Here is a 144,179-nt window from a genome sequence, read left to right as displayed (position 1 = left end):
AATGAAGAGCTATACTCATATAGTTTATTCTCTTCAGTGATTCTCTAATGTATTTGGTTTCACTTCAGTTTTTTGATTTGCTGGGAATTTTTTATTTAAAAAAAAAGCAGATGAAGTTTCATTGTAAAGAAAAAAATAATAATGTGAAGTCCAGTGCTGCATTTTGAGGGCCTGTTTCTCCATTCTAGCCCATGCAGCAATACAGGACAGATTCTGAGAACTTAATCTGTAAACCATTTTTGTGGTTTTCTTTGCCTCCACAGTAAGTCCCACGTTTAACACAGATGACTACCTGCCGATAGTCAGGTCTTCTTCCTTACTAAAAGAACCTCTATTTTGAGATGGACAAAATGTTCTGTTCCAGGGAATGAATCATAATGTATAAGACTGAAAAAGAATCTTCTGATTCCTGCTTCTCAGCTTCCCCTGCAGCTATGAGTGGCTGTGTGACCCAGTCCTCATCAACGAAATGTTCGGGAAAGTGTTGCTTGCTCCTGGGAGAGGTGCTCCTCACCAGTTAGATTAAGTAGACACGGGCAGGAGCACCCGTCTTTCTTACGTACTTTGGGTGTAGTCGTGGGAAAATTAGATGTCTTGAGGGCTGCAGCAGCCCTGAGGACAAGCAAAGAAACCCAAAAGACTGCAGAGAGACACAGCAGAAGCCTGGCATTGTTGACTCACTTGCCACCTCTTACTTTTTATTATGTGAGATAAATGTCTTACCTGAGCCACAGTTTTCATTACTCTAATACTTGAAATCAAATGTCTTCTAATGACATAGTAACAAATAAGAAAAAGCTTATGACGTTGAAGCTATCAACCTCTTACAAAATGTAAAAAGTAATTTAGCCAATACCCAACCTAAATGGCCAAAAATGTAGAATACTGTATAGAAATGGTTGGTAGATTATTTTACTGGGATATTATACATGGTCATTTGAAAATAGCATTTGGGAAGATCAAGTGACCACATAAGGAGATGCTCATGATACGAGCTTATGTGCAAAAAAAGAAACAGGACTTGGGATTGTATCTGTGCATTATGACTACAACAATGTTTCCAAAGACTGTGAGGAAACAAAGCCAAACCACTAACAGGAATTGTATTAGGGTAACATGGTTGGTTTTATACATTCCTCTATTTTCTAAATGTTGGGACTTACACAATTTTTATGTTAAAAAATATAAAATGGGGCCAGGCATGGTGGCTCATGCCTGTAATCCCAGCATGTTGGGAGGCTGAGGCGGGCAGATCACCTGAGGTCAGAAGTTCAAGATCAGCCTGGTCAACATGGTGAAACCCCATCTCTACTAAAAATGCAAAAATTAGCTGGGCATGGTGGCAGGTGCCTGTAATCCCAGCTACTTTGGAGGCTGAGACAGAAGAATCACTTGAACCTGGGATTTCATTGAGCTGAGATCCGGCCACTGCACTCCAGCCTGGGAACAGAGCAAGACTCCGTTTCTCTACACATATATATATATAATGGACCAGCCTGGGCAACATGGCGAAACTCCGTCTCTACAAAAAAAAAAAAAAAATATATATATATATATACACACACACACACACACAAAATTTAGCCAGGCGTGGTGGCGTGCACCTGCAGTCTCAGCTTCTTGGGCCACTGAAGTGGGAGGATCGCTTGAGCCTGGGAGGTGGAGGCTGCAGTGAGCTGTGTTCCCACCACTGCACTCCAGCCTGGGTCACAAAGTGAGACCCTGTCTCAAAATAAATAAATAAAATGAACTCAGACAAGCAATTAGTTTAAATCCCTGGAAGGATTTATACCAAATAGAAGGATCTGTTTGGCTCCCTACTGCCTACAGGACAAAAGCAAACTTCTCAGCCTAACCCTCAAAGCCTTTCCCAACATGGCATCTGCCTCTCTTTCTAGCCCGACCTTCCACCCATGTCCTGTTCGAGGCACATGAACACATTTTCCTGTCTCTGCGCATGTTCTTGTATCAGCCTGAAAAGCCTTTCCTTGTGTGCAAGGTAAAACATTGTTAGTTGTGTTAGAGACTGCTGACTATCCCCCAAAATCTCTTTCATTAGCAACAGTACGTAATTTTCAACTGAGCACTGTAGCCAATAACAAAGGTTATTTTTTCCAATCTTCTTTTCAGCTGAATGTAGTCACGTGGCTAAGTCTTGACTAATGGGGTGTAAGCAACCTCCAGGCAATCCCAGGAACGTCTTTAATGGGAAGTACTCTCTTCTTTGTCCTTTCTCTTTTTTTGGAGACAGTCTTGCTCTGTTGCACAGGCTGGAGTGCAGTAGCATGATCTCAGCTCACCACAACCTCCGCCACCTGGGTTCAAGCGATTCTCCTGCCTCAGCCTCCAGAGTAGTTGGGACTACCAGTGTGTGCCACCACACTGGTAGCTTTTTAGTAGAGACGGGGTTTCACAAAAGTTGTTTGTATATAAAAGATATTAATAATCTGTCTATATGTTACATACATTATCTTCCATGTGACCAGGCTGGTCTTGAACTCCTGACCTTGTGATCCACCCGCCTCAGCCTCCCAAAGTGCTGGGACTAACAGATGTGAGCCACCGCGCCCGGACTTCTTCTTTGTTCTTTCCTTCTTAGGTGCTTGAGTTTGAGCAGCCAACTTGAACTATGAAATGAAAGTCACAAGTTGAGCTCAGAGGAACAAGAGAGAAGAAAGGTGAGTCCCTGAAGATGACACTGCTGCTGTACCAGCCTTGGAGCACCTACCTCTTGGTTTCATTTGCACAGTAGGGAAAAATCAACTTATATCTTGCACAGCCCACCACTGCTTGGGGGTTTTCTGTCACGTACAATTTAACCTAATCCTAATTGACACATTAATCTACAAGATGAGTTAGTATCGAAAATGTATTGAGAAGAAGGGATGACAACAGTAGCACTGAATTGCTATCCAGAAGAAATGAACAGAAAGTTGGGGAAGTTTCACATTTGCTTGTAAAAGAAAACAGAGACAAGAAGAGACAGTGGGTTAGCAATATGGTGACAAGCTAGAGCCACCAATGACTGTTTTAGGGGAGGGAATGAGAGCAAGTATTTGGCCAATAATCTTTTTTTTCTTTTTCTTTTTTGAGACAGACTCTAGCTCTGTCACCCAGGCTGGAGTGCAATGGCGAGATCTCAGCTCACTGCAACTTCCGCCTCCCGGATTCAAGCAATTCTATCTCAGCCTCCCGAGTAGCTGGGACTACAGGCACATGCCACCACGCCCGGCTAATTTTTATATTTTTAGTAGAGACAAGGTTTCACCATCTTGGTCAGGCTGGTCTTGAACTCCTGACCTTGTGATCCACCCGCCTCAGCCTCCCAAAGTGCTGGGATTACAGGTGTGAACCGCCGTGCCTGGCCTACAGTTTTTCTTTATACCAGGATAAGGTCATGGTAGACGTATTGTTTTGCAACTTATTTTTGTTTTATTTTGACCAATCAATATAGCAAGGACAAGAAGTCTGGAAAATAGAGTAACCTCATCCTTTAATAGCAACATAATATTCCTTTGTATGGAAGTACCATAATTAATTTAACTAGCCTATCTTGATGCATTTCACTTTTTTGCTATTACCAACAGTGCTACTTGTACAAAACAATGTAACACGTTTTGTAATTGTGAACTGAATTGATTGTGCATGAATGAATTATGCATGAGTAATTAAGTATTCCTGTGGAATAATGACAGAAAGTGACTTTGCAGGTTTCAGAGTAGATTTTTTTTTTTTTTATTGTAGTAGACATTGCCAAATACATTCCAGGGAAGTCCACCAGTGATGTATGAGAGTGACTGACTATCTGCCTGCATTATCACAACACCAGATGTTAGAAATCTTTTTAGTTTTTGTCAGAAATTTTTTTAGTTTTTTAGTTGAAAAGTGGTGTCTTGCTAATTAATTATTATTGAGATTCAACATCTTTTCATATATTTACTGGTCTTTTGTATTTCTCCTCTAAAATGGCATATTTTATCTTGTGCCCATTTTTTCTATTGATTTATTACTGTCATATCAGTTTAGAAAAGTTGTTTGTATATAAAAGATATTAATAATCTGTCTATATGTTACATACATTATCTCCCAGTCATTTGTCTTTTATTTATGGTGTCTTTTGCCATGCCCAAGTTTTTAATTTCAGCAATTGCTTAGAAAGGCTTTACCACTCTAGGCCAGGTGCAATGGCTCACTAACACTTTGGGAGGCCGAGGCAGGCGGATCACCAGGGGTCGGGAGTTCTAGACCTGCCTGACCAGCATGGAGAAACCCTCTCTCTACTAAAATTACAAAATTTTAGTAATTTTAAAATTAAAATTTAAAATTTTAATTTTACAGGTGTTAATTTAACACCTGCCTCTGGCTGGGTGTGGTGGTGCATGCCTGTAGTCCCAGCTACTCGGGAGGCTGAGGTAGGAGAATGGCTTGAACCCAGGAGGCAGAGGTTGTGGTGAGCCGAGATCATGTCATTGCACTCCAACCTGGGCAACAAAAGTGAAATTCAGTCTCAAAAAAAAAAAAAAGAAAGAAAGAAGGACTTTACTGCTGTAAAATATAAACAATATTTTTCTATAATTCATGATTTATCATTCTTTCAAAATTACACTGCAATAATATAATGGTTAAGAGTACAGTCTCTGGCGCCAACCTGCCCAAGTTTAAATCTTGATTATGCTATGTAACCTCAGGAAAATTATTTAATTTCCATGTGCCTCAGTTTCCTCAACTTTTTTTTTTTTTTTTTGAGACGGAGTCTTGCTCTGTCGCCCAGGCTGGAGTGCAGTGGCCAGATCTCAGCTCACTGCAAGCTCCGCCTCCCGGGTTTACGCCATTCTCCTGCCTCAGCCTCCCGAGTAGCTGGGACTACAGGCGCCCACCACCTCGCCCGGCTAGTTTTTTGTATTTTTTTAGTAGAGACGGGGTTTCACTGTGTTAGCCAGGATGGTCTTGATCTCCTGACCTCGGGATCCGCCCGTCTCAGCCTCCCAAAGTGCTGGGATTACAGGCTTGAGCCACCGCGCCCTGCCTCCTCAACTGTTAAATGGGGATAATAATAGCCTCTACACCTCTTATGGCTGTTGTGAGGATTAAATTAATTAGTACATAACAACTGCTTAGCACCCTCTTGCAACACAGAACATTTCAATAAACATAAGCTACTATTATTTTTGCTGTGACTCGATGGTAGTTTTCCAAAATGTTTTTGTTTGTTTGTTTGTTTGTTTTTTGAGATGGAATCTCACTCTGTCACCCAGGCTGGAGTGCAGTGGCTCGATCTTAGCTCACTGCAAGCTCCGCCTCCCAGGTTCACATCATTCTCCTGCCTCAGCCTCCTGAGTAGCTGGGACTACAGGTGCCTGCCACCACGTCCAGTTAATTTTTTTTGTACTTTTAGTAGAGGTGGGGTTTCACCATGTTAGCCAGGACGGTCTCGATCTCCTGATCTCATGATCCAACCGCCTTAGCCTCCCAAAGTGCTGGGATTACAGGCGTGAGCCACCGTGCCCAGCCTCCAAAATGTTTTAATATCTACTAAGACCCATAAATAAATGCTCCACAAATACATCCATTCCTTACAATGGTCTTATGCTTTCTGCCACCTGCCCCTATCAATAAAAATGAAAATCAGCAACCACAAAGACAGAAAATGAGAAGGGCAGTGTCACACTGCAAATTGAATAGAAGTACCAGCTGCAAAAACTCAGCCAGCTTTAAGCAAATAGAAGAACATGAGGCAGTGAGTTTCAACTGTGAGTCTTGCCTTAACAGAGCTCTCGGACAGCAGCTGCACTAAGCACGTCTTATCCCATGGAAGGCAAATGCGTGCTCATATTCAAAGGAAGCTCGTTCCCTACACATTTCGCATGTCTCAAGGAAACCGTGTAGATAGAGTCTGTTCAAACCTTTCCAAATCTTTGTTTTGTCCTGGGCAACTTATTTAGTTATCTAGAGAGTTCGATATTGTCCTTGTTAAGTATGGTAGCTGGAAGAACAAGAGTGGTGATTGTTTTTACAATGATAAAGTATGCCCATGTTAATAATCATTGAAATCTACCAGAAAGGTACATGCTGCCCCAGTACCACTAGTTACAATTCAACCTCTTTCATATCTGTGAGTACCTTTCTTGTGCCTAAAGATGAATGCTTTTCTACTCTTTTATTGTTTTCGGTGGTGGGGCAGTTGGGTAGTCTTGCCAGAGGTTTTCCTACAACATTTATATATCTTGAAGGGACAACTTTTGATTTTACTTGCTAACTCTTGCTATATCATTACTTTCCAATTTATTCATTTCCGATTCTATCCTATTTGTGTTGACACTGACAGTTGAGAGAAAGGTAAAGATTGTGTTTAGATTGTACACATTTCTGAGCAAAGAATTCATCCTCCTGTTTTTTGTTTGTTTGTTTTGTTTTGTTGGGTTGTTTGTCAGACCCAGTCTCGCTCTGTCACCCAGGCTGAAGTGTAGTGGCATGATCTTGGCTCACTGCAACCTCTGCCTCCTGGGTTCAAGTGATTCTCCTGCCTCAGCCTTCTGAGTAGCTGGGATTACAGGCACCTTACTTTCTACTTACAGTTTTTTTTGTCTTTGTTTTTTTCTGGTTGCTGAAGTTAAATGCCCCATCTCTGTTTTCTGTTGCTCTCATTTCATAACAAAAGCATTTATTTGAGACAATTTTATTCAAAGGACAGAGTGACTCCATGCAGGCACCTGGGCTATGTAAGATTTGTGAAAATAAAGTTTTTCTCCCCTAAAGAGCCCTGCATGTGAGATGGCTGCAGAGAAGATGGAAGAACATTAGAACTGGGAGCAGCCGTATAAGGACAGCCAAAGCCTTACCTCTACAAATGAAGGATCTGACACTAGAAAATGAGAGCATTTGATACTGAAAGTCAGATATTCTCACATGGAGTCTGTGCTCTAGTTGAGGTAGAAGTCTTTATTTTGTTTTTCTTTTTATTTATTTATTTTATTTTTTGAGACAGAGTCTTGCTCTGTCACCCAGGCTGGAGTGCAAGTAGCTCGATCTTGGCTCACTGCAATCTCTGCCTCCCAGGTCAAGCAATTCTTCTGCCTCAGCCTCCCGAGTAGCTGGGATTACAGGTACCTGCCACCATGCCCAGCTAATTTGTGTATTTTTAGTAGAAACGGAGTTTCACCATGTTGGCCAGGCTAATCTCGAACTCCTGACCTTAGATGATCCGCCTGCTTAGGCCTCCCAAAGTGCTGGTATTACAAGGGCGAGCCACCGCGCCCAGCGCAGAAAGAAGTCTTTAAAAAGCTAAACAACTACAAATTCCCTTTCCATCCCTTCCTTCCCTCTGCATGGTACCAGATCACCTGTCATCTCCCAAAGAACCTAGTTATCTGTTTCCTTTCCTAATCAATACAATCATGAAATACTGTGTGAATTCTGTGTTCAGAGTTGAGCTTTAGCTAGGCATGACCCCTCCAGGTTGGTCACTGGAGGAAAGTTCTGGAAGACAGAGGAGCAGGCTAGCTTTCCACTGCTGTCTGCTGCGAAAATACTCTTGGCTGACGTTGCAGGACTTTTCTGTAGTTACGGTAAAAGGGGATTCTTGTCCGTCCCACGGCCACGAAAATGTAGGCTTGGAGACGGTTTAAAGGATGAGAAAAGGATTTTATTGGGTGAAAAGAGAAAAAAGCAGGGGAAACAGGGATCCCCCGAAAGGCCAGAGTCTCCTGCTAGAGCGCTTCCCGCCCACAGTTTGAATCCCAGGTTCCACACAGGAAGAGGAGGGGCGAGGTTCCTCCCTGCTGCAAACATCATGAACTTCCTGAGGTTCCACCTCAGTGGGCAGGTTGGGTGGAGTTTCTCCAGGGACCCTTTCCCACTGAGACCTGGCTGTCTCGGTGACATCTGCTTTGACTGTGAATTCTAGCACAGGGAGCTTGAATAATTAACTCAGTGATAAAGGAGTATCACAATTATTCAGGCATTTGTTATGGTTGCTGTTCTCGTGTTTTCTCCCAGTCACCACAGAGTGATTTCAATGCCTTAATCCTACATTTCTTAACTGGAGTTGGGGTAGAGGGAGGTATGCTTATCAGAACCACCTTGGGAGTATTTTTGTCAAAACTATATACTCTCCACTCCTTGGATGATCAACAATGATCTAATCAAAGAAAGGGGGATATAACGGACAAAAATTAATCTAAGAATCTAGTTTTGGAAATAAAAGTAAGGATAGATGTTCATCATATTCTCAGTGATGAAGATTTTGATCAGCGTGAATGTCCAACAACAGGAAAATAAATTATGTTATTATTATATGTTTGTAACTATTTCTTTTAGAACATCAGAAAAGATGGTTTAACTTTTTCATCTTGCAAAATCATTGTTTATATGATTTTTTTGTTTAAATGTTTATATACATGGCAGAGAGGGTGGATAGGAAAATCACCAAAATGTGGGGTTTTTTTCTTTTTTTTTTTTTTGAGACAGAGTCTCGTTCTGTCGCCCATGCTGGAATACAGTGGCACAATCTGGGCTCACTGCAACCTCCGCCTCCCAGGTTCAAGCAATTCTCCTGTCTCAGCCTCCCGACTAGCTGGGACTACAGGCCCCCGTCACCACACCTGGCTAATTTTTTTTGTATTTTTAGTAGAGATGGGGTTTCACCATGTTAGCCAGGATGGTCTCGATTTCCTGACCTCGTGATCCACCTGCCTCGGCCTCCCAAAGTGCTGGGATTACAGACTTTTTTTTTTTTTTTTTTTTGAGACAGAGTCTCTGTTGCTCAGGCTGGAGTGCAGGGGCACGATATCGGCTCACTGCAGCCTCCGCTAACTGAGTTTGAGAGATTCTCCTGCCTCAGCCTCCCGAGTGGCTGGGACCACAGACACCTGCCACCACGCCCCTCTACTTCTTGTATTTTTTGTAGAAACAGGGTTTTGCCTTGTTGCCCAGGCTGGTCTCAGGAAAGCCACCCACCTCGGCCTCCCAAAGTGCTGGGATTACAGGCATGAGCCTCAGCACCGGCCAGTTGTTTTTCTTTTGAATACAATACATTATTATTACCTATAGTTCTTATGTTTTGCATCAGATCTCTAGACTGGTTCATCCCAGGTATCTGTTACTTTGTATCCCCCCCATCCTCTATCTCCCTACTTCCTACCTCCCACCCTGCCCCAGGTAATCACTATTTTATTGTCTTTGTATATTTGGCTTTTTTTTTCTTCTATATTTCACATATATACCAGGCTTGGTGGCTCACGCCTATAATCCTAGCACTTTGGGAAGCTGACACACATGGCCAGGAGTTCAAATCCTGCCTGGTAACATGGGTAACACACTGAGACCTTGTCTTTACCAAAAAAACAAAACAAAAATAAAAACAAACAAAAAAAAAACTTAGCCAGGCAAGATGCTATGCACCTATAGTCCCAGCTACTAGGGAGGCTAAGGCAGGAGGATTGCTTGAGGCTGGGAATTCAAGGCTGCAGTGAGTTCTCTTTGGGCCACTGCACTCCAGTTTGGGCAACAGAATGAGACTGTCTTTGATAAAACAAAAAACAAAAACAATTTCACATACAAGTGAGATCAAGCAGTATTTTTCTTTCTGTGACTGGCTTATTTTACTTGACATAATGTCCTTCAGGTTCACACATGTGGCAGCAAATGGCAGGATCTCCTTTTTTTTTTTAGATTGAATAATATACCACAGTCTATCTATGGCACAGTTTCTTTCCTTTTTTTCCTCCCAAACTGCTGTGAACACTAAGCACAGTTTTGTTTATTTATTTGTTTGTTACAGCATCTCACTCTGTCGCCCAGACTGGAGTGCAGTGGCGCGATCTTGGCTCGCTGCATTTGAGGTTTCACCATGTTGGCCAGGCTCATCTCAAACTCCTGACCTCAAATGATCCACCCACCTCGGCCTCTCAAAGTACTGGGATTATAGGCGTGAGCCATAGCGCCCAGTCAGCACAGTTTTTTTAATCCATTCTTCCTTCAACATACACTTAGGTTGTTTCCACATCCAGGCTATTGCAAGTGATGCTGCAATGAACATGGAGTGCAGATATCTTTATGAGGTGGTGATTTCACTTCTTTTGGGTATATGCCTAGAAGAGGGATTGCTGGGTCATCTCATAATTCTATTTTAAATTTCTTTAAATGATCACGGCTCACTGCAACCTCCATCTCCTAGGCTCAAGTGATTCTCCTGCCTCAGCCTCCCAAGTAGCTGGGAATACAGCCATGCACTACTACACTAGGTTAATTTTTTTACTTTTTATAGAGACAGTGTCTTGCTTGCTATGTTGCCCAGGCTGGTCTCGAACTCCTAGATTCAAGCAATCCTCCCACCTCAGCCTCCCAAAGTGCTGGAATTAGGTATAAGTTACTGTGCCCGGCCTCTCTTGTCTTTTTTATATTAGCTATCCAGTTGCTTGTTTTGAATGAGATTAATAAAGACTTCAAATTTCTTCTACTTTATACCTTTTTTTTTTTTTTGTAGTTTTAGTGTTTTTTCTCATAACCATTATTGCTTTTATAATCAGAAATAAGCCCAGGAAAGTTTATAATAAAACTTCAAATTCGTACTTTCTATTTCTTGCCATCAGTTCAGGAGAAAATAAAAAAGAAATGAGAAAAGAAAAGGGAGGTAAGAGGAGAGGACAGGGAGCCAGGCACGGTGGCTCACGCCTGTAATCCCAGCACTTTGGGAGGCCGAGGCAGGTGGATCACGAGGTCAAGAGATCGAGACCATACTGGCCAACATGGTGAAACCTTGTCTCTATTAAAAATACAAAAATTAGCTGGGCATGGTGGTGCACGCTTGTAGTCCCAGCTACTTGGGAGGCTGAGGCAGGAGAATTGCTTGAATCCGGGAGGCGGAGGTTGCAGTGAGCTGAGATGGTGCCACTGTACTCCAGCCTGGCGACACAGTGAGACTCCCATCTCAAAAAAAAAAAAAAAAAGAGGAGAGGACAGGGGAGCAGAGAGAGGAAAGAGAAAGTGATAATGCAGAGAAAAATAAATACTGGTTTGCCAATAGAGAGGTGACATGCAAAATATTGAACAAGAGTTTGGCCCAGACTCTCTGCAGTAAGAACAGTTTGACTCTGACTGTGACTAACTGGTCCACTTGCACTGTTGTATATCCACTGACTGTCAGCCTGTTTTCAGGCTCACTTTACAAGGAAGGGTGTGGTTGGGAATACACTGTTACCTTGCACAGAGCGTATTTCCCTTCACCTCCATCTGATGCACATCACCATGAGCCTTATTTGGCTGCCCCAGTCAAAATGAACTTCTTCCTCTGTTCCCTCATACCTCTCACGTAGTGTGTACTACAAATGCTGCCTCCTAGTATAGCAATGAGTGTCCTATTTTCTTTCCTGCTATTGCATAAATCTTTGAGGACAGGAGTTGTATTCCCACAGCATCTAACTTGCCAGGGATCACATTCTCATCTTCATCCAACTATATTCAAGCAAAAACTATTTGCGATCATGGGGTGCTTTCCAGGGAGTTCCTGCATTTAGAGTAATCAGCTACCTTTTGCAATTTTGGGTGGCCAATTTGTCCATACCCAGGATCTGAGCAATTTACTGAGGTAGGAGAACAGAGGTTTCCTAAATTAGCTCCTCTAAGGGGACAAGGGGTTCAAGGGGAAGTTGTCCTGCTGTGCAAGAGATGTCCTCTACTGATGGTGATAGCAGAGTTAGATAACCACAAAGATCCTCTTTTGTTCTGGGCTGGGGGTAGAGGGATGGGGACAATGGGAGGGGAAGTTAGGGGAGCAAACTGTCAACAGCAAGGCAGTGTCAACTGGATATAATTTCAAAGATACCTACAGGGAATACTGGGTGGTGCTTTTGCAAAGAAAAGCAAAAAAGTTCTTAGATTCAATGTAATCATTCATTTGTTTATTTAACAAACAGTAATATTACTCTAGCCAGGCATGTGCTGGAGATTTGGAGATTTTAAGATATCATAAAACACATTGTTGGGAAGATTGCAGTGAAGTGGTCATTCACAGATTTAAACACACTGCTGAGTTGAACTGATCCAACCTCATTGTATTAGTTTGCTAGGGCTATAGTAACAAACTGCCACAGAATGGGTGGCTTCAGAGAAATTTATTATCTCATGGCTCTGGAGGCTAAATTCCAAAATCGAAGTGTCAGCAGGGCTGGTGCCTTCTGAGGGCTGTGAGGGAGGGAGCTGTTCCAGGCCTCTCTCCTTGCCCGCATGGTGTCTTCTTCCTGTGTCTCTTCACATCATCTTCCCTCTGTGGTTATCTCCGTGTCCAAATTTCTCCTTTTTATAAGGACACCAGTCACATTGGATTAGGGTCCACCCAAATTACCCCCATTTTAACTCGTGTGATGGTTAATATTGAGTGTCAACTTGATTGAATTGAAGGATGCAAAGTGTTGTTCCTGGGGGTGTCTGTGAGGATGTTGCCAGAGGAGATTAACATTTGAGTCAGTGCACTGGGAAAGGCAGACCCACCCTCAATCTGGGTGGGCACCATCTAATCAGCTGCCAATCTAATCTGCCTGCCAGAATAAATGCAGGCAGAACGTGAAAAGACTAGACTGTTGGCAGGGCATGATGCCTAACACCTGTAATTCCAGCATTTTGGGAGGCCGAGGTGGGCGGATCACTTGAGGTCAGGAGTTCAAGACTGAGACTAGTCTGTCCAACATGATGAAACCCCATTGCTACTAAAAATACAAAAAATTAGCCAGGTGTGGTGGCACATGCCTATAATCCCAGCTACTGGGGAGGCTGAGGCATGAGAATCACTTGAACCCACGAGGTGGAGGTTGCAGTGAGCCAAGATCGTGCCACTACACTCCAGCCTGGGCGACAAAGTGAGACTCCATCTCAGAAAAAGACCAGACTGGCTTAGTCTCCCGGCCTCCATCTTTCTCCTGTGCTGGATGCTTCCTGCCCTCGAACATCAGACTCCACGTTCATCAGCTTTGGGACTCTTGGACGGAAGGCTGCACTGTCGGCTTCCCTACTTCTGAGGTTTTGTTACAGATGGCCTATTGTGTGACCTCACCTTGTGATCGTATGAGTCAATACTCCTTATAAACTCCCCTTTATGTACATATCTATCCTATTAGTTCTGTCCCCCTAGAGAACCCTGACTAATGCAACTTGATTACTTCTGTAAAGACCTTACCTCCAATTAAGATCATATTCAGGAGTACTGGGGGTTAGGACTTCAACATGTGAACTTTGGGAGAACACAATTCAAGCCATAACACCCAGCCACATCATAGGGGATGATCCAAAGCTGAACCTAAGTGTCATCAAACAACACTGAAATGCTTCTCTGGCCATGTTGTATGGGAATCACCACACAGCATTACCCTGGGACGCAAAGGTGGCACTGACACCAGGCCCAACAACAATAAGTAAAAAACAAGATGGCACTCTTTCTGCCAATGGCATTGGCAGCCTTCTCCTAGAGATTGGCTCCTGGTTTCCTGGCTAGTTTTTGGCAGAAGGGATGGACAAACAATGAAAGTGACAGCATGCCCTGGCACTTCGCGTTGGAAGAACTTGCGAAGGGCAGAAGATAGACTGAGAAAAGTGGAAGCCCAGTCCTTTAGGTATGCAACCTAGCAAGATAGGCTAAATATACCTAAATGCCTTGACCAAACTCCAATATAACTGATAAAATCATTAAACTGGGCATCCCTAAATAAAACTACACCAATCTGCTTTTGCTGAAATATTAAAACTGTATTCTCACACAAGTTGCCAAGAAAGTAAATAAATCTCTCCATCATAAACATGTAAAAGCCTTTTCCATATCACAAGCTCCTAGTTTCAATCCCTTTCCAACATATCAAAGAGGAACCAAAACAGAAAAGACATCATTGAGCAAAATGAGGATATGTGAAATACAATTGCACTATCTTAAATGGCCCATGACATATTAACTCAATCACTTAAGTTAATGCATAACCTGACAGAATTATTGAACAGGAAATGATCTCATTTGGTAACATCTGGCCAAAAAGATACAGCTGAAAAAAGGTAGTCAACAATTTCCAATTAAAACACAAAAATGGATGAGATCTGCTGAGCTCCTGCATGTGCTTTTTTTTTTAAACAGGGTCTCACTTGCTCACCCAGGATGTAGTTCAGTGGCACCACTCGGCTCACTGCAGCCTCAACCTCCCAGATTCAAGTGATCCTCCTGTCTTAGCGCCCCCCAGGTAGTGTGGGACTGTGATGGCGCATGGGACTAAAGGCACGCACCACCACACCTGGCTAATTTTTGTATTTTTTGTAGAAACAGGGTTTCCTCATGTTACTGAAGCCAGTCTTCAACTCCTAAGCTCAAGTGATCTGCCTGCGTCAGTCTCCCAAAGTGCTGGGATTACAGGCGTGAGCCACCGCACCCGGCCATCCTGCATGTGCTCTTATTAGACAACTACCTAGTTCATTTTCTTTATTTGTAATCTTTAAATATATTACCACAATGGACTCTTAAGTTGGGATGACCAGTGTACATAGTAAGCAGGCCCCCTAAAAAAAACTGAGGTTAATGATTGAGGGTATATATCTTGAAATTTATGTTTTTATTTCCATGAGAATTGTAGACAGAATTACTGAGTTAAATGTGTATTTTAATTTTTAAAAGCTTTTAACCCTCAAGTTCATAAAGTGTTTCTCTTTTTTCAGAATTTATCTTTTCTAAATTTCATTAATATTAGTCTTTTATTAATTTCCTCCTCTGTTTTCTTTTATGGCTATTTTACTTCTCTTTTTTGAGACTGAGTTGTGCTCTGTCACCTAGGCTGGAGTGCAATGGTGCAGTCTCAGCTCACTGAAACCTCTGCCTCCCAGCTTCAAGCAATTCTCCTGCCTCAGCCTCCCGAGTAGCTCAGATTACAGGCGCCCGCCACCATGCCCAGCTAATTTTTGTATTTTTAGTAGAGACGGGGTTTCACCATGTTGGTCACACTGGTCTCAAACACCTGACCTCAGGTGATCCACCCAACTCAGCCTCCCAAAGTGCTGGGATTACAAGCGTGAGCCACCGCACCCAGCTTCCCTTTTTTTTCTTTTTTTAAAGATGAGCACTGAATTTCCAATCTTTATGTACTTTATGTACAGCTCTTGCTGAGTTTTGTACGTTTGGTTATGTCGAGTTTCCCTTTTTTCCTTTATAAAGTTTATAATTTCAATTTAGTTTCTAATTTGATCCAATGATTATTTAGGAGGATGGTCTCAAATTTCAAATAATTATTTTTAAATCTTTTATATATTTCAAATTTCATTAATTTACGTCTAATTTCATCAAATAATGTGAAATTTTGAAATCTCTATTTTTAAGGTTTTTTTTTTTTTCTTTTTTGAGACAGAGTCTTGCTCTATTGTGCTGGCTGGAGTGCAGTGGAGCGATCTCGGCTCACTGCAACCTCTGCCTGCTGGGTTCAAGCGATTCTCGTGCCTCAGACACCCAAGTAGCCGCGATTATAGGTGTGCGCCACCACGCCAGGCTTTTTTTTGGTATGTTTAGCAAAGGCGGGGTTTCACTATGTTGGCCACGCTAGTTTCAAACTCCTGACCTCAGATGATTCCCCCGCCTCGGCCTCCCAAAGTGCTGGGATTACAGGCAAGAGCCACCATGCCCGGCCCTCTATTTTTTATTTTTGTAGCCAAGTTTATGATAAATTTGTGTAACTACTTAGTAGCCAATATATATATTTGACCAGGTGCAGTGGCTCAAGCCTGTAATCCCAGCACTTTGGGAGGCAGATGTGGGCGGATCACCTGAGGTCAGGAGTTCAAGACCAACCTGGCCAACATGTTGACACCTCGTCTCTACTGAAAATACAAAAAATGGCCGGGCGCGGTGGCTCAAGTCTGTAATCCCAGCACTTTGAGAGGCCGAGACGGGCGGATCACAAGGTCAGGAGATCGAGACCATCCTGGCTAACATGGTGAAACCCCATCTCTACTAAAAAAACATACAAAAAACTAGCCGGGTGAGGTGGCGGGCACCTGTAGTCCCAGCTACTCGGGAGGCTGAGGCAGGAGAATGGCGTAAACCCGGGAGGTGGAGCTTGCAGTGAGCTGGGATCCGGCCACTGCACTCCAGCCTGGGCAACAGAGCGAGACTCCGTCTTAAAAAAAAAAAAAATACAAAAAATAAGCTGGGTGTGGTGGTGCACACTTGTAATCCCAGCTACTCAGGAGGCTGAGGCAGGACAATCACTTGAATCAGGGAGGCGGAGACTACAATGAGCCAAGATCACGCCATTGCACTCCAGCTTGGGCAACAAGAGCAAAACTCTGTCTCAAAAAAAAAAAGAAGAAGAAGAAGAAAAGAAATAAAAGAAATATACATATTCTCTGAAGAATGTATAATTCTATATATATTTATTACAGCAAATGGGTCAATTGGTTTCTCTATGGTCTCCTATTTTTTGTCTACTAGATCTGTCTGGTTCTGAAAAAGGTGCAGTAAAATCCACAAATTTCATTTTTATGTTATCCTTATATTTATAATAATCTTCTGATTTATATGTTTATGATATTGTTCGGTGCTTATCTTCATATATTGTCTTTTGTAGGTACTGTTCTTCTCCGTTTAGTCTCACCTTTTCTGGTATTTCTTTATATATCTGTAGTATTGCTTTTCCAACTGCCTTAAATATTTCTTTATCACTCTAAGTGTGTTTCTTATCAACAACATATTCACTGGATTTGTTTTTAATCCATTCTGATAGTCTCTGTCTTTTGATAGGAAAATTCGGCTCATTTACATTTAATATAATCACTGATATTCTTTATTTTATTCCTTCTCTCTTGCTTATATTTACTATTAAACTTACTTCATTTTTTTTCCTTCTCTTTATATATACTGGTATGATCAAGTTATAATTTATTCCTTTGTTTCCTCTTATAATTTCAAAATGACATTACACTTTCCCACTCCACTAGTGGTTATGTTCTTTTTTAATACACATCATCAAACACATATTACTATTATGTAAGAATATATTATTTCCCCACCAAGTTACTGTATTCCTTGATACTTTCCCTCCACCCAATAAGATGAAACTTTAGAATGTTTTTACTTCTTCTTCCCTTTCCTCCAATACCACCTCTTAGGTTTTGCTGAGAAAAATTGTAACTTTTACTTCCAGGCTCTAGTTAGAGTCGTCACATTTAAGTGTCTTTATTTAACACATATAGTACACATTTTCAGTCATTTCATCATCGTCCAAGTACATTAATATACATACCCATGTATATTACAAGGCTCATCATTTTCCCTTTCTACTTTACCTTCTCATTTCTTGGAGTCTCTATTCTCATTAATTTGTTATTTAGTTACAGTCCTCTTTTCAGTTCCTTCAGATGGGGATATGCAGACGATAGGTTCTTGGAATCCTTTGTGCATCTCTTTCACTCTGGCAGGTGAATGATGCTTGGCTGGAAAGAGACTTCTTGGGTTACTTTCCTTTTCTCTTAACAGGTATACATATGATTCCACTGTCTGATACCAGTCCAACTCTTTTCCCATTACAAATAACTTCTTTCGTCTGGAATCTTATATATTTTTCTCTTTAACTTTGAGATTCAGGAATTCTGTCAGAGTATGTTTAGGTGTATGCTTTTTCTCATCAATCCTGCCTAGAATTTGGTGAACACTTTCAACCTGCAAATATAAGGCTTTATTCAGCTCAGGAAATTTACTTCTATTAAATCTGGATTTTCTCTTGTATTTCACTCTGGAACTCCAATTATTCACAAATTAGATCTCTTGGATCTGTCCTCCCTTCTTCCAGCAGTTGTATAAATTTAAGAGTTAAAAAAGGCAGATTAATGCTTTTCCTGGTAATATCAGATCATCACAAACACCAGGTCAATTATCTGATTATAACATTTGGTACTAGAAGGCAGCCTAAAGAGAAACATATTAAAATACATATAATTTGTACAATGAATAATTCACTCTAATATCAAGTATGGCATTTTCACTATGTTTCAAAATGTAAAAGTATAGTTAGAATGAATAAGATCTAGTATTTAATAGTATAAAAGGGTGACTACAGTCAACAATAATTCAGTATACATTTTAAAACAACTATAAACAACTGAATTGTTTGTAACACAAAGGAGAAATGCTTGAGGGGATGGATATCCCATTTACCCTGATGTGATTAATATGCATTGCATGCATGTATCAAAAATATCTCATGTACCCCATAAATGTACACACCTCCTATGTACACACAAAATTTTAAAATAAAAAGTACATCTATTAATTATCTTGTTTTCTTTCTTTTTTTTTTTAGATGGAGTTTCGCTGTTGTTGCCCAGGCTGGAGTGCAATGGCACGATCTTGGCTCACCACAACCCCCACCTCCTGAGTTCAAGCGATTCTCCTGCCTCAACTTCCCAAATAGCTGGGATTACAGGCATGCACCACCACGCCCGGCTAATTTTGTATTTTTAGTAGAGACGGGGTCTCTCCATGTTGGTCAGGCTGGTCTTGAACTCCCAACCTCAGGTGATCCACCCACCTCGGCCTCCCAAAGTGCTGGGATTACAGACCGTGCCCGGCCAATTGTCTCTATTTTTTAATGACTTTCTAATAGTAATATGTACAGTTTTTTTTGTTTTGTTTTGTTTTGTTTTTTTTTTTTTTTTTTTGAGGCAGAGTCTCACTCTGTCGCCGGGGCTGGAGTGCAGTGGCCGGATCTCAGCTCACTGCAAGCTCCGCCTCCCGGGTTTACGCCATTCTCCTGCCTCAGCCTCCCGAGTAGCTGGGACTACAGGCGCCCGCCACTTCGCCCGGCTAGTTTTTGTATTTTTAGTAGAGACGGGGTTCCACCGTGTTAGCCAGGATGGTCTCAATCTCTGACCTCGTGATCCGCCCGTCTCGGCCTCCCAAAGTGCTGGGATTACAGGCTTGAGCCACCGCGCCCAGCCGATATATACAGTTTTAAAATAAAAACTGTTCAGACAATTAAGGCAAAATCTAACTCTCCCACCTTTGACCCCACAGGCCTATCCCGCAAGATAACCTGCTGTTCACAGTTTCTTACAGAATCCTTCAGAAATTCTTCATGTGAAACAGGGAAAAAACTTATTACTGTGGGAGTATTTGTAGCTTCCTTCCTCCTGCCTACTAACCAAAAAAAAAATGCCAATATTTGCACCCTGACCGCTTCCCACTGGCTACACCCCCCGCCCCTTGCATTGTCTTATTGTGGAGATAAAATAAATGGGAGGGAGGTGTGTTCTATGAGAAGAACCAAGGAAGCTGAGATGAGAGATTTATATACAAAAGGTCCAGAACTATTCACTAGGCAGAAGAAAATAGAAAGAAAATGGGAAGGGAGATAGATAAGGCCTAGCAGTTGTAGAGACGTCAGGGAGGGTTTTGGTGAAAGGAGGAGAGGAAGAAATACAGAGACAGAGGCTTTGGGGTATGAGAGTGGGAGACAAAAAGAATATGAAGGGAAAACTAACTTCAACTTGTGCTATAGAAAACACAAATGTTTCCTACAAGTTCTTTGAGGAATACTGACTTCTGAACATGACATCCTCTGAAACTGAGTCATAAGGGGCCCAGAATCTATTCTATTCACTGTATGTGTGGGTTTGCATTTATATATACATATACATACACACATATGTACATAGAGATGTATACTATATCGGTGGATCTATCTACACATATCCTTTTAAAAACACACTAATGGATCATACTGTGAGTACCCTTTTACACCTTGCTTCTTTTTCTCTTAAAAGTACAGGCAGTGGCTCACACCTATAATCCCAGCACTTTAGGAGACGAGGCAGGTGGATCACTTGAGGCCAGGAGTTCAAGACCAGCCTGGCCAACATGGCAAAACCCCATCTCTACTATAAATACAAAAAATCGCTAGACATGGTGCCACACACCTGTATTTCTAGCTACTTGGGAGACTGAGGCATGAGGATCACTTGAGCCCAAGAAGCAGAGGTTGCAGTGGGCTGTGATTGCACCACTGCACTCCAGCTTGGGTGACAGAGCAAGACAAAAAAAAGTGTAGATTGATTTTTATCCTATTTCCAAAAAAAGATTTGAGTTAGCTTACAATAAAATCACAGGAATATGACCTAAAACTATTAACATGACTTTAAGGACAGGAACCAAGAAATATAAGGGACGAGGAAGAAACTATATTCAGATATTCTAGCTAATGATTCCATGAAGGTAACAGAAAATTATCAAGCTACTTTAAAAATAGATTCCTATGTAACCCACTGCCAAAAATTTGAAAGAAAAAGATGATTTTACCTAAGAAAGAACAGAACAATGAAAAGAAAAATGTAGCCCAGAGCTTAAGAAGACAGTGAGCTCTTCTTACCCTACAGCTCAGCAAAGAGATCACCAGAGTCTTCAGAGTCTCAGCAAAGAGATCAGCAGAGTTGCCTGTAATTGTTTAAATAAGTAGGGAAATCACAATAATCTGAAATAATGGGTAATGTGTAAGCCTATTTTGTTGGTTTTCATAAATTCAGATGGATTAAATAGTCAAGAAGCAACTTCAAACAAAACAGTGAGGTCCCGCTGCAAAGAACTGTTTCAGAAAGACTTAGGAAACTCCATTTCTCACCACTCTCTCCTTTCAGCCCCTCCCGGTGACCCTATCCATCTCATCTCTCCAGTCTTAGCAAAGCAGCAGATTAAAACAGAATAATCCTTATAATTCTTCTTCAACATGGGGCTGTGTTGAGTCAGATCCTATCTGTGTGAAGAATGGAGACCACACAAATAAACAAAACATTTTTAATTCACCCAGACTTCTAGCAGACTGGCTTTCAATATTCCTCTCCACTGCACTGCCTGTCATTTTTCTATGTAATATGTACACAGAGTAGATGATCCAGAAATTTGGTATCAATTCTGTGACCTTCTCCACTCCGACTACCATCATCTCCATGCTCAGCCACAAATCAAACTCCCTTAGGAACAAATACCCACATCCTAATACCCTGAACTCGGAAGTTCTCTCCCTTCCTACAACCTCCTTCCACTTTCCCTCCCCCTCAAACTTTCTGAATCTGTTCTTTCCCCAACTATACCTTCACTGCTCACCTCCACTATTCCAGTCTGATCAGCCCCCTCTGGATTCCACTTGACTCCTTACCAGCCTGTATCTCACAGTCAAGCTTTTCAACCTTACATATACAGCATCCTGAATTTCATCTCCTTTCCTTCCCACACTGACCCCTTCCCATACTGACCCCTTCCCATACCTGTCCTCCAATCACTACCTCTGCTGAAACCAACTGAGGCCTCTGTTTCTCCTCTCTGATTCCTGAGAATTGCTGAAGAAAAGTCACTTAACTGATAAAGGACCAGGTGCTTAGAACATAGACATCTCAGTCTGAATCCTGGCTTTGCTATTATTGGCCGGGAAAGTTTTGGCAAATTCTATCTCTCTGAACATGTTTCCTAGTCTGTAAAATGGGGTATATCAAATCATTAGGATGCTTCCAGCTGTAACACAAAACCCAAACAAAGGTAGCTTGTTGTCTCTCATAACAAGGCCACTAAAGGTCAGTTCCAGGGTTAATTCAGGGGCTCAATGACATCATCAAGAACAGGGTTTTTCCTCTCTAAACTCACCATCCTTAGCACATTGGCTTGGGCCTTAGGTTTGTCTCTTCATGGTTTCAACAAGGCAACTGCAATTCCAGACATCACACACAGACACAAAGTCTTGCTGAACAAGAGTGCATTTCTTCCTATGTGTCTCTCTGTATTCATGAGCAAAACTTTTCCTAGACCCATTCTAGCAGAATTCTTGTTGGTATCATCATATATCCACCCTTCAACTAATCACTGGCAAGGGGAAATGGCATTGCCATGATTGGCTTTTCCACCAATCAAAATTCACCTGCAGGAGCTACAGAGGGGTTGATCTTTCCTGAGCACACTGCCACCAGATGCCTGAACAAAAAGAGCTATAATAGAAATACCTGTTGGGTAGGACAACAATGTCTGCCATGTGGGCAATAATACCTACCCCAGTGGGTGGTTTATACTAGGTACATTGCAAAGTACCTAGTGGTGCCTAGTTCACAGTAAACATAAGGGCTTCCAAATACATAAACAAATCCTTTGACATTGTATCCTTCAAAAGGTAGAGCTAATTCTCCTATGCTTCAAAGTTAGCTGAATTTAATGGTTTGGTTCTAACAGAATTTGGCAGATAACTGCAAAAAACTTCCAATACTAAGTCATAAAAGGTACTGCAGTTTCCGACGTGCTCACAAGGATTACCTCTTCTGGGGAAACCAGCCACCATGTTGTAAGGACACTCAAGCAGCCTTTGGAGAGGCCCACATGGGGTCCTCTCTCCCTGGATTTTGAGAACTTCAGACTTGGACCGAAAAATACCATCAGTGTCCCTGGCATTGAGGCCTTCAGACTTGTACTGGGCCATACTACTGGCTTCCCTGTTTCTCCTGCTGGAGAACTTCTCTGGCTGGAACTTCTCAGCCTCCAAAATTGCAGGAGCCAATTCTCCTGATAAATCCTCTATCTATCTCCTGTTCATTCTGAAGAACCCTAATACCTACACCAATAAGCTACATTAAATAATAATGTGTATTATTCGCCATTGAGGAAAACCAATGCTCCTGAAATATATCCTAAGCTTATCCTGGACTTGGGGTACTCCTTGGCATACCTCTAAATATCCCAGTTGACATGCAATGCTTTTGTGACTAATATGTCAAGCCATTTTATTTCTATATCTGGTTGGACAAGTACCATCGGTGTAGCAAATATGAACATTTGATACTCATCCTCCAGCTCTATTTCTTCTTTTTTGAGACAGTCTCACTCTGTCACCCAGGTTGGAGTGCAGTGGTGCTATCTTGGCTAACTGCAACCTCCACCTCCCGGGTTCAAGCAAGTCTCCTACCTCAGCCTCCTGAGTAGCTGGGATTACAGATGAGTGCCACCACACCTAATTTTTGCATTTTTAGTAGAGACGGGGTTTCACTATGTTGGCCAGGCTGGTCTCGAACTCCTGACTTCAAGTGATCTGCCTGTCTTGGTCCCCCAAAGTGTTGGAATTACAGGCATGAGCCACAACACCCAGCCTCAGCTCTACTTCTAATAAGACTTCCTGTAAAGTTTAAAATAACATTTCCCAGATCTTTTATGAAGGTAAAATTATATATATATATAATTTTAATCATATATAATCATATATATACACATTCATATATATAATCATATATATATATATTCAGATATATAATCATATATATATATATATGAATACAATAGTTTCTACCAGTTGGATATACTCCAGTGAAATTTGGGAGGCATAAGTAAGGTGGAGGCTGTCTAACCACTGGTATGGCTCATTCTGCTCAAAAGGCAAATGATGGAGATTTTTTTTCTGCAACACTTTTCTGGTGCCTAGTCACCACCTTTGAGAATGGTTGAGAGACAGTTGTGGCAACAGTGCCATGGTGGCCTCCTGATTCCTCACCTTTAAATTAAAGCAGAGGTAGCAGTTACTAAGCAGGTTAATTCTGCAGCATTCTGGAATTCATCCCCAGAGCCAGGTCTAGAATCCACTTCTCCAGTTCTTCCACCAACTTTTTAAAAATCCTTTTTTTATAGAGCTTTGCATATATTCAAAAGTAGACATTCTAGTATAATAAACATCTATCTTTCCCATTTACAAACTTATGGGCAATATTGTTTCCTAAGTACCCACACCCACTTCCTCCATCTCATTTTGAAGTAAATTGCTAACATCGTATCATTTTACGTACATATTTCAGCATGTATCTTTTTTAAAACTAGAGATCCTTTTAAAAATACAACCACACCATTCCTAAAAAACAATCGTTCTTTAATTATCGAGTCAATGTTCACATTGCCAACTGTCCTGTGACTGTCAAAGTTTTTCTGCTGAACTAGTACCCAAAAAGGGTCCACAAATTGCAACTGGTATATGCCTCTTATGTTTCAATGCATAAGCTCTCCCTCCACCTGTGTAGTTTTATTGTATCTGCAACTTATTTAAAGAAATTGTGTTGTTTCCCACAGTCTATCCTGGTAATTGCATCCCGATGGTGATGTCTGACATATTCCTCTGTCCTCTGTAATCCCTATAAATCGGTTGTTGGATCTACAGCCTTGATCAGATCTAATTCTCCAAGATGAGGGTGCATTCTCTCTGAGAAAATTTGTGTTTGCCTTTGTCAGGCAGCTAATGGCAGAATTATCAGGCCGAGACCACTACCAATTCAATTCTCGACTTGTCATTTTTTTGATCACTTTAAGTGTTATGACTTTGGGCTGTTATTCTGTGAGGGCCAGTAGTGATTTTAACTTCTCAGGATTGATTGATTGATTCATTTTTTGGTCTCTTCTGCTCAAGACAATATTCCTTGCAGTCCTTCTGGGGGTGGGAAGGAGGGCAAAATTGTTTTATTCATCCCCATCTCCACTGAGGATAAAGCTCTGCAGGGTGTTAGCTTTATGGAGTGTCTTAGTCTTTTAAGTTTGCTGTCCTTTGTCATCTGTCCCATCACCCCAAAACTGAAAACTAAAACTTAATATGAGTCAGGAGCACGAGCACCTTTAGCAAAAGTGCCTCTAATATTCTCACTTAGATTTCTGACCTAAGCCTCTTTTATCTTGTTAACTATGCAGTGTTTTTAGTGTGTGTTTAATATTTTAATCCAGAATCTTTTGTTTCCCCAACTCTCCCAGTTAGGGGGTCAGTCTGAGTTTTCTAACTTAAGAGATGCATGTGAAATAAAGATGTTACTCGACTTACACTGGAGTCACTTATGTAATAAACTCACTGTAAGTTGAAAATATTGTAAGTGGAAAATGCATCCAACACCCCTAAGCTACTGAACATCATAGCTTAGCCTAGCCTACCTTAAATGTGCTTAGGAAAGTTAACGTTAGCGGGGCTGACTTAGGAGCTGCAGCTCGCTGCCACCGCCCATCACAGGAGAGTATTGCACCGCATATCACTAGCCCATCACCATTCAAGCTTTGAAGGATGGTTTCTACTAAATGCATATGGCATTCACACCATCACAAAATCGAAAAATAAGTCAACTATCCTAAGTGGAGAACCATCTGTACATATATCCTATATTAAATAGGGCAGGCTAATGTAGCAATGCCAAAAACATGTTTTGTTTTGTTTTTTTTTTTTTTTTTTTTGAGACGGAGTCTTGCTCTGCCGCCCAGGCTGGAGTGCAGTGGCCGGGTCTCAGCTCACTGCAAGCTCCGCCTCCTGGGTTTACGCCATTCTCCTGCCTCAGCCTCCCAAGCAGCTGGGACTACAGGCGCCCGCCATGTCGCCGGCTAGTTTTTTTTGTATTTTTTAGTAGAGACGGGGTTTCACCATGTTAGCCAGGATGGTCTCGATCTCCTGACCTCGTGATCCGCCCGTCTCGGCCTCCCAAAGTGCTGGGATTACAGGCTTGAGCCACCGCGCCCGGCCATGTTTTGACTAATGTACTTCCTGCCACTAGCACTTTTTAAGCTAGTTTATGTCATTTAGTTTTTTCCTCCTTGAGGCTAGAACAGAATCATATAAAGCAACCCTCCCTGAATAAAATTCCCCAGCTGGGTGCGATTGTTCACACTTGTAATCCCAGCACTTTTGGAGGCTGAGGCAGGTGGATTACCTAAGGTCAGGAGTTCGAGACCAGCCTGGCCAACATGGCGAAACCCCATCCTACTAAAAATATAAAAATGAGCCAGGCGTGGAAGTGAGTGCCTGTAATCACAGCTACTCAGGAGACTGCACCACTGCACTCCAGCCTGGGTGACACAGTGAGAATCCATCTTAAAAAAATATAATAAATAAAAACTGTTTTCTTTTTTTATTTCCTAACACTCAGAAGTCATCAACATATCAAGAACTAATTTTCACATTATTTGCATATAATAATTTTTAAAAAATGATGTGGCAGAGACTGCTGTTCATTCTCCTAATATCCATTCTCTTTCCACCAAGAGAACACCAAATTTCAGCAGAACATGGCAGTCTGAAATAGATAATTTCCCAGCCTCCCTTGCAGCTAGATGTGACATGACCAGGTTCTGGCCAATAGGATGTAAGTAGAAGTTTCCTATGGCAGCTTCCAAAAATCATCTTTAGATCACTAGCACTTGCCTTTTGCTCCCTTTTTCTTTGTCTTTCCTCCAGTAGAATACAGATGTGAGAGTTCGAGATGTGGCCACCCAACCTGGCTTAGGAAAATGAGGGCCAGTATCTTGGGTATGGCAGAATGGTGAACTTTTCTCGATTCCCAAAAGCATCAAGAAAAAGAAGACTCCCAGCAGTCCTGGAATTTTTATCTCTGGGATTTCATGGGAAGAAAGAAATAAACTTTTACCTTTTGCCATTAGTATTTTGGGTTTTTCCAAAGTATCACCTTTCTTATAAAGGAAGAAGGCAGACTCATAAATGGCAGGTTTTCAAAGACATATACTGTGGAGCCACAACTCTCTAAAGAGAACAGTAAAATACTATCTCTTTATAAGTAACTATTCTCTCTAAGGACAAATGCAGCTGCTTCATATTAGGAGTCAGAGAACACAGGTTCAAGTTATACAACTCTGACATTAAACAGCAAACCAGTTAACTTCTCTATGTCTATGTGGCTTTATTCATTAAATTGGGACAGCACTACCTACGTAATAAAATTCTCTTGAGATTTAAAATATAACATATACAAAAGTATCCCACAGTATAAGTCACTATACACATAGTAGTTGATAAGAATAATTATAACTCTGGATAAAAGCTCTATCGCATTTACACTGTAACCCCAGTAACAAGTGCTCTAAATATTTGTTAGATAAATGTTTTTAAGTCCTTGCAAAATGAGTGAATTATTCTGCTTTGGACTCAAATATTAAGTCCAAAGGCCATTAATATTATTTAAAGCATTACTTGAGTCTCTAAGAGATTCTTTTTTTTTTTTTTTTTTGAGATGGTCTCACTCTGTTGCCCAGGCTGGATTGGAGTTCAGTGGCACAATCTCAGCTCACTGCAACCTCCAGCTCCCTGGCTCAAGCAATTCTCATGCCTGGGATTACAGGTGCGTACCACCATGCCTGGCTAACTTTTTGTATTTTTTGTAGAGACAGAGTTTCACCATGTTGGCCAGGCTGGCCTCAAACTCCTGACCTCAAGCAACCTACCCGTCTCAGCCTCCCAAAGTGCTGGGATTACAAGCATGAGCCCTCATGCCCGGCCTATAAGAGATATAATTCTTAATTTTGATGTCAGTCAAAAGATACAGGGTGTGAGGAGAGAAACCATAGCTAATCCATTTATCTGGTTCAAAAGTGGACTCTTATTTGCTACAGAAAATAGTTTAAACTAGAAGAAAAGTTGTGGTACAGAAATAAAATTTTTATGACACTTTCCCCCTGAAATTACAAAGTTAAACATAAAAATATTTTAAAATAGTTAAACCACTAACCCTAATACATCAAATGAAGGATTTCCTCACACTGGACTGTGGCTAAAGTATTTTATTAAATTAAGTATGTAATTTGCAAATGGCTTCATAAGAAATTTTAAAAGCAAATTTATAAAACATTTTCAATTTAAAAAGTACAGAGTTAACAGCAAAATTACATTTTCTTTACAGTACAAATAAAAACATTTTTCTGATATACCGTCTGAAAATTTTATAATATATTCTCCAACGATAGCTGCAATATTGTATTTTAATGAGAAGCCTCACAGTTAATCCAATCATTTATTAATAATAAGTTCATCATTGGACCATAAAAGTCAATTGCTCAACTTTAAGGAAAATAATGAACTTTGTCATCATATAATATGAAGTTATAAATGGCTCTTCAGGATGTAGATGTGTTCTAGCCTTGTTTCTCTATTAAATTCTGTAAAGAAGCATTAAGTAATACTGTAAACTTGAATTACATTTTAAAAATAAGCACCATGAACATACATTCTACACAAACTACCTTTTAAATGACACTTTTTGGCCACATAAACATTTAAATCTATTTTCTTTGCATGGAAATAAAAATGAGCAATATTTAACTACTTCACAGAAAAATTACCAAACTTCACCTCATTGCACAATGCAAAAGCACTTAGAAAAAGCACTTTGAAAAAACAGCACACGTGGTTTTTGTCTTTTTAATACATTTAGTCATTTTCTTAAATTGAGAGCAGTTAAAACATTGTCAGGGCAATTTCCTGAGTTTCAAAATTCAAAAGTTTCCAATTTCTAGCTCAGAAATAACCAATCTCGCTGTTATACATGTCCACTTTCTAAGCACACAAAACACTTGAATTCAAAAAGAAAAGACCTAAATAAAGGATGGAAAACATCCAGAAGAGCAGTACAGCTTTTCTTCTCAAAATATACTACTCAAGATGCTTTAAAGTCAAATTTTCTACTATATAATATGTCCTATATTTAAAGGCCATAAAACCGCAAACAGTATGGAAATAGTAACCAAGTGAAGAAACTGCAACTTATAAATAATGTAGAGAAATATGAAGAGCCAATAAATGTAAAAAAAAAAAAAAACACTTCCATTTCGCTCACTGGAATAAAGAGATCGACAGACTGCAAATACTGTTAAGTGTCTAATGTCGCCCTGGTCCAACTGGACACCGTCTGGGGTTTCCACATTAGTTCTCTTTTTCCATCTGGGAGATAAGGGTAAGAGACTACTGAATGAATATAATTATTACTGAAACCTTCCAAACCACAGAAGTGCTGTACTTTTAAAATATTAAGTTTACAAAGAATCATTCTAATGAGTCATGTATTGGCACAAATATACAGGTTGAGTGAGTATCCCCTACTTAAAATGCTTAGGACCAGAAGTGTTTTGGATTGCTAGGGTTTGGGGGGAGATTTTAGAACATGTGCATTATATTTACTTGTTGAGCATCGCTAACCTACAAATGTAAAATCCAAAATGCTCCATGAGTATTCCCTTTGAGCATCATATCTGTGCTCGAAAAGTTTCAGATTTTGAAGCATTTCGGATTTTGAATTTTCTCATTAGGGATACTCAACCTACACCAATACATGAAAACTTTTATAATCTCCAAACTATCTTTGACATACAGGATTTAGAAATGGGTAACAGAGAAATCTTTTATAATCCCCAAACTATATTTACCTTGGGCATACAGGATTTAGAAATGGGGAAAAAAAGAAAGGAGGGATTATAAACTTTTATTTCAAAATTATGTGTTTCTTAAACTATGCTAGATAGTGGCGTGGGAGGCAATTTGGAATTAAGCAGCTTCATAAAAATACATGATGCTCAAACTTTGCCTGTATACTTATCAACAATGATTAAGATATATGATTTATCAAAATAAGGCATAATATTAACACTGATATAATAAACAAGTAAACAATATAGCTTTTTTGAGTTCTGCCCACAAATACCACACCTCTACTTCTTTTGACTGCTCCTTCATTAATCATAATTATAATATTGAAATAAGTCTAGCTGAAGTGCCCAAAAGTGATGATTTTTAAAACTAGGTAAGGAAATATAAAAACACAGAGTTAGTATGCAGCTGCACACATTCCAGTAACTCCACATTTTAACATTGTTTTTCATACTTTTAAATCATACTAATTTACACATAGGAATATCTTATTTCATTAACAATTATAGTTTTATAGTAAGTTGTTTAAAGGAATTGCTTTATTTTTAATGTATAGAACTGTTCTAGAGACTACAAAAGTATGCTAAACTGTTGGCACTCTTTGAACAAATTATTACAAACATAAGTGTGAATAATACTGCAATACCAGTCACTAACCATTTCTAAATAATAAACATGTATTTTTATTTTTATGGAACTAAAATTCAATGATAAGCCTCTTTATTTTAAAAGCATGCAATCATGATATATAAAAAAATGTTTTGGGGTTTTATTTTCATTGAAATGTTTGCTCTTTTGGAAAACCATTCTGTACTTCAGGATTCTTTTGGTACCAGCTCAATCCCATAATTCCTGATCCATATTTCCTTTTTTTAAGCTTAACAAAAAGCAACAAAACTGTTCGTTAAAATTATATATGTTGAAAATATTCTCCATCTCCAAAGACAAATTTAAGCCATTGTTTCATATTGGAAAATTACACTTTACCATATTATAACCTTCATTATACAGATTTAACTTGTATACTAACAGAATTTATTAGCTAACCAAACGACAGAAGTTAATGAAAGCTTCCTTTGAGAAAGTTGGCTCTTTTTCAAAACAAAAGTGAAAATATTTTAAATTGTAAGGATTCCTCTTATGATTATAACCAAAAATTTTTTTTTCTTTTTTGGAGATGGAGTCTTGCTCTGTCACCCAGGCTGAGTGCAGTGGTGTGATCTTGATCTCGGGTCACTGCAACCTCCGCCTCCCAGGTTCAAGCAATTCTCCTGCCTCAGCCTCCCAAATAGCTGGGATTACAGGCACATGCCACCACACCCAGCTAATTTTTGTATTTTTAATAGAGACTGGGTTTCACCATGTTGGCCAGGCTGGTCTCGAACTCCTGACCTCAGGTGATCCACCTACCTCAGCCTCCCAAAGTGCTGGGATTACAGACATGGGCCACCGCACCAGGCCAATTATAACCAAAATATTTTCTACATTTGTTTAATAGAATTTTAAGCTACTGCAGTTTTAAAATTACATGCCTCAAAAATAAAATATAAATATTTCGTACTGTCTGAAATACCATTTATACAGACAGTTCTAGAAGCATTTCGATAAGGCAGCAACATCTGGAAGATATTTAACCATTTCTTTTTCTCTGAAAACTTATTCTGTCTATAGAAAGTATGAAATTACAATATAATCTCAGACCCAACTTTCTTCCTATAAAATGCACACAGAAGAACAGAACAAAAGGTAAAAAGACGAAGGTTATATACAAAGCAGAAAAAAGGGCAAAAGCATGTCTTCCTTCCTGTAGGATATGGCGAAATAAAAGCATTTTATGTGTTTAGTTTTGAAAATAAAAAATATTCAAGTGTTTTTGTTAGATCTCCTTTTTTTATTTACTACCCACTACTATGTCTTTTTCTTCTTTTAATATTGCCCTTTGAGGGACATGAATCATGTCTCAAAGCACTTTAAATATCTCTCACAGAAGACTTTTAGGACATTCTAAATGTCACACAACAGTTAATACGAAGGTAACCTTTTCTGAGAAACAATCAGAGCATTTTAAACTTTAAAACTGTAGCTGATAATTTTCTTAGATATTTTGTAATCAATAAAATTTCTCTGTAATATTTTTAACAGGTAATATTTGCATTTGATTTCAGTAAAAAAGCAAATCAAACTTGCTTGGATTTTGCAAAAACATAATTTTTTTCTTTCATAACTGAGTATTATGTATAATAAAACACATCTTTAGGGTAGACTTGACTGAATTACTGCAAATAAAAGTAATTTTAACCTACAAACCTTCATACTTCTAATTCAAGGACGTCTATTTTACTTTAGCATGACTTTCAAGCACCCTGGTTTAATTTCAGAGAACCTGCAGAAATGAGAAAAGAGTTATTTTAAAGATGAAAATTTCAAATTAGCTAAGGAATATACCTTGTAATCAATTCCAAGTACCTATGCTTAATATAATATTTACTACCAAAGTATTAACCCTTATTAAGTCAATATCCAAGACCAACATCTAGGTTTATGTTCCTTTTATCTACGGTCAAAACAAATACAATCTTAAAGCTGGGAGTTGCTCCTGACTTAGTAGTTAGTATAACTTAAGATTTGTCAAAACCTGTGAGGCCTGAATTTTACCTTCATGAAAAAGAGTATGCTGTAGGAAGAATAAAGTTCTTGGTGCATCATGAAAGCACCAAGAAGAAATCTCTGATATATCAGGTAATTCTGATTAATCTGGCCATGCAATGCTTTCAGCTCTATCCGTAAGGAATTTAAAGGAAGACTAGTCTCTAAAATAGATAATTAATCTCAACATGATAAGGAGTAGTAGTCTAATCTCAACATGAAAAGGAGTAGTAGTCTAACTACTCCTTTTATAAAAATAACTCTGATATGTCACCTGTTTTATGCTCACAACTTATGCTACCATTTTCAATAATGTAGCCAAATAACATCTTATTACATGGCATAAAATAAATATGCTACACTGAAATTGGTGGGTAGGAGCTAATGATACACATCTGCAGGAAATCTATCCATCAACAGATTTTTCATCTTTGACTTGTCATTTTCTGTTATTAATTATCACTTAATGAAAAAGAACATTTCATGTTTGTCAACACAGGTCATTAATGGCATTTAACTTATGAAAACAAATACATTCATATTAAATGGAACACTTCTGCTAAAGTTTAAACGTACCTAAATTATAACTATATTTCACTAGAAGCCACCCAATTCCATCCAAAATTCACAAATACTTATTTCCTTTCAAAAGAAGAATAGCAAATCTTAAAGTATGATACATATTACCTAATTATTTTGCATATTATCAAATAAACATATTTACTTTCTTTTAGAACTTCAAGTTTATGAAAGTTTTATCAGATGATTATCGGCAACAAACACATTTTTCCTTATTTCTGGTTTACCAGACAACATAAATCCAGCAGGGAAAGTTATATCACAATTTAAGCATGAATCTGTGGCTGAAATCAGATGATTAAATTTAGTTAACTATTTTAACAGATTGTTCTGAGTACGCTATTAGTGTTTATTTACCTAGCAATATGAGGGCTACTGCTATTATCAATAACAGAAATCTATACTCACAGAAATCTCTGATATAGCTCTATATGGGCAGTTGCCATTATCAATAACAGAAATCTACACTCACCTGAAGCTATGGCTTATGAGGTACTTAATGACAGCTGGTTTGATGCGAGCAACTCCTCCCTGGCTGTGGTTTCCTCTCCCCGTAATCACAGACAAATAAGGCTTCCCACCATTCTGCTTAAATTCTGTTACAACAGAAATTAGGGGAGTTAAAATTCATTTATCTTATATTCTCAGTAGAAAACGTAAACCTTAGCTACTCAAGTACATGAAATTGTTTCCAAGAGGATTTTGGGGTTTGCCATCTCAAAACAGTAATAGTAAGATAGATTTGCTATCTCAAAAAGCCCCCAAATTAATGTGTTTTAAAACACATAGCCTCATTGTAATCTATCTATCAAAAGATTTAAGTGGCACTTCTTCCTTTATGGGGGAAGAGATTTCTGTGCACTACCAGAAGTTCTCCCTGAAATAATGATAATGGCAATAATAACATTAATGATACCTAATAATTACTACACAAAAGGAGTCAAGTACTGCTTTAAGTGGCTTATATTTATTAACTAAGAATCCTTACAACAACCCTGTTAATTAAATATTCTAAAGCCATCAAGCTTTGTTCTGAATCATAGCTCTGCCACTAAATGATTGTGTGACCATGGACAAGTTACTTAAGTTTCTTTTGTACCTATCTTCTCATCAGGAAAAAGGGATAATGATGGCAACTAGTTTACAGATTATCTTCCAGTAATAGCTATTAGCAAATCCACTAATCACAGCTGGATTGCAGTCTTACTGTTAAAGACAATCAATTGTTAACAAACTTTTCCTAATAGATAGTTCTTAAAATATCAAAGGAGTCACAGCCTCCTAAAATACTGGAGTTTCATTTTGGAAATGACCTTGTGAAAATCAAGGATATAAATCCTGAAAACTAATAAAAGCTGTAGCAGAATAACAACAACAACAACAAAAACTATTAATGAGATGAATTAATAAACTGAAAATACATACACACAATATAAACATTCCATGGTCTGCTTATTAAATTGTCCTAATATGCCAATAGAATACAAACAAATGGTTCAAATGGTTTTTCAAGTATCAAATCTCCAAGATGATATCAGCCTGGAATTTTAAAAGAATATGTTGCTCTTGCATTTCTAATTCCTTGTCTATGATCTCCATCTCTAATCCATATCCATTACTTCAAGCAATATGTTGTTCAAAATTCAACTGAGTGCTAGTTTCACAAAGGTATTCACAGTGCACAAAATTCTAGGTATATAGTATAAAACCTTTTTACGAGCTTTTTGCAAAGTTTTTGCACTATATACCTATAGTTTTGGACACTGTTCTTTACGAATGTTATATTACATATAAAAGTTTACTTTGGCCAGGCACAGTGGCTCACGCCAGTAATCTCAGCACTTCGGGAGACTAAGGAAGGTGGACCACTTGAGCTCAGGAGTTCAAGACCAGCCTGGGCAACATGGCAAAACCCCATCTCTACTAAAAATACAAAAATTAGCAGGGCATGGTGGCGTGCACCTGTAGTCCCAGCTACTTGGGAAGCTGAGTTAGACGGATGGGTTGCACCTGGGAGGTGGAGGTTGCAGTGAACCAAGGTCACAACCAACTGCACTCCAGCCCGGGCAACAGAGCCAGACTCCCATCTCAAAAAGAAAAACTTTACTTACAGAAAAAGCCCAACTAAATCTCTAACCATAACTCATGCTCTTCACTATGGCTCCCCTTATCATTTAGGTCAATCATTTCTACCATTATCACCTGCTAATAGTTCACTTATTGCTATGAAAATATTCTCTAGTTGACTCACATGCCTCAAGTAAGAGTTCAAAGGATGTTTGTTGCATGAATTAATGTATATGTTTAGTTTCCCAAATACAGGCTGTTCTTGCTGTTTAACACCTTTGAAAGAACTGTTTAACTCATCTTTCAGCACACTCTAGATTTATTTCAACTGCAAATATTTCAGTACATACCTCATAAAAGATAAGGACTCCTTTAAAAATCGTAACTATAATGGTACCACCATATCTTATAAAATTAATAAAAGTCCCTTATTATCATTAATTTCCAAAAATTTCCCCCAATTATCTCAAAAATATGTTTTTACAGTGATTTGTTGGCATCAAGATTTGAAATAGGTCTATACATTCTATTTGATATATTTCTTAAGTAACAAGGTTTCCCCTCCCCTGGTGTTTTGCTTTACAATTTATTGAAAAAAATTGGATCATTTATCCTAGACTTCCTTCTTTTTTGTTTTGTTTTGTTTTGTTTTTTTTCTAAGGCAGAGTCTCACTCTGTTGCCCAGGATGAAGTGCAGTGGGACGATCTCGGTTCACTGCAGCCTCTAACTCCTGGGTTCAAACAATTCTTCTGCCTCAGTTTCCCGAGTGGCTGAGATTACAGGCCTGAGACATCAGGCCCAGCTACTATTTTTGGATTATTAGTGGAGACAGGGTTTCACCATGTTGGCCAAGCTGGTCTCAAACTCCTGACCTCAAGTGATCTGACTGCCTCAGCCTTCCAAAGTGCTGGAATTACAGGCATGCGCCATCACACCCAGCCTATCCTAGATTTTCACAATCTGGATTTTGCTGAGTGTATCCCCATGGTGTTGTTTAACACGTTCCTCTGTCCCCTGTAAATCCCTATAAAACAGTAGTCAGTTCTAAAGGTTTGATCTGCTCCTAGTTTGACTTGGGGGCAGAAATGATTCATAGGTAGCAGTGCATATTTCAATCAGAAGGGGCATAAGGTCCAGTTGTCTCTCTTTTTAAAAAAATTCATCTCTGATTTTAACATTCCTTAATCTTTTTTTTTTTTTGAGACGGAGTCTCGCTCTGTCGCACAGGCTGGAGTGCAGTGGCGCGATCTCGGCTCACTGCAAGCTCCACCTCCCGGGTTTACGCCATTCTCCTGCCTCAGCCTCCCAAGTAGCTGGGACTACAGGTGCCCGCCATCTCACCCGGCTAGTTTTTTGTATTTTTTAGTAGAGACGGGGTTTCACCGTGTAGACCAGGATGGTCTCGATCTCCTGACCTCGTGATCCACCCGTCTCGGCCTCCCAAAGTGCTGGGATTACAGGCTTGAGCCACCGCGCCCGGCTAACATTCCCTAATCTTAGGACAAAAAGTAATGCAGGTCAGAGCCACACATCTTCCACTGGATTCATTTCTATTCAACAATACTGCCACCTGGTGGTGACTGACAGTAACTACAGATTACCACGGGTGGAAGCATGCACTAGAGATGCGCCTTGGCCTCCAGAAAGGATCTGCATCTTGGCTCTGACCAAGTGTTACCTTGGGCAAATTACTTAATTCTTACAATTTTTTAAATTGAGATAAAATTAACATAAAACTAACCATTTTAAAATATGCAATTAAGTGGTTTTTAGCATATTCATCATGTTGTGCAACCACCACCACTAAATCCAGAACATTCCATCATTTCACAAAGCAATTCTGTGCCTCGTAGCAGTCACTGCCCATATTCTCACCATTCCAGTCCCAGCAACCACTAATCTAATTTTTGTCTCTCTAGATTTACATACTCAGAACATTTGGTAAAAATGAAAGCATACAACATACGGCTTTTTATCTGCCTTCATCTTTCACAAAGAATAATGTTTACAAGGTCCATCCATGCTGTAGCATTTATCAGTACTTCATTTCTCCACGTGGCTAAATTAAATTTCATTGTATGGATTTACCACATTTTGTTTCTCTATTCAACAGTTAATGAACTTTTAGGTTACTACCACTTTTTGGCTGTTGCAGACATTCATATTCAAGTTTCTGTAAAGACATATTGTGTTTTTAATTCTCTTGGGTACATACTTAGGGGCAGAATTACTGGGTCATATGGTTAATTATATGTTTAACCTTTCAAAGAACTAGTGAAATTTTCCACAATGGCTACACTAGCAATATATGAGGGCTCCAATTTATCCACATCCTTAACAATACTGACTACTTTCCATTTCATTTTTTAATTTTTCAATTTTTTTTTTTTTTTTTTTTTTAGAGAGTCTCGCTGTGTCATCCAGGCTGGAGTGAAACAACCTAATTGTCCATCAATGGATAAATTGATTCAAAAAATGTAATACAGACACAACGGAATATTACTCAACAATAAAAAGGGGACCAGGCACAGTGGCTCAGGCCAGGCGTCGTGGCTCCCATCTGTAATCTCAGCACTTTGGAAGGCCAAGGCGGGAGGATCACTTGAGCCCAGGAGTTCGAGCAGTCTAGGCAACACATTGAGATCTCCTATTTCTTTTAAATATAAAATTAATAAAAATTTAATTTAAATAATTCTTAAAAGGGAAAAATCCTGCCATTTGCAACAATACAGATGTGGCTGGAGGGCATTATACTAAGTGAAATAAGCCAGACATAGAAAGACAAATCTGTATGATCTCACTTACATGTGGAACCTAAAAAAGCCAAACACATAGAAACAAAATAGAATGGTAGTTGCCAGGGGCCAGAATAGACAGGAGGAAATGAAATGTTGGTCAAAGGGTACAAGCTTTCAGTTCTAAAAAGAATACATTCTGCTGAGTTAATGTGTGGCATGGTAATTATATTTAATAGCACTATATCATATACTTGAGATTTGCTATGAGAGTAAGTCATAAGTGTTCTCATCCCACACGAACAAAATGGTAACAATAATAGGTGATGTATGTGCTAAAGCACTTCATTGTGGTAATCACTTCACAATGTGTGCATTTATCAAATCATCACATTGCATACTTTCAATATAAACAATCTGATTTGTCAAAAAAAAATGAGAGTAATACCTACCATTATTTAGTCATTTATTCAAAAACTTTTTGAGTGTTGAAGAAAAAACATGATCATCACTGGCTCAATTCTTGGCCAAAAAGACAGACATTTAATAACCACTTATACAATAAGCTTTTTATAAACATTGTGAGAGGTAGGAGTACTGTCAGAAATTATTAACAGGGAGCCTAACTAGTATGGGGGTCGAGACTGACAGTGAAGTTAAATATACAGAAAAGGAGGAAAAAACACAGGATGAGACTGGAGAGGTAAGCAAGAGACATTACGTACGGATTTTAGAATTTATTCTAAATACAATTTGCATTTTCTTATTTTATTTATTAATTTATTTATTTGTTTAGAGAAAGAGTCTCACTCTGTTGCCCAGGCTGGAGGGCAGAGGCGCGATCTCGGCTCACTGCAACCTCTGCCTACAGAGTAATTCTCCTTGCCTCAGCCTCCCAAGTGGCTGGGATTACAGGTGCGTGCTACTATGCCTGGGTAATTTTTGTATTTTTAGTAGAGATGGAGTCTCACCATGTTGGCCAGGCTGGTCTCGAACTCCAGACCTCAGGTGATCCACCTGCCTCGGCCTCCCAAGTGCTGGGATTACAGGCGTGAGCCACCACGCCCGGCCACAACTTGTATTTTCTTATCACAATGCTAATTACTTATGTAACTATTTGGTCACTGTTATCTACCCTACTAGATGGTATACCCCCCTAGACAACAAACTCCAATAAAGACAAGGACTGTGTGTCTTTTTCACTACCTTATCCTTGATGCCTAGAATACAGAAGATAACCAAATATTCATTGAGCAAAACACAATTAATTCAACCTCTATAGAGAGAATATTCTCTCATGACACTTCTCTATATTTGAAGAGTTTTCTTCTCTCTGGACTAAATAATAATGCATTTAAACGGTTCTTAAAGTTCCTCTTTTCTAATCTTTACTGTTTTCTAGATTTTTCTCCAAGATTTCTAAAATTCAATTTAAAAACTACTGGGGTCAGGCCGAGCGTGGTGGCTCACACTTGTAATCCCAGCACTTTGGGAGGCCAAGGCGGGTGGATCACGAGGTCAGGAGATTGACACCATCCTGGCTAACATGGTGAAACCTCGACTCTACTAAAAATACAAAAAAATTAGCTGGGCGTGGTGGTGGGCACCTGTAGTCCCAGCTACTCAGGAGGCTAAGACAGGAGAATGGTGTGAACCCAGGAGGCGGAGCTTGCAGTGAGCCAAGATCACACTACTGCACTCAAGCCTGGGCGACAGAGCGAGACTCCGTCTCAAAAAAAAAAAAAATACTGGGGTCAGGCCAGGTGCAGTAGCTTACTTTGCGAAGCCAAGGAAGGTGGATCACTTGAGGCCAGCAGTTCAAGAACCAGCCTGGCCAACGTGGCAAAACCCTGTCACCAGTAAAAATATAAAAATTAACTGGATGTGGTGGCACCTGCCTGTAATCCCAGCTACTTGGGAGGCTGAGGCACGAGAATGGCTTGAACCCGGGAGACAGAGGTTGCAGTGAGCCAAGATGGTACCACTGCACTCCAGCCTGGGCAACAAAGTGAGATTATGTCTCAAAAAAAGAAACCAAAAAAAAACTACTGAGGCAGGAGAATCCTATTACCATATTTACATCTTCTGTATTTTATCAAACATCTACTGAAAAAGTGAAATCCAAGAAATATCTATTAAGTTTAATAAGTGTCTATCGGACAAAGATACGTAATATTCCTGAAAGGTCTCATTTATAAGTCACAGAGAGGATTCACAGATTACACCATGCCCTCCCTCTAATAAATACAACACAGGAATACAAATGAAGAAAATATTAATCATACCAGTGAGAATCCTTGAAGAATAACACAAACATTTACAAATGTTGCACAGATATTCTCAGCCTGCATATTCAGACTCTCCTGAATTTGCAAGTTATACCAATATAAGCAAAGACATATATTCTACTGAAAACTTGTGATTTCCACAGTCCTACCTTCGGTCTTCTTCTCTAAAACTCTCATCAAATGTTCTAGAGCTTCATCCACATGCAGTCCATGGAGGTCTAAAACATTCTGTGGCAGCAGCGAGGCATTGACTTTCTCAAAGATCTCTATGGCAGCAAGGTGATTGGCTTCTTTCATCTTCTGCTCATGAAGAGTACCCTAAATCATAAACATATCACCAAGGGACACTTTTGATATTTGCTACTTGGGTGATGAGGAAGTTAATAGTGCCCCAAATAAAAGGCAGGGGGAAAAAAAGGGAATAATAAATCTAAAATCTTAAATAATGCAAGAATGCACCAAAATTTAGGTAAATTTCAGTGAATTAATAATGTAGTCCTTAAACTACTGAGTCATTCTTTCTAACATTTTCTGAACCAAAAATCGTAAAAGTGGGAAACTTAACATGATCCCCCATGTGACGGTTAATTTTAGGTATCAATTTGACTGGACTGAGGGATACCTAGATGGCTGGTGAAGCACTGTTTCTGGGTGTGTCTGTGAGGATGTTTCCAGAAAAGACTGACTTGAGTGTCAGTGGACAGAAAGAAGACCTCCCCTCCACGCGGGCAGGCACCAACCATGTGGGCAAGCTGGGGGCTGGCTAGGACAAACAGGCAGATGTTCTCCTCCTGCCTTTGGAATTCAGACTCCACATTCTTCAGCTTTTAGACTGTGGGACCTGCACCAGCTGCCTCTTGGCGGCTCTTGAGCCTTTGGCCCTGGACTGGGGGCTGCAGTCAGTATCCCTGGTTCTGAGGCTTTGAACTTCAACTGTGCTACACTCCTGGCTTTAAGCCAGGCTATCGAATTCTTTGGTTCTCTAGCTTACAGCTGGCCTATTATGAGACTTCTCTATCTCTGTGACTGTGAAAGCCAATTCCCCCTAATAAATTCTCTTTCATATATCCTACTGGTCTGTCTCTCTAGAGAACTCTAATACAGCATCTCAAGAAGGAACCACTGGTTTATTATTTGTGTATCCTTTGATAATGCTAGGTCTCGTCTTGGCATTCACTTTCAACATCTTGTAGTTACTTACCCCAGAAGCTATCCCCCAAGGACTACTGTTAGGGTTCACAGGCCTATAGCAGTCTGATACTCTCCTCTGCTCAATCACAAAGAAGTAACCCATATGGAAACGCAAACATAAAAAGTTAAGCAGATTGCTGGCTGCAAGTGGTACCTTGCACTTGTAATCCTAGCACTTTGGGAGGCTGAGATGAGAGGATTGCTTGAGCTCAGGAGTTCACGACCAGGCTGGACAACATGGTAAGACCCCATACAAAAATTAGCTGGGCATGGTGGCGCGTGCCTGTAGTCCCAGCTATTTGGGAGGCTGACATGGGAGGACCACCTGAGCCCAGGAGAGCAAGGCTACAGTGAGCCGAGATTGCATCACTATACTCCAAGCTTGGGCAACAAAGCAAGACCTTACAAAAAAGAAAGAAAGAAAAGAAAGAAAAGAAAGGAAAGGAAAGGGGAGGGAGGGGAGGGGAGGGGAGGGGAGGGGAGGAAAAGAAAAGAAAAGAAAAGCAGGTTCCTTATAATACCATGTTAAATGAGCCCAACTAGAAATTTTACTTCCCTAAAAAATTTAATGTTATTTTTCTACTATGAAAGTGATGTATTACTATGGGTGCTGACGAGTTGATGGGTGCAGCACACCAACATGGTATAAGTATACATATGTAACAAACCTGCACGCTATGCACATGTACCCTAGAACTTAAAGTATAATAATAAAAAAAAAAAAGAAAGTGATATATTACTAAAAAATTCAAACATCATAGAAGGCACAAAACCCCTTTAATCTCATTGAGATGGCCAATATTAATATTCTGCTGCCAGAAATAGGGACTGTCAGAACAAACCGTAATTCACATAAGCAGTAAATGCAAAACAACCACAGAAACTGAGCATTTCAAATGCTCAAAATAGCAGATGAAATTCTCAGAACCATACATTTCTTAGGATACCTTATTTATGTCACTTATATAACTACTACATTCCCCAGAATAACTTAATCTAGTCACAATATGGGTGTTATCTGCTTCAAGATTATTTAGTTATTATAACTAACAAACAAAAAATATATAATCATTTTTCCACTTTACCTGCTGGGCATAAAAGGTGGCGACATTTTTCTTCCCTATGCGATATGCTTCTTTGGCCTTGCTGTAGCACTCCATCCTCTTCTGCTGGTGAAGGAAAGCCTCTGCTCTGTAGTCATCATAGTCTGGGTACTCAAAGTCCTGGAAAGACAGTTCGCTTGGTGTTTCTTCAGTCTCTTTTAATTTCTTTGGCTATAAGATATTAAACAATAAGTAACACACACAGAAAGTTAAAAAAAAAACTCATGCTTTACACCTTCACAAAACACATGTGAAAACTGGGCTCTCGTGTATTTTCATCTCTCTCCTCAGGAAACAGATTCTCCCCGGTGTCTACCTTTTAAGTCAGGCATTTATCGACTATCATTAACTTTTTTATGCCATTAAGGTTACCCTTTCTTTAACCGCTCTTAGGAGATGTTGAAGAGTTCTCTAAAATTATCAAAATACAATTAGGGATATTAAACTCTGAGTTGGAAGAGGCGAGTCCGGTCTCAAAATGGAGGTAAAGCCACCACCCGGTCGCTCCCAGCCCAACTCCAGCCGTCGCCACCACCACCAGGGAGAGGAGGATCATGATCCAAAGGAACCAGAGCAGTAGAAAAAATTGTTCACTGGTGGTCTGAGTTTTGAAACTAAAGATGATAATTTAAGAGAATAAGTACAAAAATAATTCCCCGAATAACTTTAAGTTTACATTTTGGCCAACGTTTACATAACTCACAAAAACTCTCTTTCTGATTACATTTCCAATCATCTCCCACTTTGAGCAAGCACACCTTCTTATCACCCCCTATTATCATAATGACTCACAGTGCCTTGCATATTATCAGGAGGGAGAAGTAACTCCACTGCCAATTTCGCCCATAAGGTCTCATAATCACCTTGTGTACACTCTCTGCATTTTATAATATACTGCATCTATCTATCCATGACAGCATATTTTCCAGTTGGGCAGAGGCATCGGTGGTAGCACTAACAGATCAAATGAAAATCAAAATTACCTAAGTCCTAAATACCAACTGACTGACAATGAAACATTCAAAGAAAAAAGGGAGCATATAATTTACCCCTGAGGGGTTTTTATTAATAAGAATTGCAGGATGATACGGTTCTGTAAAATAAAATAAAATTTAAAAATAAGGCTGGGCGTGGTGGCTCACGCCTGTAATCCCAGCACTTTGGGAGGCCGAGGTGGATCACTTGAGCCCAGAAGTTCAAGACCAGCTTAGGCAACTAAAACCCCATCTCTACAAAAAACACAAAAATTAGCCAAGTGTGGTGGTTCATGCCTGTAGTCCCAGCTACTCAGGAGGGTGAGATGGGAGGATCGCTTGAGATGTGATCCCGCCACTGCACTCCAGCCTGAGTGACACAGTAAGACTCTTGTCTCAAAGAAAAAAAAAAGAAAAAAAATTATGTTAAAAAAAAAAAAAAGCCTAACGCTAGGCCAGGCGTGGGGGCTCACGCATGTAGTCCCACCACTTTGGGAAGCCGAGGCAGGTGGATCATGAGGTCAGGAGTTCAAGACCAGCCTGGCCAAGATGGTGAAACCCTGTCTCCACTAAAAATACAAAAAATTAGCTGGGTGCGGTGGCAGGCACCTGTAATCCCAGCTACTCAGGAGGCTGAGGCAGGAGAATTGCTTGAACTCAGAGGGCAGAGGTTGCAGTGAGCTGAGATCGCACCACTGCACTCCAGCCTGGGCAACAGAGTGAGAATCTGACTCAAAAAAAAAAGCCTAATGCCGATACAAAATTAATACAGAAAACGCAACTGCATGTCTATGTACTTGTAATAAACAATCCAAAAATAAAATTAATGCATAATTCCAGGCCAGGTGCGGTGGCTCAAGCCTGTAATCCTAGCACTTTGGGAGGCTGAGGTGGGCGGATTGCTTGAGTCCAGGAGTTGAACCCAGTCTGGGCAACATAGCGAGACCCTCGTCTCTTTTTAATTTAAAAGTATTATCAAAAAATAAAGTAAATTTTTAAAAAGGGCATAATTCCAGACCAGAAAGAAAACAAACAAAAGAAATAATTCCATTTACATTTATCATAGCATGAAAAAGAATAAAGTACTGTATTTAGAAATACATTTAACAAAAGATGTGCAAAATTTATACTCTGAAAACTATAGCACATTGTTGAAGGAAATTAAAGAAGACCTAAATAAACTGAAAGATACTCCATTTCATGAGTTGAAATATTTAATATTGTTAATTGGCAATACTCCTCAACTTGGTCTACATATTCAACACAAACCCCATCAAAATTCTAGCTGGCTTCTGTGCAGAAATTCACAAACTAATCCTAAAATTCACATGGAAATCCAAGGGCACCAGAATAGCCAAAATCTCTTTAAAAAAAAAAAGAACAGGCCGGGCGCGGTGGCTCAAGCCTGTAATCCCAGCACTTTGGGAGGCCGAGGCGGGCAGATCACGAGGTCAGGAGATCGAGACCATCCTGGCTAACACGGTGAAACCCCGTCTCTACTAAAAAGTACAAAAAACTAGCCGGGCGAGGTGGCGGGCGCCTGTAGTCCCAGCTACTCGGGAGGCTGAGGCAGGAGAATGGCGTGAACCCGGGAGGCGGAGCTTGCAGTGAGCTGAGATCCGGCCACTGCACTCCAGCTTGGGCGACAGAGCGAGACTCCGTCTCAAAAAAAAAAAAAAAGGACATAGTTGGAAGACTCACACTTCCCAATTTCAAAACTTACTAGAAAGTCACAGTAATCAAGAAGCCACAGTAATCAAGACAAGTGGTACTGGCAATAGGATAGACATACAGATCAGTGGAATAGAATTAGGAGTACAACAATAAATCCTTACAATTATGGTGAATTCATTTTCAGCAAGAGTGCCAAGAAAATCCAATGGGAAAAGAATAGTCTTTGCAACAAATGGTACAAAACAACCGGATATCCACATGCGAAAAAATCAACTTGAACTTCTATCTCACAACATATACAAAAATTAACTCAAAATGGATTAAAGATCTAAATGAAAGGCCTGAAACTGTGACTCCTAGAGAAAATACAGGAGGAAAGTTCATGAGATTGGATTTGGCAATGAAGCACAGGCAACACAGCAAAAGTAGACAAACTAGATTACATCAAATTTAAAAGACTTCAGTGTCACAACGGAAACAACAGAGTGAAAAAGCAACCTATGGACAGGACAGAATATCTGCAAATCACATGTCTGGGGACTTGTATCTAGAATATATAAAGAACACTTACAACTCAACAATAAAGACAAATAACCCAATTTAAAAATAGGCAAAGGATATGAACAGACATTCCTCCAAAGGTATACAAATGACCAATAGCACACAAAAAGATGCTCAACATCAACAGTCATCAAGGAAATGCAAATCAAAACCACAATAAGACACCACTTCTGTATTAACCATGGCATTTTTGCAGCCTTCAAGACACTAAGGAGGCTGCTCCCTCTGCCCCCTCATCTCCATCCACTCTCACAACCTCCTCAGGTTTAGCTAATTCCTAGAGATAACAAACACCTGTCTGGGAGCAGGCCTTTCATTTGCAAACCAACCAATCCTGAATCTATGCCTCCAACTTCCTCCTTTAATGGGGTTCTCCCACTCCAGGGCACTATCCACCTGCCCCGAGTATCAGACAACCAGGGGAAGTCCCTATGCCCCAGAGCCTACTGAAATTATTTAAACTAGCGAATCCTAAACCTGCTTACCCTACCTTACCGATATCTTCCCATAGAAACCAAAATACAGGCTTTTGCCCACAGCTCCCCCTACTCCTTCTGCCTCCTGACCAATCCTGTTGGCTCCCTATGTGGCCTTGGGTAGCAAGCCATACCTCCTTTTTCCAGAACTCTGTGAGTATGATAAACTTCCTTTCCGACACTTCCATGTCTCCATGTCTTACCACATCTGATTAAAACAAATCCTGGGTATTCTTGGCCGGGCGTGGTGGCTCAAGCTTGTAATCCCAGCACTTTGGGAGGCCGAGACGGGCGGATCACAAGGTCAGGAGATCGAGACCATCCTGGCGAACACGGTGAAACCCCGTCTCTACTAAAAAAATACAAAAAACTAGCCGGGCGAGGTGGCGGGCGCCTGTAGTCCCAGCTACTTGGGAGGCTGAGGCAGGAGAATGGCGTAAATCCGGGAGGCGGAGCTTGCAGTGAGCTGAGATCCGGCCACTGCACTCCAGCCTGGGCGACAGAGCGAGACTCTGTCTCAAAAAAAAAAACAAACAAACAAACAAACAAACAAAAAAAAACAAATCCTGGGTATTCTTAAAACAACTTCCCACTCACTACAATGGTTATAATAAAAAAGACAGGTGTTAAATAATAATACGTGTCAGTGAAGATGTGGAGAAATTGTAACCCTCATACAACTCTAGTGGAAATATAAAATGGAGGAGCCACTTAGGGAAAAAATTTGGCTCTTTCCCAAAAGGCTAAATATTTCTGCCCACGTTTATATTCAAGACCCATCATATTACTGCTATTCAATTAAACCTCATACTCTACTGTGTCAGAGTATACAGAAGTTGCAGAAATTCAAGTGCCTGTTTTTCATGCACACAAAGAAAAAAATCAGCTATAAATTCATTATTTTGAGTGCACAGATATTATAAGCCAAATATGCCACTGGTGGTTAAATTTTCAGTCTAGTCAAAATGGTGAGAAATAATCATTAAATTATTATACTCAATGAACCAATTACATTTTTATATGCAATTATCTACCCTTATAGGAAAAAAAATTAGTAACTCCATACCTTTTTCTCTTTAGACTTCTGGCCAGTATGAGATGTGACATTCTCATTTTGGTGAACAAACTCTTGGGCTACAACTGTTTTTACAGGGTCCCCTTCAAGAACACAGTTAAGAAATTGCACTGTGTGTTCTAATGAATAGCTGTAGAAACATAATGTCAATAAATGAAAATAAGTTATGTGGAGACATTAACACAAGCAATCTTCAAACATCTTACAAGAATATGAAAAACTGGCTTACTTTTAAGTTTTCAACCTTGAAATTAAATGCTCATGGTATATCTCAAAAAAAAAATCAAGAATAATCAGAAGGAAACTATCAAGTAGTAGGTTCTCAAAAGCTAATTTTCAAAAAACGAATGCCAAAAGATAGTACATTGGTAATTCAGCCAGGTGCGGTAGCTCACGCCTGTAATCCCAGCACTTTGGGAGGCCAAGGCGGGTAGATCACTTGAGGTCAGGAGCTCGAGACTAGCCTGGCCAACATGGCGAAACACCGTCTCTACAAAAAATACAAAAATTAGCCGGGTGTGGTGACATGTGCCTGTAATCTTGGGAGGCTGAGAGGCACGAGAATCGCTTGAAGCCAGAAGGCAGAGGTTGCAGTGAGCTGAGATCATGCTACTGCACTCCAGCCTGGGCAACAGAGACTTTGTCTCAAAAAAAAAAAAAAAAAAAAAACCAGATAGATAGATAATTCAATTTCGAATCCTTTGTTCCAGGCAGATTAACCACAACAAATCTTTCTTTCATTTTATCACCTATTTTTTTTTTTTTCCCCAAGACAGAGTCTCGCTCTGTCACCCAGGCTGGAGTGCAGTGGCGTGATCTCAGCTCACTGTAAGCTCTGCCTCCCGGGTTCATGTCATTCTCCTGCCTCAGCCTTCCGAGTAGCTGGGACCACAGGCGCCCGCCACCACACCCGGCTAATTTTTTGTATTTTTAGTACAGACGGGGTTTCACCATGTTAGGCAGGATGATCTCGATCTCCTGACCTCGTGATCCGCCCACCTTGGCCTCCCAAAGTACTGGGATTACAGGTGTGAGGCACCACGCCAGGCCTTATCACCTATTTTTAAATCCTTTGTTGGATTCACACTTGGTTTCCTTCAAACATCAAACACAGACAACAGACCTTTAAGCTGACATTTTTATTGTGTCAAATTCTAAGTTTACTTTTACCATGGGATTTTAGTCAAATTCTAAGCAGGGATACAGAAAAGAAAAACTAAAGCACTACCCTACCTCTCATTCCTGCATTATTCAGTCATATCTTGAGGGTGATACTATATTATCTGTAGAATGAAATTCTACAAATCGACAAATGTCTGATACATTCACGTTCCAATATCTAAAGAAAATCATTCAAAAAATTATATGCTTCTCAGTATTTCACAACATTTTAGTGTGCTGCTCAGTATTTCACACTATTTATGTCTCTCACCTCTTCCATTGGCCAGATACTGAGGAACTGACCACATACGAATATTTTTTGAAGTTTGGTTAACTAGGCCAGGCTCACGCCTGTAATTGCAGCACTTTGGGAGGCCAAGGCAGGTGGATCACCTGAGGTCAGGAGTTCGAGATCAGCCTGGCCAACATGGTGAAACCCTGTCTCTGCAAAAAATACAAAAAAAATTACATGGTGGCGGGCACCTGTAATCCCAACTACTTGGGAGGCTGAGGCAGGAGAATTGCCTGAACCCAGGAGGCAGAGGTTGCAGGGAGCCGAGATGGTGCCACTGCACTCCAGCTTGAACAACAAGAGCAAAACTCTGTCAGAAAAAAAGAAAGAGAGAGAGAGGGAGAGAGGGAGGGAGTGGGGAAGGAAGGGAAGGGAGGAAGGGAGGAAGGGAGGGAGGGAGGGAGGGAGGGAGGGAAGGAATTTGGTAAACTAAGTATCCAAAATAATGTGATGTTTTGCTATTCTTAAATTTATTAAAGACAACCCTTGAAGGGAAGCCATGTGCAACTACCAGTTCCACTTCCCCTCTCATCTTGTTGCCTCAGACATGCTCAACACAAAGGACATCAGTATCTAGGGGCTGGATGCTATCAACAATTATCCACATCCTTTCTAGGCCTTACAATCATCCACCTGCTGGAAGTCAGTCTCCAGCCCTGATGTTATTTGACACAAACAGCCCTAGAAGATTACACCTCAAGCACAGACTGTAGTAACTGAGCCTACCTACCCTTCTTACCAGGATGAAGTTGAACCTACTGCTAGCTGAGATAATCAGCCAGCCGTTGGCAGACAAATGGAGGCAATCAGCCACCTAACATGAGGGTCCTGGCTGACTAATCACTGACTATCCCCAGAAAGAACACACCCAGCCCCCTCCTTTGCCTGGGGAAGCACAACTCTGAGCTATTTCACCTCAGGCCTCTTGCCCTAGGTACTCATAGAACAGGAATGGCCATATGCTAGCATCACCCTCCGGCATCTGGGAGATTTTAACACAAAACTCTCAGAAAATAGCAAGTTAGGTAGTAAAAATAAATAAGAAAATTAGGGATTGGAATACTACCTTTAAAGATTTGATTTAGGTGACATATTTAGAACTCTGCACACTCAGCAGAGAATAAATATTCTTAAGTACAGACTGCACTGGGCACAGTGGTTCACACCTGTAATCCCAGAACTTTGGGAGGCCAAGCGGGGAGAATCCCTTGAGCTCAGGAGTTCAAGACCAGCCTGTGCAACATGGTGAAACTCCATCTCTACAAAAAATATACAAAAAATGGCCAGGTGTGGTGGCACATGCCTGTAGTCCCAGCTACTTGGGAGGCAGAGGTGGGAGGATCACTTGAGTTCAGGAGGTCAAGGATGCAATGAGCCAAGATCGTGCTACTATACTCCAGCCTGGGCAACAGCAAGATCCTGTCTCACACAAACACACACACACAAAAAAGTATACGTTGACTACTCCTCATCTGAAACACTTGGGATCAGAAGTGGCTGAGATTTCAAATTTTTCCAAATTTTGGAATATCTGTATAGACATAATGAGGTATCCTGGGAATGGGGTCCAAGTCTAAACATAAAATTCACTCATGTTTTTATATGCTTTAAAAATTGGCCGGGTGAAGTGGCTCACACCTGTAATCCCAGCACTCTGGGAGGCTAAGGTGGGTGGATCACCAGAGGTCAGGAATTTGAGACCAGCCTGGCCAACACGGTGAAACCCTGTCTCTACTAAAAATACAAAAATTAGCCAGGCATAGTGGCACATGCCTGTAATCCCTGCTACTCAGCAGGCTGAGGCAGGAGAATCGCTTGAACCCGGGAGGCGGAGGCTGCAGTGAGCCGCGATGGCGCCACTGCACTCCAGCCTGGGAGACAAAGTGAGACTCTGTCTCAAAAAAAAAAAAAAGAAAGAAATTCCAGGGTAAATAGAAATTCAAACTAAAATCTGAGATTTAGAAAATAATGAAAATTAAAATATGTATCAAAATCAGAACAACATATAGAGAAAAATTCATACCTTAAATGTATGTTATTAAAGACTGAAAGGAAATAAACTAACCAGAGTTGAAAATATACTAACAAATTTTAAGAGAAAGATATCAGTAAAAATAAATGATGAGAGAGCATAAAATAGACTTTGACTAACAAACCAAGATTCTCTCTCTGAGAAGGTACAAGCCCAGAACCTTCAAAGTACTAAGTTCTTTAAACTTACCATAGCAGAGAGAAAAATGGCGGTCTGCCAGTTTATTTTATTAAGGCTGACACCAAATAAAACACTGAAACTAAAATCTGACGCAAATAGCCCAGGAACAGAAAAAAAAATCACAGACCAACGCCATTTCATTACTATTGCAAAAATCCCAATGAATTAGTAAATCAATTCCTACCTGCATTAAAGGAAGAAAAAAAAAAATCTGAAGGTAAAGTAGGTTTTATTCCAGAAATCCATTATTGCAATTGATATGAAATGTATTAATAAACTAAAGATCAAAATCTATATTAGATTCTCAAAAGATTCTCAAAAAGTATCTATTTAAAACAAGCTCTTGTGAAGAATTTACGAAAAATACATGATCAAAAGTATACATTTTTCAAACCAGACCATTCCTGATATATCAAACATAACACTACAATAATTAAAACAACATGGTGGCAACTCAGGATCTAACAATGTACTTGGGAATGTAGTAAGTATTTGTATGTATTTGGGAATGCAGTAAGTATTACCGGTTATGTTTTATATAAGTGGGGGGGCAAAGATGATCCATTCATTTGGTTAGTCATTTGGAAAAACAAGTTAAATCTCTAGCTCATTTATAAATCTCTACCTCATACCACACACATAAAAAGGTAGACATTTAAAATAATAAAGAAAAATTTTTATAATATTGGGACATAACAGACTCCCTAAATAAAACATAAAACTCAGAAACAATAAAGGCAAAGATTTTCTGTCCTGCAACCAATCTCCCACAGATACTGAAGGACAACTGTATTTTGAGACACAGAGAAAGAGACCATGTTTACATAACTTACATTACAGTATATTGTTATAACTGTTCTATTTTATTGTTAGCTATAGTTGTTAAATTTTTACTGTGCCTAATTTGTAAATCAATTCTTATTTACAGGAAAAAACATAGTATATATAGGGTATATGCAGGGTTCAGTTATATTCATGGTTTCATGCATCCACTGTGGGTCTTGGAATAATACCCACAGATTAGGAAAGACTACTGTAGACCTGTATTATTTTTGTTATCAGAAAAATAAACATGGCATATGCTTTCAGTGACATCAGAGTAGAAACTACAGACAATCCTTCTAGCACTCACTTGTGGTCCTTGAAAATGTCCACCAGAAAATTTTGGTTAATGGCTGGAAATATCTTAAAGAGCTGCTTTTCCTTTAGTTTAGTGGCACAATCTTTTTCAAACATAAGGGTCTCCCTTTTCTAAAACAAAAACACAAAAATCATCTTCAAGATGAAATGTATAATACTAGAAACGCTCATCAAAGGCATGGTTAACTTGTTGCTAAACTGCTGATGATTTAAAAGCAATCACAGACTTTCTTTACTGATTAAAGGCTGAAATTAGTAATATGAGTACTCTTGCACTATTTATTTATATCCCATTTTTTGCCAAGTATTTGAAGTTGCTCAAAAATATACACACACACACACACACACAGTCCCACATATACATGTATGTGTGGGGATGTGTATGTAAATATATATACACATACTGTCACACATGCATATCCAACACATTGAATCATTAAAAGGATGAAGATATAGAGGTATATATAAACAGGATATAAATAAAGTCTGAGAAAATAAAGATAAAATATAAGATAAGGCTACTAGTATTCGATATAAATGCATGCCACAAAATCCTGTACAATTGCAAAAGGCAGGCCACAAATTTAGTTCTGAGGCTCTTAATGGCCAAAGCAAAGGGGAAAACAAAGATTCTCAGTGTCCATAAAATAAAAACAAACCAGTTGCTCAGGAGAAATACAGATTTTTCTGGTACTGAGACCTGAGAGAAATGTCTCCCATGGGTCCTCATAAAAGTGACACCGTGTGATGCTGTGAACATCGTCCTCAAAACATATTCTCCTCAATGGGCAGAAACTACAGTGTACAAACAAGCTGCAAATTCGGATTAACAGAAAATCTTGGAATTCACAATTATTTTTTAAGTTTTTCACAAATATATTTACTCCAAAATAACTGTATAAGAATTATATTATTACTCACATTTCATATTTGGATCTGCTCTAAACTGTCAGACCAAAAGAACTTTCCTAAAAATACGCTATTTTAATTCTAACCTAAGATGATAATAAATATTCTTAAAGTGACAATTTGTCAACACTGTGATGTAACAAAATAATTTTGTTTGCTACAAAAATGCTGATGTCTGAAAAATAACTTCCTATACAATTTCAAAGGCAATAAAATGACCGAAAATTCCTAAATTTAAAAATTACAATAGCTGAGGTAGGAGGATTCTTTGAACCCAGGAGTTCAAGACCAACCTGACAACATAGCAAGACCCTATCTCTACATAAAATTGTTTTTTAAAAACTGGCCAGGTGTGATGGCAAGTCCCTATAGTCCCTGCTGAGGTGGAAGGATGGCTTGAGCCCAGGAGGTCAAGGCTACAGTGAGCTCGGATCAAGTCACTGCACTCCAGGCTGGACAACAGAGTGATACCCTGTATCAAAAATAAATAAATAAATAAACAAACAAACAAATTAAAGAAATCTGGGGAAAAGGTAGAATTGTTATTTGTTTTAAAGCTTAACCATACTTAGGCCATTTATAACACCAAACAGCAATAAAAGAGGAACCACAAGAGCTGACAATATGATAAGCAAAAAGGAGTGATACAGCTGAACATATAACAAGAGTGAAGGAAACAAGCTACCCGAAGAATTTAAAATATTTCTGGCTGGGTGCAGTGGCTCATGCCTATAATCCTAACACTTTGGAAGGCCAAGGTGGGCAGATCGCTTGAGCCCAGGAGTTTGAGACCAGCCTGGGCAACATGGCAAAACCCCATCTATACTAAAAATACAAAAATAAGCCAGGCGTGGTGACGTGTGCTTCTGGTCCCGGCTACTTGAGGGGCTGAGGTGACAGGATTGCTTGAGCCCAGGAGATTGCACCACTGCACACTCCAGCATGGGCAATAGAGTGAAACCCAGTCCCCCCCCAAAAAAAATTCAAAATACTTCACATTTTACTTAAGATATGCATGTAATCTAAACTTACCAAAAAATTCAATAATCAGATTTTCTACCAATCTACCAGGTCATAGTTTCTAAACTATAAATTCTGAGGTTTCATCAATGAACTAAAACCTTGTAACCTTAATCATCTTAAAATTAATTATTCTATTCATATATTATGTGTAAAGTTTCTATTTTTTGCTTTAAAAAATATATACAAAGTATATTTCTCCTTTGGGAACAAAGAGTGAGGACAGTATCAGAAAATTACCTGGCTGGGTGCAGTGTCATTTACACTTAATAATCCCAGCACTGGCCGGGCGCGGTGGCTCAAGCCTGTAATCCCAGCACTTTGGGAGGCCGAGACGGGCGGATCACGAGGTCAGGAGATCGAGACTATCCTGGCTAACACGGTGAAACCTCGTCTCTACTAAAAAATACAAAAAGCTAGCCGGGCGAGGTGGCGGGTGCCTGTAGTCCCAGCTACTCGGGAGGCTGAGGCAGGAGAATGGCGTAAACCCGGGAGGCGGAGCTTGCAGTGAGCTGAGATCCGGCCACTGCACTCCAGCCCGGGCGACAGAGCAAGACTCCGTCTCAAAAAAAAAAAAAAAAAAAAATAATCCCAGCACTTTGAAAGGCCAAGGTAGAAGGGCTGCTTGAAGCCAGGAGTTCGAGACCAGCCTGGGCAACACTGCAAGACCTCATCTCTATTTGAGAAAAAAAGAAAGAAAGAAAAAAATTATCCTTCTGAGGCTCTATGTAAAGATGGGTATCCTTGGGACAAAGCCAACCAGCTTCTATTATATTATCCAATCTATAGAAAAAAAAGCAAAGGCCAGGTATGGTAGCTCATACCTATAATCCCAGCACTTTGGAAGGCCGAGGCAGGTGAATTGCTTGAGCTCAGGAGTTTGAGACCAGCCTGGCCAACATGGTGAAACCTCATCTCTTCTAAAAACACAAAAATTAGCCAGGCATGGTGGCGGACACCTGTAATCCCTTCTACTTGGGAGGTTGAGGCAGGAGAATCGCTTGAACTTGGGAGGTGGAGATTGTAGTGAGCCGAGATTGTGCCACTGCACTCCAACCTGAGCAACACAGCGAGACTCTGTCTCAAAACAAACAAACAACAACAACAACAAAAAACTAGCAGAGCATCATGGTTCACACCTGTAGTCCCAACTACTTAGGAGGCTAAGGTGGGAGAATGGCTTGAGCCCAAAAGGCAAAGCTGCAGTGAGCTGAGATGGTGCCACTGCACTCCAGCCTGTAACAGAGCCAGACTCTGTCTCAAAAAAAAAAAAAAAAAAAACACAAGCAAAAATCACTGATAGCAAAAAAAAAAGTAAGTTGTTAAGTTAAAAGATGCTCATTTGTTCACTATTACATCGAGCTATTAAAGAGAAGTTAGAACTGTAAAGACACGTTTCAATAGGGGAAAATGGCATTTCAACAGAAAGTATCACATCATTTAAGCCTAAGTGTTAGGCTTTCCTTATTCTTATTTTTTATTTTTTTAAGAAAATCCATTGCTGGCTGGGTGCCGTGGCTCACGCCTGTAATCCCAACACTTTGGGAGGCCGAATAACTTAAGGTCAGGAGTTCAAGAACAGCCTGGCCAACATGGTGTAACCCCGTCTCTACTAAAAATACAAAAATTAGCTGTGTGTGGTGGCACATGCCTGTAATCCCAGTTACTTGGGAAGCTCAGGCAGGAGAATTGCTCGAACCCTGGAGGTGGAGGTTGCAGTGTGCCAAGAACGCACCACTGCACTCCAGCCTAGGTGACAGAATGAGCTCAAAAAAAAAAAAGAGAGAAAATTCATTGCCTCAAACTAATACATATATTAATTGAAGAGGCTATTTGACAGGACACTAAAATTTTAAGATCTACTGAACAGGTTATTTCTTGGACTGCATTAGGATACAAAGATGGGAATGGCAGCGTATTTCTAATTTAATTAACCAAGATAAATTTAAAAAATAAATACGAAGGTATAGGAATCCCTATGCTTTAACTGGATGTATTACAGCCAAATATAAACGTGCTCCTTTGTGCAGTCAAACGAATAAGAAAGTGTTAAAATGTTTTAAGAACACCATCTAAGAATTATTTTTTTCCCTTGAGAATTAGACTAAATAACCTCTAAGATGTTTTCCCTTTTGACCTGGAATTCTTTAATACTAATTTTCAGAATTCCAGAAAAGAGTAGAAGAAATCCAAATGAAATCAACTGCACGTATGGCTTCATATATTTAGATATTTTGAAATAAAGACCAAAACTAAAATTCAAAGTAAAGTGAAGGTTCTGTTTGAAAAGGAAGAGTAATTTTTTTATTCAAACTCCTAAGTTTCTAAAATTTTTCTCTAAAAAATTTTGTTTCGGCCAGGCGTGGTGGCTCACACCGGTAATCCCAGCACTCTGGGAGGCCAAGGCTGGTGGATCACGAGGTCAGGAGATTGAGACCAGCCGGGCTAACATGGTGAAACCCTGTCTCTACTAAAAAATACAAAAAATTAGCCAGGAGTGGTGGCGGGCACCTATAGTTCCAGCTACTCAAGAGGCTGAGGCAGTAGAATGGTGTGAACCTGGGAGGCGGAGCTTGCAGTGAGCTGAGGTCGCGCCACTGCACTCCAGCCTGGGCAATAGAGCAAGACTCCATCCCAAAAAAAAAAAAAAATTTGTTTCAAAGATAGACATCTTTAATAGTAAGACAGACATTTCTTATTACTAATATAAATAATTATCTTTAAATAAGATTTCTTTCATGTTTTTATAGAAATAAAAAAATAGAGGTAAATATTAAAAGCTGAAAAAGATGCAGCTGACTGGGCGTGGTGGCTCATGTCAGTAATCCCAGCACTTTGGGAAGCTGAGGCAGGAGGGTCACTTGAGCCCAGGAGTGCAAGATCAGCTTGGGCAACATGGCAAGACCCCCTCTCTACAAAAAATAAAATTAGCCAGGCATCATGGCACGTGCCTGTGGTCCCACCTACTTGAGAGGCTAAAACAGGGGGCTCACTTAAACCCAGGAGGTTGAGGCTGCAGTGAGCCTTACTGTACCACTGCACTCCAGCCTGGGCAACAGAGCAAGACTCTGTTTCAAACAAATAAAATTAAAAAAAGAAAAAAAAGATACAGCCGGTTAGACACAGTGACTCATGCCTTTAATTCCAGCATTTTGGGAGGGAAAGGCAGGTGAATCACTGAGCCCAGAACTCAAGACCAGACAGGGCAACGTGGCAAAACTGTCTCTATAATAAATTCAAAAATTGGCAGGCATGGTGGCTCATGTATGTAATCCCAGCACTTTGGGAGGTTGAGACAGGTAGATCACTTGAGGTCAGGAGTTCGAGACCAGCCTGGCCAACATGGTAAAACACCGTCTCTACTAAAATTACTAAAAATTAGCCAGGCACACACCTGTAGTCCCTGCTATTTGGGAGGCTGCAGCAGGAGAATCGCTTGAACCCGAAAGATGGAGGTTGCAGTGAGCCAAGATTGCACCACTGTACTCCAACCTGTGCAACAGAGTGAAACTCCATCTCCCAAAAAAAAAAAAAAAAAACCCAGGCATGGCAGTCCCTGTTACTCAGGAGGCTGAGGTGGGAGGATTGCTTGAGCCCTGGAGGTCAAGGTTTCCAGTATTGTGGGCAACAGAGCCAAGACCATGTCTCAAAAAAAAAAAAAAAAAAAAAAAAGGCCGGGCGTGGTGGCTCACACCTGTAATCCCAGCATTTTGGGAGGCCGAAGCGGGCGGAACACAAGGTCAGGAGATCGAGACCATCCTGGCTAACACAGTGAAACCCCGTCTCTACTAAAAATACAAAAAACTAGCCGGGTGAGGTGGCGGGCACCTGTAGTCCCAGCTACTCGGGAGGCTGAGGCAGGAGAATGGCGTGAACCCGGGAGGCGGAGATTGCAGTGAGCCGAGATTGCACCACTGCACTCCAGCCTGGGCGACAGAGCGAGACTCCGTCTCAAAAAAAAAAGAAAGAAAAAGGAAGATGCAGCTCAATCACCTATAAAATTAAATCTAAAACAACACAAACATAACATGGATGGCTTATAGCTGAGTATCAACTAATTTCCCTGAAGCAAAAACCTCCAGCTTCAAATTATACTTAAAATATTTTTCAATTTTAACATTAAATTCAATCAAGTTAAATATGGATTCCAGACTAGAAAATACTTTGAAAATCACAAAGTAAACATACACAATAAACCAGAATCAGAGACAGTAGCTTTTTATATTAATTCATACCAAATTATGTTTTTCCTGTAAAGCAATTTCTTCTGACATTATTTCTCTGAGTGATACTTTTTTAGTTTGAGTATTCCAATGATCCAATAAAGGTAGCATTTCGGATGCTGCTAAGGTCTTCAGTAATTTTTTGCCTGTTCTCTGAGATGATTTTTGTTCAGGATTATCAAGCCCAGTATGTCCAACCAAGGAAGGATCTACAAAGTAGTATAAATACTGTCATACTCTCAACAATAAATGTATAAATTAAACATTATTCACTCTGTTACATTCACCTCAGAGACCAAGGGAACAGTTTTTTAATTTTCAGTTTGTAAATATAACACAACTCTGAAATTGTAAAATACATCTTCACATCATTGCAAGTAAGAAATGGTATGTGTTAATGTAGCAATATTTTAAAAGAGTAATGATCTGTGTATAATTTTTTTTGTTGTTTTTTTTGAGACAGAGTCTTGCACTGTCACCCAGGCTGGAGTGCAATGGCGCGATCTCGGCTCACTGCAACCTCCGCCTCCTGGGTTCAAGCAATTCTCCTGCTTCAGCCTCCCAAGTAGCTGGGATTACAGGCGCCTGCCACCACACCCGGCTAATTTTTGTATTTTTAGTAGAGACAGGGTTTCACCATGTTGGCCAGGATGGCCTCGAACTCGTGACCTCAGGTGATCTGCCTGCCTTGGCCTCCCAAAGTGCTGGGATTACAGGTGTGAGCCACTGCACCCGGCCAGTCTGTGTATAATTTTAAACTGACTCAATGCTTCCCACTCTTTTTCATATCATATCAACCCAAAATATGGTGACATGTATACAGGACACTGTAAATAGAGGAAGTTATAGCCAGCTGGAAGTGAGCAACCATAACAGCTATAGTCAGCTCTGCTCACCCATTCTAAGGACCAAGAAGATCGATTATTTTGGCAAACCTGTAACTCAGTGAAGGCACACAATAAAGATTGGCAAAATGATATTCAAAATAAGGAACTGAACATTCTATAAAGCTCACAATAACAGAATTTAATGTGTAACATTTCAACTTCTCAGAGGAATATCAACACATTCTGATATATTCCTCTGCTGTCCTGGGGAGTGAAGAAACAACAGATACTGGCATTTGCACACCATCCTTTGGGCACCTCTATCCCTACATCAGCTGTAGCTCTTGAGGCTATGACATGAGCACAGGTCTGGACCAAAGTGGATCCTAAGAATCTTCAAGGTGGAACTCTTTGCCTTGGTCCCAGTGTGGAGTGGACAACAGAGGCATATGGAGGAACTCAGGCACAAAAGGAGGATGCTTAATAACAGGTCTGCCACCCTGCAACAGTCACTGAAGACAACACTATCTAAGAAAAGTCATCTGGAATCAAATATTTTCAAGTTGGCAGGATGTACCAAAATAGCAGGCTGCGTTTTGTGATCTAACAATACTGACATCAACAAAAACTTTGAATAACCGAGTAATATTTCAATGATGTTCTTGATCAAACACATGAACACTTTATTGCTCTCAAACCAAAAGTTTTCTTTCATGCAGAGCAAAACCTCAACAGGAAATACTTTGAGAGCATACCCTAGGTGTTCCACAGCACTCATGAAAGTTCAATATATATTATAGGGGCTTTTTTCCCTTTTAAGTTTTATTTCATATCAATAAAGTATTAAATATTTTTAAAGAACTGGCTGGGCGTGGTGGCTCATGCCTGTAACCCCAGCACTTTGGGAGGCCAAGGTGGGTGGATCATCTGCGGTCAGGAGTTCGAGACCAGCCTGACCAATATGGTGAAACCCTGTCTCTACTAAAAATACAAAAATTAGCCAGGCGTGGTGGCGTGCACCTGTAGTCCCAGCTACTCAGGAGGCTGAGGCAGGAGAATTGCTTGAACCCAGGAGGCAGAGGTTGCAGTAAGGCAAGATGGCACCATTGCACTCTAGCCTGGGCGACAGAGCAAGACGCCATCTTTAAATAAATAAATAAAACTTTTATTTGCAAATCAAAATTTGTGGGTACTGTATTTTGTGGAAGTAATTTAGAATGAGTTAAAATTCAAACACACACACCCAGTTTCAACATTAAGACACTAGAAATAAAAATATGTGCTTTACCTTGCATAAACTTGCCACAAGACACCTCTTCTTGTCTTTGTCGCTCCTAAACACAAAAGCCAGGCAAGAGATTGGCAAACCAGGAGTGCATTAATAAACAAGGATACAAGGTTATATTATTTTTCTCTAGAAATCATTTCTCCTTGTATAACTGTAAACGATCCTTACTAAATCTAAGTAAAACAATAAAGTTAGATAATAAAAATTATGAAGTATGACTACAGCTACATATTTTTCCACTTACAGAATGGTAAAAATAACTGCACTTTTTTTCAAAAAAAGTCTTGTTATGGAGAATGGTCTGAAAAAAAATTTTTTAATAAATTAAAAACTGTCTTTGAAATTTAACCAATCAGCATTGAAGTCTTTAATTTCGAGAGTGAAAAACTCACCGTTTATAATTTTTTTTCTTGGAAAAAAAAACAGGCCAGGCACAGTGGCTCATGCCTATAATCCCAACACTTTGGGAGGCCAAGGCAGGAGGATCACTTAAAGCCAGGAATTCAAAACCAACCTGGGCAACATAGTGAGACCTCGCCTCTATTTAAAAAAAAAAAAAAATTACCTAGGTGTGGTGGCAGGCACCTGTTTAGTCCCACCTACTCTGGAGGCTAAGGCAGGAGGATCGTGTGCCCAGTAGTTCAAGGCTGCAGTGAGCTACGACTGTGCCACTGCACTCAACCAGGGCAACAGAGTTAGACACTGTCTCTAAAATAGAAAAAAGAAAAAAAAAAAAAATCAACAACCATGATGAGCTCCATCGCTAATTATATAATTTGGGGCCATCTGGAAATACTTAAACTAGTGAAAAGAAAGAAAGAAAAAAAAAGACAGTGATCTGTTAAGTGGTACAAGTTCATTCTCTCTCAAAGTCAAAATTCAACAGAACTCATCCAACTCAAAGTCAAAACTCAACAGAACTCCTTCATATTATGTAGTAGATTTTACTGAAATTCAAAGGTTCAAAATGGACAAAAAAGGAGCTCTTTATAAAAAGAAGCCTACCAACCATTACAGATTCTTTCCATTTCTCATGAATCACTTTCGCCAGATTCAGATCTATATGAACCACACAATCTTCAACTGTTAGAGACCCTTTTGGGGGAAGGGGGAGGGAAAAATGTAATCATTAGTCATCACATATTTGCAGAAAACATACTAACCCACCTCATGCATTATAAAACTAACTTGTATTATTAATTCCTAACTTATGCTTCTATTTACTAAATCTCTTAGAGTATTTTTATTTATGTTATATGCTATGTTACTGTCTTCACATTTCTTGACTACTGCAGTTATACAAAGCTTCATAGTAAATCTATTTAAGTTATTCCTTTCCATGAGTCTAAATATGTTTACTTTATTCATTTCTGTTAATCAAGACTTTTCAATAAATATGCTCTAAAAAAATTAATCTTGTCTTAAACGTATCTGGAGTAGCACCAAAGGATTTTAAAAGGTTCATCCATACAATTAGGTGTGAAGTAAATACCAGAGAAAACGTTCAAACTATGCATGGGATAAATACAAACTCCATATAAATATTATCTATTTATTCCAATTGTATTTTTTAAAGTTCTCCAGAAATGTGTCAAAAATAAGGCACTATGTGAAGTTAAACAACATAAAGTTACTTTTGCATTTCAGTTAACATAGAAAACAATTTCACAATCAAAATAGAACTCTCTAGCCAGGTATGGTGGTACATTCCTATAATCCCAGCTACTCTGGAGGTTGAGGCAGGAGAATCATTTGAGCCTGGGAGGTGGAGGTTGCAGTGAGCCGAGACTGAGGCACTGCACTCTAGCCTGGGCAACAGAGCGAGACTCTGCCTCAGGGGGAAAAAAAAATAGAACCTTCTATAGTCTAGTCACACAAAGACACACACATGGTCATTTACTTTTTCCTCACCTGAATCAATACCAACAGGACCAAATAATTCATTAAGCTGAAAAGCCAATTCAGGCGGTAATGCCAATTCCAGACAGTCTATGGTCAGAGATTTGGCCATCGCTGGAGTGGGATTCAATATCTCGGTATTATCTTCCTCGCTAACTCCAGCTGATAAACTACTTCCTGCCATTAGGATTTCCTCCATTTCCTTCTCATCTTCATTCATAAATTCTTCCGCATCTGAAAATTTCACATAATCCTTTGGAAATTTTTCATTTCTCTTTATTTCAAGAGAGTCAGCAAAATAAATTTCTTCATTGAATTCAAGATTTGAAGTACTAGATACAAAGTTAAAAATATCAGAAAAATGTGAAGGAGAATGTATGTTGTCTCCAGCCTCTGTGACTACTAGGTTTTTTTCTGTTTCACTCATATCTGTAGTAGTAGCTTTTGGAATACCTGGAAAGGACTGCTTACTGCTATATAAAAGTTCTGCCTGGCTGTTAGGAGGTACGTCATCATTATTCTTTAGACTCACAGCAGCACTGGGAAATATACTTGTCATTGATTCATGGTTTTCAGGAGTAACAGCTCTCATTTCCGTCTGCTCTGAGTTTCCTCTTTCTGCATCACAAGCAGACTGTGAGTTAGCATTACTAATACCAATCCCATGGCTAAACTCTGGCACAGGAGAATTAGAATTCTCTAAAGTTCCTCTTTGGCTAATAATTTCTTTCAAATTCAACCCCAGAGAAAAAGGCCCAATTTGTGATCTATCGCACGATTTTTGGAAATTCTCAAACTCTGCATCCTCACATAACTTAGTTTCAGAATCCAACAAAAGACTTGTGGCCCAAATAATATCTTTATTACACCTCTCATATAAGTCTTTCAGGGCTTCTAACGAAAAGGATCCAAACAGTTTACAAAGAATGTTAAGATTTTCAGATTCATCTGCACTGGTAAGCTCACTTTCTTCAACAAACGTGCTTTTATCATACATTACTCTATATGGAATTGCTTCTTGAACATCTGATTTTGTGTTAATACTGAAAACTTTTGGCTTAAATCCATCTAATCTTCCTGTTAACACTTTGATAGAATCTGAAATGCTAATTTTATTCTTTTCTATTTTCCATAAAAGAGCAAAATCCTGTGGTTCAGTCTGGGTACACATGCCCACTTCTTTTCCAGGGTCTCTCTTAGGCATATGCTCTTGACATTCAGCTAACGTTTCTGGTTCCACTACTCCAGAAATAGTTGGTGCACTATTGGTAAAAGTAAGAGGCAATGATGTGTGTTGCCCATGACTCTTTGTACTTAGACAAGTCTGACTCTCACAGGTCATTTCACTGGGTAGCGTTTCAGAACTTCCTAAATTGGAGCTATTCAATGTCTTTAGTTTTTGAGGACTTGTGCCCCAACAGGCCTCATGTGCTGTAGATAATGATATTTCATTCATTTTGCCATTTGTTCCAATTTCTAGGTTGGGCTCACTGAAACCAGTCTTTGGCATTCTTGATCTGTGTTCCCTCTGAGCTAAAGAATCAGATGAAGGCCAGTCACCCACAATGTTGAATGAGTTTTTTTCAATATTTTTATAAGCATCATATTTATAGCTACTGAGTGGCTCTGAAGCATCATCACACTGTGACTTTCTGCCATCCTCTACACTTTCATGTGGAGATCCTCGTTGCTGGACACAATCTATATTCACAGATAAACTGTTAACTAATACTTTGTGTGACTGAGGGTAATTATACTTTTTGTCATTTTGCACAGATGAAGTTTTTTCCGTTTTTCTATTCCTTTTTGTCCTCTGACCAATAGTCTTATCAACTGGCCAGTCACCAACAAAATTTGACAGCTCATGTCTTGGGAACTTTTCCAAAGTTGATTTGCTTTTTTGCTTCCCAAAGGCTTTTTTCTTTACTGTTGCTCTTTCTTCCACTATTTCACCAGGTGAGGGTTTTTCATTTTGAAGTGGTTCAGTATTTGCAAGATCACAGTCTTCTTGATTATTTTCACTATACCAAGTACTAGGTGATACTCTCTCCATAGAACTATCTGTGTCAGTTTTACTATACCCTTTTACAGCCACCATTTCTATTTGCTCTTCTTCACTTTTGTCTGTTACTTGTAGTTTGTTTTCAGAGTCAGAAAAATATATGTGTGGAGTTTCCAGAATTAAAGCACTTTGAATGCTAGGATTCATATCACTTATTTCTTTTCTTCTTTTGTTTAAATCTGCATTAGAGAGATACGTAACATTCTCGGGCAACACTGTTTCTTTGGTTACATCAAGATTCTTCTCTTCAATGAAATCTAGATGCTTCAAAGAAGAAGATAAAACATTTTCTTCTTTTTCAGAGATAGTATCTTCATTGTCTCTTGGGCTGTAAGATTATTTTAAAGAGTATCATGAGAAAGTCTCTTAACGCTGCCATCAATACTATGATTTAAAGAAGCATTAATTGACAGGGCACTTAACAGTTATTCTGAAAATTTTATAAATAAACTACATTAAAATTATAAAAGCTAATTTTGATCATAGTGATCTTTGATCACTATGAACACATTACTTTGTTGTAACCCCATTACCTAGCATGATGCTTGGCATATATGAAGCACTCAAACTTTTTTTTGAATTGAATAGTACATACGAGATTTTCAGTTTAGGTGTTAATTATGCATTAAAGTTAAAGCTCTGAATTTGTTCCCAGGAGAGGACACCACTTTCCTGGCTTCTTTCTGACTTTAGTTTTACATAGCTAAGCATAGGTAAAATAGGTCTGCCTCTATGCTGTGTACCTGTCATTTGATAGAGGAAACTTCACTTACAAGGTCACAAAGGGCCAACCAATGCTATTTGCCCAATTAAGAGAAATGAGAGAAAAAGAGCTTTCATTTGAAATGTCATTTGGTAAGATTTTTTAAAGCCATACTTAATGTTAATTTCAGACGCAGAGCACTTGTGCAAATCATTTTACTCTCGATGTCAGTTAATTTTTCCCGATTAAATTTGTCAACACATTTTCCTTTTTTTTTTTAAACTTCAGCAGTGCTCGAAGTCCCAACTCTCACAGGATGCCTTCCTAAGTGAACTCATACCTAACACTGAGTTTTCTATGTGTTAGATGATGATACAACTCTAAGTCCCTTGCATGTACTAATTCATAATCCTTATAAGATTTTTACGAGCAGAGTATTACTGGCATTTTAGAAATGAAGAACTGAAGTACAGAAAGATTTTGTAACTTGCCAAAGATTACAAAGCTTTGGGATTTTTGAACCCAGGAAATATAGCTCAAGAGTTCATGATCTTAACCACTTTGCAACACTGTTTCTCAATTCAAAAAAGCATTTATAAATTTTGTCTTCCCCATTCCCAACTCCTTTTTAACAGAGCCTCTCTATCCCTTACCATCATAACATATGAATAATTCAGCCCTCTACATATATCTGGTTTCTTCTTTACTCGGTCAATTAATGCTGTTTTTATTTATTCAATTGTATATGTGTCCTCACTGCTAAACAGAATCAGTGCTACCTCGGATTGCAAACTGTCAGAAGGCCACGACTTGTATTACTTGGTAAAAGTGTACCGTTAATAATTTTTATAACACTAGCTTGAAAGAGTATTTTCATTAAAACTTAAGGAAATTAAGAAGTGATTTGAGTGGATACAAAATAATAACAGCAAGAAGATAAGGGAAATACTGGTTTAGCAGCGAGCGTCACATAAAACTGGCAGGAGAATTCACAGCATAATCATGGACTCGCAAAACTCTAGGACAACAAAAGAACTGTCATGTCATCTCCCATATGAACTTGTACTTCTCTTGCTAACTACATACATCCCACCCCAGGTAAGACTATAAGTAAACCCTTATAAATAACAAAAGTCCACCTTTTTTTTTTTTTTTTGAGATGGAGTTTCGCTCTTGTTGCCCAGGGTGGAATGCAATGGTGCAATCTCGGCTAACTGCAACCTCCGCATCCCGGGTTCAAGTGATTCTCCTACCTCAGCCTCTCAAGCAGCTGAGATTACAGGCGTGCACCACCAGCCCAGCTAATTTTGTACTTTTGGTAGAGATGGGGTTTCTCCATGCTGGTCAGGCTCGTCTCGAACTCCTGACCTCAGGTGATCCACCTGCCTCAGCCTCCCAAACTGCCGGGATTACAGGTGTGAGCCACCACACCTGGCCAAGTCCACCTTATTTTTAAAGTTTATCCGCAATGATTCCACACGCTCCAAAATTATACTTTTTAAAAATTATATTTCAAATTGAATTTCGTACATAAGGCATTTTAACTTACCTAGTGCTTCTATCCTCACAAGAATATGCACACAACTCAATACGTTCAATTTTCTCTGGAACCGAAGAACTCATAATTATTGGCACTGAAACAAAACGTTGATAATGTTCCAACATTCTTGTTATTTTTTCTTTGCTTACCCCGTGAATGTTACGCCTGAAAATTCCAGGGGAGAAAAGGGTTGAAGGAATATTGATAATTAAATTTTTAAAAATCAGAACATATGTCCAGAAAAACAACAATATATTTCTAATAGATAAGAATATCAAAGCTGCTTTATTGTGACCACAATATATATGAATCGATCCTAATTTTCATTTTATTAAGGATTTCTTAAATTATACACTTTAAGTTCAAAGAAAGAAAGAAAATTCTAGTATTTGAAGTTTCTAGAGGTTAAAATATGAAGTTTGTTGTTTGTGTTTTCACTCATGGTGGCTTTTTAAAAAATGTTTTTTATTATAAGCTCATATTTGGTTGAACTTAATACATGAGAATTCTGAGGCCTTCAACTCGGGAGTACTTTCACACAGCATCTAGGTTTATATCTGCCAGGAGGCCAGATGTTATGAAAACATCTCAATTGCAACTCTCCTGTCTTGGGTTGAATTCAAGGCTTTGTGTCTGGATCCCAGGGATAATATATGCATTTGCCAGTTGGGAAATCTGGCTTTCATATTTACCTACCTCAATCTTGTCTGGTTTCAGATCACAGAGAAGCAAAGAGATAGAAAATATGAAAGAGAGGTTAAGAGTCATAGGAACCAGAGCCAAAAGTTCTAGTATACATCTAATCTAAGTCCCGGAAAGAGAAGAGAATGCATGGGACGGAAGCAATGTAAAGAAAAATGCTGAGAATTTTCCAGAACTGATGAAAAATACCAATCCCTTAATTTCAGAAGCCAACAAATGCCAAACAAGATAAAAAATAAGAAATCCATAACTAGAAACATAGTACTGAAATTGTCATTCACCAAAGACAAAGAGATGATATTAAAAGCAACCAGAAATTTTAAAAAATCATTTTAAAACTAGTTATCTACAAAGAAACTATTAGAATGACAGCTGACTTAACAACAATAATAATGTAAGTCAGAAGGGAGTTAAGTATTATCTTCAACAACAGAAAATAACTGTCAGTATAGAATATACATATGCAGCAAAAGAATCTTACAAGAATGAGGGCAATAAAAAGATCTGCAGATTTTAAAAAAAGAATTTGACACCAAGCAGACCCTTACTGTAAAGAAAATTCTCAAAGATGAACATCAGGCAGAAGGAAATTCCCAGATGAAAGGTATATGATGCAAGAAAAAAATGAAGCAGAAAGCAATAACTAGATGAATAAGTGAAAACAAACACTACTTGTATATTCTGGACAATGAGAGCATGTAAACTGAGAGGGAGGCAAGTGTCAGAATTAAAATGTTTTAAAGTCTTCGTATGTGTGAGGAGGAAAGCCAAGAAAATGGTTTGACTTTAGATTTAAAGTCTGCATGATAAAACTTGTAAGGTAACCACTAAAAGAACAAAAATAGTGTATATGATTTCCAAATTAGTAGAGAAGAAAAAAATTTATTAAAAAATTTGGAAACAATTTTAAAAATTTTAAATAAGGCATGACAGGAAAAAAAATCCAACTACATCATTTTCTATATTAGAAGAACAATCACAGAAAATGTGAGATAAACAAAAAGCACAGAATGAGACAAGATCAATTATATGAATAATTGTAAGAAACAAGATCAATTATATGAATAACCAAAATAACCATAAAAGAACTAAGTTTATCAGTTAAAAGTAAAGGTGGACAGAGTGGATTTCGAAAAATCCAGCCATCGTGCTTACAAGAGATACATCTAACATAAAAACATTCAAAGTAAAAGTATGAAGAAAGAAATAAATACTAACTAAAAGGAAGCTGATATAGGTCTATCAATATTAGACAAATTACACTTTACAACAAAAATCACTACTAAAGACAATAGAAAATCACCAGAAAATAATAAAAGGTTCAATTATTAGGGTGATATAAAAATCTTAAGCTTGTATACATTTCAAAAACTACCCTCCAAATATATAAAGCAAACATAGGCAGAATTATAAGGAGAAATCACATGTTCAACAAAATAAAGGGAGATTTCAACATTCATCCCTCAAATATAGGAGATATGAGTAACAATAAGCATGATTTAATGGATATATTGACACATTGTAATCATACATTCTTACCAAGCAAATATGAAATGTATAAAAAATCAACACTTAACTAGGCCAAAAAAATCTTTAAAATATCAGTGAATTAGTATCACACAAACTACACAACCTGACCTACTGTAGTTAAGTTGAAAACCAATTTTTATAAAAGACAAAACACCCATCTGTTCAGAAATTTAAAAACACAGTACTAAATAACCCAAGAGCTAAAGGACGAAATTAATCATAACGCAAACTAGAAAATAACTAAATAAAACAAAAATAAAGTATTATATATTAAAATTCTGAGAGCAGCTAAAATAATACATAGGAAAATTTTATTTTATTGGGAGACAGAGTCTCACTCTGTTGCCCAGGCTGGAGTGCAATGGTGCAATCACAGCTCACCACAGCCTCAACCTCCCAGGCTAGAGCGATCCTGCCACCTCAGCATCTGGGACCACAGGCCCATGCCACCATACCCAGCTAATTTTTTTATTTTTTGTAGAGTCAGGGTCCCATTCTGTTGCCCAGGCTAGTCTCAAACTCCTGGTCTCAAGAAATTCTCCTGCCTCAGCTTCCCAAAGTACTGGGATCACAGGCGGGAGCCACCACACCTGGCATACATAGGGAAATTTTAACATCAAATGTCATACTAGAAAATGACCTAAACCTTCAAGTAGAGAAGTTTAAAACACAAGAGAATAAAAAAAGCAAAACTGATTTTTAAAGCAATAAAGGTAGAATAATGAGAAGCAGAAATTAAACATCAAAAAACTTACAATGGAGTTCAAATAAAGCTGAGACTTGTTTATCTGAAAAGGCTAATTAAAACAAAATCTGATCTCTGATGAGAACAATAAAGAAAAAAGGAAGGAAGATAATATAAACATACTAAGATTGCAGGAGGGAACTTAACTGCTAACACAGTAGATGTGTAAACAGTAAGAGACGATTATAATTGCTTTAATAAAGTCTTAATAAATTCAGAAATGTTGCTGTAAAGGAAAAATTCCAAATGAACATGCTCACGAAGAAAACATCAGATCCAGAAAATTTTTAAAGTAAATTATAACATTCAAACTTAGATAAACCTAGAAAAGAAGAAAAGAGGAGATACTTCCCAATTAACTTTATGATCCGCAAAGTCAGGTAAGACAAGTCAAGGAATAAAAAACTGTAGTCAATCTCATTTATTTATAAAGATGCAAAAATCCTAAATGAAATATTAGAAAACCAAACTCAGTAATCTATCAAAAGGAAATGAAAAGGAAGTAGTGATACATGCTACAACATGGATGAGCCTTAAAAACATTATGCTAAGTGAAAAGATGCCAGACACAAATGGCCACATATTATACATTCCATTTATATGCAGTATACACAACAGGAAAACCCATAAATACAGAACACACATTAGTAGTTGCCAAGAGGAGGGGGGAACCAGAGTAACTGCTTGTAGGCATAGGGCTTCTTTGGAGAAAATGGAAAAGTTCTGAAATTACACAGGGGTGATGATCACACAACACTGTGAATATACTAAAATTAGGTTGTCCTTTAGTACTAAAATTAGTTGAAATTTCCAAGAAAAAAAATAACCTAACCAAAATGAAGTTAGGGCTATCTCTATGGAAATATAGAACACAAAGCAAAACACACTGTATGTCCATGCCTTGACTGACATTTTTATTCAAATCAAGCAACTGAATAAAGAAAAAAGTATAGCCATAGGGGGAGGCAGACATGGAGTGAGATACCTGGACAGCTGGATATTTGTTACCTTTTCCATCTCTACATTCGTACTACCTTCCAGTGCTCTAAGTCACTAAGCAGCTACAACAGTCTGCCCCTCCCAGTAGCACATGGTTCAGGTATGCCAAATCCTAGGGTCCGTTCTAGTTTCAGATATTAACATATGATTCAAAGTAATAAAGTACAGGCTGGGCATGGTGGCTCACACCTGTGGTCCCAGCACTTTGGGAGGCAGAGGCAGGAGGATCACTTGAGGCCAGGAGTTCAAGACCAGCCTGAGTAACATGGTAAGACCCTGTCTCTATATTTAAATAAATAAATAAATAAGAACTCAAAAAAGGTAATAAGGGACATAATATATAATACAAGGGGAATTTTTACTGTAAATTAACTCAATTTTAGAAACACAAACTCTTCATAAAACCGGACAAAAAGTTGTAAGCAATAGAAATTAAATACAGTCTAATCAATTCATTCATCATTTACAAGCGGAAAAATCTAGATGGATCCTCTCTGTCTGCTGTTATATAAAAAGCATGTGAGGTAGCCTCCAAGTTTTACCTTGCAAGTTCCTTTGGTTTAAACTTCCACCATGTGTCTGGTTCCCGAAAAAGGACTTTGTATTTGTGTTTCTGAGACTACATACAACAAAGACAAAAACATTTTAAAATAGATACTTCCAAGAAATTAAAATTATTGTTTCTAAATTTATAGCATTTTAAACGTAAAGATTATCTAATCTTGATGAGCATGTTAAAATGGCAAAATATACAATCACTTAAACCTAGCAATTAACTATTAGAAATTTATACTACTGATAAATACTTATATAAGAGCGTTTATTTATACAATACATATATTAGGCCAGGAGCAGTGGCTCATGCCTGTAATCCCAGCACTTTGGGAGGCCAAGGCGGGTGGATCACCTGAGGTCGGGAGTTCAAGACCAGCCTGACCAACATGGACAAACCCCATCTCCACTAAAAATACAAAATTAGCCGGGCATGGTGGTACATGCCTGTAATCCCAGCTACTAGGGAGGCTGAAGCAGGTAAATCGCTTGAACCTGGGAGGCAGAGGTTGCGGTGAGCCGAGATTGTGCCATTGCACTCCAGCCTGGGCAACAAGAGCGAAACTCCGTCTCAAAAAAAAAAAAAAAATACATATATTAGATATACGCCAAGATAGCCAGTTTTCCAGTATTTGTAACAGCAAAAGAAAACAAATAACTGTGGCTATTAATATAGAACTGACTAAATAAGTGAAGGTATAACCACAAGATGAAAATACTACACAGTAATTTCAAAAATTCTACATGTGTTAATGACAGAATGTTCTTAAAAAAATGTAAAGAAAGGAAGATAGGCCAGGCACAGTGGCTCCTGCCTGTAATCCCAGCACACTGGGAGGCCGAGGTGGGTGGATCACGAGGTCAGGGGATCGAGACCATCCTCGCTAACATGGTGAAACCCCTGTCTCTACTAAAAATACAAAAAATTCGCCGGGCATGGTGGCAGGCGCCTGTAGTCCCAGCTACTCAGCAGGCTGAGGCAGGAGAATGGCATGAACCCGGGAGGCGGAGCTTGCAGTGAGCCGAGATCACACCACCGCACTCCAGCATTGGCAACAGAACGAGATTCCATCTCAAAAAAAAAAGGAAGATAACGAATTTTCAGCCGGACATGTTGGCTCACACCTGTAATCCCAACACTTTGCAAGACCGAAGTGGGTGGATTAACTGAGGTCAGGAGTTCAAGACCAGCCTGGCCACCATGGTGAAACCCCATCTATACTAAAAATACAAAAAATTAGCTGGGCATGGTGGCGGGCATCTGTAATTCCAGTTTCTCAGGAGGCTGAGGCAGGAGAATTGCTTGAACCCAGGAGACGGAGGTTGCAGTGAGCTGAGATCACACCATTGCACTCCAGCCTGGGCAACAAGACCAAAGCTCAGTCTCAAAAAAAAAAAAAAAAAAGCTGGGCAAAAAAGAGCAAGGAGGGAAAGAGGATTAGGTATAGGTCAGGTAAACGGAAAGCGTTTAGATATTAAAAGAAATCTGGCAAATTCAGAGAGAATAGCTGAGTTTACAGATTGCTGAATTTCTCAGAACAGCAAAATTTCAAAAGAAATTTGGGGAAAAACAAAGGACCAACAAATTTTGATTCTGCCAAGTATGAGGAAAACGAAATAAATATATATAACATATGTACAAAAAAACTGTAATTTAGTACCACTATCTTTTCATGAAAGACTCAAAAAAAAAAAAAAACTTAAAGTTTAAAAATTGAATTTTAGAATTTAAAAATTTACCTTTATGGAAAAACTCAGCTAAATGGCCTAATTTCCTCATTTTCCTGAAGACCAAAGAAAGTTCAGTTACGGACTATCCAAGATTCTGAGATTCCTAAGTGCTTCAGATTCACTTTCATAATTAATGTTCCCCAATAACTGCATATGAACTGTTACAAACTTATGACAACTTATGGTACTAACCAAAGCAACATATGGTTTCATTTCCCATGCCTGTAGGTTTGTATTATCTATAATTATAGGAGATATCTTCTTCTCAAATGCTTCTTTTGCTGAAAAACATAACAGATAATTAAAAATCATTTTTAAATAACAATATTTAAATATGATTTTCAAAAAATCTGATGTTTTCATAATTTGAAAAACACAGATGCGCTAATTTTACTCACTGCTCAACTTCTAAATATCCCTTTGGGGACATAAAAATTAAGTAAGTACGGGTTGACTGGGCATGGTGGCTCATGCCCATAATCCCAGCACTTTGGGAAGCCAAAGTAGGTGGATCACTTGAGGTCAGGAGTTCGAAACCAACCTGGCCAATATGGTGAAATCCCATCTCTACTAAAAAAACAAAAATTATTCAGGCTTGGTGGTGCCCACCTGTAGTCCCAGCTACTCAGGAGGCTGAGATAAGAGAATCACTTGAAACCAGGAGGCAGAGTTTGCCGTAAGCCAAGATCGTGCCACTGCACTCCAGCCTGGGCAACAGAGTGAGACTCTGCCTAAAAAATACAAAACAAGGCCGGGCGCAGTGGCTAACGCCTGTAATCCCAGAACTTTGGGAGGCCAAGGCAGGCAGATCATGAGGTCAGGAGTCCAAGACCAACCTGACCAACATATTGAAACCCAGTCTCTACTAAAAATACAAAAATTAGCCAGGTGTGGTGTACGCATGTGTAGTCCCAGCTACTTGGGAGGCTGAGGCGGGAGAATAGCTTGAACCCAGTATGCAAAGGTTGCAGTGAGCTGAGACCACGCCATTGTACTCCAGCCTGGGTGACAGAGTAAGACTCTGTCCCAAAAAAAAAAATACCCCACATATTAAGACTGTCAAGCAAGAGAGAAATACCTTGAGTAGAAAAATTAAAATCAAACTATAGTTTGGAGTTAATAATAATAAACCAATTTCTTAGTTTCGACAAATGTATCCTAGTTATATTAGATGATAACATGAAGGATAAATGAGTGAAGGGTACACAGAAGCTTTCCATAGTATCTCTGCAACTTTTCCATAAATCTAAAATTATTCAAAAATAAAGCTTAAAAACAAACAACAAACCCAAATGGACAAATACACACACACAAAATGTAATGATCTGAAATAAAGAAAACACTATAACACACTGTTGCACAAGGGATTTTCCTACCTTTCTTCCAAAGGAATTAGACCACACAGGAAATAATGATGTACCACAACAAGTAAGTCTTACAGGTAATTATTTGGAAGTTTTCAAAGTTCTGCCCAGTCTCTAACAACTCACTAATGAAGAAACAAAGAACCAATTTAAAAATAGGCAAAAGAGGCTGGGCATGGTACCTCACACCTATGATCCCAGCACTCTGGGAGACTGAGGCAGGCAAATCACCTGAGGTCAGGAGTTCTAGACCACCCTGGCCAACATAGTGAAACCCTGTCTCTACTAAAAATACAACAATTAGCCAGGGGTGGTGGCACGCACCTGTAATCCCAGCTACTCAGGAGGCCAAGGCACAAAAACCACTTGAACCCAGGAGGTGGAGGTTGCAATGAGTCAAGATCGTGCCACTGCACTCCAGCCTGAGCGACAGAGCAAATATGAATAGACATTTCTCCAGAGAAGATATACAAATGGCCAATAAACACACAAAAAGATGTTCCACATCATCAGCCATCAGAGAAAAGTAAATTGAAAGCACAATGAGATACCACTTCACACCTATCAGAATAGGAATAATCAAAAAAACAGACAGTAACAAGTGTTGGTGAGGATGTGGAAAAGTTGAAACCCTCATAAATTATTAGAGGAAACATAAAAAGGTATGATTGCTTTGGAAAACAGCATGGCAGTTCCTAGAAAGGTTAGACATAGACATGTGTGTTTGTTTATAGCAGCAGTGTTCTTAATAGCCAAAAAGTGAAAACAACTCAAATGTCTATTAATTGATGGACAGATTAACAGAATGTGATATATCCACCCAATGGAATCTTACTCATCCATAAAAAGGAATGAAACACATGCTACAACATGGATGAAGCTTGAAAACATTATGCTAAGTGAAAGAAGCCAATCACAAAAGTCCACATGCTGTAGGAAAGGTCCAGAATAGGCAAATTATCTATAGTGACAAAACACAGACTGGAGAGAAATGAAGAGTGACTGCGAATAGGTACAGAATCTTTCTGAGATGATAAAAATGTTCTAAAAGTTGCAGCAAAGCCAAATTAAATAGAGTGTATTGACGAATGCACAGCCCTGAATATTAAGTTCTAAAAACCATTGAATTGTAGAATTTAAATGGATGATTTGTATCGCACATGAATTTTGTCTTAACAAAGCAGTTTTAAAATGAATTCCACCTATTAACATATATTATTGTTGCTGTTATAATGGCATGCTGAACCATGCTAACACTTTTTTTTTTTTGAGACAGAGTCTCGCTCTGTCACCCAGACTGGAGTGCAGTGGTGGGATCTTGGCTCACTGCAACCTCTACCTCCCAGGTTCAAGCGATTCTCCTGCCTCAGCCTCCCAAATAGCTGGGATTACAGGTGTGCACCATCATGCCTGGTTAATTTTTGTATTTTTAGTAGAGATGGGGGTCACGCCATGTTGGCCAGGCTGGTCTCGAACTCCTGACCTCAGGTGATCCATCTGCCTAAGCCTCCCAAAGTGCTGGAATTACAGGCCTGAGCCACTGCGCCCAGCCAATGCTAACACTTTTTACCTTCACTTAACTTTCACAACAATCCTAGGAGTTAAGTATTATTATTCCCTTTACCAAAGGGGACACTGGGCCTTGGAAAGTATAAATAACTTGCACAAGATCATATAGCTAGTAACTGGTGAATCCAAGGGTGATCTTCATCACCAAATCACACTGCCTCCTTTGGTTTTAGTTATGTTGGTATTTTCAGATTCCTGAATTCTTAATCTTTAGTTCAAAAAAGAATATATAAAAAGTTAACAATGTCTGAAGATGGCAAACCCAAGAATCACCTTTATAGTACACTTATCATAAAAGACTGAGGGCCAGGTGTGGTGGCTCATGCCTGTAATCCCAGCACTTTGGGAGGCCGAGATAGACGGATCACGAAGTCAAGAGATCAAGACCATCCTGGCCAACATGGTGAAACCCTGTCTCTACTTAAAATACAAAAATTAGCTGGGCATGGTGACATATGCCTATAGTTCCAGTTACTCAGGAGGCTGAGGCAGGAGAATTGCTTAAATCCAGGAGGCAGACATTGCAGTGAGCCGAGATCAAGCCACTGCACTCCAGCCTAGCGACAGACCAGGACTCCGTCTCAAAAAGAAAAAACCCTGAGGAAAATATAGTCCCTATATCTTAATAAGATTCTCCATAGAAAATTCAAACTATGCAAATAAACATTTAATGATAAAACCATCTTCACTGAATAGACGGTTATGCTAGCAAGGAAACTAAATTTTTACCTATGATGTCCCTACAGATTCAGTTTATAGAGAGTCGTTTTTATTCTCACACTATCTTCTATAAAAAGTAAACCAATCACCAGGCGTACTGGCTCATGCCTGTAATCCCAGCACTTTGGGAGACCGAGGCAGGTAAATCACAAAGTCAGGCGTTCAAGACCAGCCTGGCCAACACGGTGAAACCCTGTCTCTACTAAAAATACAAAAATTAGCCAGACACAGTGGCATGTGCCTGTAATCACAGCTACTCAGGAGGAGGCTGAGGCAGGAGAATCGCTTGAACCCGGGAGGCAGAGGTTGCAGTGAGCCGAGATTGAGCCACTGCACTCCAGCCTGGGCAACAGAGCGAGACTTAGTCTCAAAAAAAAAAAAAAAAAAGAGTAAACCAATCTAACGAAGACCAGTGGTTAACTGGTCAAACTCTATTTCTAGTGGTTCAAATTTGATTTTAAAAAGCAGTAACCAGGCTGGGCAGGATAGCTCAAACCTGTAATCCCAGCACTTTGGGAGGCCAAGGTAGGCAGACCACTTCAGGACAGGAGTCCGAGACAAGCCTGGCTCTGGCCAATATGGCAAAATCCCATCTCTACTAAAAATACAAAAATTAGCCAGGCATGATGGCACACGCCTATAGTCCCAACTACTCAGGCTGGGAGGCTGAGGCAGGAGAATCACTTGAACCCAGGAGGCAGAGGTCACAGTGAACCGAGACTGCACCACTGCACTACAGCCTGGGCACAGAGCAAGACTCCATCTCGAAAAAAAATACTAAGCCAATTTAGCTGGGCGCAGTGGCTCACTTCTGCAAACTCGGCACTTTGGGAGGCTGAGAGAGGCAGATTGCTTAAGCCCAGGAGTTCAAGACCAGCCTGGACAACAAAGTGAGATCCTGTCTCTACAAAAAATACAAAAACTAGCCAGGGATGGTGGCGCACATCTGTGGTACCAGCTACTCGGGAGGTTAATGTGGGAGGATCATCTGAACCCAGAAGTCAAGGCTGCAGTGAGCCAAGATCACACCACTGCACTCTAGCCTGTGCAACATAGCGAGAACCTGCCTCAAAAAAAAAAAAAAAAAGCAAATACACGAACAAATACTAAGTGAATCTTTTCTTTATATTACTCACAACGTTACCCAGAATCTGATTATCTGTTCTTACCACGATTCTGGTTCCATTCATGTGCTTCTCCTAAGTACTTTACATCAAACTGGTACTGTCCATTTATATAAAAATAATCATCAGTACTAAGAATGACTCCACTTGGATTATCCTCTTGCAAAGTCCTGTGAAAGATAAATGAAATAATTTTCATTACCTTTTCTTCTAAATTTTCTCTCCTAATTTTTTCAAAGTCATAAACCAAATACATTATTCAAGTACTATCATTTTGTAGATCACTTGAGGCCAGGAGTTCAAGGCCAGCCTGGCCAACGTGGTGAAGCTCCATCACTATTAAAAATACAAAAATTAGCCAGGTATGGTGGCATGCGCCTACAGTCCCAGCTACTAGAGGCTGAGGCATGAAAATTGCTAGAACCCAGGAGGTGGAGGTTGCAGTGAGCTGAGATTGCACCACTGTATTCCAGTCTAGGCAACAGGCGAGACTGTGTCTCAAAATAAATAAATAAAATAAAAGAATAAAAATCAGTCTGGGCAACATAGCAAGAACCCAACTACACAAAAAAGACAAAAATTAGGCAGGTGTGGTAGTGTGCACCTATAATCCCAGCTGCTTGGGAAGCTAAGTTGGGAGGATCACTTGAACCCAAAAGGTTTAGGTTACAGAGAGCCAAGGTTGCACCACTGCACTCCAGCCTGGGTGACACAATAAGACCCTCTCTCAAAAAAAAAAAAAGAAAGAAAGAAAAAAACAATTAAACACAAATAGATAAATAAAAGAATAAACATATTGTAATATTCAAACAAATCATACTGAAAATACTGTAAGCAGAAATTTAATTCCAAAAAAATCTGACCTAAGGCAGGTCTATTTTGCTTTATGTAAATTATTATTCAGAAATTTGTTTTTTTAGTGTTATGAAGACCTTTTATCCTTAACTATAAAATTGTTATAATGTTTTGAAGATTAACAAATGTTTATCCTTTTCTGAAAATATATATCCCTTTCTGTAGCATCTATTAAGTGCCAGGCACTGTTTTAAGCACTGAGCATACATCAATGAACAAAAAAACACAAAAATGCTTGCCCTCATGGAGCTTACATTCTAGAGAATGCTCATTTGATCCCAATTCCTATGTTTATCCTCTTCTCTTTGTAGCTTTCCCTTCTCTGACACTTCCTTCTTTACCATTAAACATGCATATATCTCAGCTATCTTTAAAAATTCTAACTAGGCTGGGTATGACAGCTCATGCCTATAGTCTCAGCACTTTGGGAGGCTGAGGTGGGAGGACTGCTTGAGCCCAGAAGTTTGAGATGAGCCTGGCCAAGATGGCAAGATTCTGTCTCTACAAAAAATTTTAAAATGCGCCAGGTGTGATGGCCCATGCCTGTAGTCCCAGCTACTCAGGAGGTCAAGGCAGGAGGATTGCTTGAACCCAGGAATTCAAGACAACAATGAGCTACGACCATGCCACTGCACTCCAGCCTGGGTGACAAAGCAAGTCCCTGTCTCTTAAAAAAAAAAGTCTGAGACCAGCCTGGCCAACATGATGAAACCTTGTCTCTACTAAAAATATAAAAATTAGCTGGGGGTGGCAGCAGGCACCTGTAATCCCAGCTACTCAGGAGACTGAGGCTGGACAATCTCATAAACCTGGGAGGTGGAGGTTGCAGTAAGCTGAGATCATACCACTGCACAACAGCCTGGGCGACAGAGTCAGACTCTGTAAAAAAAAAAAAAAAAAAAAAATTGTAACTACACTTTGTGACCCCTTTCAACTACTACCCAACTTCTCTCTTTCCCTTAACTCCATCATCAGAGCTTGCTAAACCCTTTTGTTTTCTACCCTCACAGGACAACAAAATTGTTTCTCAGATATCCATTCATGACCTTCTTTCCAAAAAATTCAAAAGACTTTTTGCATCCATCGTTTTCCTTTGGTTTGAATACTGGACCATTCTCTTCAAGACAACGCAGGTTCTATGTCTCAACACTATCCCCGTTATTTCTCTCTCTTCATTCAAAAAATATTAAGTTTCTACCTTGTGACAAGCATATTTTTCTTTACCCATACTCAAACTGTAGCTGCCTCTGATTCTAAAGGCCCCTGAAACCTAGTTCTTCAAAATTGTCTCATAGCTCAACTGCCTTCTAAGGTACCACCTTTCAGTCCAATCTCTTTCATGAAATACACTGCCATGACTGACAGTAACATCTATAATATTGTTTTATTGTTGTTGTTGCTATTAAGTCAGTTAGAAAAGCCTACATGTCTACTGAAAAATATGCCTGTAAGTGTATCAGCAGAATATGTGGAAATTTACTGGCAGAGAAACCCAGACACAGAAAAGATATAAAAAAAAAAAAAAAAAAACTAAAAATAAGTTTATGAAGGTCATTCTCCAGTTATCTATGCATATTCATTAAGACTAGACAAGATACACCCAGGATCAAATAGAGGAGACCGAACTAATAATATTATAAGACTAACGATTAAAATTTGGAAGAAGAAAAAAAACCTAGCAAATAAAATAGATTAGGTGAAATCTTCTGGAATTTAAAGGTTAAGCACGGATAGAGAGAAATTATGAAAACAATACTCTTCAAGGAGTGCCACTGAAACCATTACAAAGCTGCCTGTAACACTTGACTCCTGTCTCCCAGATTAAGGCACTCACAGCCTACCTTAACTACAGAAGGGATAAAGGTGTATATATGAGATCAAATAACTGATGGTACTCTATTTTGGAACAGAAAAGTCCCTGAAAACTTGAGGTTCTCTGACTACCAGTTGTCATCCTATACTCTCTTCCTTCAAATCACATATTTCTAAAAGCATTATTTAACAACATTCCATAATCCTGAATTTCCAACTACCAGTAAAATTATATATTTAAGACTTTCATTCCATGAAATCAAGATCAATTATCTCTCTTTAACTCTGTGATCAAAGCTGAACTCATCTTTCTCCCACTCAAATTAGCTCTCCTCTACTATGTCAATAGCTCACAATTTTGGAATCCTCTTTAATTTTTTCTTCTGTCTTTCAAAGAGATAGTCAAAGATGAAGGGATTCCATAAAAAAGGTTTCCAGAGAAAACAGTGTTATTATTAGCTACACAAAGTTAGGAAAACTTAGTAAAAAGAAAACATTTTAGGGGTTACTAAAGATCTCTACTAAGCAAAGCATTTTGCATATATATTCACACTTGTGTTCAAATTCAGACATTATACTATTTTTTTAAAACCCAATTAAACCTCATACCTTGCCAAAAAAGATTTTCCAGATCCTGGAAGACCTCTGAGAAGAACAAGAACTAGTCCAACATAAGATGTCTTCTTTCTTACAACCTGAGAAACTGGGGTTTCTTGTACTTGATAAGCACTTGTTCCATCTTTATTTCTCCATACTTTTGTTGGGGAAGTGTGAGAAATAACTGAGGGTGGAAATGTGTAGTTCACAGATCTCCAGTGTGCAGCTGTGGTTACAACAGGAGCTACAAAGCCATGGTTTCCTTGGAAGAGGTCAAAAGCAGGAATCATTGGATTCCACATCGGTGGAGGTGGCGGAGGAGGCAACAGTAAGGGGAGAGGAGCAAGTACTGGGCAGTAACTCACATCCTTCCCCTTAGTTGGCAGTTCAGGATGTTTGTGTGGCTTGAAGTTGAACCCTTCAGAAGGCAGAAAAACATCAGAGACCCGAGTAGATTTCTGATCCCCACCCGTACCTGGTAAATCAAGCCCTGGAAGGTTTAAAGAAGGCTGAGGTTCGCTGGCATCCAAATCTACAGGAGCTTCAGAGAATTGAGCCTCAACACACTCAGATTCTAAAAGTTCTTTCTGTTTTTCATTGAGACTGCTACAGCCCACGATGGAGTCACTTGCTACATTTAAAGAACTACTGAGAAAAGAATCTTCTGGGTAGTTACTTTCCAAGGCCAATGTGTTATCCTTTATAAAACATTTGGACTCGCTCAAAACTGAATGTGAAGGTAATGGGTTTAAACTTAACATAGAGCCAGAATTGTCTAAATTTTCACTGTTCAAATTCATATTTTGTGTAGAAAAAATGGGAGTCATATTACTTGAATCAGGATTTACAAACTCACTCAGGTCATTAAAACTATTAACATCTTGTGAAGGCAAAAATGAGTATACTTGGTCATCAGGAGAAGAGTTCAATTTCTCAAAAGCATTCTGTATTAAGGAATCCAGGTCTTCAGTTAGCTGCATGTCCAAAAATGAATCTATTTTTGAATCTTCACTCTCTTCTTCAGGACATTTTTCCATTATTTCACTTTCTGCTGCACCTACTTGGTTCCCAGAAGCAACAAAACTTTGTGAAGATGATTCTTCTATCTTGGTATCAGTGGCAGATAATTCTAACAGACAATCCATAGCATTTTCAACTGTACAACAATAAGAATAATAACAACAACAAAAATATAGACAGAGAAAACAGATTTAATAATTTTATTAAAATCCAGCTAAAATTATATTGGATTTTGCATTGAACAAAATATAAATGTACAATGTTCATGTTATTTTTAAAAAATTAATATTTTACTAACATACCAAAGTCTGTAGTAGCAAAAAGTCTGAATGATGGAGACATGCAATCCTATTCTTTCAGGAAACAGTAATAAACCAAGCTAATAAACTATAATTAAATAAATATTATTTGCTGAATTTATTGAGTAAATGTATAGATATCTGTCATTGGATGTATTAGGCTTATTTATAAAAGTCCTAAAGCCTGTTGATTAATTTAACAAATACCTACTGAATGCACACTTTTAAATATTAAGTATTTTATATATTCTCTTAGTAAATCTAATTTATTTACATGATCCATGCTATGAATTTCACTTAATACAAAGATATTTATGAGCATGTACTGCATATCAAAAATATTTTGTAAAAAAAAATCTTTAATATTTTTTTTTGCACTCTAATAGAGAACTTTGCAGTCTAATAGAGATTAAAAACAATTATATTAGAGACAATTACATTGTAATATAATACAGATTAAATAATGCACACTTTTGGCTAGGCGCAGTGGCTCATGCCTGTAATCCCAGCATTTTGGGAGGCTGAGGCAGGTGGATCACCTGAGGTCAGGAGTTAGAGACCAGCCTAGTCAACATGGCGAAACTCTGTCTCTACTAAAAATATAAAAATTAGCTGGGCGTAGTGGCAGCACACGCCTGTAATCCCAGCTACTCAGGAGCCCGAGGTGGGAGAATTTCTTGAACCGGCAAGGCAGAGGTGGTAGTGAGCAGAGATCGAGCCACTGCACTCCAGCCTTGGTGACAGAGGAAGACTCCCTCTCAAAAATAAATAAATAAATAATGCACACTTTTGATAATGTACAAATGCCATAGAAGCACAAGGGAGAATAAGAAAAGATTTCACATAAGGTGATATGTGAACTAGGACTTGAAGATTAAAAAGTAACTTGCCAGACACAAGAGAAAAAAATGTAAACCCAGGCTTGGCTCTCCCTAGAGTGAGGTTGATTGGGCAAAATTGGGAAGAGTCCTGTATGCCATGTTAAGAAATATTAATTTTATTTTCGAAGGGAACTTGAAGGAAACTACCAGTCATAGCATTTGAGAAGTTTTATACACATCACCTCACTGAATACTCAAATACTACCATGAGGTATATTATTCCTAGCAAACAGATGAAGAAATGAAGTTTAAAAAGTACATTAACTTGGCCCAAGTCACACAGATAGTCAGTGACAGAGCCAGGACTGGTGTATCTGACTCCAATGCTGAGCTCTTTCTGTTATAACACAAATAGGGAGCCATTAGAAATTTTAAGGCCGGGTGTGGTGGCTCATGCCTATAATCCTAACATTTTGGGAGGCTGAGGCAGGTAGATCGCTTGAGATCAGGAGTTCAAGACCAGCCTGGGCAACATGGAAAACCGTATCTCTACAAAAATTAGCCAGTGTGGTAGGGTGGCTGAGGTAGCAGAATCGCTTCAGCCCAGGAGGTCAAGGCGACAGTGAGCCTCTAGTGAAAGTGATTAATTACTGCACTCCAGCCTGGGCGACTGAGTGAGGCCCTATCTCAAAAAAAAAAAAGGAAACCAAAAAAAAAAACCCACAAAATTAGAATTTTTAAGCATTTGAAGTTTGGAGCGAGGGGTTGTTTATTTTGTGTTTTGTCTTGCTGTTTTAAGAAAGGTAAGTCTGGAAACAGCACAGCAGAGTAGGTAACAACTCTGGTCTGGAGTCAGAACACCAACATTTAAATCTCTACTGCTGGCTATGACACTTTCAACAAGTTAACTTCCCTAAACCTCGATTTTCTCATTTGTAATATGGGGATAATAAAAGCACCTACCTCATAGGTTGTTGTGAGGATTAAATGAGATAATCCATGAAAAAGTGCTGTGCACAAGAACTGGCACCTAGTAAGCACCCAATTAATGTTCCCTTAAGAAGAAAAACAAAGAGGGATTGGAGGGGGCAAGCCTGGCAGAGACCAATTAGGAGATCATAGCAATACTACAAAGGACAGAAAACCTAAAAATGGAAGGAAAAAAAAAAGGTTGGGGGGGGCAGGGAGGGGGAAAAAAAAGAAAGCAAACATAAGGAGTATTTCTATGAAAAAAATCTACATGACAGAAAGTGACAGTAAAACCAGAAAAGATCAACTAAAAATTGAATGTGTATACAATGAAAAATTACACTAACACTAAGTAAAAGTAAATTAAAGACCAAGATGGATAGGTACTTATCACATAAAAAGAAAAGTCCTTATACAGATTGTTGGGAAAAATTAAAACTATGGTATAAAAAAAACTTTTTTCAATGAATGAACAATTTACACAAGATTACAAGAATAAACAACCATGTACAAAAATGTTCAACATTCCTCTTTATTAAAAAAACATAAATTAAGAAAAATGCAATTTTATTCCTATTAAAACCTTAAAACACAGGCCAGGTGTGGTGGCTCACGCCTGTAATCCTAGCACTTTGGGAGGCTGAGGCAGGTGGATGACCTGAGGTCAGGAGTTCAAGACCAGGTTGGCCAGCATGATGAAACCCCATCTCTACTAAAAATACAAAAAAAGAAAATTAGCTGGGCATGGTGGCAGACGCCTGTTAATCCCAGCTACTTATAGAGCCTGAGGCAGGAGAATCACCTGAACCCGGGAGGCCGAGGTTGCAGAGAGCTGAGATGGCACCACTGCACTCCAGCCTGGGCAGCAAGAGCGAAACTCCGTCTCAAAAAAGAAAAAAAAAATCTTAAAACACTACTACACAATGTTGAAAAGGCTGAAGTGAAACCACTACACTTATGCAAGGCTGGTGGAATTACAAATCAGAACACCTCACTGGTAGGCAATTTAGGAGTATGCTTCCAAGAGCCAAAGCAGTTCTTACCCTGTGACGCAGGAAAATAAAATTTTGGAACTAAGAAAAAAAAGCCAAAAGAAAGAAAAATATATTTTTTACCAAGATGTTCTCTGCAATATTAATTATTTGTGAAAAATGGAGATATAATTAAACTATAGCACAGCTCAGTAGAATATTAGAAACCCATTAAAAATATAGATTACAGCAACACAGACAAAATGCTTATGTTAAGTTAAAAATACATAATACAAAATTCCACCACTCAAATCGCAAATGCTTATGAACAAGGTCTATAGAAGATTCTGGAAAACAAAAATAAGTTGTTTTGTTATGGTATAGGATGATGTGGATTTCTTGTAATTCTTCATTGCTGCATTACTTTATGTGCAACAATTAAATTTGAAACACATCAAAGGAAAATGTTGAAGTAACTTACAAAATTCAATATACTATCATTTCTGAGCATCATGCACTGCTGACAACTGGTTTTCCGCATACATAACTGGATAAGATATGCTAACATCACAGACCACACAATGACTGAAACTGGAAGTTTATAACACATTACCAAAACTTCCCAAATCTAGAATAATTTTATCTTATACTAATCATGGCTAGTAACAATACTAAGCATCAATATTTAATTACTCATCTAGCCAACTTATATAAACTCCCTTCTGTCTACATACTTGTAAACAAGGTAGGACAAGTTATTAATAACCTACCATACTGAAGACTTTACCAAAAAAAAAAAAAAAAAAACTCAATTGTCACCAAAAAAAAGTCCTATGAGGTGCATACTGTTATTTTTCTCCCTAACAGATTAGAAAACTGAGACTCAGAGAGATTAAGTGGCAGAGCTGGAAATCCAACCCAGGTTTCTTGACTCCAAAGTCAATGTTTTGAAATTATACTACTCTGCTAGCCTCAACTCTTAATCAGCTCTTATTTTCATAATTATACCTACCTAGTTGCTTAATAGATATTTACTCAGTTCCTATTATGAGTCAGTTGCCATGTTATGGGCTGAAGATACAGGAGTAAAACAAAGTTTTTAAAACCTCTGTCTTTACGGAGCTTACATTCAAGGAGAGTGGTTCTCAACCAGGTACAATTTTGTCTCCCAGGGAACAAATGACAAGACATGGAGACATTTTTTATTGTCACAACTGGGTGGTAAGGAGCTACTGGCAACTAGTGTATAGACGGGGGATGCTGCTAAACCTATAATGCATAGGAGAGCCACTCAAAAGAAAGGATTATGTAGCCTAAAGTGTCAATAGTGCCAGTCTGTTCTAGAGTAAAGATGAAAGAGATAGAATATGATATCTATACAAATACCTTACATTTAGAACTGCACATTTCTTAAGAGCAGAAACTATGTTTTATTCTTCATATCCCAAATACCAACTCAAATACCAACCTTAGTAACTTGCCAACAGCAGATGATTAATAAATGATGAATAAAATAGAAATAAGACATTTTTCTATATTACTATTAATCATGGCATAGTACACAAAGTCTTCTTATAAGATGGACAGGGTTCAAACTAAACTTTTTCTCACCTTTGAAATCACATTCAGAAAGCATCAAATACACTACATCAGGATCCAGATCAGAAAACATCTCTGAGATACTGGTGAAGAGTTCTTCCTGATCAACTTTTGTCTCACCCATGGAAGGAAGAGTAGTGGTTGGCTCCTCACGACTAGCAACACTGGATACGATAACTTCCTTAGGGTTTGCAGTCTTCCGAAAAGGATTTCCCCCAAGATTTTTCCTTTTCCTTGGCATTCTGACTTCCAAAACTAAAATGTTTCCCTTTTCTTAGTTAAGATGTTTGATATTTAAGTCATAATTCAAACAAAATAGGGTTAAATATCTTGCACAATCCAGCAGTAAAAAGACCTAAAATAGAAAGCAATTAAAAACACTCAGACTATATATATTTCCATTTCTAAAATCGGAATGACATCTTTATTTAGCTCTAAGAAAGTACCACCAACTCTAACAACAGAGCTAAACAGTAGTCTATTTCTCTCTCTCCAAAATATTCAGGTTTTGCCAGGATTGAACATGTTAAAAATTAAGATGTTAACAATATATATTTCAGAACAATGAATACACTGTTTCAATGTATTTTTTCATTTTTAAAAACATGAAAGTCTTGATAAATATAATTAGAATGCGTACTGAACACCTATACTCAGATGTCCAATAGGCACCGTACATTTAACATGTCCAAAACAGCTCCTCATCACCCCCTTCAAAACTGCTCTTTCCAGTCTTTCCCATCTCAGTTAGCGCAACTGTATCCTTCCAATGACTCAGGCCAAAATCTTGGAATAATCCTTGACTCTTCTCATCCCACATGCAACTGGTAAGCCAATTTTGTCAGTGTGACTACCAAAACGTATCCAGAATACTATTATTCCTCACTGCCACCACCCTAGACTTAGCTACCACAGCCTCTTGCCTAAATTCCTGTAAGTCTCCTGTCTCTTAGTTTCCACCCTTGCCCCTTCAGTCTATTTAGCACCAAAGCCAGAGTGACTCAATTAAACCATAGGTTGGACCATGCCTTTCTTTTACTAAACTATCCACTAGCTCCCTAACTCGAGATAAAAGCTAGAGCCCTTAAAATGGCCCATAACCTGGACACTGGTCACCTCTGCACTGTCCTTTCCCTTAGCCACACTTAAGTCTCCTCGCTCTTCTTCAAACACACCAGCAATGTTCTCCCTTGGGAACCTTTACACCTTGGTTCCCTCTACTGAACCACTTTTCTCCAACTATCTCCTTATCACCTTCTTATCATTATTCAAATGTTACCTTCTCAAGATCTCAGTATCTCAACACTATCCCACTTTCCTACTTGAATTTTCTCCACAGGACTTATATTGTTTTCTTACATAGCATATGTTTTATACACGTATTATATTTACCACCCATATTCCAATAAAGTGTAAGCTCCACAAGGGCAGGGACTCATATCTGGAATAGAACTACAGGCAGTCGACTTGTTTTCTCTGCTTGAATATATCTAATAAACATTTCAAACTTAACATATCCAAAACTAAATGTCTAATATATTTCCCAAAACCTGCTCTAATCATTGGGTCTGACACCTGTCAACTTTAACCCATAGTCCAACCTCTTACCTGTTCTCCCTGTTTGCACCTTGTCCCCCTATAGTCTATTTTCAATATACCAGCCAGACTGAGCTTTATACAATGTAAAAAGGGTCTGATCTAAACCCCTACATGTTCTCCACATCACTCAGAGAAAAAGCTAAAGTTCTTACAATGGCCTATCTGTCTGCTAGCCTTTGATATACTCTTCCTCAAGATATCTGCAAAGCTAACTCCTGTACTCCTGCAAATTTTTGCTCAAGTGTCACATTCAATGATTTCTCTCTTGATTATCCAACTGAAAACCATATACCCTGTTCCCTCTGCCCTAATCTCTCCTTTCCCACTAACTATCCATTGCCCTTATCATCTTCTATTACATTATAAAATTTACCTTTTAATTAAATTTGTATCATAGCTCTCTCCACCTTCCGGAACTGCACTGTCAATATGGCAGCCACCGGCCACATGTTCCTATTTAAATTTAAATTAATTACAATTAAATAAAAGTACACTTATATATTAATATCAGATATAAGTAGAATTCAGAGCAAAGAAAATTATCACAGACAAAGAAGGGCACTGTGTAATGATAAAGGATCAGGTCATCAAAAAGATATAGCAGGCTGGGCACAGTGGCTCACGACTGTAATCCCTGCACTCTGGGAGGCCAGGGTGGGTGGATTACCTGAGGTCAGGAGTTTGAGACCGGCCTGGCCAACATGGTGAAACCCTGTCTCTACTAAAATACAAACATTAGCCAGGCGTGGTGGCATGTGCCTGTAATCCCAGCTACTCAGGAGGCTGAAACAGGAGAACTGCTTGAACCTGGGAGGCAGAGGTTGCAGTGAGCCAAGATAGTGCCATTACACTCCAGCCTGGGCAATAAGAGCAAAACTCCATCTCAAAAAAAAAAAAAAGATACAGTAACCCTGGCCAGACTCAGGGGATCGCGCCTATAATCCCAGCACAGTGGACAATGGGCAGGAGGATCACTTGAGATGAGGAATTTGAGATCAACCTGGCCAAAATGGCAAAACTCTGTCTCTACTAAAAATACAAAAAGAACTAACCTGTAGTCCTGGCTATTCGAGAGACTAAGGCAGGAGAATCGCTCGAACCCAGGAGACAGAGGGCGCAATGAGCCAAGATCATGCTACTGCACTCCAGCCTGGGAGACAAAGTGAAACTGTCTCAATTTAAAAAAAAAAAAAAAAAAAAAAAGGCCAGGCATGTGGCTCATGCCTATAATCCCAGCACTTTGGGAGGTCGAGGCGGGCAGATCACCTAAAGTCAGGAGTTTGAGACCAGCCTGACCAACATGGAGAAACCCCGTCTCTAATAAAAATACAAAATTAGCCAAGCGTGGTGGTGCATCCCTGTAATCCCAGCTACTTGAGAGGCTGAGGCAGGAGAATCACTTGAACCCAGGAGGCGGAGGTTGCATTGAGCTGAGATCACACCATTGCACTCCAGCCTGGGCAACAAGAGTGAAACTCCATGTCAAAAATAAATAAATAAATAAATATAAATAAAAAAGATATAGCAACCCTAAATGTATATGCACTAAACAGAACTACAAAATAAGTGAAGCTAAAACTGAACGGAGAAATAGACAAATTCACAATTATAGTTGGAGACTTCAACATCACTCTATCAACAGTAGACAGTATATCAGCAAAGATATAGAACTCAACAACACCAACAATTAAGAATCTAATCTATACTTACAGAGCACTCCACCCAACAACAGCAGAATATACACTCTTTTCAAGTATTAACAGAACACATACCAAGATAGATCATATCCTAAGCTAAAACCAAACCACAACAAATTTAAAAGAATTGATATCACACAGGTATGTTTTCCAACTACAATGGAATCAAACTAGAAATCAGTAACATAAAAATTTCCAAGCAATATACATCTAAATAATACATGGGTCAATGATGACATCTCAAAGAAAATTTTAAAAATATAATAAATTGAATGCCAATGAAAATATACCATACTGAAATTTGTAGGCCAGGTGTGGTGGCTCACGCCTACAATCCCAGCACCATGGGAAGCTGAGGTGGGCAGACCACTCTGAGCTCAGGAGATCGAGACCATCCAGGGCAATATGATGAAACTCCGTCTCTACTAAAAGTACAAAAATTAGCTGGGTGCAGTGGCTCACACCTGTAATTGCAGCACTTTGGGAGGCCGAGGTGGGTGGGTCACCTGAGGTCAGTCCAAGACCAGCCTGGCCAACATGATGAAATCCCGTCTCTACCAATAATACAAAAGTTAGCCAGGCGCGCTGGTGAGCACACCAAAGAAACAGAAACAGGAGAATCGTTTGAACCCAGGAAGCAGAGGTTACAGTGAGCCAAGATAGCGCCATTGCACTCCAGCCTGGGCGATAAGAGAGAAACTCTGTCTCCAGAAGTAAATAAATAAATAATAAAAATAAAAATACAAAAATTAGCCGGGCAAGGTGGCACGCAACTATAATCCCAGCTACTCAGGAGGCTGAGGCAGGAGAATTGCTTCAACCCGGGAAGCAAAGGTTGCAGTGAGCTAAGATCGAGCCACTGCACTCCAGCCTGGGCAACAGGGTGAGACTCTGTCTCAAAAAAAAAAAAAAATTGTAGAACATGGCTAAAGCAGTGATAACAGGAAAATCTATAGCACTAAATGCATACATTAGAATAGAAGTCTCAAATGAATAATCTAAGCCCCCACCATAAGAACCTAGGAAATGAAGGGCAAAATAAACTCAAACCCATCAGAAAGAAGAAAATAATAAAGAGTAGGCTGGGGCCAGGCATGGTGGTTCATGCCTGTAATCCCAGCACTTTGGGAGGCTGAGGCAGGTGGATCACCTGAGGTCAGGAGTTTCAAACCAGCCTAGCCAACATGGTAAAACCCCTTCTCTACTAAAAATACAAAAATTAGCTGGGCATGGTGGCAGGCACCTGTAATCCTAGCTACTCGGGAGACCGAGGCAGGAGAATCACTTGAACCCAGGAGGCAGAGGTTGCAGTGAACTGAAATTGCACCATTGCATTCCAGCCTGGGTGACAAAAGTGAGACTCCATCTTGGAAAAAAAAAAAAGCAGGCCAAGCACAGTGGCTCACACCTGTAATCCCAGCACTCTGAGAGGCCGACGTGGGTGTATCACCTGAGGTCAGGAGTTCGAGATCAGCCTGCCCAATATGGTGAAACCCCATCTCTACTAAAAATACAAAAATTAGCCGGGCGTGGTGGTGCACACCAGTAGTCCCAGCTACTTGGGAGGCTGAGACAAGAGAATCGTTTGAACCCAGGAGATGGAGGTTGCAGTGAGCCAAGATTGTGTCACTGCACTCCAGCCTGAGCAACAGAGCAAGACTCTGTCTTAAAAAAAGTAAATAAATAAAAATAATAATAATAACAAATAGCAGATAACAAATAAATCAGAAACAGAAAACAATGAGAAAATTCAATGAAATAAATTGTTGGTTTACCAAAATGATCAATAAAACTGAAAGACTAGCAAGACTGACAAAAAAGAAGACAGAAATTACCAATATCAGGAATGAAAAAGGGATATTACTATAGACTTTGCAGATATCAAAAGGCTTATAAAGTAAACTATGAACACACAAAAGTTTGACAATTTATATGAAATGGACCAATGTCTCAAAAAACACAAAGTATCACAACTCATCCAATAAGACATAGATAAAATCACTATAATTTATAAAGGAATTTAAATCATAATTAAAAAAAAAAATTTCCAGGGCCAAATAGCTTCAATGGAAAATTCTAACAAATATTTTTAGGAAAAAATAATACTAATCCTACATAATCTCTTCCAGAAAGTAAGAACACACTTCCAATCCACTTTATGATGGTAATATTATCCTGATAACAAAAAGAGACAAAGCCAGTACAAAAAAACTACAAACCAATACTCCTCATGACTACAGACACAAAAATCCTTAGCAAAATACTAGCAAATAAAATTCAGCAATATATATTTCATTTGTTTTTTTTTTTATTTTTGACACAGGGTCTTGCTCTATCACCCAGGCTGCAGTAAGTGGATATCATTGTTTTTATATATTGCTGAATTTTGGCAGGGCATAGTAGTTCACACCTACAATCCCAGAACTTTAGGAGGCTGAGTTGGGAGGATTGCTTGAGCCCAACAGTTCAGGACCAGCCTGGGCAACAGAGTGACACCTCAACTCTACAAAAAATTTTAAAATTAGCCAAGCGTAGTGGTACGTACCTGGAGTCCCAGGTACTGGGGGGCAGGGTGAGGTAAAAGGATCACTTAGGCCCAGATGATTGAGGCTTCAGTGAGCCATGATCACACCACTACACTGCAGCCTGAGCAACAGCAACACCCTGTCTTGAAAAAAAAAAAAAAAGGATTGTATACTATAATGAAATGGGGTTTATTACAGGAAGGCAAGGCTAGTTTCATATTCAAAAATCAGTATAATCCACCATCTTAATGGGTGAAAGAATCATATTAATCAATGCAGAAAATAATGACAAAATTCAATACCATTCATGGTAACTACCAGAAAAATAGGAACAAAAATATTCTCAACCTGATAAGAGCACCTACAAAAACCTACAGCTAACATTGTATTCGTAATGAAATATTAAACGCTTTCCTCCTAGCATCAGGAAAAAGGCAAGATGTCTGTTCTCACCAATTTTATTCAAAATAATGCTGAAGTTATAGCCCATGAAATAAGAAAAAGAAAGAAAAGAAAACATACACAGATTAGGGAAGAAGAAGTAAGTGTCCCTATTTGCAGATAACATGGTTATCTGTGTATTATAGAAAATCCCAAGTAATCTACAAAATCTCCAACAAGAAAGTGAGTTTAACAAGGATGCAAGATACAAGATAAACATATAAAAGCAACTGCACTTATACATACTAGCAAAAAATACATACTAGCAAAAAACACATGGACACTGAAATTAAAGAAATAATACCCTTCACAATTGCTAAAAAAAAAAAAAAAAAAAAAAAACCAGAAATACATTAAGTCCTCGCTTATTGTCATCAATAGGATCTTGTAAACTACAACTTTTTTTTTTGAGACTGAGTCTCACTCTGTTGCCCAGGCTGGAGTGCAATGACGTGATCTTGGCTCACTGCAACCTCCACCTCCTGGGTTCAAGCGATTCTCCTGCCTCAGCCTCCTGAGTAGCTGGGTTTACAGGCACATGCCACCACACCCAGCTAATTTTTGTATTTTTAGTAGAGATGGGGTTTCACCATGTTGACCAGGCTGGTCTCGAACTCCTAACCTCAGGTGATCAGCCTGCCTCAGCCTCTCGAAGTGCTGAGATTACAGGTGTGAGTCACCACTCTTGGCTATAAACTACAACTTTAAGCAAAATAATACATAACCAATTTTTTTCCTCATCAACGTAACAGAAGGACGTTGAACGAAAGTACTGTTCAAGGACCTGATATATGTAGTTTCACTTAAAATCAGTTTCCAAAAACCTATTGATGATGTTATGTGAGGACTCCTATATTTCAGTACGTAGGTATAAATCTAAGAAAACAAGTACAAAACTTAATATGCTGAAAACTATGAAAGAAATGTTCAAAGACGGGAAGACAACACAGTAAATATGTCAATTCTTCCCCAAATTGATATACAAGTTTAAGAAAACGCCTACCAGGGCCGGGCGCAGTGGCTCACGCCTGTAATCCCAGCACTTTGGGAGGCCGAGGCGGGTGGATCACAAAGTCAGGAGATGGAGACCATCCTGGCTAACATGGTGAAACCCTGTCTCTACTAAAAATACAAACATTAGCTCAGCATGTTGGCAGGCGCCTGCAATTCCAGCTACTCGGGAGCTGAGGCAGGAGGATTGCTTGAATCCAGCAGGCAGAGGTTGCAGTGAGCTGAGATCAAGTCATCGCACTCCAGGCCTGGGTAACAAGAGCAAAATTCCATCTAAAAATAAAAAAACTCCTGGCCTAAAATATTCCTCCTGCCTCAGCCTCCCAAAGTGCTGAGATTACAGGTGTCAGCAGCATACTTGGCTAGATTATACTTCTTTATACCAACAACAATTAGAAAATAAAATTAAATCAAATGATCAGTTCTCAGTTCTTGTCTTGCTAGACCTATCAGCAGCATCTACACAGCTGACGAATCTCTCCCCCAAGAATCGGCTTTCTTCTCCTGAGGACATTGCCACTCTCAAGATTTTCGCATCTCTCAACTTGGAAACAATGGAGTGTTCCAGAGCTCAGTCCTAGGGCCTGTTCTTTTCCCTCTACAAAAAATTTAAAAATTAGCCAGGCATGGTGGCATGCCTGTAATTCCAGCGACTCTGGAAGCTGAGGGAGGAGGATCACTTGACTCCAGAAGTTGGAGGCTGCACTGAGCTATGATTGTGCCACTGAACTCCAGCCTTGGTGACAGAGTGAGATCCCATCTCTTAAGAAAAACAATAAAAAAATAAATCCTATCAACATGCTAACAAATTTACATCTTCAGCCGGCAACTCTTCTCTGATTCTAGACCCACATCAAACTATTCACTGAACATCTCTATGTTGTGTATCTAAAAAACATCTCAGGCTGGGCGAGGTGACTCAGGCCTGTAATCCCAGCACTTTGGGAGGCTGAGACAGGCAGATTGCCTGAGGTTAAGACCAGCCTCGTCAACATGGCGAAACCCCGTCTCTATTAAAAATATAAATTAGGGCCGGGCGCGGTGGTTCAAGCCTGTAATCCCAGCACTTTGGGAGGCCGAGACGGGCGGATCACGAGGTCAGGAGATCGAGACCATCCTGGCTAACACGGTGAAACCCCGTCTCTACTAAAAATACAAAAACTAGCCGGGCGAAGTGGCGGGCGCCTGTAGTCCCAGCTACTCGGGAGGCTGAGGCAGGAGAATGGTGTAAACCCGGGAGGCGGAGCTTGCGGTGAGCTGAGATCCGGCCACTGCACTCCAGCCTGGGCGACAGAGCGAGACTCCGTCTCAAAAAAAAAAAAAAATATATATATATATATATATAAATTAGCTGGGTGGGGTGGCTCATGCTTATAATCCTAGCACTTTGGGAGGCCGAGGCAGGTGGATCATGAGGTCAGGAGTTCGAGACCAGCCTGGCCAACACAGTGAAACCCCGTCTCTACGAAAAACATAAAAATTAGCTGGGCGAGGCCAGGCGCGGTGGCTCAAGCCTGTAATCCCAGCACTTTGGGAGGCCGAGACGGGCGGATCACGAGGTCAGGAGATCAAGACCATCCTGGCTAACACGGTGAAACCCCGTCTCTACTAAAAAATACAAAAAAACTAGCCGGGCGAGGTGGCGGGCGCCTGTAGTCCCAGCTACTCCGGACGCTGAGGCAGGAGAATAGCGTGAACTCGGGAGGCGGAGCTTGCAGTGAGCTGAGATCCGGCCACTGCACTCCAGCCTGGGGGACAGAGCAAGACTCCGTCTCAAAAAAAAAAAAAAAATTAGCTGGGCGTGGTGGTGGGTGCCTGTAATCCCAGCTACTCGGGAGGCTGAGGCAGGAGAATCGCTTGAACCTGAGAGGCAGAGGTGGCAGTGAGTTGAAATTACACCACTGCATTCCAGCCTGGGCGACAGAGCAAGACTCCGTCTCAAAAAAATAAAAAATAAAAAATAAAAATAAATAAAAATAAAAATAAAAAAGTCCAGGCGCGGTGACTCACGCCTGTAATCCTGACACTTTACGAGGCCAAGGCAGGCAGATCACCTGAGGCTGGGAGTTCGAGATCAGCCTCACCAACATGAAGAAACCCCATCTCTACAAAAAATACAAAATTAGCCGGGCATGGTGGCCCAGCTACTCAGGAGGCTGAGGCAGGAGAATCGCTTGAACCCGGGAGGCGGAGGTTGCAGTAAGCCAAGATCATGCCACTGCACTCCAGCCTGGTGACAGAGAGAGACTCTGTCTCAAAAAAATAAAAATAAATAAATAAAAATAAATATAAAAAGTAGCTGGGCGTGGAGGCACATGTCTGTAATCCCAGCTACCTGCATGGCTGAGGCAGGAGAATCGCTTGAACCCGGGAGGCGGAGGTTGCAGTGAGCTGAAATCATGCCACTGCACTCCAGCCTGGCGACAGAGAGAGACTTTGTCTCAAAAATAAATAAATAAATAAATACATAAATAAAGGCTGGGCGCGGTGGCTCACGCCTGTAATCCCAGCACTTTGGGAGGCCGAGGCGGGTGGATCACCTGAGGTTGGGAGTTCGAGACCAGCCTGACCAACATGGAGAAACCCCATCTCTCCTAAAAATACAAAATTAGCCAGGCGTGGTGACACACGCCTGTAATCTCAGGTACTCGGGAGGCTGAGGCAGGAGAATTGCTTGAACCCAGGAGGCAGAGGTTGCAGTGAGCCGAGATTGCGCCATTGCACTCCAGCCTAAGCAACAAGAGCAAAACTCCGTCTCAAAAAAAAAAAAAATTAGCTGGGCATGGAGGCGCATGCCTGTAATCCCAGCTACTTGCGAGGCTGAGCCAGGAGAATCACTTGACCCCGGGAGACGGAGGTTGCAGTGAGCTGAGATTGCGCCACTGCACTCCAGTCTGGACAAAAGACCAAGACTCCACCTCAGAGGAAAAAAAATAAAAAATCTCAAACCAGGCATGTCTAAAAGTGACCTGATTCTCCACTGCCACCCTGCCCTATCTACAGTAATTGCAATCTCAGCTAATGGCAATTTCTACTTGTTGAAGCCAAAAACTAATAGTTATTTCTGCCTATTCTTTCCCTCACACCTAATCACTCAGCAATTCCTGCCAGTTGTAAATTCAAAATAAGCCAGACATGGTGGCTCACGCCTGTAATCCCAGCACTTTGGGAGGCCAAGGCGGATGGATTACCTGAGGTCAGGGGTTCGAGACCAGTCTGGGCAACATGGCGAAACCCCGTCTCTACTAAAAGTACAAAAATTAGTTGGGAGTGGTGGCACATGCCTGTAATCCCATCTACTCAGGAGGCTGAGGCAGGAGAACCCAGGAGGGGGAGGTTGCAGTGAGCTGAGATCATGCCACTGCACTCCAGTCTGGGTGACAGAATGAGACTCTGTCTAAATGAATGAATGAATAATAAATTCAAAATACATTTAAAATCATCACCTTCACCACTACCATCCATATCAAAGGTAATGTCATGGATTGGTTTTACGTGTGGGAGCTCCCAAATTTCTATTTATACCAGCTTTATTAAAATATAATATGCAAACCATAAAATTCACCATTTCGAAGTGTACAATTCAGTGATATTCAGTACACTGAGTTGTACAACCATCACCACGAATTCCAGAACATTTCTATTATCTCAAGAAGAAACCCCGCAATCAATTAGCAACGATTCCCATTCCTCCCTCTCCTATCCCCTGGCAGCCACGAATCTACTTTTGTCTCTACAGGTTTACCTATTCTAGGCATTTATATGACCAGAATTTTATAATATAAAACATGGCCTTTTGTGACTGGCTCCTTTCGCTTGGCATGTTTTCCAGGTTCATCCATGTTGTAGCCTGTACTGGTACTTCACTGATATTGCTAGGAAATATTGCATGGTACAGATATAACACATTTTATGTATACATGCATCAAGTGAGGGACATTTGGGTTGTTTCTACTTTTTGGCTATAGTGAATAATGTTGCTATGAACATTTGTATAAGAGTTTTGTGTGGACACGTTTTCGTATCTCTTAAGTATATATCTAAGAGTGGAATTGCTAGTTCATATGGTAACTCCATGTTTAACCTTTTGAGGAACTGCCAGATGGTTTTCCAAAGCAGCTGCACCAATTTCAGCTTCCACCAGCAATGTTGGTCAGGCTGGTCTCAAACTCCCAACCTCAGGTGATCCACCCACCTCGGCCTCCCAAAGTGATGGGATTACAGGAGTGACCCACTGCACCCAGCCTTATTTTTGTATTTTTTAGGAGCGATGGGGTTTCGCCACATTGGCCAGGCTGGTCTTGAACTCCTGACCTCAGGTAATCCAACTGTCTCAGCCTCCCAAAATGCTGGGATTAAAGGCATGAGCCACTGTGCCCAGCCTGTTTTGGATAATATTTAACTGTAGTTTTTTGGTTTTGTTTTTTCTTTTTGAGACGGAGTCTCACACTGTCACCTGGGCTGGAGTACAATGGCACAATCTCGGCTCACTGCAACCTCCAGCTCCCGCGTTCAAGCAATCCTCCTGCCTCAGCCTCCCTAGTAGCAGGAATTACAGGCATGCAGCACCACGCCCTGCTAATTTTTGTATATTTAGTAGAGACAGGGTTTCACCATGTTGGTCAGGTTGGTCTTGAACTCCTGACCTTAGGTAATCCGCCCACCTCAGCCTCCCAAAGTGCTGTGATTACAGGCGTGAGCCACCTCACCTGGCCTTCACTGTAGTTTTTTAAAAGAGAATGTTAGAAATGAAAGCAAGACACTCAACTAAATATAATCCACCCAGACACACAAAAGGGACTGAATTAGATTAGACCAGAAAAGAAATCTCTGGATACTAGAATCATAGGTGATTTTGTTTTTTTATATACTTTTTTATATGCTACTTTTGCATTTTCCACATAAACCATAATAAATGCATTTTTTTCATAATCAGGAAAAAATCATTATTATAAATTAAAGGTGAATCACGGACTTCCCGCTATACTTCCTCCAGTTTGCAAGCTATATATCCCTTCCATTCCCTTTTTTTCACTTTGTCTATTTGTATGTAAAAAGATCTAAACATATAGGCAGTTTTAGGGTCCAAATAATGTTTAGTATATTAAAGAAAATTCTGGCCGGGCGCAGTGGCTCATGCCTGTAATCCCAGCACTTTGGGAGGCCGAGGTGGGCGGATCACGAGATCAGGAGATCGAGACCATCCTGGCTAACACCAGTGAAACCCCGTCTCTATTAATAACACACACACACGCCCGGGAGTGGTGGTGGACACCTGTAGTGCCAGCTACTCAGGAGGCCGAAGCAGGAGAATGGCATGAACCCGTGAGGTGGAGCTTGCAGTGAGCCGAGACCGCACCACTGCACTCCAGCCTGGCAAGACTCCATCTCAAAAAAACAAAAAAAGAAAATTATGATATATAAAAACATATACAGGCGAGGCACGCAGGCCAGGCACGGTGACTCACGCCGGTAATCCCAGCACTTTGGGAGGCTGAAGTGGGTGGGTCACTAGGTCAGGGGATCGAGACCAGCCTGGCCAACATGGTGAAACCCTGTCTCTACTAAAATACAAACAATTAGCTGGGCGTGGTGGTGCACGCCTGTAGTCCCAGCTACTCGGGAGACGAGGCGGAGGAATTGCTTGAACCTAGGAGGCAGAGGTTGCAGCCAGCCGAGATCGTGCCACTGCACTCCAGCCTGGCAACAGAGCAAGACTCTGACTCAAAAAAAAAAAGTATATAAATATATATAAATATAAATATATAAATGTAAATATATATATATAGCTGACACTATCTTCCAATCACCTGTTCTACTTATAAATCCAGTTTATCTCAATCCCACATATTCCACTGTATTTAACTATTCCACTGGGTTTAACTATTTTATCATCTAATATTACATATCTTTCTTTTTTCATAATGAAAGTCCATCATTAATACATTAGTTTAAACAACCTTGTATAGCTTCTTCATATATATACCTGACCTAAACAGAGTGTATTTGAAAAGGATATAGAAAATAAGAATGCATAAGTAAGATTTGATATATTATGGAGAAATGTGAATGGACTGGCTCAAATGAACAATGTAAAAACAAATATACTCCCCCCTCCCGTCCTCAAAACAAATAATTATTAACAATACCATGAATATATGCATTTTTCAAATTATTCTGCCTCTATTATATCATTTTAACCTGATGTAAAATCTAATCAATAAATACTTGCTCACTGATTATCATCATAATATTCCAACATGGTAAGCAGAGGTCTTACCAACTCTAGATTTTTGTTTTTGTTTTTGAGACAATCTCCCTCTGTCACCCAGGCTGAACTGCAGTGGCATGATCTCAGCTTACTGCAGCCTCAACTGCCCATGCTTAAGCGATCCTCCTGCCTCAACCTCCCAAGCAGCGAGGTCTATGGGCACATGTCAGCATTTTGGAAGGTCAAGGTAGGAGGATCATTTGAGCTCAGGAATTCAAGACCATCCTGGGCAACACAGCAAGAGCCTATCTCTAAATAAATAAATAAACAAAAAATACAAAACCTTCCCACTGAAAACCACATCATCAATACTAAAAAAAAAAAAAAGCACTATATCAAGCCAGGCACAGTGGCTTATGCCTATAATCCCAGAACTTTGGGAGGCCGAGGCAGAAGGATTACTTGAGATCAGGAGTTCAAGACCAGCCTGGCCAACATGATAAAACCCCGTCTCTACCAAAAATACAAAAATTAGCCAAGTGTGGTGGTGCACACTTGTAATCCCAACTACTCAGGAGGCTGAGGTTGGAGAATCGCTTGAGATTGTGCCACTGCACTCAAGCCTGGGCAATAGAGTGAGACTCCTCTCTAAACAATTAAAAAAATGAGAAAATAAAAATTGAAAAGCACCGTATCATTATTCAAGATACACAATTTTATTACAGATTTTCTTAAAAAAACAAAATGTAGTATCTTAAAAATCACAAACTTTACTATTGATACTAATTCTGAGGCCAAGCACAGGTGACTTATCCCTGTAATCCTAGCACTTTGGGAGGCCAAGGTGGGCGAACTGCCTGACCCCAGGAGTCCAAGACCAGCCAGGGAAACATTATAAAACCCGTCTCTACAAAAAAATACAAAACAATTAGCTGGGCGTAATGGTGCACACCTGTAGTCCCTGCTACTTGGGAAGCTAAGGTGAGAGGATCAGTTGAGTCAACGAAGTCAAGGCTGCACTGAGACATGAGCATGCCACTGCACTCCAGCCTGGGTGACACAGCAAGACCCTGACTCAAAGAAAAAGTTTGGTTTTTTTTTGTTTTCGTTTTTGAGGCGGAGTCTCGCTCTGTCGCCCGGACTGGAGTGCAGTGGCCGGATCTCAGCTCACTGCAAGCTCCGCCTCCCAGGTTCATGCCATTCTCCTGCCTCAGCCTCCCAAGTAGCTGGGACTACAGGCGCCCGCCACCTCACCCGGCTAGTTTTTTTTCGTATTTTTAGTAGAGACAGGGTTTCACCGTGTTAGCCAGGATGGTCTCGATCTCCTGACCTCGTGATCCGCCCGTCTCGGCCTCCCAAAAGTGCTGGGATTACAGGCTTGAGCCACCGCGCCCGGCCAGAAAAAGTTTAAAAAAAAAGATATTAATTCCAAGCTTGCTATGCTACCATACACAAGTCAAGAAACTTAAAAAACCATTAAATATTTAGGAATATTGGGCTGGACACGGTGGCTCACGTCTGTAATCTCAGCACTTTGGGTGGCCGAGGCAGGTGCATCACCTAGGCCAGGAGTTCAAGACCTGCCTGGCCAACATGGTGAAACTGTCTCTACTAAAGATACAAGAAGTAGGCCGGGCGCAGTGGCTCAAGCCTGTAATCCCAGCACTTTGGGAGGCCGAGACGGGTGGATCACGAGGTCAGGAGATCGAGACCATCCTGGCTAACATGGTGAAACCCTGTCTCTACTAAAAAAAAATACAAAAAACTAGCCGGGCGAGGTGGCGGGCGCCTGTAGTCCCAGCTACTGGGGAGGCTGAGGCAGGAGAATGGCATGAACCTGGGAGGCGGAGCTTGCACTGAGCTGAGATCCGGCCACTGCACTCCAGCTTGGGCAACAGAGCGAGACTCCGTCTCAAAAAAAAAAAAAAAAGATACAAGAAGTAGCCGGTCATAGTGGTACATGACTGTAGTCCCAGCTACTCGGGACACTGAAGCATGAGAATCTCTTAAATCCAGGAGGCTGAAATTCTGCCACTGCATTCCAGCCTGGGCAACAAGACTGTCTCAAAAAAAAAAAAAAAATACGGCCGGGCGCGGTGGCTCAAGCCTGTAATCCCAGCACTTTGGGAGGCCGAGACGGGCGGATCACGAGGTCAGGAGATCGAGACCATCCTGGCTAATACGGTGAAACCCTGTCTCTACTTAAAAATACAAAAAAAAACTAGCCGGGCGACGAGGCGGGCGCCTGTGGTCCCAGCTACTCGGGAGGCTGAGGCAGGAGAATGGCGTAAACCCAGGAGGCGGAGCTTGCAGTGAGCTGAGATCCGGCCACTGCACTCCAGCCTGGGTGGCAGAGCGAGACTCCGTCTCAAAAAAAAAAAAAAAAAAAAAAAAAAAATATATATATACACACACACACCACACACACACACACACATTTAGAAATACTCAACATCAGAAGCTTTAAAATCTAATTCAAAAAGGTACAACCTGCATTTTTTTAAGTATTTTCTCTAAAAAGAACCTTATCAGCTATACAAATATTTATACAATTTTAATACTGAAGCTAAAACTATGGAACACTTCACGAATCTGCGTGTCATATCCTTGCACAGAGGCCATGCTCATCTTCTCTGTATCATTCCAATTTTAGGAAATGTGCTGTACTCCATATCATTTTATAAATAAATCTGTTATATGTAGTACATGACAAGGACAAGTAAGTTTGAATAACTTACCTCGGTGGAATAACATACAGAAAATAACAGATTTCTGTAACAATCAAAAAAGATATTGTGGCCGAGTGCGGTGGCTCACACCTGTAATCCTAGCACTTTGGGAGGCTGAGGTGGGTGGATCACTTGAGGACAGAAGTTTGAGACTAGCCTGGTCAACATAGTGAAACCCCATCTCTACTAAAAATACAAAAATTAGAAGGCTGTGGTGGCCGGTGCCTGTAATTCCATCTACTCAGATGACTGAGGCAGGAGAATCACTTGAATCCAGGAGGCAGAGGTTGCGGTGAGCTGAGATCGCGCCACTGCACTCCAGACTAGGCGACAGAGCAAGATTCTGTCTCAAACAAACAAACAAAAAAGATATTCTGGCCAGGCGCAGTGGCTCACGTCTGTAATCCCAGCACTCTGGGAGGCTGAGGCGGGCAGATCACTTGTTGGGAGTTCAAGACCAGCCTGGGCAACATGGTAAAACTCTGTCTCCACTAAAAATACAAAAATTAGCCAGGCATGGTGGTACACACCTGTAGTCCCAACTACTCAGGAGAATGAGGCAGGAGAATTGCTTGAACCCAGGAGGCAGAGGTTGCAGTGAGCTGAGATTACACCACTGCACTCCAGCCTGGGCAACAGAGCAAGACTCTCAAAAAAAAAAAAAAAAATATATACACACACACACACACACACACACACACACATACATACACAGACCCACATATGTATATTCTACATAATATTCAATATCAACCAACTAGGAATAATAGGCCTAAGAAAACTGATACTAAGAATCAAATATTTAGCTCCTTAAGACTATCAAAAAAGAAACAAACAAAAAATATATCTGTATGTAATATATAGGGAAGTTACAGGACCCAAACACAGCATGCTCCCAAACACGATCAGCAAACAACTTCCTCAGAAAGAGAAGCTACCAAAAACCAGTATCATCAATGTCTTTCCCATGGATTAAGTTACCTACAAGATGATTTCAAAATACTACTATGATAAGAAAAAGGGAGATGGTAAAATCTCATGAGATACCAAAAGTATGTCACTAAAAAAGATATTTTTGGGCCGGGCGCGGTGGCTCACGCCTGTAATCCCAGCACTTGGGGAGGCCGAGGCGGGTGGATCATGAGGTCAGGAGATTGAGACCATCCTGGCTAACACGGTGAAACCCCATCTCTACTAAGAGTACAAAAAATTGGCCAGGCGTGGCGGCATGCACCTGTAGTCCTGAGGCAGGAGAATAGCGTGAACTCAGGAGACGGAGCTTGCAGTGAGCCGAGATCACACCACTGCACTCCAGTCTGGGCCACAGAGCGAGACTCCATCTCAAAAAAAAGATATTTTTGGGGTTTTTTTTGACACAAAGTCTCCCTCTGTCACCTAAGCTGGAGTGCAGTGACACCATCTGAGCTCAATGCAACCTCTGCCTTCCAGGTTCAAGTGATTTTCCTGCCTCAGCCTCCCGAGTAGATGGGACCACAGGTGAGGGCCACCACACCTGGCTAATTTTTGTACTTTTAGTAGAGAAAGGGTTTCACCATGATGGCCAGGCTGGCCTCAAACTCTTGACCTCAAGTGATCCTCCTGCCTTAGTGTCCCTAAGTACTGGGATTACAGGCAGGAGCCACTGTACCTGGCCAAAAAATACTTTTTATAGAAAATGTAACCAAATTAAGTAACCAATAATCTTTAAAAATATCTATCAGGGGCAGGCATGATGGCTCACACCTCTAATTCCAACGCTTTGGGAAGCCAAAGGAAGAGGACTGCTTAAGCCCAGGAGTTTAAGATGAGCCCGGGCAACATAGGGAAAATACGTCTACGAAAAATTTAAAATTAGCTGGGTCTGGTGGCACATGCCTGTCGTCCCAGCTGCTCAGGAGGCTGAGGTAGGATTGTTTGGGCCTGAGAGGCCAAGGCTGCAGCAGGCAGTAATCAAAGCACTGCATTCCAGCCTGGGCAACAAACCAAAACCCTGTCTCAAACAAACAAACAAAAAGAGAAATATTTATCTATCTGTTATGACATCCTAAACACTTAGGAAAACAGTATAAACTATGGCAGAAATCATCCTTTGGAATATTACGCAGTAATAAAAAAAATTAGGTGGAATATAGAAACAAGATGTGTAGGCCTGGTGCAGTGGCTCATGCCTGTAATAACCCCAGCACTTTGGGAGGCCAAGGTAGGCAAATCATGAGGTCAGGAGTTCTAGACCAGCCTGGCCAATATGGTGAAACCTCGTCTCTACTAAAAATACAAAAATTAGCCGGGCATGGTGGTGTAGTCCCAGGTACTCAGGAGGCTAAGGCAGAAGAATCGCTTTAACCAGGAGGCAGAGGTTGCTGTGAGTCAAGATCACACCACTGCACTCCAGCCTAGGCAACAGAGCAAGACTCCACCTCAAAAACATAAATAAATAAAAGAAAAACTGTGCAAAAACTAGACAGACCTCTGGGACATGTTGTTAAATGTTAAAGCCAGTTGCTGAAAAATATGTATCTTTAATTCCAAGTGTATTTCTGTATAATACATCAGCACTTTCTATAATCCTTAACTACTTATTGCAGTACTAGTCTTTCTTAATTTAGAGTCAGTGTTACTGACTTATTATATTTCCATCTATATGTGTTTATATCTACCACTAACAATGTTTCTTGAGAAGATGGATCATGATATATACACCAAAATGGTACTATGCATAGTAACACACATAAAATAGGTACACAAATATTTACGGATAGCTAACAATATGTAAAATATGAAGAAGCAAGATTAGTTTTTTTTTTTTTTTTTTTTTTGACAGAGTCTCACTCTGTCACCCAGGCTGGAGTGCAGTGGCAAGAGCTCGGCTCACTGTAGCCTCTGCCTCCCAGGCTCAAGCAATCCGTGTGTCTCAGCCTCTAAAGTAGCTGGGACTACAGGTACATGCCACCGTGTCCCGTTAATTTTTATATTTTTAGTAGAGACAGAGTTTCGCCATGTTGGCCAGGCTGGTCTTGAACTCCTGGCCTCAAGTGATCTGCCTGCCTCATCCTCCCAAAGTGCTGGGATTACAGGCGTGAGGCACCGTACCCAGCCAAGATTGGCCTTTAAGAAGCAGAGAGGCTGGGCGTGGTGGCTCAAGCCTGTAATCCCAGCACTTTGGGAGGCCAAGACAGGTGGACCATGAGGTCAGGAGATCAAGACCATCCCGGCTAGCATGGTGAAACCCTGTCTCTACTAAAAATACAAAAACAAAAATTAGGCGGGCGCCTGTGGTCCCAGCTGCATGGGAGGCTGAGGCAGGAGAATGGCCAGAACCCAGGAGACAGAGCATGCAGTGAGCGAGATCACGCCACTGCACTCCAGCCTAGGCAACAGAGCGAGACTATGTCTCAAAAAAAAAAGAAGCAGAGAAATGAAAACACTTATTAAATAGAAAAACTAACACCACAATTCAGTTCTTTATGCTTCCTCAGTGAACATGTCTTACACCACCATAAGCTCTTTTGAAAATTCTAGTAACAAAATCTGTGATTATATTTTCCTTCTCATGAGATGTTATTTTAGTCCCTCAAATATGTAAGTAAAAGCTTAGAAACCTGTGTAGGCCAGGCATGGTGGCTCACACCTGTTGTCCCAACACTTTGGGAGGCTGAGGCAGGTGAATCACTTGAGCCAAGGAGTTCGAGACCAGCCTGGGCAACATGACAAAACGCCATCTCTGGGCCGGACACAGTGGCTCAAGCCTGTAATTCCAGCACTTTGGGAGGTCAAGGTGGGTGGATCACTTGAGGTCAGGAGTTAGAGATTAGCCTGACCAATACGCTGAAACCCCGTCCCTACTAAAAATACAAAAATTAGCTGGGCATGGTGGCACACATCTGTAATCCCAGCTACTTGGGAGGCTGAGGCAGAAGAATTGCATGAACCCAGGAGGCGGAGGTTGCAATAAGCCAAGATTGTGCCACTGCACTCCAGCCCAAGCAACAGAGCAAGACTCCGTCTCAAAAAAAAAAAAAGCAAAAACAAGCTGGGCTCGGTAGCTCACGCCTGTAATCCCAATACTTTGGGAGGCTGAGGCAGGCGGATCACCTGAGGCCAGGAGTTTGAGACCAGCTGACCAACATGGAGAAACCCCGTCTCTACTAAAAATACAAAAATTAGCTGGGCGTAGTGGCGTGTGCCTGTAATCCCAGCTACTCAGGAGGCTGAGGCAGGAGAATCGCTTGAACCCAGGAGGCAGAGGTTGCAGCGAGCCGAGATCATGCCACTGCACTCCAGCCTGGGCAACAAGAATGAAAATTCATCTCAAAACAAAAAACAAAAAACAGGCCAGGCGCAGTGGCTCAAACCTGTAATCCCAGCACTTTGGGAGGCCGAGACGGGAGGATCACGAGATCAGGAGATCAAGACCATCCTGGCTGACACGGTGAAACCCCATCTCTACTAAAACATACAAAAAAAACCTAGCCGGGTGAGGTGGCGGGCGCCTGTAGTCCCAGCTACTCAGGAGGCTGAGGTAGGAGAATGGCGTGAACCCGGGAGGCGGAGCTTGCAGTGAGCTGAGATCCGGCCACTACGCTCCAGCCTGGGTGACAGAGCAAGAGTCCGTCTCAAAAAAAAAAAAAAGCAAAAACAAGCTGGGCTCGGTAGCTCACGCCTGTAATCCCAATACTTTGGGAGGCTGAGGCAGGCGGATCACCTGAGGCCAGGAGTTTGAGACCAGCCTGACCAACATGGAGAAACCCCGTCTCTACTAAAAATACAAAATTAGCTGGGCGTAGTGGCGTGTGCCTGTAATCCCAGCTACTCAGGAGGCTGAGGCAGGAGAATCGCTTGAACCCAGGAGGCAGAGGTTGCAGCGAGCCGAGATCATGCCACTGCACTCCAGCCTGGGCAACAAGAATGAAAATTCATCTCAAAACAAAAAACAAAAAACAGGCCAGGCGCAGTGGCTCAAACCTGTAATCCCAGCACTTTGGGAGGCCGAGACGGGAGGATCACGAGATCAGGAGATCAAGACCATCCTGGCTGACACGGTGAAACCCCATCTCTACTAAAACATACAAAAAAAACCTAGCCGGGTGAGGTGGCGGGCGCCTGTAGTCCCAGCTACTCAGGAGGCTGAGGTAGGAGAATGGCGTGAACCCGGGAGGCGGAGCTTGCAGTGAGCTGAGATCCGGCCACTACGCTCCAGCCTGGGTGACAGAGCAAGAGTCCGTCTCAAAAAAAAACAAAACCAAAAAAAAAAAACCGGCCGGGCGCGGTGGCTCAAGCCTGTAATCCCAGCACTTTGGGAGGCCCAGACGGGCGGATCACAAGGTCAGGAGATCAAGACCATCTTAGCTAACACTGTGAAACCCCGTCTCTACTAAAAAATACAAAAAACTAGCCGGGCGAGGTGGCGGGCGCCTGTAGTTCCAGCTACTCGGGAGGCTGAGGCAGGAGAATGGCGTAAACCCGGCAGGCGGAGCTTGCAGTGAGCTGAGATCCGGCCACTGCACTCCAGCCCAGGCGACAGAGCGAGACTCCATCTCAAAAAAAAAAACCATCTCTACCAAAAAATACAAAAATTAGCTGGGTGTGGTGGCATACACCTATAGTTCCAGCTACTCGGGAGGCTGAGGTGAGAGAATCACTTGAGTCTAGCAGTTTGAGGCTGAAGTGAGTCAAGATCGCGCCATTGCACTCCAGCCTAGGTGACAGAGCAAGACCCAATTTCAAAAAAAAACAAAAACATCTTATGTGTAAAATATTCATACTCTACAACTTTAATAACACTTACTGTCTGTCTAGCATCGATGCTGTCAACATGCTCATTAAGGCCACGGTTGATATACGCAAACTCTACACCTCTTCTTGTTATCCAACATGTCTTCTTACTATAAAAGGAAAATTATATATTAAAGTCAAATTCACATCAAACTATAATCACAAAATAAATCAAAGTCAAAAATGTCTATAATATATATAATATATATGATATTCCAAAGAAAAAGTGCAAAAGAGAAAAGACAAGAAAGACTGCACTTACTGCCATTGGAGATGCTATTGCACTCTGAAAATGTCTACATAAAAGAAAGTAACTAAGCATTATTCTGCCTTTAAGTAGAACACTAATTCCAGATAACAAAATAGCCTTAGTTGATGAGAGAAACCTTATCTTTGTAGAAGGTGGCTAGGTACTAAATGTAAAAGAAAAAACAGAACCCAAAACTGATTACCATTTTTAACCTATAATTGAATAGTTAATCAAGAATCATCAATGAATGCTAAAATCGTTAGGTGAAAAGTTGATAAAGAAATTGACCTGGCCAGCGGCGGTGGCTCACGCTTGTAATCCCAACACTTTGGAGGCCAAGGCGGGTGGATCACTTGAGGTCAGGAGTTTGAAACCAGCCTGGCCTACATGGTGAGACCTCATCTCTGCTAAAAATAAAAATTAGCTGGGTATGGTGGTGCACACCTGTAATCCCAGCTACTCAGGACAGAGACTGAGACAGGAGAATCACTTGGGAAGCGGAGGTTGTGGTGAGCTGAGATGGCACCACTGCCATCCAACGTGGGCAACAGACAGAGACTGTCCCAAAAAAAAAAAAATGTCCCACAAAAAAAAAAAAAGAAAGAAAGAAATTTATCTGGGGCCGGGCATGGTAGCTCACGAGTATAGTCGTATTACTTTGGGAGGCCTGGGGGCATGCAGGGAGGGATCGCCTGAGCTCAGGAGTTGGAGACCAAACAGGGCAACATGATGAAACCCCATCTCTACTAAAATTACAAAAATTAGCCAGGTGGGCTGAGCGCAGTGGCTCACGCCTGTAATTCCAGGACATTGGGAGGCCGAGGTGGGCAGATCACGAGGTCAAGACATCAAGACTATTCTGGCCAACATGGTGAAACCCCGTCTCTACTAAAAATACAAACATTAGCTGGGCATAGTAGCATGTGCCTATAATCCCAGCTACTTGGGAGGCTGAGGCAGGAGAATTGCTTGAACCAGGGAATCGAAGGTTGCAGCGAGCCAAGATCACACTGCTGCACTCCAGCCTGGCGACAGAGTGAGACTCCATCTCAAAAAAAAAAAAATTATCCAGGCATGGTGGCACACGCCTGTAGTCCCAGCTTACTCAGGAGGCTGACGCATGAGAATCGCTTGAACCCAGGAGACAGAGGTTGCAGTGAGCTCAGATTGTGTCACTCCAGCCTGGGTGACAGAGGGAGACTCCATCTCAAAAAATTAAAAAAAAAAAAATTAGCCAGCCATAGTGGAACACGCCTGTAGTCCCGGCTTACTCAGGAAGGCTGATGTACGAAAATCACTTAAACCCGGGAGGCAGAGGTTGCAGTGAGCTGAGACTGTGCCACTGCACTCCAACCTGGGCAACAGAGTGAGTCTCTATCTCCAAAAAAGTTAAAAAATAAAATAAAATTTTTTTTAAAAAAAGAAATTTGAGGCCAGGGGCAGTGGCTCACACCTATAATCCCAGCACTTTGGGAGGCCAAGACAGGAGGATCACCTGAGGTCAGGAGTTCAAGACCAGCCTGGCCAACATGGTGAAACCTCGTCTCTACTAAAAATACAAAACTAGCTCAGCGTGGTGGTGGGAGCCTATAGTCCCAGATACTTGGGAGGCTGAGGCAGGAGAATCACCTGAACCCGGGAGGGCAGAGGTTGCAGTTAGCCAAGATCACACCATTGCACTCCAGCCTGGGCAACAAGAGCAAAACTCCGTCTCAAAAAAATAAAAAATAGGCCGGGCACGGTGGCTCAAGCCTATAATCCCAGCACTTTGGGAGGCCGAGACGGGAGGATCACGAGGTCAGGAGATCGAGACCATCCTGGCTAACACGGTGAAACCCTGTCTCTACTAAAAAATACAAAAAACTAGCCAGGCAAGGTGGTGGGCACCTGTAGTCCCAGCTACTCGGGAGGCTGAGGCAGGAGAATGGCGTAAACCCGGGAGGCGGAGCTTGCAGTGAGCTGAGATCCGGCCACTGCACTTCAGCCTGGGCAACAGAGCAAGACTCCGTCTCAAAAAAAAATTAAAATTAAAATTAAAAAATTTTTAAAAATAAAAAATAAGAATAAAAAAATTTACCTGATGTCAAAGTACCACCCTACAGATTACTACTTGCTAAAAGCAAAAAGAAAACCATAACTTTATAATGAAATGATCAGGTTCTCACCACATCAGCTTGGTGATCAAATACAGCATCAAAATAGTGGGACCTGACATAATATGCCTCTTAACTAGAAACAGTAGGAACTACATAGCATTACTAAATGAGGTACTCTTCCAAAACTGTTTACCCTAAGTCTACTCACACCTTTAGATCTAACTCCCAGTTTACAGGAATTAAATATAGGGGATAAAGGAAGAAGTAATACTATGCCATGATAAAACAAGCAGCAATACAAAATGTAATCGTCTCAACAGATCTAACAAGTCAATACCACAGGGAAGCAGAAGCAGAGTAGAGAAGGAGGTGGATGGGTAGAAGAGACAGTTCTACCTATATATTTAAAAAGACTCAAGAGATTACAACCAAATGCAACGGGTAGCTCTTGACTGAAATCTGGCATAAAAAAAAAAAAAAAAAACACCAGCCTGACCAACATGGTGAAACCCTGTCTCCACTAAAAATACAAAAATTAGCGGGGCATGGTGGCAGACACCTGCAATCCCAGCTATTTGGGAGGCTGAGGCAGGAGAACTGCTTGAACTCAGGAGGAGGAGGTTGCAGTGAGCGAAGATGACGCCATTGCACTCCATCCTGGGTGACAGAGCGAGACTTCCTCTTAAAAAAAAAAAAAAAACCCACCACACAGCAATAAAAAACATTTTTGGAACAACTCAGGATATCTGAATATAGTATAAGTAGCATATATCAGGGAATCAGGTCACATGCCTGCAATCCCAGCACTTTGGGACACCAAGGCAGGAGGATCACTTGAGCCCACAAGTTTAAGACCAGCCTGGGCAACGTGGCAAGACCACATCTCTAAAAAAAAATACAAAAATTAGCCAGGCATGGTGCTATGTGCCTGTAGTCCCCAGCCACTCCAGGAGGCTGAGGCAGGAGAATGGCTTGAGCCCAGGAGGTCAAGGCTGCAGCAAGCCATGAACGTGCGGCTGCACTCTAATCTGGGCGACAGAGCAAGACCCTATCTCAAAAAAAAAAAAAAATCAAAAAGTAGTATATTATTAGGGAATTATTGGTAATTTTGCTAGGAATGATAATGGTTTTATGGCTATATAGAATGTCCTCCTTTTCCTTGGAGAGATCTGAAGATATATGTCTTCATATATATATATATATATATTTTTTTTTTTTTTTTTTTTTTTGAGACAGAGTCTTGCTCTGTCGCCAAGGTTGGAGTGCAGTGGCACGATCTCGGCTCACTGAAAGCTCCTCCTCCCAGGTTCACACCATTCTCCTGCCTCAGTCTCCAGAGTAGTTGGGACTACAGGCGTCCGCCAACACACCCGGCTAATTTTTTGCATATTTAGTAGAGATGGGGTTTCACTGTGTTAGCCAGGATGTTTATAATCTTTTAAAAGATCAAATACCAATCTAAATCTTTAAATGTCAAAGTCCAAAATACATACATTTATAATACAATCGGATTATACTTAAAAGGGAAAACTGAAAAAAACTTATTTGCCACTCTTAGTTTACTTTTAAATGGTTCAGGAAATTTATGTAAGTAGATAAAACACATATGGTAAAATGATAACAATTGTTGAATCAAGGAGGTGGGTACATGTGGGTTCAATGTATCATAGTACTTTTCTATATCTGTATTTTCCTAATAAAAGTTTTTAAAATGTACCAATGCTTCAAACAAACTAGTTTGCTTCTAAGATGTTTGAAAAGATAAAACCATATTTAATCCACTAAAAGAATATCTCTACAAAGCAAAGAGTTTTGGGGGGTTGTTTTTGTTTTTTGATTTTTTAAGAGACAGGGTCTCACTCTGCCACCCAGGCTGGAGTGCAGTGGTACAACACTACAGCTTTGAACTCCTGGGTTCAAGTAAGACTCCTGCATCAGCCTCCCAAAGCTGGGACCACATGCATGCACCATTCTTCCCGGCTAATTTTTTGTTGTTGCTTCTTTTGTTTTGTAGAGACAGGGTCTCACTGTGATGTCCACACTGGTCTCCAACTCCTGGCTTCAAGCAATCCTCCTACCCTCAGCCTCCCACAGTGCTGGGAATATAGGAATGGGCAACTGTGCCTGGCCAAAATCCTTTTTAATTCAAATATCAACTCTTAATTTGAAACATGTAGTTCAAAAATGCCAAGTTTTTATAAAGCAGGGCACACTCCATATTTCAAAGGTTATGTACAGGTTATCTGTCCTTACACGTTGAGAAGAAAAAAGAAAAATTCAATCATGCTGCGAGTTTAAAATGAAAGGAAGAGAAAAAAATGAAAGGAATTTTTTTTTTTTTTTTTTTTAGACAGTCTCGCTCTTTCGCCCAGGTTGGAGTGCAGTGGTGCAACCTTGGCTCACTGCAACCTCCACCTCCCAGGTTCAAGTGATACTCCTGCCTCAGCCTCCTGAGTAGCTGGGATTATAGGCAAGCACTACCAAGTCCAGCTAATTTTTGCATTTTTAGTGGAGACAGAGTTTCACCATGTTGGCCAGGCTGGTCTTGAACTCCTGACCTCAAGTGATGTGCCCGCCTCAGCCTCCCAAAGGGCTGGAATTACAGGCATGAGTCACTGTGCCTGGCTGGGAATTTTTTTGTTGTTTTTTGTTTTTGTTTGTTTTTGAGATGGAGTCGCGCTCTATGGCCCAATGGAGTGCCGTGTTGCGATCTCAGCTCACTGCAAACTCCACCTCCCGGGTTCAAGCAGTTCTCCTGCCTCAGCCTCCTGAGGAGCTAGGATTACAAGCACCCGCCACCATGCCCAGCTAATTTTTGTATTTTTAGTAGAGACGGGTTTTGCCATGTTGGCCAGGCTCGTCTTGAACCCCTGACCTCAAGTGATCTGCCTGCCTCAGTCTCCCAAAGTGCTGAGATTAAAGACATGAGCCACCATGCCCAGCCTGGGAATTTTTAAAAGGATAAAAATTATGGCCGGGCTCGGTGGCTCACGCCTGTAATCCCAGCACTTTGGGAGGCCAAGGCGGGCGGATCACGAAGTCAGGAGATTGAGACCGTCCTGGCTAACACGGAGAAACCCCGTCTCTACTAAAAATACAAAAATTAGCCAGGCGTGGTGGCGGGCGCCTGTAGTCCCAGCTACACGGGAGGCTGAGGCAGGAGAATGGCGTGAACCCTGGAGGCGGAGCTTGCAGTGAGCCGAGATCGCGCCACTGCACTCCAGCCTGGGTGACAGAGCAAGACTCCATCTCAAAAAAAAGGATAAAAGTTATGAAAAGGATCCCAAATAGTTTAAACAAACTTGAGAAAGAAAAACAAAGCTGGAGGCCTCATACTTCCTGATTTCAAAACACCTTACATGACAAAGCTACAGTAATCAATACAGTATGGTAGGGCTTAAAGATAGACATAAGACTAATGGAATAGAATAGAAAGCCTAGAAATAAATACTCACATATGTGATCAAATGATCTTCAACAAGGGTACCAAGGTCACATGATGGGAAAAGGAGTGTCTCTTCCACAAATGATATAGGAAAAACTGGGTATCCACATGCAAAAGAATGAAGCTGGAATCTTACATTACACTGAATACAAAAGGTAATTCGAAATAGACTAAAGACCTAAATCCAAGACCTTAAACTTAAAACTCGTAGAAGAAAACGGGGAGAAATCTTCATGACATTGGATTTGGCAATGATTTCTTGAAGATGACACCAAAGGCATAAGCAACAAAAGCAAAAATTGACAAAATGGACATCAAACTTAAAGAATTCTGTGTCACAAAGGAAACAATCAACAGAATAATAAGGCAACCTATGGGATGAGAGAAAATATTTGCAAACCATATATCTGAAAGTTGGTAATATCAGGAATATATAAAGAACTACGACTCAACAAACAAAATCCAAATAATCCAATTTAAAAATGGGCAAAGGACTTGCCATAGACGTTTCTCCAAAGAAGATATACACATGGCCAACAAGTATATGAAAAGATACTCATCACTAATCAGAAAAATACAAATTAAAACCACAATGAGATAGATATCATCTTACACCTATTGAGATGACCACTATCAACAAATAAATTAAAAAACAGGCCAAGTGCAGTGGCTCACGCCTATAATCCCAGCACTTTAGGAGGTCAAGGCAGGTGGATTATCTGAGGTCAGAGGTTCAAGACCAGCCTGGCCAGACCAGCCTGGCCAACATGGTAAAACTCCATCTCTACTAAAAATACAAGAATTAGCCTATAGTCTCAGCTACTCAGGAGCCTGAGACAGGAGAATCACTTGAACCCAGAAGGCAGAGGTTACAGTGAGCCAAGATCATGCCACTGCACTCCACCCTGGGTGACAGTGAGAATCTGTCTCAAAAAATTAAAAAATTAAAAATTAAAATGTTGGCGAAGACGTAGAGAAACTGGAACCCTTGTGTACTACTGGTAGGAACGTAAAATGGCTCAGCTACTAAGCAAAGGGTATGGCAGTTCCTCAAAAAATTAAGAACAATTATCATATGATCCAGCAATTCCACTTCAGGGTACATATCCAAAATAATTAATAACAGGATCTCCAAGAGATACCTGCACATGCATGTTTATTACAGCGTTATTCACAATAGTCAAGAGGTAGAAGCAACCTAAATGTCTATCAACAGGTGAATGGATAAAAAAAAAAATTTTTTTTTAAATGTGGTACATACATACAATGGAATATTATTCAGCCTTAAAAAAAAAAAAAAAAAAAAGGAGGCCAGGCACAGTGGCTCATGCCTGTAATCCCAGCATTTTGGAAGGCCAAGGTTGGCTGATCACTTGAGCCCAAGAGTTCAAGACCAGCCTGGGCAACATAGCAAAACTTCATCTCTACAAAAATTACCCAGGTGTGGTGGTGCACACCTGTGGTTCCAGCTACTCAGAAGGCTAGGTGGAAGGATGGCTTGAGTCCAGGGAGGTCAAGGCTGCAGTGAGCCATGATCACACCACCACACTCCAACCTGGGTGACAGAGCAAGACCCTGTCTCAAAAAAAAAAAAAAAATAAAGGAAATTAGGTCACATGCTGCAACATGGAAGAATCTTGAGGACATTATGCTAAGTGAAATAAGTCAGTCACCCCAAAAACAGCAGTAACAGTGACAAAAAGCTGCATGTTTCTACTTATATCGGTTATCTACAAGCAGTCAAACTCTAGACACAGAAAGTAGAATCGTGGTTGCCAAGGGCTAGAAAGGAGAAAACGGGTTCATTGGGTAAAGAGTTTCAGTTTGGCAAGATGAAAAAAACTGCACAACAATGTGCATAGTTAACACTACTGTTCTGTACTCTTAAAAGTGGTTAAGATAGTAAATATGTTGTACTTTTCTCCCTAACTAAAAAAACTATGAGTAGCTTAACTATAAAGAAAAAAGTTAGGCCGGGCGCGGTGGCTCAAGCCTGTAATCCCAGCACTTTGGGAGGCCGAGACGGGCGGATCACGAGGTCAGGAGATCGAGACCATCCTGGCTAACACGTCTCTACTAAAAAAATAAAAAAAAACTAGCCGGGCAAGGTGGCCCACGCCTGTAGTCCCAGCTACTCGGGAGGCTGAGGCAGGAGAACGGCGTAAACCCGGGAGGTGGAGCTTACAGTGAGCTGAGATCCGGCCACTGCACTCCAGCCTGGGCGACAGAGCGAGACTCCGTCTCAACAAAAAAAAAAAAAAGAAAAAGAAAAAGAAAAAAATTGAGAGGTGATTTAGCAGAGAAACAGAATGTTCACTCAAGAGAGACAGACTCAAAAACAGACCAGGGCCAGGCACAGTGACTCACACCTGTAATCCCAGCACTTTGGAAGGCCAAGGCAGGTGGATCACTTGAGGTCAGGAGTTCAAGACCAGCCTGGCTAACATGGTGAAACCTCATCTCTAATAAAAAATACAAAAATTACCTGGGTGTGGTGGCACATGCCTGTAGTCCCAAGTACTTGGGAGACTGAGGCAAGAGAATCGCTTGAACCTGGGAGGTAGAGGCTGCAACGAGCCAAGATCATGCCACTGCAGTTCAGCCTGGGCAACAGAGTGAGACACCGTCTCAAAAACAAAAACAAAAATAAAAACAAAGAAAACAGAAAAGAAAATCACAAATAGAACTCCTGAGAAATGAACTAAATTTAATTACAACGACATAATCAGTAATTAACTCTGGGTCCCCTGAAAAAAAAGGTGGGCGGATCACAAGGTCAAGGGATTGAGACCATCCTGGCCAACGTGGTGAAATCCCGTCTCTACTAAAAATACAAAAATTAGCTGGGTGTGGTGGTGTGCACCTGTAGTCCCAGCTACTCAGGAGACTGAGGCAGGAGAATCGCTTGAACCCAGGAGGCAGAGGTTGCAGTGAGCCAAGATCACGCCACTGCACTCCGGCCTGGCGAAAGATCGAGACTCTGTCTCAAAAAAAAAAAAAAAAAATGCTTTACTAGATCTTTATAGGTCCAGAAACTATGTGCAAAATACTCTACTAGGTACTTGTACTCCCCAGTGACTGTGTATGTATCATATTCATGCCCCGAGTCACCCACTTCTTAACTCCCAAACACCGCCAAAAGATCCTCCATCCGCTCCTACCTGTCCTTACAAATTCTAAAAAAATTCAAATCCCTGCATTGGAAGAACTGTCTAGAAATTTTATTTTCTCCGTGCACACAGAATTGATAATGATCAGACTAACCAAACTCCTATTACTTTCTATACAGTTTCAGTTTCTTAAAATGAAAGTAGTTTATATTTGTTGTTTCAACTTTTTTCTGTTGACTCCTTGACCCCATAAAATCCACCCCAAGCAGCATTTACTGTTTTTTTTCTGGCTGGCCCTTCTTGGTCTCTGTCATGGATTTCCTGCCTTCTGCTCACTTTTTTCAGTGCCATTGCTCGCTAAGGTTCTGTTCCTAATATTTTGTTCAATTCACCTCTTCTAGGTCCATTCAAACCCATGGTTTCAATACCTACAGTTGTGACTCCAGTCAATAATTTTCTCCCATACCCCAATACAGTTAACTGCTTGACAGACATATCCACTTGAATATTGCATGGGCACTTCAAACCTGAGAGGTCCAGCTTAAATTTCCTTCAGTGACTCTCTATAGCTTACAAGATCAAGTTCCAACTCTGTGATAAAGCATTCAAAGGCCGGGCGCGGTGGCTCAAGCCTGTAATCCCAGCACTTTGGGAGGCCGAGACGGGCGGATCACAAGGTCAGGAGATCGAGACCATCCTGGCTAATAGGGTGAAACCCCGTCTCTACTAAAGAATACAAAAAACTAGCCGGGCGACTAGGCGGGCGCCTGTAGTCCCAGCTACTTGGGAGGCGGAGGCAGGAGAATGGCGTAAACCTGGGAGGCGGAGCTTGCAGTGAGCTGAGATGGGGCCACCGCACTCCAGCCTGGGCGACAGAGCCAGACTCCGTCTCAAAAAAAAAAAAAAAAAAGCATTCAAGGACTTCTATGACGTGATCCCTTATCTACCTTTGGCCTCCTCTTCTACTTCTCGTCAGGTACTCTTTAATCCACCTGTATCTAGTTATTTGTTTCCCACACAAGGTAGCCCATTTCACAGCTCTGTGCCTTATACATGCTCCGCCTGAAAGTCCCTCTAACCCCAGCTGGGCACAGTGCTCACCCTTATAATCCACTTTGGGAGGCTGAGGCGGGTGGATCAGGAGGTCAGGAGTTCGAGACCAGTCTGGGCAACATGGTAAAGCCCCATCTCTACTAAAAATACAAAAATTAGCCAGTGTGGTGGTGCATACCTGTAATCCCGGCTACTCAGGAGGCTGAGGGAGGAGAATCGCTTGAACCCGGGAGGCAGAGGTTGCAGTGAGCCGAGATCACGCCATTGCACTCCAGCCTGGGCGACATAGCGAGACTCCATCTCTACCCCATCACACCCAACCCATATTTCTTGGTTCAATTTACTTTCCTTTAGGAAAGTTTCCCACTATCTCAAAGTATGATTTAGCCACAGCTCCCAGTGCACCCTAGACATCTGTCTATCTTAGCACCTTTGTATTTACTTGTTGAGACTACTAGTCTGCAAGTATCTTGCAGATAAGTGTTTTATTTAGCAAACAAGAGCATTAAATACTTGTTAATGCCAGGCATGGTGGCTTACGCCTGTAACCCCAGCACTTTGGGAGGCTGAGGCGGGAGGATCACAAGGTCAGGAGTTTGAGACCAGCCTGACCAACATGGCAAAACCCCGTCTCTATTAAAAATACAAAATTTAGCTGGGCATAGTGGTGCGTGCTTGTAGTCCCAGCTACTCGGGAGGCTGAGGCAGAAGAATCGCTTGAACCCAAGAGGCAGAGGTGGCAGTGAGTCAAGATCAACACCACTGCACTACAGCCTGGGCGACAGAGCGAGACTCTGTCTCAAATAAATAAATAAATAAATACTTGTTATAAGCTAGCATAAGCCAAAAGGCCAACTTCTTTAAAATGTTGGACTTAGCATTTTAGTACCTGGAATACACAGGTGCATATTACAGGGCATCTCCTTACCACAAATAAAGTATCAATGAAAATAAATTCATAATCAGAAAGGTGGTTAAGAATTACAGTGGATGAGGCCAGGCACAGTGGTTCACGCGTGGTCCCAGCATCTTGGGAGGCTGAGGCAGGAGGATCACTTGAGCTCAGGAGTTCGAGACCAGCCTAGGCAACATAGTGAGACCCCATCTCTCTAAATAAATAAATAAACTTGGCCAGCATGGTGGCTCACACCTGTAATCCCAGCACTTCGGGAGGCCAATGCGGGAGGATCATCTGAGGTCAGGAGTTCGAGACCAACCTGGCCAACATGGTGAAACCCTGTCTCTACTAAAAAGACAAAAAATTAGCTGGGTGTGGTGATGCACGCCTGTAATCCCCACTACTCGGGAGGCTGAGACAGGAGAATCACTTGAACCCGGGAGGCGGTGATTGTAGTAAGCCGAGATCACGCCATTGCACTCCAGCCTGGACAACGAGAGCAAAACGCCATCTCAAATAAATAAATGAATTAATTAAAATTAAAAATAAATAAATCAATAAAATTATAAAGAATTAAAGTGGATATTCTTTATGTCCACTCAGAACTCCATCCCCTCCTCTATCTACTCAAGGTCTGCTCTGCTTTTTGCTAACAGATTCCTTGCCATGTAAGTGAGCATATCACACAACCTACAATGAACTAAGCATAGTATTTCATCCCCTTAAACGCTAGATTTGGTCAAGGTTCTAGTTGATACCCCTGTGCTGCCAGGAACCAGGTTTCCCATCTGAAGAAACATATTTGCAGTAAAAGGAATGAAGCCAGTATGCACAGAGTATAAGTATGGAAAGGTCCCAACTATGGGAAAGTTCCCACCCTAGCTCTTCATAGCCATCTCTATCCATACAATGTCTATTATATGGTTATATGAACCAATAAAGTTCCCCTACGGGCTACTCCAAGCTGTATTTCTGTCACTTGAACTCCAAAAAGTTCCTAATAAAATAGAGAATCTGAATTGATAAAAATTAGACATCAAAGGATATTTTTCATTCAGGCTATAAAAGAGCCTGGTATGCCTTCTCTGGCTTAGAAAACTTTCATCTATCAAATATAATGTCCCTTTCCTCTCCCTATTAGATAAACCCCAAAATTACTATTTCATTCTCTTGCAATACACTCCATGCAAATCACATCATTTTTTTAAGACAGTCCATTTACCGCTATGTGGTGAGATGACAAACAAGCAAGCAATCACAATAAAAGAACATGGAGTGCTAAGGACACAAAGAGGAGGCCCATGTAACCCCGACTTGAAGTATCCGAAGGTTTTCTCCTATAGCTACCACCTAGGCTGAGACCTGAAAGACAAGCCTGAGTTAACAAAACAAAAGTGAGGGTAAGGAGTAAACTAGGAAAGGTATTCCAGACAGATAGAAACTTCTGTAGTCAAGCATAGATTTAAGAACTCTGATCCCTTCAGGGAGAAATACAAGGAACTTAATAGGGCTAGCACATTGACAGCCAAGTGTCAACAAGGATCCAAATCATGAGATAAGGATCCTGAAAACCAAGTGAAGAAGTTCAGAAGTCACACACACACACGAAGTTCAGAAGTTACCCTGAAGGCCATGAAAAGTCACAAAAAAAGTTTTAAGCAGAGGAGTTACATGCTCAAATGTGTTAGACAGATTACTCTAGCTACAGTGGGAAAAATGAATTGGAAGACAGAAAGCAGGGATGAGCTGTTAGGAAGCTCCTGCAACAACCCAGGTGAGAGATGATACTAACCATGGAGTAGGAGTGCAGCAGTGAGGATAGGGAAAAGGAACAGATTCAAGAGATACTAAAGAGAGGAGGATCACAAGGTCAGGAGATCTAGACTATCCTGGCTAACACGGTGAAATCCCATCTCTACTAAAAATACAGAAAATTAGCCGGGCGTGGTGGTGGGTACCTGTAGTCCCGGCTACTCAGGAGGCTGAGGCAGGAGAATTGCTTGAACCCGGAAGGCGGAGACTGCAGCAAGCCAAGATCGCACCACTGTACTCCAGCCTGGGTGACAGAGCGAGACTCCGTCTCAAACAAAAAAAAAGTAACCAAAAAATAAAGCAGCAAAAACAAATCAAAAAAATAAATAAATAAAGCAGCAAATTAATGAAAATATATTCAAGAAAAAAACGACACTAATGGCCAGGCCTAGTGGTTCATACCTGTAATCCCAGCACTTTGGGAGGCCGAGGTGGGTGGATCACCCAAAGTCAGGAGTTCCAGACCACTCTGGCCAACATGGCGAAACCCCGTCTCTACCAAACATACAAGAATTAGCCAAGCATGGTGGCAGGCGCCTGTAATCCCAGCTACTTGGGAGGCTGAGGCAGGAGAATCACTTGAACGCGGTAGGCGGAGGTTGCAGTGAGCCGAGATCATGCCACTGCACTCCAACCTGGGCAACAAGAGCGAAACTCCATCTCAAAAAAAAAAAATACACCAGGCACAGTGGCTCAAGCCTGTAATCCCAGCACTTTGGGAGGCCAAGGCAGGCAGATCACCTGAGGTTAGGAGTTCGAGACCAGCCTGGCCAACATGGCCAAACCCCATCTCCACTAAAAATACAAAAACTAGCTGGGCATGGTGGCGCACGTCTGTAATCCTAGTAACCTGGGAGACTGAGGCAGAAGAATCACTTGAACCCAGGAGGCGGAGGTTGCCATGGCACTCCAGACTGGACAACAAGAATGAGACTCCATCTCAAAAATAAATAAATAAAATAAAATAAAATAAAATAAAAATACAAAAATTAGCCAAGAGTGGCAGTGGCCACCTGTAATCTCAGCTACTCAGGAGGCTGAGGCAGAAGAATTGCTTGAAACTGGGAGGCAGAGGTTGCAGTTAGCCGAGACTGTGCCACTGCACTCCAGCCTGGGCAACACAGTGAGACTCCGCCTCAAAAATAATAATAATAAAGACACTAATAATCATATATCTGGGGCTTGCATAAAGTTTTAAGAAAAACACCCAGCTGAGCATGGTGGCTCACACGTGTAATTCTATGGCTTTAGGAGGCCGAGGTGGGAGGATCACTTGAGCTCAGAAGTCTGAGACCAGCCTGGGCAATATGGCAACATCCCGTCTCAATTTAAATTTTAAAAAAAGAAGAAGAAAAGAAAAGCAGCCAATACATGATCAAAGGATACGGTCACACAATCCACATTTAGAAAAACAGGCCAGGCATGGTGGCTCAGGCCCATATTCCCAGCAACTTGGGAGGCTGAAGTGAGAAGACCACTTGAGCCCACAAGTTTGAGACCAGCCTAAGCAACACAGCAAGACCCTGTCTCTACAAAAAAATTTTAAAAATGAGCCAGGCATGGCGGTATGGGCCTGTACTCCCAGCTACTCGGGAGGCTATTGCAGGAGAATCCCTTAAGCCTAAGAATTCAAGGCTACAGTGAGCTATAATCATGCCACAGCACTCCAGCCTGGGCAACAGAGGGAGACCCTGTCTCAAAAAAAAAAAAAAAATCTAGCTACTTAGCCACATAAATTTATTAAAGGCTCTTTTAATTTTTAAAGTATGTGTGGCTAGATGCAGTGGCTCACACCTGTAATCCCAGCACTTTGGGAGGGCAAGGCAGGTGGATCACCTGAGGTCACGAGTTCGAGACCAGCCTGACCAACAAGGTGAAACCCCGTCACTACTAAAAATAAAAATATTAGCCGGGCATGGTGGTGTGCACCTGTAATCCCAGCTACTTGGGAGGCTGAGGCAGGAGAATTGCTTGAATCCGGGAGGCGGAGGTTGCAGTGAGCCAAGATCGCACCATCGCACTCCAGCCTGGGCAATAGAACGAGACTCCATCTCAAAAAATAAAATAAAGTATGAGAGCTCAGATAGAACTGATTAACCACAATCTAGATGTACAGTTCTAATAAAATAATTTCTAGAGGGCAATGCTGAGATTCAAGCTCTCAGGTAAGAAAGTAAAATACTCCTCCCAAAGCGCAGGCACAGTGGCTCATGCCTGTAATCTCAGCACCTTGAGAGGTTGAGGCAGGAGGATTGCTTGAGCCCAGGAGTTCGACAGCAGCCTGAGCAACATAGTGAGACCCTGTCTCTTTAAAAAAAGAAAAAAGAAAAAAAAAAGAATAAGGTTTTGGGTTATAAAGATCTAGGTTTGACTGAAACCTCCCTGATACATACATAACACTCCCACACACTAGTCGGGTAACTTTCAGCAACTTTCTTTATATTTCTCAGTCTCTGTCTCCTCCTCTGTAAGAATAGTGCAAATCTCAGAGTTGTAAGAATTAAATACAATCACATATGTAAAGTGCTTAAAACAGCACCTGGTGTGCATGTGTGTATATATGTATGTATGCCACTTCATTACTATGAGGACGAGGGCAATGAGGTTGATAATGATATATGGCTTGATGTATGCTTACTCATTATCAGGCAAGGTAGGTATCAAAAAAGCATTCAATCTAAGGCCAGGCAGGGGTGGCTCACGCCTGTAATACTAGCACTTTGGGAGGCCAAGTAGGCAGATCACTCGAGGCCAGGAGTTACAGACCAGCCTCATCAACATGGCAAAAACCCATCCCTACTAAAAATACGGAAGTTAGCCAGGTGTGGTGCTGAGCACCTGTAATCCCAGCTACTCCGGAGGCTGAGACAAAATAGCCACTGCACTCCAGCCTGGGCGATAGAGGCTCTGTCTCAAAATACATACATATATACATAAAAAATGCTCAATCTCTTCTTAAATTCCTAACATAAACTACTTCTAAAGGCATTTAATAGACAACTGATTCTTCCCAAGATTTACAATAAGATTTTGCATATAAAAAGCTGAAAGGAAAGCGAAGAAGGAAGGTAGCTATTTTTCTGAAATTCACTGACTAATATATGGTTGCTGCTTTGCATATCAAAAGATATGCATAATCATGGCTAATCATGATGAAAAGGGAAGTTTTAAAAGGAAAATAATCAGGGTTTTAAAACAGCTGGGCGGGCGTGGTGGTCACTCCTGTAATCCCAGCACTTTGGAAGGCCGAGGCAGGCGGATTGCTTCAGCTCACGGTTTGAGACCAGCCTGGGCAACATGGCGAAACCTCCTCTACAAAAAATACAAAAATTGGCCGGGCGCGGTGGCTCAAGACTGTAATCCTAGCACTTTGGGAGGCCGAGACGGGTGGATCCCAAGGTCAGGAGATCAAGACCATCCTGGCTAACACGATGAAACCCCGTCTCTACTAAAAAATACAAAAAACTAGCCGGGCGAGGTGGCGGGCGCCTGTAGTCCCAGCTACTCGGGAGGCCGAGGCAGGAGAATGGCGTAAACCTGGGAGGCGGAGCTTGCAGTGAGCTGACATCCGGCCACTACACTCCAGCCTGGGCGACAGAGCGAGACTCCGTCTCAAAAAAAAAATACAAAAATTAGCCGGGCGTAGCGGCTTGGGCCTCTAGTACCAGCTACTCTAGGGCATGAGGTGGGAGGATGGCTTGAGCCCGGGAGGCAGACTTTGCAGTGAGCTGAGATAGTGCCACTGCACTCCAGCCTTGGCGATATGGCCAGAGCTTGTTTCAAAATAATAAATAAAATAAAATAAGATTAAACTATGTAACAGTATTTAGATTCAAATATTTTTTAAAAACATGCAACTACAGTGATATTTAGCCTCTACTATGTACCAACAAGATACTATGCCTACTTTAATATACTTTAATGAAGGAAAAAACATGCCTCTACCATAACTTAAGCCCACTTTTTTTATGAAGTACAGTACTTCTATCTCCCCTCCAAATCAACTAAAGTCAACAGGTATACAAACTGCTTTATTCTTTATTGTTTTACATGTTAGTCTTTTTTCATTAACTAAATTGTAGCCTCCTTGCAAAAGAACAGCCATTTATTTCCTATTCTTCCCACCATGTTCACCACTACAGCCCCTCACTCCAACCCCCCGTCCTAGCACGGCACTTAAATAATAAAGGTCCTGGCAGCGAAACTCTAAACTGTTTATTTCTGACCTTTAGCAATAAACAATGTTAGAAAGGCAGATGGAACCACGTTTATCAAAACACAGAACGCACGATGTTTACATTTCCTAAAGCGCGTAAGAAGTCTTTTAGTTAAAATTAAAGGATAAGAGTTAAAACGAGTTACAAAAGACAGCTGGTGTTTGAAAGAAAAACACTGGAAGTAATACAAACGGAGTGAAAAGGCTGATGTTGGGATTTAAAGAAAACATTTTTTTAACACAGCTGCAAATCAGTCATTGTTTTCTGAGAGGCTAGGTTCATCTCCAGGATTTTCTTCTAGGAGCTCAACCAATCGCCACCTTTACAGAGTTAACCAGTCTCCAGGCAAGCAGCCCTTGCTGATTGGCTCAAAGATGTCGAGTAGAAAAAGCAGCCAATCCTGCCTTCAAGCCAGAACTGTGCCATGGAGACATTACAATCACTGCATGGCGAGAATGTGTACAAACCTGTCCGTACCACAAATATCAGATCCTAGTTACAAAGACTGCCGCCGAAAGGAAGAGCCTTTGAAGCTAACACTGACCTGTCATCTACATTATATTACTCTAGGTCTCTTTCGGAGGGAAAAAAAAAAAACTATTTTAACCAAAAGCGCATGAGGGATAAACTGTGCCCCCGCTAAGATGACTCACTCTGTTGAGGATGAATTTCCAAACAGACGGCTCATAGAGGGTTCCGATGAGAGAGGGGCTCTAGAAGGGTCCCAGTGAGGGTCAAAATTGCAGGTGGGGGCAGGGGAGGCGGGACGAAGGCCAAAGACGCACAAATGCCGGGAAGGGGAAAGTCTCCCCGCAGTCTCCAAAATCCGAACGTGTGAGTGGTTTTGTGTTTGGACTTGAAGTGAGTAAATAAACGGCTCGGCTAGGACTACGTGCTCAGGAAGGTGGCCTGAAGTTCCCAGAAGGCTCCGCCTGGCAAACACCGAAGGCGCCTAGAGGGGCGCAAGGTCAGGTCCCGGCGGGAACAGATCTGGGAAGAAACCTCGGGGGGTCGAGAGGGGTGTGTCTGGGGCCTGGAGGCCCGCCAGGCACTCGGAGGCCAAGGAAGCGGCCGCGGCCCCCGCCTTCGCCCGGCCTCGGGCTGAGCGCCAGGGCCCGCCTCTCGCCGACGCCTCACTTCCCTTCCGTCCGGGCAGCCGGGCCCGCAGGTCGGATCGGAGGCGGCCCGCGCCGGGCCCCACGTTCAGGGCTTGGGAGTTCACTCGCCGCGCCTCCCGCCGCTGCTTCAGGCCCTCCGCTTCGGCTCGGCGCCCCGGGACCCCTAACCTCCAGGGCCCTCACCTCGGACCCGCCTCCCTGCCTCTCACCCGCCGCCTTTACCTGCTCCTGGAACGGGCAGAGGGCGTCGAAGCCGGGGCCGCGTCGTCTAGCGCACAACGCGGCGCCGCAGGTCCACCACCCTTTCCCGCCGGCGCCACTGCGCTCTCCCGCGCCGCTCAGGGCTAGCGAGCAGCTGCGGCCGCGGGGGAGACGCGGCGAGCGCGCCTGGCGGGGAGACACTGCCGCTCTCCGTCCGGCCGGGGAAGAGCAGCCGCGCAGAAGCCCGCCGCGAGAGGGCGGGCGGGCGGCCGTGTGGGGAGGGGTCTCGAGGCGCCGGCAATGGCTGCCACGTCGCCCAGGTGGATCGCCGCCCACCGCCCCCCCAAGCCCGCCGGCTGTCCGCCACGACCTCTGCTTCGTCCCCGAGCTCCGCCTCGGCGCGGCGGCCCGGGGCACCTGAGCCCGCGGGCGCTCCCACCTCTCCCGCTCCCTTTAGAGAGCAAGTCCTGCCCGGCCGGTTCGGCGGCTTCCGGCCGCCCACCGTCCCCCCAAGGCTCGCCCAAGAGCCGGCCGTGGTCCCCACTTTTCTTGTCAGGGGGTGCCTGGAGGAGTAAGCCCTTCTTCGAGTGTCGGGTTCTGCCGGGGGGGAAGACGGTAGCCGTTTGGCGCTGGGGAACACTGCAACAGGCCCGGAATTTTTGCCAAAATAAGCGGCGCGGTAAACCACAGCTGTTTCTAGCCCTCGGCACTCGCCCGAGCACCAAAAAATAAAACAAACACGAAGTCGGCCTCGCGGGGCAAGGGGAGAGAAGAAAGCAGAGCTGGGGCGAGCCCTGACGCGCTCGGGGTCCGGGCTGCAAGTTGGGAGGGACGGCGAGGCGAGCGACCGGCCTCGGCATTGCCTGACTGGAGCTGTGAAAGCCAGGGGTCCAGCCGGGCCATGGCCGCTGCGGCGGGCACGGGAACCCGCCTCCTAGCGCGCGGCTCTCCCGCGGGAGACTTCCGGGCGCGCGGCCTCGGAGCCCCACGGGGAGACAAAGGGGTCGGCGACGGTCACGGGGTGGAGGGAGGCCGCCCAGCACCATCGGCCCTGCCAGCGTGCAGTATGAGCTCAGGGAATGTGGGCGCCTTAGCCGATGGAACCGCAGCGGCTGGCCTTTGCCCCCAGTTCGAGCTTGAGTTTTCGGGTGCCAAGAAAAAGCAAAGACGTACGCTTCCCTCTTGCAACCGCTGTAGTATGAGTCCGTCTCCAAGCCTGCACCATTTTTTTTTTCTCTCAACTCTGCTTTCCCTGGTTTATTTGTTCTGGGTTCTGATATGAAATGTTCAGTGTTTTCAGGGTACGCAAATTTTTCACCTTTGCTTTCTGGGTGGTGGTGGTGTGGTGGTGGTGGTGGTGGTGGTGGTAGTGGTTGTGGTTTTGCCTGTTTTTTTACTTCCTCCGTCCCCTCCCTTTGCAATTACTTTTCATTCCACTTGCAGTGGTTTTTTCCAGAATTCGGAAACGAAATAACCTTATGACAAAGTGTCCCTTTGCATCGAAGAGACATTGTTGGTTGTTATGGGAGTTGCTTTAAACAGAGTGTAAATTTGGGGCAAGTGCAAGTGGTTTTTGTCGTTTAGGTCTAACTGGAACACTTATTCACAATGAGAACATTCTAGTGCTTTTTCAAATAACCAGTAATATATAAGGAGAGAACTCAAGATGGTAAATTTTCTGATGAAACCATCCACATAGAAAAATAGGTCAATTTTTTCCTTTTGTATGAATTTTGTATTTATAAGAGGTCTCGAGTCCCAGTGTTAAATCACAGACTTCATGTTGATCCTTAAAAAAAAAAATCACTATACAAAAACTCCTTAATGCTTTTATTAAATTTCAAAAACAAAAAATTGTAATAACCCAGAATCTCAAGAGATAAACAGCTGTTGCTGAGAACCTAACATTAACTCTGCCTCTAAACAGCCATTATAAGAGACTAAAAACTGTAATATGTGCCACTTTAGAAATGAAAGAACCCTAGTAATTATAAACTTGAAAGAAGTCGAGGAAATTAATATTTTGTTTTTGAAATATGTTCACCATGATAATAAAAACTGGCGTTTAAATTATTTTCCTTTGAACATTTGTTAAGGATTCATCACATCTTAAGTCAGAACAATAAGAAATAAACTCTTCTTAACATTGGAAAATATGTTTCAAGCCACAAAGAAACACCCAAACTGAATGTTTTTAAAGTTTGCTTACTATGGCAATAAGAAGAACATCAATACCATAAAGTTCTGAAAGTGAGACTACAATGAAGAACAAAGCAATCTTCACTCAACATTCGCAATACCAGCCTTCGGTTGTGAATATTTATAAAGATTTCCTCCTTTCTTATTGGTTCAAATTCTAAGCCAATGGGAAAAGTACAACACGTCGTTTAAAGGGTGAAGCATTAATCAGCATTAGATTAGTACCTGGGATAAAGATTTTGTTTATCATGCTCATTCTCTTTGAAGTTCATGTCCCTTTAAATTTCTTTTTTTTTTTTTTGCGGAGGTGGGGGTGACAAGAGTTGCTCTGTTGCCCAGGCTGGAGTGCGGTGGCACAATCTTAGCTCACTTCAACCTACGTCTCCCGGGTTCAAGCGATTCTGGTGCCTCAGACCCCGAATAGCTGGAATTGCAGGCGCCCGCCACCACACCTAGCTAATTTTTGTATTTTTAGTGGAGGAGGGGTTTCTCTATGTTGTCCAGGCTGGCCTCTAACTCCTGACCTCAGGTGATCCTCCCACCTCGGCCTCCCAAAGTGCTGGAATTACAGGCGTGGGCCACCACGCCAGGCAGTGTTTCCTTAAATTTCAAAGAAGACATTTAAGAATTAGGGCCTGGCATGGTGGCTCATGCCTGTAATCCCAGCACTTTGGGAGGCGGAGGCAGGTAGATCGAATCACGAGGTCAGGAAATCGAGACCATCCTGGCCAACATGGTGAAACCCTGTCTCTACTAAAAATACAAAAATTAGCTGGGCGTAGTGGCATACATCTGTGATCTCAGCTACTCGGGAGGCTGAGGCAAGAGAATCGCTTGAACTGAGGAGGCGGAGGTTGCAGTGAGCCCAGATTGCGGCACTGCACTCCAGCCTGGGCAACAGAGCAAGACTCCATCTCGAAAAAAAAAAAATTATTGACTATCTTGTGGGTGCCACTCCTGCTCACACTCTCTTCAGTCTTACAGTTGGTTTTATTACAATTGGTCTTGTTAGAATTATGCGACAATATTGAATTATCTAAAATGCCAGCTAAATTGGAGGAATGGTAAAATGTCTACTACTTAATACGTTAAAGTTAATCCTGGCATTTTAGATTAAAAACTTACCTTTAAGGAAAGACTAAAGTTTATATTTTGGGAAATGTCTTGGATTTTTGTAAAAAAAAAAAAAAAAAAACTGCCAAGTCGTCAAAAGTAAACCTTTTATATTTACCTAAGTCCAAATTTGGTCTATTTAACAGCTAAATTCTAAACATGATTGTCTATGTTTATGTTTAGAACATAAGTATGATTTCCTTCCAACCAAAAGTATTAATAATCTATGCCACCTTTGTATTCCTATACTTGGATTACAACTTGAAGCATTCTGCTTAATTATTCATGTGTTTATAATCTCCCTTACTAGGTCATCAATGCCTTGAAGTTTCCCATTCAGCCTTGTATTCCTCATTGTCAAACTCCCAGCCTTGTACAATATAAACACTCCATGAATGTTTATTGAGTGAAAGAATAAGTGAGCATCACTCTATGACAAAACATATGGCAAATCAAGAAATCTGTGTCAGGATTTTTTCCTCTTCTACATAATGGCTGATACACTGTTTTCATTCTCAACTAAGAATAGTATTGTTGGCCAGGTGCAGTGGCTCACACCTGTAATCCCAGCACTTTGGGAGGCCAAGGCGGGCGAATCCTGAGGTCAGGAGATCGAGACCAGCCTGGCTAACATGCTGAAACCCCGTTTCTACCAAAAATACAAAAATTAGCCAAGTGTGGTGGCTCTTGCCTGTAGTCCCAGCTACTCAGGAGCCTGAGGCAGGAGAATGGCTTGAACCCGGAAGGTGGAGGTTGCAGTGAGCCAAGATTGTGCCATTGCACTCCAGCCTGGGTGACAGAGTGAGACTCCGTCTCAAAAAAAAAAGAATAGCGTTGTTGCAAGAACTTTACTAAAAGCAAGTAGAACCAACATACACTGGAATTCTTGTACTTTTCCATTTTAAATTTAGTGGAAACCGAATAGTAGATAATATTGCCATTATCTAAAGTAAATAAATATCAATGGGTTTTATCTTTATGTAAGATTGCTTTACCAGCCGGGTGCGGTGGCTCACGCCTGTAATCCCAGCACTTTGGGAGGCTGAGGCGGGCGGATCACGAGGTCAGGAGATCAAGACCATACTGGCTAAGACAGTAAAACCCTGTCTCTACTAAAAATACAAAAAATTAGCCGGGCGTGGTGGTAGGCGCCTGTAGTCCCAGCTACTCGGAGGCTGAGGCAGGAGAATGGTGTGAACCCGGGAGGCGGAGCTTGCAGTGAGCTGGGATCATGCCACTGCACTCCAGCCTGGGCAACAGAGTAAGACTCTGTCTCAAAAAAAAAAAAAAAAGATTGCTTTACCACACTCAACTCAGGGTGCGTCAAGCTCTGACTTTGGGAAAATTACTTAAACTCTCAAATACTCAGTTTTCTCATCTCTCAAATGGCATTCATAAAAGCTACATTCTGCTTAATTAAAATAATAAAGGTACATAAAAGTAGAGGCTTAATAAATAGTTTTTACAGATATTAGTGGACTTAATCATAAAGAAAATGTATTCTTAGTGCAATTATTTATCTATAAAAGGTGCCATCCTGGACAACATAGGGAAACTCCATCTCTACAAAAAATACAAAAATTAGCCCAGTGTGGTGGTATGGACCTACAGTCCCAGCTACTTGGGAGGCTGAGGTGGGAGGATCCCTTGAGCTCAGGAGGTTGCAGTGAGCTGAGATCACACTACTGCACTCCAGCCTGGACAACAGAGTGAGACCGTGTCTCAAAAACAGAAAGAAAAAAAAAGGCAAGCTTAAAGGCTGTTAATAATAAGGAAACAAATATCTTAAGGAAGGAATAGGGTACTAAGAAAATCTACCAAAAGAAGATAACTTTTGCAGCCTGGACAACATGGTGAAACTCCATCTCTACAACAAATGCAAAAATTAGCTGGGCATGGTGGGAGTAGTAGTCCCTGCTCCTCAGGAGGCTAAGGTGGGAGGATCACCTGGGTCTGGGAGGTGGAGGCTGCAGTGAGCCAAGATTGCACCACTGCACTCCAGCCTGGACAAGAGACTGAGACACTGTCTCCAAAAAAAAAGGAAAAGAAAAAGAAAAAAAAAGATAAATCCTAAGAATAAAGAACAATGGCATTCCAGTCTGAGTGAAAACTTTATGAAAAATCTAATCTGATTGTGTCTCCTCTCACAAACTTCACAGCTCCTCTTATTTCTACTAGCTTTTCTCAATAGGGATAAATAGTTATGCATTGCTTTTAAACTGCAGGGCTTCTCATTGCACCCTGTGCATTTTCTTTGAGTAAATCCTCAGAGCTTTTAATATGCCAATGTGCCTATGAACTCTAAGAAAAGGATATAATAGTAAATATTTCCAAACTTACTTGACCACAAATCCTTTATTCATAAGAGTATCCCAGGACGTGTGATTTTGTATCACGTTTTGGAGGAAACACTTGTCTACATATTCGAATTTAAAATCCAGACCCCCTCACCTCTGCTTCCAAATGCTGCCACTCCTGCAGAAATGACCTCAAATAAGCCTGAAATGTAGGTCTCCTGAGAAATGCTCTTGAGAAATTGACCTTTGTTGCGGCCGGGCGCGGTGGCTCAAGCCTGTAATCCCAGCACTTTGGGAGCCGAGACGGGCGGATCACAAGGTCAGGAGATCGAGACCATCCTGGCTAACACGTGAAACCCCGTCTCTACTAAAAATATAAAAAACTAGCCGGGCGAGTGGCGGGCGCCTGTAGTCCCAGCTACTCGGGAGGCTGAGCAGGAGAATGGCGTGAACCCGGAGGCGGAGCTTGCAGTGAGCTGAGATCCGGCCACTGCACTCCAGCCTGGGTGACAGAGCGAGACTCCATCTCAAAAAAAAAAAAAAAAAAAAAAAACAAGAGAAATTGACCTTTGTTTTACCCAGTTTCTCTGTACATGAATGGGCAGGCATGAGGCACAGTCTCCAAACTTGACAAGAAAGGGTGGAGATGGGATTGGCAAAGACAGTATTAAAAAATAAAGTCTAGATAATGCCAAGGATAGCTTCCTCATTCCCAGGATAATCCTCCTTCTGTGAGTGTGATAGCAACAACAATTCTGTGTCTTCGTGAGAAACTTTACGGGAAGCCATACCTCTTGTCTGTAAGCATGTTGTGGGAGCTCCAGCTTTATGTAACTATGAGTTTTGCTTTCTTTTCTTTTCTTTTTTTTTTTTTTTTTTTTTTTTTTTTTTTTTGATATGGAGTCTCACTCTGTCGTGCAGGCTGGAGTGCGGTGGCACGATCTCTGCTCACTGCAACCTCCGCCTCCCGGGTTCAAGCGATTCTCCTGCCTCAGCCTCCCAAGTAATTGGGATTACAGGTGCCTGCTACTACACCCAGCTAATTTTTGTATTTTTAGTAGAGACAGGGTTTCACCATGTTAGTCAGGCTGATCTCCAACTCCTGACCTCAGGTAATCCACCGACCTCAGCCTCCCAAAGTGCTGGGATTACAGGCATGAGCCACCGTGCCCAGCCAAGTTTTCATATCACCTGCCAATAAGGAAACTGTACATCCTGTAACTATACCTGCTAACATCTTTCTGCCAGTTAATTACTCCTCTATTTGAGACAATCACACACATAATACATCCTTTCCAGGGATGTTGAACCATTGGCTAACTTAGTCATTCACTTTCATGTGTGTTTTACAACCCAACCCAAATGCCCTTTTATCCTGTAAAGTTTTTCTGGATGCCCCAAATAGAACAATTTCTTTTTTTTTTTTTTTTTTTTGAGACTCACCCAGGCTGGAGGGCAGTGGCGTGATCTTGGCTTACTGCAACCTCTGCCTCCCAGGTTCAAGCAATTCTGCCTCAGCCTCCCAAGTAGCTGGGATTACAGACATGTGCCACCATACCTGGCTAATCTTTTTTGTATTTTCGTAGAGACAGGGTTTCACCACGTTGGCCAGGCTGGTCTCAAACTCCTGGGCTCAAGTGATCCTCCCACCTTGTCCTCCCAAAGAGAATGATTTCTTCTATGCCCACAGCAATGTCTGTATACTTCTCTTAATTGCAGTGATGATTATTTGTTGGTCTGTATCTTTGCTAAAACTGTGAACTCTCTTCCCCTAGACAAAATATGTATCCATAGTAACTAGAAAACATTCCTTACACATTGAAATGTACTGAATTCCTTTTAGGGTACCTTCCTAGCTTACAATTTCCTAGTCAGTTGTACCCTCTTCCCCCAATTCTACAGGACCAGACTCCAGGGTTTTGAAAAATCACTCACTTCTTTCACCACATTTAACCAAGAGTGGGTGTTTTAATCCAATTAGTCTCTTCCTGGGAAATTTTAGAATTGGGACAAAGACCATTAGTAAAATCAAAATACAAATAATAAACAAGAAAAAAATGCAATTCACATCAAAGGGCTGATTTCTAATATACAAACATATAGAAATCAATAAGGAAAAGACTAACAACCCAATAGTAAAAAATGGACACATTATAAAAAAGACTGCGCACAGGAAAAGAAATACAGATTACTCTTAAGCATATTTTTAAATTACATATGTGCAGCATTGTTTGTAATATAGCAAAAGATAGGGGAAAACCTAAATGCCCACCTACAGGGAACTGGTTAAATGCAGTATGTTACACGAAAACAGCAGAATGCCACAATATAAAAGAATGATGGCACTCTCTAAATGTTCGTACTGCACCATCTCCAAGATATATTGCTCAGTGAAAAATGTGTGTATGGTATGCTGTCATTAGCATAAAAAAATGGAGAGAGGAGAAAAAGATAGATAAATATAGATAGGTAGGTAGATAGATAGATAATAGATATGATGATGGACGGATGGGATGGATGGATGGATGGATGGATGGATGGATGGATTTTATCATATATACATAGAATATCTCAAGAAGATAGAACAAACTGCTCCATTAATTGCTTTTGAGAAAGCAAACGGTGGCTAGAAGAAAGAGGATGAAGAGACTTTTCACTGAAACAATTTTATATATTTATTTATTTTTCGTGACAGGATCTTGATCTATTGCCCAGACTAGAGTGCAGTGGCACGATGACAGCTCCCTGCAGCCTAACTTCTAGGGCTCAAGCTATGCTCCTCCCTCAGCCTCCCAAGTAGCTGGGACTACAAACGCAAACCACCATGCCAGGCTAATGTACCAATTTTTTTTTTTTTTTGAAACAGTATCACTGTGTCGCTCAGGCTAGAGAGCAGTGGTACAATCTCGGCTCATTGCAACCTCCACCTCCTGAGTTCAAGGGATTCTCCTGTCTCAGCCTCCTCAGTAGCTGGGATTACAGATGTGTACCACCACGCCCAGCTAATTTTTGTATTTTTAGTAGGGACAGGGCTTCAATATGTTGGCCAGGCTAGTCTCAAACTCCTGACCTCAGGTGACCCACCTGCTTCGGCCTCCCAAAATGCTGGGATTACAGGCATGAGCCACTCAACCTGTCTCTTTTTTTTTTTTTTTTTTTTTTTTGAGACAGTGCCTCGCTCTGTCGCCCAGGCTGGAGTGCAGTGGCACAATCTCAGCTCACTGCAACCTCCGCCTCCTGGGTTCAAGCGATTCTCCTGCCTCAGCCTCCTGAGCAGCTAGGATTACAGTCATACACCACTGTACCAAGCTAATTTTTTTTTTTTTTTAAACGGAGTCATTCTCTGTCACCCAGGCTGGAGTGCAATGGCGTGTCTCGGCTCACTGCAACCTCCGCCTCCCAGGTTCAAGTGATTCCCCTACCTCAGCCTCCCGAGTAGCTGGGATTACAGGTGGCTGCCGCCATGCCAGGCTAATTTTTGTTTTGTTTTGTTTTGTTTTTTGAGACGGAGTTTTGCTCTTGTTGCCCAGGCTGGAGTGCAATGGCATGATCTCGGCTTACTGCAACCTCCACCTCCCATGCTCAAGCGATTCTCCTGCCTCCCGAGTATCTGAGATTACAGACATGGGCCACCACACCCGGCTAATTTTGTATTTTTAGTAGAGACGGGGGTTTCTCCATGTTGGCCAGGCTGGTCTCGAACTCCTAACCTCAGGTGATCCGCCTGTCTCGGCCTCCCAAAGTGCTTGGATTACAGGCATAAGCCACTGTACCCAGCCCTAATTTTTGTATTTTTAGTATAGAATGGGGTTTCACCATGTTTCCCAGGCTGGTCTTAAACTCCTGACCTCAGGTGATCTGCCCACCGTGGCCTCCCAAAGTGCTGAGATTACAGGCATGGGCCACCACGCCAGGCCCCAATTTTTTTTTTTTTTTTTACTTTTTTTTTTTAATTTGAGACAGAGTCTCACTTTGTTGCCCAGGCTGGAGTGTAGTAGCGCCATCTAATCTCACTGCAACCTCCACCTCCCAGGTTCAACACCTCCTGGGTTCAAGTGATTCTCTTGCCTCAGCCTCCCGAGTAGCTGGACTTACAGGCACGCACCACCACACCCAGCTAATTTTGGTATTTTTCGTAGAGATGAGGTCTGACCATATTGACCAGGCTGGTCTCGAACTCCTGACCTCAAGTGATCTGCCTGCCATGGCCTCCCAAAGTGCTGGGATTACAAGCATGAGCCACTGTGCCTGGCCTTAAAAAAAAAAGAAAAGAAAAAAAGAAGAAAATTTTAATTAGCTGGGCATGGTGGTGTGTGCCTGTAGTTCCAGCTACTTCGGAGGCTGAGGTGAAAGGATGGCTTGAGCTATCATTGCTCCACTGCACTCCAGCCTGGGTAACAGAGCAAGACCCCCCAAAAAATCTATTTGCTGTGTAAAAATAAATAGCGTTTAAGTAAAAATATAAAAGATTTGCGATTCTCAGTTTCTTTGTGCTGCTAAGCTTGTATAGGATTAACTCAGGAGTTGGAGGCAGCTATATTCTACATCAGTCCAGGGTAGCAGAGGAAGCTGCTCTAGGGAGAAGAAACAAGCAGAAAAGAGATATTGGAGAGATGGAGAGAAAATGATGTCTGGGCTCTCAACAACTTGTTTCTGGTCTTTCCTGGGCCAGCTACATCTCTCTCCTTGGTGTCTTCAAAACATCCCTATATTCTTACAATAAATCTCTCCTTTTTGGCCTAAGCTAACTTGAGTTGTTTCTTGATAGTTGCATCCAGAGAAATCTAACTATCATAGCAGGTTTTCCTTTCTGTTTTTGTTTGTTTGTTTGTGACAGGGTCTCGCTCTGTCACCCAGGCTGGAATGCAGTGGTGTGATCTCGGCTCACTGCAACCTCCCCCTTCTGGGTCAAGCGATTCTTTTGCCTCAGCCTCCCAAGTAGTTGGGATTACAGGCATGCACCACCATGCTCGGCTAATTTTTGTATTTTTAGTAGAGATGGGTTTTCGACATGTTGGCTAGGCTGCTCTTGAACTCCTGGCCTCAACTGATCTGCGTGCCTTGGCCTCCCAAAGTGCTAGGATTACAGGCGTGAGCCACTGCGTGCGACCTCATAGTGGTTTTTCTGTAAATGCTTGTTAAAGGGAAATGTAAAGCTCTTTGTAATGAAATTATTTAGGTTCTCAAAATTTTATTGTACTTAAAAAACAAAACAAAAACAAAAACCTCCTAAATTGAGGGAGGCCAGCTCCAGAGGTGGTGTTAAAGACATTCACCCTAAGCTAAGGTGGTGTTTGCTTATGGAAAATGTGAGCTGGGCCTGGGGCCAAGTAACACATTCCACCCACTAGACTTTCCTCTCAGTCCCTGCCTAAGAAGTTAGGCTTTTCAATGTTTGGTAATGACCTGCCTGAAAGATAAATTCTGAATGTTGCTAATTAGAATGGAGTTTGAGGAGTGTGAGACATTTTTGTTTGGTTTGATCTGGTTTGTATTTTGAAAAGAAAGGCATTAGGGCCAGGGCAAGAGCACCAATCCCAGAGTGAAGAGTCCTCGGCTGATAGTTATTTTAGTACATTCAAATATGGGTTTCCATTCTAGCTAATTCTGCAAGACTCAAAAAAAAAAAGAAAGAAAGAAAAAGAAAGGAAAAAATATATATATGTTTCCAAGTTCTAGGACTACTTAACCCTTTGAGGCTAATACCTTTCCGAAGGCAAAGTCTATTTCTCTGTCAGTGTTTTCAACTCTATAGATAGTACTATCCTTTTACTATTTATTTTATATTATTATTCCCGGTACTGAACAGATAGAAAGTACTTAGGAAAATCCTGGAAGTCCCAGAATGGTATTCATAAGACAACTCCTAGAGTTTAATAGCCTACAAATGAAGTTAAATATATTAAATATATTTTATATGAGCATGATATAATAATGCTCCAAAAATATCATACACTCCAAAAAATGGCAGAATGGCAGCAAACATAACTGCATATATGTTTATGCTTTTTTTTTTTTTGAGACATGGTCTCACTCTGTCTCCCAGACTGGAGTGCAGTGGCATAATCACAGCTTATTGCAGTCTCAAACTCCCTGGGCTCAGGTGATCCTCCCACTTCAGCCTCCCAATAGGAGGGACCACGGGCATGTGCCACCATGCTTGGCTAATAATTATATTTTTTGTAGACACAGGGTTTTGCCATGCTCTCTTGGCTGGTCTCAAACTCCTGAGCTCAAGCAATCTGCCTGCCACAGCCTCCCAAAGTGCTGAGATTCAGGCATGAGCCACTGCATTCAGCCTGTTTACGCATTTTTTATGTAAGATGAATTTAAACTGGATAAAATTGTCTCTGATGTGAAATAAGTCAGAATAATTGCATTATAAACACTAAGGTTAAAAAAGCATAATTTATTTATATCATTGAAATACCATTGAAAAATTAAATAACAGTATTTAAATACCAGGAACCAACCATACCATCCAAGCAATATTTCCTGAAAATTCATTAGGGATACTGTAAAAGTATAAGACATAGACCCTGTCCTTAAGGACCTTTGTTATAATTTATGTGAGGTAAGACAGATACAAAGCATCATCATTGTTATTTTTGCTAAGAGAAGTAGTATGGTGAAGTGGAAAATAATACAGGCTTTTAAACTTTAGGTGTAAATCCATATTTTTAGTTCTGCCATCCCATTAATGTATGATCTCTGTAAAGATACTTAACTGCTCCTAGCCTCAATTTCTTTAATTCTACAGTGGGGATAAGGATGCCAATTTTTTTTTTTTTTTTTGAAAGGGTCTCACTCTTTTGCCCAGGCTGGGGTGCAGTGGCACTATATCGGCTCACTGCAACCTCTGCCTCTGGAACTCAAGTGATCATCCCACCTCAGCCTCCCAGGTAGCAGGGACTACAGGCACATGCCACCATGCCCAGCTAATTTTTGTATTTTTTGTAAAGACAAGGTTTTGCCATGTTGCCCAGGCTGGTCTCAAACTCCTGAACTCAAGTGATCCACCTGCCTCAGCCCCCCAAAATACTGGGATTACAGGCATGAGCCACCGTGCCTGACCAGGATGCTAAATTTAAAGGACTGGTTTTTAGCCAGGCGTGGTGGCAAGAGCCTGTAATCGCAGCTACTCGGGAGACTGAGACAGAAGAATTGCTTGAACCTGGGAGGCGGAGGTTGCAGTGAGCCGAGATTGCACCACTGTACTCCAGCCTGGTTGACAGAGAGCCTGTCTAAAAAAAAGAAAAAAGAAAAAAAAGAACTGGTTTTGTTTTGTTTAGTTTTCTTTAGAGATGGGGATCTCACTATGTTGCCCAGGATGGTCTATGAACTCCTGGGCCCAAGCGATCCTCCCCCATCAGCCTCCCAAAATGCTGGCCTGAGACACTGTGCCTGTCCAGGACAGTTGCAGGAATTAAATTGCAATATGGATGCAAATACCTAAGTAAATGCTTGATATGTGTCAGTTGTTCGAAAAATATTAGTTTATTCCCCAACTGAATTGAAAGGATTGAATATTTTCTAACTCGTTTCTACTTATTGATAAATAATAGTTTTATTATTGGTGAATTTTAAAATTGAAGTTAGCTAAAACTGCAATCATTTTAACAACCAAAACTTAGGCCGGGCGCGGTGGCTCAAGCCTGTAATCCCAGCACTTTGGGAGGCCGAGACGGGCGGATCACGAGGTCAGGAGATCGAGACCATCCTGGCTAACACGGTGAAACCCCGTCTCTACTAAAAAATACAAAAAAAAACTAGCCGGGCGAGGTGGCGGGCGCCTGTAGTCCCAGCTACTCGGGAGGCTGAGGCAGGAGAATGGCGTAAACCCGGGAGGCGGAGCTTGCAGTGAGCTGAGATCCGGCCACTGCACTCCAGCCCGGGCGACAGAGTGAGACTCCGTCTCAAAAAAAAAAAAAAAAAAAAAAAAAAAAACTTTAATTTTCTCAACACTAAAACTCAATTCCGCGCTAGGCCTGCCAGACACCTGCGTCCGCCCACAGCCACCGCGCAGCTGCCAGCATGTCTGGCCCAGACATCGAGACGCCCTCTGCCGTCCCGATCTGCAGGATCATGCGGCCAGATGACGCTAGTGTGGCCCGCAATGTCTAGGGGTGACCATCCTGAAGATGATCGAGGAGGTGGGCGCCATCATCAGCACCTGGCCTTGCAACAGCCAGAACAGAGACCACTGTGTGACCACTCTGGCTCGAGTCGAGCACACCTACTTCCTGTGGCCCATGTGCATCGGTGAGGTGGCCCACATCAGCGCAGAGATCACCTACACCTCCGAGCACTCAGTGGAGGTGCAGGTCAATGTGATGTCCGAAAACATCCTTACAGGTACCAAAAAGCTAACCAATAAAGCCACCCTCTGGTATGTGCCCCTGTCGCTGAAGAACGTGGACAAGGTCCTTGAAGTGCCTCCTGTTGTGTATTCCCGGCAGGAGCAGGAGGAGGCGGGCCAGAAGCGATACAAAACCCAGAAGCTGGAGCGCATGGAGACCAAGTGGAGGAACGAGGACGTCGTCCAGCCAGTCCTCAACCCAGAGCCGAACACTGTCAGCTACAGCCAGTCCAGCTTGATCCGGTGGGGCCTTCAGACTGTACCCTGCACAGCTTCGTGCATGAAGGCGTGACCATGAAGCTCACGGACGAGGTCGCCAGGATCGTGGCTGCACGCCACTGCAAGACCAACCTCGTCACAGCTTCCGTGAACGCCATTAATTTTCACGACAAGATCAGAAAAGGCTGCATCAAGACCATCTCGGGACGCATGGCCTTCACGAGCAATAAATCCGTAGAGATAGAGGTCTTGGTGGACGCCAACTCTGTTGCGGACAGCTCCCAGAAGCGCTACCGGGCCGCCAGTGTCTTCACCTAAGTGTCACTGAGCCAGGAGGGTGGGTCGCTGCCCATGCCCCAGCGCTTGCCCGAGACCCAGAATGAGAAAAAGCGCTTTGAAGCCTGACTCGGTGGCTCAAGTCTGTAATCCCAGCACTTTGGGAGGCTGAGGCAGGCGAATCATTTGATGTTGGAAGTTCAGACCAGCCTGGTCAACATGGTGAAACCCCGTTTCTACTAAAAATACAAAAAATTGGCCAGGCGTGATGGTGCACGCCTGTAATCCCAGTTACTCAGGAGGCTGAGTCAGGAGAATCTCTTGAACCCGGGAGACGGAAGTTGCAGGGAGCACTCCAGCCTGGGCAACAGGAGCGAAACTGTCTCAGAAAAAAAAAAAAGAGAGAGAGAGAGAGAGAAGCGCTTTGAGGAAGGCAAAGGGTGGTACCTGCAGATGAAGGCGAAGTGGCAGGGCCACATGGTGCCTCAGCCCTAGACGCCCTCCTCCTGCCGCTGGGGCCTTGAGTAGACGTGGCAACAGGCCCAGTGTCCAGTTACATAGAAGTTACCCCTTTGGCCAAAAACCCAATTCACATTGAGAGCTGGTGTTGTCTGAATTTTTCGTATCATAGTATTAACCTGTACTCTCTCCTGCAAACCTACACACCAAAGCTTTATTTATATCATTCCAGTGTCAAAGCTACACAGTGTTGTCCCGAGCGCTGGGAGGCATTCTGTGGAAACCCTGGGGAATGCTTCCCAGCACACTGCAAGGTATGGGAAGAACCCAGCACCACTAATAAAGCTGCTGCTTGGCTGGAAAAGAAAAAAATTCTGCTGGGCGCGGTGGCTCACGCCTGTAATCCCAGCACTTTGAGAGGCTGAGGCAGGCGGATCACTTGACGTCAGGAGTTCCAGACCAGCCTAGCCAACATGGCAAAACCCATCTCTACTAAAAATACAAAACTTAACTGGGTGTGGTGGCGGGCGCCTGTAATCCCAGCTACTTGGGAGGCTGAGGCAGGACAATCTCTTGAACCTGGGAGACAGAGGTTGCACTGAACCGAGATCATGCTACTGCACTCCAGCCTGGGCAACAAGAGCGAAACTCTGTCTCAAAAAAAAAAAAAAAGAAGAAAAAGAAAAAACTAGAACTCAAATATCCAGGATTTTTAATCAGGTAACTAATGTAGATAAGGGGGAAAAAAAACTAAGAATATATTGATTTACCTGGAAAAATGTTATTTGTAATCCCAACTTGCTCTCTGAATGTAATAATATCACTTAACATCAGTGACTTTTTTTTTTTTGAGACACACTTTTGCTCTTGTTGCCCAGGCTGGAGTGCAATGGCACGATCTCAGCTCACTGCACCTCTGCCTCTCCGGTTCAAGCAATTATCCTGCCTCAACCTCCCAAGTAGCTGGGATTATAGGCGTCTGTCACTATGCCTGGCTAATTTTTGTATTTTTAGTAGAGATGGGGTTTCACCATGTTGGTCAGGCTGGTCTCAAACCCCTGACCTCAGGTATTCCACCTGCCTCGGTCTCCTGAAGTGCTGGGATTATAGGCGTGAGCCACCGCACCCGGCCAGCAACTTTTTAATATATAAAACTATGCCTTGGGCCGGGCTCGGTGGCTCACCCTGTAATCCCAGCACTTTGGGAAGCAGAGGTGGGTGGATCACCTGAAGTCAGGAGTTCGAGACCAGTCTGACCAACATGGTGAAAACCCCAGCTCTACTAAAAATACAAAAATTAGCCATGCATGGTGGAGTGCGCCTGTAGTCCCAGCTACTCAGGAGACTGAGGCAGGAGAATCCCTTGAACCTGGGAAGCGGAGGTTGCAGTGAGCCCAGATTGAGCCACTGCACTCCAGCCTCAGCTGCAGAGCAAGACTCCATCTCAAAACAACAACAACAACAACAAAAACTTGTTCCAAATCAGAAATCAATCGTAATTTATACGATAATGTCAATGAGTTTTCTCTCTTTTTTTTTTTTGGCTAAGTGCAAAATATAGAAGGATTTGGGCCTGGCGCAGTGGCTCACACCTGTAATCCCAGCACTTTGGGAGTCCAAGGTGGGCGGATCACTTGAGGTCAGGAGTTTGAGACCAGCCTGGCCAACATTGCGAAACCCCATCTCTACTAGAAATACAAAAATTAGCTGGGCATGGTGGAGTGTACATGCCATCTCAGCTATTTGGGAGGCTGAGGCAGGAGAATCGCTTGAAGTGAGCCAAGATGGCACCACTGCACTCCAGCCTGGGTGAAAGAGCAAGACTCTTGTCTAAAAAAAAAATATATATATATATACACACACACACACACACACACACATATACATAGATATATATAGAAGGATTTGATCTGTATGGACCAGAGAAAAGGGAAGTTAAATAATGGTATTTCTGCAGAAGTTAGCCAGCATCGATCAGTGTAGCCTGGCTCACTACCAGATTCTCTAGTCTCCTTCAGTTTGATTCAGTAAATCTATATTCCTATAGTTTATGTTGAGGTCTTGAGGGCATCCAATAAAGGACATGGCTCTTCTCTGCCCAAATTGAGAATAAAGGGCAAGCATAAGGTAAATGTGAGGTCAGATATCACCTTGAACTGATAAGGATTAATTGGAGGATGCAGCTCATGAGAACCAAACTGACCTGTCACCTGAACCCCAGAATGATACACACTTACTTACCCTGTGCCACAGGCAGCAAAGGCACACACTGTGGCTTTCATGGGACCATAGGCACTTCTGCTTTTTTCTTGGGCTCCCCTTCTTTTTCCTTCATTAAATATATATACTAAAAATTGTACATTATGACTATACTGATATACATATATTAAAACATTTTTGTTTGAGCTACAAATTCACTTTTTTCTTCTTCTGTTTTTTCTTTTTCTTTCTTTCTTTTTTTTTTTTCATACAGGGTCTCACTATGTTGCCCAGGCCGGACTGTAGTGCCAATATCTCGGCTCACTCCAGTTTAAGCCTCCTGGGCTCAAGGATCCTCCCACCTCAGCCTTCCAAGTAACTGGGACCAAAGGCGCATGGCACCACGCCCAGCCAATTTTTAAATTTTTTGTAGATAAGGATACGGGGTCTCACTATATTGCCTAGGCTAGTCTCCAACTCCTGGGCTCAAGGGATCCTACAGCAGCAGCCTCCCAAAGTGCTGGGATTACAGGCTTGAGCCACCGCACCCAGCCTCATTTTTTTTCTTCTGATTTTAAAGGAAATTAAAACATTTTCATGGACCCTAGGCACTGCCTGCTGTGCCTAAGGAAGAAGTTGGCCCTGGGCAACACTGAACACACTGACCCAAGTAAGGCTTAAATCCCAGAGGAAGTGTGTACTCTTGAGAGAAATGAGAAGAAATGAGGCAAGCATACCTAGGTTGTTCTTCCTGATTCAGCAATCGGTTGAGTTACTCTCTGCCTTGGATTACAGTGAATAAAGGGAAAGCAATGAGCGCATCATTCCAGCTCAACTCACATGAAAGAAAATAGCAGTAGAGAAAAAGCAACCCTCTCTTAGCAATTCTGTTCTTAAGGCTGAAATGATTGCATTCGGTTATCGTAATTAGATAACACTGGTCTTTTATGATTACCGATCTAATTCTTCTTGCTGCAGATTCCTGTTTACCAGAAAATCTGATTATAACTAGGCTTCCCATGTAGATTATCCTATAAGGAAAGAATATCTTAA

General features: G+C 41.3%; 1 protein-coding gene and 2 pseudogenes across 11 annotated transcripts; 1 reads left to right on the top strand and 2 right to left on the bottom strand.

Moving 5' to 3' along the window:
- Positions 1-27,541: 27,541 nt before the first annotated feature.
- On the bottom strand, positions 27,542-126,207 carry N4BP2 (NEDD4 binding protein 2). 11 transcript variants are annotated; one of them, XM_033214034.1, is made up of 20 exons: positions 126,027-126,162; positions 107,819-107,915; positions 91,662-91,784; positions 87,793-87,872; positions 85,833-86,175; positions 80,154-81,297; positions 76,923-77,047; positions 72,293-72,381; positions 70,360-70,436; positions 65,851-66,006; positions 61,549-63,926; positions 60,647-60,732; positions 59,638-59,683; positions 57,535-57,731; positions 51,363-51,481; positions 46,557-46,695; positions 41,788-41,976; positions 39,661-39,829; positions 32,893-33,016; positions 27,542-31,578 (listed from the first exon to the last, which is right to left on the bottom strand). In XM_033214034.1, exons 5-20 carry the CDS (start codon positions 86,059-86,061, stop codon positions 31,533-31,535), a joined length of 5,313 nt encoding a protein of 1,770 aa, XP_033069925.1. In that variant the 5' UTR covers positions 86,062-86,175; positions 87,793-87,872; positions 91,662-91,784; positions 107,819-107,915; positions 126,027-126,162; the 3' UTR covers positions 27,542-31,532. The 11 variants fall into 11 exon arrangements, with proteins under 11 accessions (XP_033069925.1, XP_033069926.1, XP_033069931.1 ...); XM_033214035.1 differs by having other exon boundaries at positions 91,662-91,780; XM_033214040.1 differs by lacking the exon at positions 91,662-91,784 and having other exon boundaries at positions 27,542-29,564; positions 31,503-31,578.
- Positions 101,873-101,971, bottom strand: LOC117086447 (annotated as a pseudogene).
- A 13,426-nt stretch (positions 126,208-139,633) lies between the features above and the next one.
- LOC117086334 lies at positions 139,634-141,046 on the top strand (annotated as a pseudogene).
- The last annotated feature ends 3,133 nt before the right edge of the window (positions 141,047-144,179 follow it).

This window comes from Trachypithecus francoisi, unplaced genomic scaffold (genome assembly GCF_009764315.1).
Source record: "Trachypithecus francoisi isolate TF-2019V2 unplaced genomic scaffold, Tfra_2.0 Lachesis_group1, whole genome shotgun sequence".
NCBI lineage: Eukaryota > Metazoa > Chordata > Mammalia > Primates > Cercopithecidae > Trachypithecus > Trachypithecus francoisi.
This window is presented reverse-complemented; position numbering and strand designations above follow the sequence as displayed.

Coding starts and splice junctions, on each gene's coding strand:
- N4BP2 (XM_033214036.1), bottom strand. CDS start 86,061: ATGCCAAGGAAAAGGAAAAATCTTGGGGGAAATCCTTTTCGGAAGACT. Junction 59,684..60,646: donor AATGGAAAGAATCTGTAATG/GTTGGTAGGCTT, acceptor TTTTGTGTTTAG/GAGCGACAAAGACAAGAAGA. Junction 39,830..41,787: donor CCACCTTTTATGCCCAGCAG/GTAAAGTGGAAA, acceptor TTTATGATTTAG/GGTACTCTTCATGAGCAGAA.